At 39.9% G+C, this 105,662-nt stretch overlaps 3 protein-coding genes across 3 annotated transcripts in view; 2 read left to right on the top strand and 1 right to left on the bottom strand.

Annotated features, from left to right (window-relative positions):
- Nucleotides 1-5,571: 5,571 nt before the first annotated feature.
- On the top strand, nt 5,572-11,984 carry LOC310938693 (chondroitin sulfate synthase 3-like; the record flags this gene model as incomplete). The annotated part of the gene is made up of 3 exons (XM_083903258.1): nt 5,572-6,091; nt 7,232-7,515; nt 10,102-11,984. 3 exons carry the CDS (start codon nt 5,572-5,574, stop codon nt 11,680-11,682), a joined length of 2,385 nt encoding a protein of 794 aa, XP_083759384.1. The 3' UTR covers nt 11,683-11,984.
- Nucleotides 11,985-19,885: 7,901 nt separating this feature from the next.
- Nucleotides 19,886-76,769, bottom strand: chd1 (chromodomain helicase DNA binding protein 1). Its single transcript, XM_083902510.1, has 36 exons — nt 76,483-76,769; nt 75,006-75,117; nt 74,162-74,369; nt 64,365-64,481; nt 64,017-64,210; nt 54,759-55,033; nt 52,225-52,450; nt 50,147-50,247; nt 49,866-50,044; nt 48,438-48,562; nt 47,734-47,950; nt 47,479-47,568; nt 47,064-47,254; nt 41,214-41,402; nt 40,924-41,086; nt 38,733-38,885; nt 38,192-38,263; nt 37,512-37,661; nt 35,652-35,800; nt 34,339-34,435; nt 34,018-34,113; nt 33,738-33,914; nt 33,459-33,616; nt 33,322-33,363; nt 33,098-33,231; nt 32,750-32,888; nt 30,494-30,644; nt 30,244-30,366; nt 27,567-27,722; nt 27,181-27,468; nt 26,218-26,349; nt 25,840-26,018; nt 23,482-23,581; nt 23,346-23,397; nt 22,997-23,261; nt 19,886-21,375 (listed from the first exon to the last, which is right to left on the bottom strand). Exons 2-36 carry the CDS (start codon nt 75,056-75,058, stop codon nt 21,093-21,095), a joined length of 5,424 nt encoding a protein of 1,807 aa, XP_083758636.1. The 5' UTR covers nt 75,059-75,117; nt 76,483-76,769; the 3' UTR covers nt 19,886-21,092.
- A 21,738-nt stretch (nt 76,770-98,507) lies between these two features.
- Nucleotides 98,508-105,662, top strand: part of syk (spleen tyrosine kinase) — a gene marked incomplete at both ends in the record, with an annotated part of 22,156 nt that continues 15,001 nt past the window's right edge. The window contains 2 exons of the mRNA XM_083903209.1: nt 98,508-98,909; nt 100,838-100,998. Of these exons, the coding sequence (XP_083759335.1) occupies nt 98,508-98,909; nt 100,838-100,998 (563 nt within the window). The remainder of the gene's footprint in view (nt 98,910-100,837; nt 100,999-105,662) is intronic.

The following is a 105,662-nucleotide window of genomic DNA, read 5'->3' as shown; positions in this document are numbered from 1 at the left end:
CGACGCAGAAGTATAAAGGCTCGAGTGGTCTACGTGGTGACGCAGACGGATAACGCATTACGCAGTTGGAGAAGTATAATGTGGCCTTAACCAGGTGCCTTTTGTGCCTGTTATGCACTCTCATTCACAACCTGCCAAAGGTTATTAACACCCATAGGTAACATTTTTGACATGTAAATAAGACATTATTATGTTTGGCTCTGAATGGGGATGGGCAATAATTCAATAACACTATATATCACCATATAGTTTTATTCAGTTTCAATATTATGTATATATAAAAGTTCAATATAAATTAATAATTGTGCACATGAATCAGCCATTGTGATTTGTTAATTGTGTTGTTTCAAAAGGTAATTGTTCTCCTCATAAGTGTTGTTACGTGCCTGTTTTCACTGGTCACCAGAATAGACTGACTTTAGCTGATATTGTCACTTTCGTTTTCCTCTGACATGCCTGCTCCACTGCAGTGGCACTCCAGTATTGCATATTGGGCCTTTCATAAAAACTTCCTTCAGTCCAAACAAGTAAAGCTCCAAAGCAGAAACCAGCAATTCAAAAAGAGACCTGAAGGCAGTTGTGAAAACAAAATGAGCTGGAAATGAATGCAGGGAGCAGATACAAAAAAAACTTCAGAATAAAACAGGATATAGTCCACAGAAAGAAACACGACTATGGAAGAAGCTATCAAGTCAATCCATCACTGAATAACTAAAATAGTACCAAATAACTGAAAACAAAGTCCAGCGATCCAAAAAAAATCCAAAAAAAAAAAAAAACTCACGTTCAAAGAGAAAAAAGAAAAAAACTGAACGTCCAAAAAAACAACTTAAAAGTCCCAAGAATAGAGAGAGAGATATTTATGTGAGCTAGTGGTTCTCAACTAGGCCACCCGGTCGGTGTTGGGGTTCCAGCCCCTGTTGGAACAAAGGCCTTTCTTGTTTACATGTTCTCCCCATGTGTGCATGGGTTTTCTCCGGGTCCTCACAGTCCAATAACATGCAGATTTGGGGATTAGGTTAATTGGTCACTCTAAATTGACCGTAGGTGTGAGAGTGTGAGTGAATGGTTGTTTGTCACAGATGTGTCCCTGTGATGGACTGGTGAACTGTCCAGGGTGAACCTCGCCTATCACCCTATGTCAGCTGAGACATGTCAGCTAAGACCCCCCCCCCCATCGACCTCACCACACGGCTGTAATCAGCAACTCTTTTGATAGTCAAAAATGTTTTTTTGTTTTTTTTAATGATTATAACACGTTTTATGAAATGTGAATTTTTTTTGGTTTCCTTGCTCCACATAAACAAATTATTCATCATTCATTTTGGTTTGTGGACAAAACAAGACATTGAGAACTTCATCTGATTTTCTCCATCACATGTGCATTTACTGTATCTAACCACTTCTGTAGACTTATGCCGACAAAAACTTTGTCCCAGGAATAGTTTATATTTGTTTATATGCAAAAGTGCAGAACCAGGGTGAACTTTATCAAACAGCCTTAATGATAACAGTGACAGTGTAAAAAGCCGGTGGTAACGTCACAGTGTTGTGAGCACAGTCACTGACACATCATTGATCTGTAGCCACTGAACGACTCATGAATAAAGAGAAGGATGAAAAGTCTTACCTTATCTATGAGAGAGGGGTGCGCGCGCCAGTGTGTGTGTGTGGATTAGACGGTGATATGTCCAGCAGCACAAAAACAAAACAAACACAGTAAACTCCAGAGATCGTTCTCTCCGCCACTTTCACACTCACACACTCACTCACACACTCACTCACACACTCACTCACTAACAACAGGGCGCAGCGCAGCGCCGCGTGACGTCACCGGCCTTTCACTTGAAGCTGACACTCTGGGATTTGTGGCTCTGTGAAGGGAGCCGGATGTTGAGGAGCCGTTCCTTTCAAAGAGCCGTTCAAAAGTTCATTCTTTTTTAGAAACCAAACAGTGGTAAGTCATTTTTATCAAGAAAATAATCACTGATTTTAATTATAAGGTAAGAATGATTCAGAATGATTCAAACGTATACATCCCACCAATATATACTTTATTAGTGGAAGTGATTCTGAAATATTGATTATATTTTCATTTGGCTTGTGTTTTAAATATTCCATAGGGTGGCGCCATATCCCCATGCTTTGACAGTGAGATGATCACTATTTTGGCTTTTCCGTCACCTAAAAAGCTTTGTGGCACAATAAAAAAATAAGCAGGCTGCAATTAACTTCTTGCTGCGTTTCCCCATTTTGGCGTGGTATTATTTTAACGCAGTGCATATAAAAAGAACGGCTCACCAACGAACAGTTTGCCACTGCAACTTGGTTCTCATTATTCATTTAAAAGAGCCGTTCAAAAGATTTGACTCATTTGTGAATGTCACAGCTCTGCAACACACATTCCACTGTTCCTCTGTAGCAACTGCTGAGCTCAGCTGTTCCTTTTCTTTGTTTTTTTCTGTTCTAAAGTGAAAGGGTGCTGGAGTCTTTATTCACAAACCACTTTACTAAGTGCTTTATTTAAAAAGACAGAAGAAACAGGTAAACAATATTATTATTATTATCAAATAATATTATATTTATTATTATTATTATTATTATTATTATTATTATTATTATTAATAATAATAATAATAATAGTATTATTATTATTATTATTAATAATAATAATAATAATAATAATAATGGGGAAGAAAACAATATAAAACCATTACAAGCAGCATTGAACAAGCCTCCAATAAGTGTGGAGCAACTGTAAGACCACTGTGTGGCGCTATGCTGCATTCCACTGACATTGCAACTCGGTAATTGGAACTGGGAGTGAGTGACGTGAGCACGCTCCAGTAGAAAAGTCACAGTAAACAATGGGACGCAAATATATTTAGTCATAGTTAACATTATCAGCCGATAACTACTCTACAAGTTAAAAGAGACCACACCATTGTGCAGCACACGTAGACCGCACCATTGTGCAGCACACGTAGACCGCACCATTGTGCAGCACACGTAGACTGCACCAGTGTGCAGCATACCTAGACCACACCAGTGTGCAGCACACGTAGACCACACCAGTGTGCAGCACAAATAGACCACACCAGTGTGTAGCACACATAGACCACACCAGTGTGCAGCACAAATAGACCACACCAGTGTGCAGCACACGTAGACCACACCCTGACAGACTCAGGAGGTGGCACAATTAATCAGATCACAGTTTTCACAGGACCTGATGTTCACAAAAGAAAAACATGATGAAAGAATAATCAGAGCGGGTACAGGTGGCCTTTGCACCACTGAGTGCTCTGGACCTTTCAGTAATAAGTCAATAAAATGGACTTCTGTAGTTAAACGAAACAAAGAAAACTAGATCGTCCTTGGCTAAAGCTTTATACATGGTCAATACATTCCCATCATTTCTTTCATGGGCCCAGAAAAAGTTATCCAAGACTTTTTGAGTTAATCAGTGCACAGACAGACAATCACAATGTCTTCTTAGTGGGTTTTTAAAAACATATACCGTACAGTAAAAGTATGGTTTAAGAAGAGATTCAACACATGCCACCATGATTCTGCTGATCTGATTTCTTCACACTGTCCATTCCATTACTTGAGACTCTGATTATAAAAGTCAGTGTCTTTTGCGTTGTCACTGTTCTCCTGATAAAGAGCCTTTGTTTCTCTCTGTTGTACCCAAGTGGTAACTCATTACTCAAAGAGGCTTACAGTGAAATTTAAAGGACCAAATTATTGGTCTGGAAACAACTTAGCTGATAATGGACAGACTCAATCCCTTTGATTCTGCTGCCACCTGCTGGTCGATTAGATTACAACATTTCATCAAAATATACCACATCACTGTCAAAATATAAGACAACTAGTTTTAAATTCAGATGATCACATGCAATTTATAAAAAATAAAATATTATAAAAATGTTTTACTGAGGAGAAAAATCAAAGTAGACAATTTCTCTGGAGGATTTTTGAATTTGCCTTCTTGTTGGTGCGTCATGGCTCTATATGGAAATATAACAGTACTTTATTTCAATGGGGATTTAGTCACAGTTTTCAGGAATTCTTGCTATGGCTCCTTGGAACATTCATTATCATCAACATACATTATCTCTCAGCTCTTTCCATGTTACAGTTATTATCGAGAAAGCCAACACTTCAAAGAATGAGCAAACTTGGCATCAATGGAGAGTGAGAATAAAGGAAGAAATCTAAGTCTGAGCTTCCACATTTCATACACTTACATCCATAAAGAGACAAACGTCAGTCATCCACATCATTAAAAGTCTGTAGAAGAAAATAATTTCTTCTGTGATATCAACGTAACCACCTCATGGACTATTTACCGTGAAAACACAAGCCAAATTAAAATAACATGAATATTTGAGAATAACTTTCACCAATCCAGTATATATTGGTGGGAGGTGTGTTTGAATCACTCTGATTTGAAAGGTTCTCATACGGTGGCCGACAGGGGCAAACGCACTGCAAACCCCAAAACACCAGCAAATAAGAAAACGGAAGTGCTCCGGGTCTGTGGGGGCACTGTCGTGCAACCTGTTGACTCGCAGTGTTGGACCAAAACTTTTTTTTAATAAACTTTATTTAAACTTTTCCAGTACACATATACAAAATACCTCAAAGGGAATATAAAATTGCATCTCGTCATTTAGAAAGGATACCTCGATTGTAACCTTGCGTTTATTGCCTTGTTGTGATTGATTTGTTTTCACTTGTAGATTTTATTAATTTTATTTTAGTTTTGATAAATAGATCGACGAGATGCAATTTTATATTCCCTTTGAGGTATGTTGTATATGTGTACTGGAAAAGTTTAAATAAAGTTTATTTAAAAAAAAAAGTTTTGAGTCAACAGGTTGGTCAAGGACCTGCACGACAGCGCCCTCACAGACCCGGAGCATTTCCATTACTTGCCGCTGTTTTCTTATTTGCTGGTGTTTTGTTACTTGCAGGCGTTTTGTTATTTGCTGATGTGTTGGGGTTTGCAGTGCGTTTGCCCCTGTCGGCCACCGTATTCTCAAGCTCCGGCTCTCTTCAAAGAGCCATAAATCCCTGATCTACTCTGATGGGAGGGACGTTATAGTGACTCTGTGTGTTATTGTTGCTGAGGGCCAGTGGGGGGCGCTAACACAGTTATAAAACAAGTCACCATATAGAAGCCATAATTATCATGCACCGTTTTCTTCCCGTAATAATAACAGCTGTATGAACGTGAAAGGCAAAGTTGTGGATGAGTTTGTTGGCATTCTAAGATAAACACAACAATCAAAGTGACGAACGGAGGCAGGAGAGGAACGTGGCTGTGACACGGACCGTCGCGAGGACCAGACCACAGTGAGGAGGCTGTCACAACACGGGGGACATGGTGCTTCCAGAGCGGGGGAGTTAGGACCGTCAGGACCGTGAGGACAGCAGCGGTAACAGTGGGCCTCTAGCTGTAGCTGCTACTGTCCATACACGTCAGCAGCAGCTCGGGCAACAACAACAACAGCATTCATGAGTTCTTCACACGAAGCGCCAGCTTCATCGTGAACAGCGATGGCACTGAAGTCACGGAGGCCGTGGGCCACCGTGATTATCGGCGTATTTCTCGGCTTCACCGCGTCGTCGTGGCTCTTCGTGCCTCAGGTGGACAACAGGAGGAAAAAGAGTCCCACCTGTTTCTACAGAGACTCGTCCGTCGGTAAAAGTCCCGGTGTCCTCGGGAGGAGCAGGGAGCAGGAGGAGGTGCTGGGGCCGGAGAGAAGCAGCGGGGACCGCGGACACAAGCGCTTCCTCTATGTCGGCGTGATGACCGCGAAGAAGTACCTGAACTCTCGCGCCGTCGCTGCCCACCAGACGTGGAGCAGTTCCATACCCGGCAGGGTGGAGTTCTTCTCCAGCGCCGGCTCAGCTGCTGTCCACACGGCGGTCCCTGTCCCCGTGGTGTCTCTGACAGGAGTGGACGACACGTACCCGCCACAGAAGAAGTCCTTCATGATGCTCAAGTACATCCACGACCACTACCTGGACCAGTATGAGTGGTTCATGAGGGCAGACGATGACGTTTATATCAAAGGTGGGTGATTATTTAAAAAATGAGCAGAAACCCAAAAATGACAGTCCCCTCTTTGACTGGTAAACGTGTGTGTGCGTGTGCGTGTGCGTGTGTGTGTTCTTGTTCTTGTGGCATATTGAGGACCAGTGAGGGTTTTTGGTTACATTTTTTTTTTAATTTGGTCGACATAGTAAAGTGTGACATTTTTGTCAAATGTTGGACCAAAAAAAAATCAAAAACTTTTCCAGCCCTTTTTGCTCTGGGGCTATACATGCAGACATTTTGTGGTACTGCAATTAGTAGTTCTTTATAAATGTCATTGAAGTAGATATTTGTAATTGTGTTGATTTATAAAGTGGAAATGCTAGTTCTCACTTTGTCAGCAACCAGGTCCTCAGTATGAAGCAAGTACAAGATTGTGCGTGTCTGTGTGCGTGTGAGAGACTAACTTTGAATTCATGTTCTAAATCAACATTTCAATAATCGTATTCAGGTTAATCAAGGTATTTAGTCATACATTGTATTTCTCAAGGGTTAATAAAATACTAGTAATGTCAGTTAACGCAGTAATAATGATAATAATAATAGTTAGGCAAAATGATCCAGTTCTTTGTCATATGGAGCAAAGAATCCAGAAAATATTCACATTTAAGAAGCTGAAAAATCCCAGAAACAGGTTTTAGTTATTTAAATAAAACACAGAAAGTGACTGGTCATTATCAAAATAGTTGTCATTTAATTTAGTAATTGATTAATAATCAATTAATCGAATAACTGTGATAAATCTAAAAATAATAAAAACATAGACATAGTGCTTCCTCGCCACAAGTGATGTGTTCAAACGTGTTTACTCTGGAGTTAACAGTACACTTGTCGGAAGCCTGTTTTCATAACTGGGCGTGTTATATATTCATAACCAGATCAAGTTTGTTCATGTTGTGTGATGTGTGAAATTACAGTCAGATTTATAGCAATAGTCTTAATGTGTGTCGACAGGTCTCTAGTAGATACGGTATAAGAAAGACAGAAGAAAGCCAACAAATAACATAACAAGATACTAATGTACACAACTGAAAAAAGTGGTTCAAGGGTTTAGTTACACTTTAATTGGAGAAGGTTCATCCAGTCCATGTACGTTTGCCCTCTGTCCCTCTGGTCCAGGTGAGAAGCTGGAGTTGTTCCTGCGCTCACTGAACAGCAGCAAACCCCTTTACCTGGGTCAGACCGGTCTGGGCATGACTGAGGAAGTGGGCCATTTGGCTCTCGAGCCTGGAGAAAACTTCTGCATGGGAGGCCCCGGGATGATCTTCAGCAGAGAAGTACTTCGCAGGATGGTCCCTCACATCAGTACCTGCCTGAGAGAGATGTATACCACACACGAGGACGTGGAAGTGGGTCGCTGTGTGCGTCGTTTTGGAGGAACACAGTGCGTGTGGTCTTATGAGGTACAGCTCTTAAGCTCATGTGTAGCAACAGTGTGGGTCTTCAGTTCTCATGTTTTAAAGGGATGGTTCACTAACCAACATGTAAGACCCTTCTGCAGGATACATACATGATATTTTGCAATATGCAACTTTGCAAATTTAAAGGCGCCATCTGTAACAATGTGGCCAAAAACAGTTACTACACTCAAAATCAAAACAGTGCGTGCAGCGAGTCGTACCTGCCTTCCACTCCCCCCCTCCCCTCCAGAGTCGAGGTTGCCAGAGCAGCGTGTCCTCTGTCAGCGACTAGCGAGGAGTGACTATGGTGAGCGTTTTATCATAAATGAGTTGCTCTAAGACACACAATTCTGTTCTCTCAGTAAAGATCAAGATGTATTATAATTTATGGTAACATTAGCTGTTGACTGGGGAATAACGTTATGCATGATATTTGACAGAACTTAATTTTTGCCTCCCCTTTTATAACGTTATATAGTTTATGGCGATATACATGCAAAGACCTAAAGAGGACTCGAATTTGGCTAAGTCTTCCTCAGTTCCCTCAGATTTCTAAACTGTTCCCTCAGTTTTGGAAATCCGTTGTGGCAGTGAAGGCAGCGGCTGCTGGAGGAGAGGCTCAGCCGGGGATCAGAATCAGGTAATCAGTCTGCGACATAAGCACGATCGTAACCTGGTTCTGGTCGCTTGCAGTAGGCTGGGTCCAGACACAGTTCATTTGGGAAGGATGGAGAGACGGTGTTGTTTGTGTAAATAGTTTGTTTATTGTCAGCAATACGGAAAACAAATGATTTTACTAGTTTTGTTGGTGAGTTCAGTTTGTTATATGAACATTATTCCTGGTCCTCTGTGACATATTAGGAGGATTCTATGGCCAGTTGCTTTAGATTTATTACATAATGCACGGTGCACCTTTAAGTCTTTATTAAATAGACAACATGTAGTGTGAATCAGGTGAAGTGAACCTGCTGCTGCTGTACAGACTACAGCATCAGGATATGTGATATGAATTATCTGCCATAATATCCTATCAATAACACCCACAGCATTTGAGTTGATTTGAGCGATGACATTGTAATGTGTAGAAACCTGGAGCAAGAGACAGAGAAAAGCTGATATAATAAAAATAAAAACTTTAGCTTCTTCACCTAAACTAATTTTCTGCCACATTACTCCATTTTCCTTTAGAAATGCTTAAATTCTGCTCCGGATGTGCCTGCAATCCACACTCACTCCAAAGTTTTGTTTTTTTATTTTGTTTTTTATTTTAACACCCACTTTCACTTTCAGTGTCACCTCGTCTTCAGCCTCATAAGAGAAATCCTTGTTGTTACTTTGCATCATTGTTGTTCCTTATTAGTTGAAATCCCTGCCCAGTGTAGCTTTATGTCTCATGATGTGCATGTATACGTGTAAGCGTGGATGCAGACTCAATTTATTCAGGGTATCCGCGGGGTCTTAAAAAGTCTTAAATCCAATAATTTGAATTTAAGGCCTTAAAATGTCTTAAATTCTCCTAAGATCTCATAAGAGGTCTTAAATAGAATTTTGCATAAACTTCAGTCTCGCTTTGAAATGTTTCTATTTTTGAGGATGCGATAACAGAACTACAACACGGAACTAAAGTAGCCCACCTGCGCTGCCCGGTGAGAATTTATCAAGCAGCGCTAGCTAATGTGCTGTGCGCGTGCCGTGGTGTGTTACAGCTTAGCGTAGCAGCAGAGAAAGCTTAAATCGGAACTCGACCGGAAGTTCCTATTAACGCTGTTTTTTTGGTGTGTATCTGCGTCATTACCTTGTTTACGAAGCCCTGAAGTTTTGAAACAAACAGTTCAGCCACTGCTGAGAACGCTGTGTTTATTGTAATCTCGGGGCTCAGCGAGATCTCTGAAAATCCCGTAATAGTTACGTAAACACCGGTTCTCCTGAACAGCAGATCCTCCTGCTCCGGGCACTAGTCCGTGCACATCCGGTTGCGTACATTGAACCGCAGAAGAAGAATAACGTCCGTTGTGGAGGTGTTTCACGAGCGACAGTGTCTTCTGACTCTGGGTCTGACTCCGGTACAAAGTCATAAAAGGGACTGCGGCGGGGAGTCGTGACGAAGCTATTTTTAAACATTGTTAAAACAATGTTTTGATAATGAGTAGCAGTGCATCCACCGTTCCAGAGGGGGGAGCTGTGCTTCTGAGAGCTGGTGTGCTGAATAGTATTGGCCAATCACAAGACTCTGTCTTCTGGGGGTCAGAGTTCACTCTGAAACATCGTGGCTGACGAACAGCGTCAGAAAAGAGGGTTTCAGTCGGCTCGTTTACAGCAACTAGGAGGTTTTTGACTATAAAAACAAGTTAATATATGTAAGTAGACCTCCATAATTAACATTTATGTGCAACAGGACCACTCTATGTGACCTTTAATGAAAGCCCACAGCTAAGCCCAATTGCAAGTTCAATGATTTGTGGCTCCAATTTTCCTTCATGTCTTTTGTACTTTTTTGCCAGTATGGATTTGAAATGGGTCTTAAATTGTTTTCATTATGGCTTTAAAAAAGGGTTTCTCTGACACCAAATGTGACGTTTCTTCCCACAGATGCAGCAGCTCTTCTATGAGAACTATGAACACAACAAGAAAGGTTTCATTGAAGAACTTCACAGTAGTAAGATCCACAATGCCATCACACTCCACCCTAACAAAAATCCCGCCTACCAGTACAGACTCCACAGCTTCACACTGAGCCGCGAGATCTCGAAGCTTCGTCACCGTACCGTCCTGCTCCACCGTGACAGCCTGATCATGAGTTACCTCAGCGATACAGAAGTGCAGTGGGAGGACCAGCAGCTGGGCTCCTCACCGTCATACATGCACTATCAGCCCAGTGAGAGAAAAGATGTCATCGAGTGGGATTTCTTGACCGGCAGCCACGTTTATTCTGCAGACGAAAGCAAGACGGCGCGGCAGAGCCTGGGGAACTCACTCCGGACTGCACTGGAGGACGTTATAATGCAGGTTATGGAAATTATCAATCGGAACTCAAAAACACAAGGCCGTGTTATTGACTTTAAAAAGATTCAGTATGGCTACTACAGGGTGGATCCAATGCACGGGGCTGAATACATTCTAGATTTACTGCTGCTGTACAAGAAACACAAGGGACGAAAAATCAAAGTGCCCGTGAGGCGGCACGCTTACCTTCAGCAGGCCTTCAGTCGACCCTTCTTCACTGAAACTGAGGAATTGGATGTGGCTGAACTTGTGGCTGTCATCAACTCTGAGTCTCAGTCCCTGTCCTTCCTGTCCAACTCCCTGAAGTTCCTGTCACCTTTCCAGTTCTATGAGTCGACCAGAGAAATCTGGAAGCAGAACCAGAGGAAAGTCCACATTGTCCTTCCTTTGTCTGGTCGCTACGACACGTTTGTCCACTTCATGGAGAACTTTGAGAAGGTCTGCTTAATCGCCAAACAAAACATAAAACTATCGGTTGTTCTTGTGGACAATGAGAGCAATGAGATCAGTGAATCCTATATTCAGCTTATCAAAGAGTATTATAGGAAATATCCTACAGCTGACATTTCTCTGATCCCCATGACAGGGAACTTCTCACGAGGCCTGGCTCTGCAGCTGGGCTCCTCCAGTCTCCAGAATGACACCTTACTGTTCTTCTGTGATGTTGACCTTGTCTTTAGTGCTGAAGCCTTGCAACGCTGCAGAGACAACACTGTCCAAAGCAAACAGGTCTATTTCCCCGTTGTCTTTAGTCAGTACAACCCCAAGATAGTGTATGCTGATAAAACCCTAAGAGAAAACAAATATGTGCTCACCAAGAAAAGTGGTTTCTGGCGAGATTACGGCTTTGGAATCACGTGCATTTTCAAGAGTGATTTGCTCAAAGCTGGAGGCTTCGACACCTCGATCATTGGTTGGGGAATGGAAGATGTGGACTTGTACACAAAAGTTATTAACACTGGTTTCAAAGTGTTGCGCAGTCATGATCCAGGAATTTTCCATGTTTATCACCCCGTTCACTGCAACGCGAGTCTCGAGCAGAAACAATACAAAATGTGCCTTGGTTCAAGAGCAAGTACGTATGCATCTACAGTGCAGTTAGCAGAGCTGTGGCTGGAGAAACATGTGGAAAATGGTTATAACAGAACTTCATCGTGGCATTTATAAGCTCACCTCACATCTCAGTGATGGACTGTGTTGTTACAGCGTGACAGAGGCACACGTTCAACTTCACAGGACTTTTAATCCAAAGTGACCTGACACGAGTCAAACATGAAAACATGGTACGGAACAGAACCCAGTCCAAGTGTGTTGCACCAAATCACTAGTGTCTACAAACCACAGGTTCATCAGATACTTTACAGTTCACTCAGTTTTACACTTGTACTTTTTGCTGACTGAGTCTTGAAGGGTGAAAAAATGACCAAAAGAACAATCATTGATATCACTTGAATGCTGCTTTGAAATTATATGCAATGACAATTATTATTCATGTTATAGGTATATCTAATTTTTTTTCACAAACTGCTTCTTTACTGTGTTGCAGTTTTTTGTAGGTGAATTGATAATCAGTGTGTGACTGTGTGTGTGTGTGCGTCCGTGCGTGTGTGTGTGTGTTCTTGTGCTTGTGGCATACTGAGGACCAGTGAGGGTTTTTAACCAACAAAGTGAGGTCATTTTTACAAAGTGGGGACATTTTGGCCGGCCCTCACTTTGTTTTAATTGAAATCACTTCCTAAGGTTGTAAACATGGTCCTCAATTTGGTCCAAAAACCCGTTTTCCAGTCCTGGTGCTTCAGACACTTTTTTGCTCTGGGGCTCCACCTACAGACATGTTATGGTACTGCACCCAGTAGTTATTTATAGAAGTCATTAATGAAGTAGATGAACATCATATGTTGTGATGGTTAAGGTTAGGGTAAGGGGTTATGTCCATGAGTGTATGCACTACGAATGCTGCGCAAACATTTGATTAATTGATTAGTTCTTTGGTCCATTAAATGATGGAGGATGGAAACTGATGATTCTAAATGATTATGTTTTTATGCTTTATATTGATCAAAGAAACCAGACAATATTCACATTTAAGCAACAGAAAAATCAGATAACTTAAACAATTAAACTTAAAAGTTTAAAAATCACTCAAACTGATAAATCAATTATCAAAGTAGGTGAAAATGTTGCAGGCCGACCACCATCATCTATCACTTTATCCTCCACATGAGGGTCACAGGTCACTGGAGCCAATCCCAGCTGACACAGGGTGAAGGGCAGGGTCACACCTTTGACAATTCACTGTAAAGGCCACATAAAGCCCAATTTATACTCCTGCGTTAAGTGCTCTACGTAGGTTGCGCAGAGACTCTGCGTCGACGCAGAGCCTGTCGAAGAGCCTCTGCGTCGTCTCCAACTGCACGAAATATTTTTTAAGTGTCCGTCACTCCGTCAAGGGACAACGGAGACGGCAAGAGCTGCGATTGGTCCTCAGGACAGGCCGAGCGAAGCTGCTCCGTGCCGGCTCACAGTGCGCACCCAGCGTCCACAGAGGCGGAGCTGATCCCCGCCGAGAACGTCGCTGCCAAACTATAAATACGTCAAATACGTCAGGTATAAAGGCTCGAGTCGTCTCTGTGGTGACGCAGTCGTATAACGCATACGCAGTCGGAGAAGTATAATGTGGCCTTTATACTACTCCGACTGCGTATGACGGATACGCGCTGCAATTTCCCGCCTGATCAGTAGGGGTCGCTGCGCAAGGTTGTTGTGCTTCTGGCTACAGTGAGCAATGGCGTCGAGAGAGAAAGACTGTTGTTGTTGAAACAGTGGCCGTTTCTCACTTTTCTGTGTCACGGAACGCAGTTTTAAGATAATTTGAGGCGAGAAATTGGCCATTTAGAGTCTAAACATGTGCTGTGTGTGTTAAGATATGACATATTTATAGTTTGGCAGCGACGTTGTCGGCGGGGATCAGCTCCGCCTCTGTGGACGCTGGGTGCGCACAGTGAGCCGGCACAAAGCAGCGCTATCTCGGCCTGTCCTGAGGACCAATCGCAGCTCTTGCCGTCTCCGTTGTCCCTTGACGGAGGGACGGACACTTAAAAAATATTTCGTACAGTCGGAGACGACGCAGAGGCTCTTCGACAGGCTCTGCGTCGACGCAGAGTCTCTGCGTAACCTACGCAGAGCACTTTACGCAGGAGTATAAATTGGGCTTTACATTCACACCTATGGTCACTTTAGAGTATCGAGTTAACCTCTGCGTGTTTTTGGACTGTGGGAAGAAACCCATGTGTATACAGAGGAGAACATGAAAACCCTGGCTTTTAAGCACTAATCACTACAACCCCCACTATATTAACCTATTTTTACAAGGTTGACAGTTGGAGCGCAGGTGATGAAGACGGGCGTTCTCATGTTTCATCCAGCTTTAACTCATAACTAGGATATTGTTGGAAATAATGCTAGTATTCAATTTGAGTCAACCTTTAACCGATTTAAGATATGCAAATATTAACATTTATTAGGTTACCAAACTGAACATTTCAAATATTTCTATTTATTAATTTATTTATTTGTGATGACCACCTGCAGTACCCAAAGAACTGTGTGATGTGGACTGATGGACAGCTCAGTTACAGTCACAGTTATTCATGTGGCCATATACAGTATGAGCATCAAGCTCAAAATCAGAGGTCCCTGCTCCATGTGATGATATTACAGGAGATCAGTGCAGGGGATGGTTACGACATGCACACTGTTTCTTCACTCATTGCATCACAAGGGAGAATATACTCTGTGATGTGGACGAGAATCTGTGGCCAGACAGACAGTAGCGTGTGGACGGTTGCCAGGAGGGTGAGGAGAGAAATGTCCTCAAGAAATGTTAGTTTTGAATCTCCAGCTTTATTTACAGAACTGTAGGCTACATATCATTGTCCTTGTTTTTTTGTTTATGTGTTTATATTACAGTATATTGTGCTGTATACATTTTCTTTGACTTTTTTTTTTTTACTCTGATGTATGGACATTAGTTTATATCTGTGAATAAAAATGGTTACAATTTCCTTGGCAGTGTGAGTGCAATGTGTGATGTCAAACCTTGGATGGTACTCTTACCATAAAAACCTTTATTTTTTTTATTTTTTTTAAACAAATTATACAATTGTATTCTGTTAGCTAGACAAAACAAACTAGTACAGTAACCATTGTCAATGAAGGACTGGGCTAAGACTGAGAGGTGGACATGAGGGATATTTCAATGGTCCTCTGCCATAGTGACAAAACATCTAAACATTTTGACTTGCAGTGCTTACACAATGCCAAAGGGACAATGGATTTTGAGGGCACTGACTATTTATATGAGAAAGAAATTTAGTTTTGACACATGAGTGAACTGTTTTTGGAGAGATATGAGCTTTTGCAGGTGAACCATGGTGTTGTGCTGAACCATCCAGTTTATTTTGTCAAAAGCACCAAGAGTGTTGAGAACGTCCGGTCTGGTTCGAGAAATGAAGCAGTTGAGAAGGATCTTTTGCATTTTGGTGACACTGACTATTTATATGGACAGGAATTTAGTCTTGAATCATGAGTGAACAGTTTTGGGAGAGATATGAGCTTTTGCAAGTGAACTATGGTGTTGTGCTGAACTGTAAGTGGAAGGGAAGCAAAAGTGTGGTGCAAAAAATCAGTCCTGTAAAACCAAACAAATCCAAAACACACAGAGAGAGAGAAGCAGATCATTGTCCTGTCAGAGGCAGCAAAACTGTCTCTTCTTAAGACAACTTCACACCTCCTCCTCTCTCTGGTGTTGGGAAACCTTAAAAAAGTGAGAAATAAATTATTGTCAATATTTTAGTGAAAAGTCTTTAGATGCCAGGATCCATCTGGATCACTGGGTTTGTCACAGCCTTTAGCGAAGGCTGTTGTGGTCAGAGATTTGGGGATGACGGAGTCCTCTTTCCTGTCCTGACCTCATGTCGTTCACTGGTGTCAGCAGAACTGTAAGAGATTAAAAATCAGTTAGAGATGAGCTACATGTGGATTTATGTGCTACATCTCATGGGGGGACATCGGGTAAGTGATGAGGGTTGAGAAATCGAGGACGGGGTAGAGAAAGTGCGGCTCGTGCAAAGTCTGTGTGCTCATTCTAAGTGCATGATGGGAAATTCCCCCAGCAGTTTAAGCCTATGGCAGAATAAGATAGACTATTCTAATCAGGACATACCTGATCTAGCCTCGACTATGCCATGTTAAAAAGGTAGGTTTTCAGTCTCACCTTAAAGGCAGAGACCGAGTCAGACTCTGACTGAAAGTGGGAGTTGGTTCCACAGGAGAGGAGCCTGGTAGCTAAATATTCTACCACCTATTCTACTTCTAGTTATTTTAGGAATAACCAGTAGACCTGAGTTCAGGGAGCGCATCGGTCTATTCGGTTGATATAAAGTGATTAAGTCACAAATATAAGAAGGTGCCTGATTATTCAGGGCCTTGTATGTAAGTAGAAGTATTTTAAAATCTATTCTACTTTTCACTGGGAGCCAGTGAAGAGAAGCCAAGACAGGAGTTATATGATCACGTCGTCTGGTTCCAGTCAGTATCCGTGCTGCTGCATTCTGGACAAGTTGAAGGCTTCTCAGGGACTTACTAGTTACTAGGACATCCAGACAGTAAGGACTGTTGTGAAGGTGGTAGAAGGCTGTTCTTCATATTTGCTTAATGTGTTCATCGCGTGATAAATCCTGGTCAAACAGGACTCCTAGGTTCCTTACTGTAGTGCAAGGGACTGGAGTGTTAATGCCTAGGGTTAAACTGAAATCTGTCCGATAGGACTTGAACCAGACAAGTGCCGATCCTTTAATCCCAACATCTTGTTCTAGTCTATGTAGCATGATCTCATGATCTATCGTATCAAATGCTGCACTGAGATCCAACAGAACCAGTATAGAAGCCAGTCCTTTTTCAGAGGCCATAAGAATATCATCTTTTACTCTAAGTAGTGCAGTCTCTGTACTATGGTGGGTTCTAAACCCAGACTGGAACTTTTCAAATACATTATTGCTACGCAGGTGATCGCACAACTGGGTGGCTACAGCTTTTTATAAAATCTTTGAAATAAAAGGGAGGTTTGAGATCGGTCTATAGTTAGTCAAAATGCTAGTGTCGAGAGAAGGCTTTTTAAGTAATGGCTTAATTACTGCCATCTTAAAGGCCTTTGGGACACAGCCGCTCAGTAAAGACATATTTACTTGATCTAGTAAGATATTACCAACTTGTGGTAGAGCTTCTCTAAGGAGTCTAGCTGGTATAGGGTCCAACTGACATGTAGTTAGTTTAGAGGAGGAGACCAGTGAGGTCAGCTCCGGGAGGCTTATAGGAGTAAAATTATTTAGTACGTGTATAGCTGGAGCCGTGATTAAGTCTAGGCTCGCTGTACTAAACTGGTTGTTAATTCTATCTCTGATCTTTTCTATCTTTTCGTTAAAAAATGTTATAAAGTCATTACTACTCAGCTATAGAGGGATCGATGGATTCGTTGCATCGTGGCTCTCCGTCAGCCTGGCTACAGTGCTGAAGAGGAACCTGGGGTTGCTCTTATTTTTCTCTATTAACTCTGAGTAATAAGAAGTTCCTGCACGTCTCAGAGCTTTTCATATATATCAAAACTGTTCCTCCACAAGACATAGTGACTGTCATTATGTGTGGAACGCCACGTTCTTTCTAACCTCCGCTTATTGAGCTTTAACGCTCGAGTTTGGGCAGTGTACCACGGGGCAGACTTGTCCCGGGTGATAACCTTTCTCTTAAGAGGAGCAACAGTGTTTAGAATTGTTTTGCAAGGTTAAATTTGTGTTGTCCACTATTCCATTAAATTCCGTGGGAGAGATGTTTCTATAGTCTTCCTCTGTGATAAAACATGGCTGGAGGGCAGACGAGAGCTGTTCAGTAAATTTTTCAACTGAACTGTCAGATAAACAGCGACTGTAATAATGCTGCTGTTTAGGATCAGTAGCATTAGTAAGTACAACTTCAAATGAGATCAGACAGTGGTCCGATATCAAAGGATTCTCATTAAATACTACCAAGTTATGTATGTCAATACCATATGTCAAGATAAGGTCAAGTGTGTGTCTATGACGATGTGTTGGTTTGTTAACCTACTGCTTGAAGCCAATTGATTCAAGCAGAACTTTAAAGGATGAGCCAAGACTATCATAGGCTGCATCTACGTGAATATTAAAATCACCTACTATGATGATTTTATCAGAACAGAGAACTAAATCAGATAAAAAATCTGCAAAATCACTTAAAGATTCAGAGTAGGAGTTGGTCGGTATACAATAATAAACTGGAGTCTGTTATTCTGTTTAATACTTGAGTCTAACAGACTTAGAGTAAGGTGCTCAAATGATTCATAAGTACCCGTGGGTCGAGCGGTGAGCGAAAGTATACAGTCAAATATTGCTGCGACCCCTCCACCTCTGCCATTCACTTTTTATTCTCGTCATTATGTATTGTATGTTTTGGGTAACATCTACTGCACGTCTGTCCGTCCAGGGAGTGGATCCCTCACCTGTGGTTCTCCCTAAGGTTTCTACCTTTTTTCCTTGTTACAAGGGTTTTTTCCCTGGTAGTTTTTCCTTACCCTGGTCGAAGGTCTAAGGACAGAGGATGTTGCCAACCCTGTGAAGTCCCGTTAGACAAACTATGTTTTGTAAACTGTGGGCTATACAAATAAAGATTGATTGATTGATTGATTTTCAATCCATATTTCCTTTAACATTAAGAGTAAGGACACAAATACACACCTAAATTATCATATTTATAGGGTAATTGTATGTATGTATGCATGTATGTAATTTAAGAATAAGATAACCTCACTTAAAACAGAAACATTCAGTTATCGTGTAAACAAACATATTCTAAAAAGCCTTGTATCAACAACAATCTTGCAATACTATTGTCATAGCCTCACTGTTCCTGTGTAACAGGACCTGTATTGTACAAACTTCCACTAAGTAACTAAAGATTATCCTAAATATAAATCATAATTGTCCTACAGGTGAAAGGTGATAACACGGGTTCTCGGTTTCAAGACAACGGTGATTAGAGCATCTGTAGCCTGCACAAAAGTCTGGCATCTTCCCTGGTCAAAGTCAGCAACTTCCTGTAGAAATCATAGAGGTTTTTAACAAACCAACCCGGTTGGAAATCATGTGGCCCTTATGTGATGGACTGGTGAACTGTCCAGAGTGTGACCCCGCCTATCGCCCTATGTCAGCTGAGATAGGCACAGCACCCCCCGTGACTCTCTGGTGGAGGATGTTCGAGGCAGATGTTGCACATGTTTGAGTCTGCTTCTGTCAGAGATTTCTTCAGTTTTTTCTCTCTCCACTGATGCCTAGTGTTTGCTCATTGTGTGAACCGTTGGGTTTCTTTTCTGCAATATTGTAAAAGGTTTTATCTTACCATATTAATAAATTGAAATATCGTTGATTAACCAACAGTAGCATATTCTTGAATCCCTCTGATTATCCTCAGACTACAGGAAAACTTAGTTGTAATGTCAACATCAGGGTCACTCGCACCATTTCTTCCCCAACTCAACTGAACGCAGAACAGGTTATGAACTGTTGAAACAGCCACAAGTTTTCAGTCACTGGGACAGAACTAAGGCCTAACTGAGCGACTGAACGCACCACAGTCTAAGAGTTTGAAAATCTCACACAAATCACACCCACAATGAAAACCTAATCACAGCAGATACAGAGTGGAACGTTGCTTGTGACTGAACTGAGAAATAAAGTAACTAATAAAGTTAGTTACTCTATGATCGGTTATGTCAAATCAAATCTAGGGCTGAAACGATGAATCGATTATTAATCAATTACAAAATTAATCGCCAACTTTTTTGATAATCGATAATCGGTTTCTTGTTTTTTGCTGCACATAAAGAAATCATTAAAACTGGATCATTTTGGTTTGTGGACAAAAGACGTTCGAAAAACATCATAATTCAGCTTTGACAAACACTGATCAACGTTTTTTCTGACATTTTATGGACCAAAAGATTCATCGATTAATCGAGAAAATAATCGACAGATTAATCGATTACGAAAATAATCGTCAGTTGCAGCTCTATATAAATCACTGACATTTAATGGTGTTGATCATAACTATAACAATCCTTTTAGTCTAAGGATAAGATGTGAACCAACAGTATTTAATATATTATATACGATGTCGAGGAAACACCACCACATGACACTCGCTGTGATTTCTCCACATTTTCCACGACTGATGGACAAAAAGAGAACCTGGAAACTGTGTTGAAGAGTTGGTACAAGTGAGTACACCGATTGATTTTAATGGCTTCATAAACAACTATATAAAACAGTTCATAAAAATCCATGCACTTTCAGTGTAAAGTCATTTTTGAAATACAGGAAATTTATGTACAACAGTGTGAACTGTAACAGTGACTTCATTCAGTTGGGTGGTTCACCACAAATATACTTGGCTGCATAGAAACATTATTATTGCCTACACAGGAAACAGAATGAGAGGGAAACAGAAATCATGTAAAAAGATTAAGATCTAACAGGAGCATCTATGGAAAAACAACCGTCTTCCTTCAGAACGTGATTACAAAAGACAACTTCCTTCCGACACTCATCTCACTGAGACAAAAGAACTAAGCACTAGTGAATAAAACTGAGTATCCTTTAAGAACTTTCCCTTTACCAAAAGTTACATTCTGAAAGATCATCAGGAAAGAACTATTGTACATAAAGTCAAGAGTCAAAAGACAAAAAAGCCTGAGTTGATGGGGAAAAGTAGAGTCAATCATAATCCAAAAAGCCTGAGGAGAAAGACCAACAATTTACTATTTTACAAAAATTTACAACAGAATTATTGAGGAGAGAAAAAACATGGTACAAATTGCTCTAAAATAAAAAATAATAATAAAAAAAAGAGATCAGATTTTTTACAGCTATGTTATTAAATAATTCACACCTGGTGGAAATAAAAGAAAAAACTAAAGAAAATAAACGCTATAAATGAGGTACTTCAGGTGATGAGCCTGAGCCCAGACTGGATTCAACCTTTATATCAATGTGTGGTGATTCATGTGACGACTGACATCTTAAATAAGCTGGGTAATAATCACGATGAGCATGACAGAGAGAGACACACGAACATAGAGAACAGTCCAATACAGGATCCAGTGTCATAGGTTGGTGGGAATATGAGGCAGCACTAAGGGTCAACTGTGTCCATTATCGGAATTTAAAAAAACTTTATAAAAATAACAAAAATGTGCTGCATTCTGTGGAACCTACACAACAATGCAGCATTAAACTCTCATAGAAAAATATGCTTTGATTTCTTTATTTTTTTCTCTTTTCTTGTTTTTGTGATCTGCTACCTGTCTTCCATCTCTCAGGTGTGTGAGCTGAGCTGAAGTGTGGAGATGACAGTCATGCTGAACTGACTGGTACACAGTGCTTCAAACTCAACAGTCCCTGTAAGGCATGTGCTGAGTCTATGGCTGCTACTAGCAGACCAGGCAGCTCCTGTTATGTCTTGCGGCTGCTCCAGATCTGCTCAGGTGTGCTCTTGTGGTCCGACGAGTAGTCGAAAGGTGAGCGGTGACCCATGGGTGAGCGGGCGTCATAGGGCGAGCGCTGGTCTCGAGGAGAGCGGGGTCCGCTGGCCGAGGCTCGCTGCTCGGTCTGCCAGTCTGAGTGGTAGCGGTAAGAAGAGCGCTGGTCAGAGTGGGAATAATCCTTCACGTCCAGCCGGTGGTCTCTGCTGGAACGGAAATCCTCCAGCTTCCTGTGCTTACTGTCATTGTAGTATCTGCAGAGACAAACAGCACCATCAGCACAAAGCCTCACACACGGAAAAGCAGCAGGTACACCACTAGAGTGACCACCTGTCCCGCTTTACGTTGTACTGTTCAGCAATTTTAGCCTTTGTCCCGCGTCACGCAAATTGAGCGTCTGTCCCACTTTTTCATTTGACCCTGTCTAATTGAAAATAAAAACACAGATAGTAGGGCTGGATGATGAATAGAATTTTAATCATGATTTCAATTTTGACTTCTCACGATCATAAAAACATTATAATCGAAGAAAAACGATTAATGCACCGCGCGGCGTGTATGTAAATTCCTATGCTAGAAAAACACCTTGATTTTTCCCCTTTCCCGCCCTGTAATGTTCGTTTATCAAGCAGTCCCAGTAGTAAACCAAAGAGAGAAACGCTACGTTAGACAGTTGTTGTCTAGTTATGGTTTCCTTTCAATAGAGTCACATAGACAGACACGCGCGCACACGCAGAGTTAAATTAGTCGTTAGATTAGTCGACTAATCGAAAAAATAATCGCTAGATTAATCGTTTGGGACTGCTCTACCCCAAAGCATGCTGGGAAGTGGTTTTGTTCCAGTGGAAATAAATTAACTTAAACAGCAAAGGTAAGACAACATTTCTGTTTGTATTTCTCAAAAGTCAGTTGTTGTTTTGCTCTTATTTTGGGGCTGGATCTGTGAATCTTGGTCGTAGAGTGATGAAAAAAAAACGTTGGAATCTGTGGACTCTCTTATGTCCAGTCGACACATTTTTTTCGTTTACATAATTACGTGATGCTCCGGTGCTGCTTTTCAATGTGTGCGCTTTAACTGTGTTTTCCATTCCTGCTGTTTGATCCATCTGTCTTTGAACTGTGTTTCATGAACATAATGTTTTTAATGAGCTTTTAGCCAAGTTTCTGACCTTTCTGTGGGTATGAAGCACATCTGTGTTTATTAAAGTTAGACATTGTTTTATAACGTTTTTGTCGCTGCGTGTGACTGCCCCCGGTACTGAAACAGGGAAGAAAAGTTTCAGAGTCTGTCACCACATTTTTTTATGATCTACTCGGGTCCCCTGCACTTCATCGCGACTGTGCTTGATCCTAGTCATAAAGATCATTATTTGGATGCGGGGATAAAACTAGGTGTAGAGAAATTATCCAGTCTACGTTGGATACGTAGTGCCTGCTTGGATATAGAGAAGCGCAAGGTGCAGGAAAAAAAGGGCTGCCCTTTTTTACAAAAACGCAGTGGGCTGCCTGAGAGGCCCTACCACCAGGCTTAGTAGGTTTTCTGAGGGAAACCCTGGAGGAAGAATGACATCGTTGATTAGCTCTGTTTGAGATGTGACTGGCTGATAATTGGAAAAATAAACTGTTCTCATCTTCCGCTGTGCACAGTGTGAGCAAAGCAAAGCTAAGTGATGGATCCATTGAAAGCTCTATTCAAAGTGAATAAGCAGCATTTCAGTTGAAGCCTTTACCATGTACACGTGAGTGTAGCGTCAAAGTCCTTCATGACAACAAAGAGTAGTAACTAAAGTTGGTAACAATGCACCTTTTCTTAGTATGACACATGGTTCCTATCAAAAACTTTACAACAGTACTCCGTTTTTTGTTGTCCCTCACCTGTCTTGTCTGTCTCTGTCCCTGTCCCTGTCCCTGCTGTCTGGTCTGTAGTGGTCTCTGTCTCTGTGGTCTTTGCCATTGCTGAAGGAGGAATAGGGTCTTTTCCTGGACTCTCCTCCTGCAGTCTTCCTGTGGGAATCAGTGATGTGTCTCTCCTTGCTGCTGCTGTTCTCATGGAATCGACCTGTCGACTGATGCCTCTCTGAGCTGTAGCTGTCCCTGCTGCTCTCGTCCTGGTGGGAGTTGTCCTTCAGCCGTTCAGCATCTGCAGATGAGGAGCACACGAGTCAGGATACAGATTCCACTTAATGTTTATGTTTATTTTTTAGCAGTGTCAAAGCAACTGTACCTGCATGTTTATAGCTTTGTGTAGTTAGAGTTCTAGTGTTCTGTTCCATCGCCTAAAGAAACAATCACCATTAGTGATTAGTAATGCCAGTACAGTATGTCTTACTGTTATCCATATAACCAACGCCTTTACATACCTGGGCATTTTCTTGTCTTTTTTTGATTGCATGCTTATACAGTTTATGTAGTTTCCTGGCATCAAACTCAGTGAATTTGGAAACAAATATCCATAGGTTTCTGAAAGAGACAAACATCACACCCTTAGTATACATGAAACAAATAAACCATGTTCAAAGTCCAGAGCCAGTGATGGCCTCATAATACATCCTGGATGCATTCCTGTGAACACCCTCATTTCCCCACATTTTATATCAATACAATATCCAGGGGTGTGATTGGCAAAGGACAAAAAAAAGGGAAAATATATGGTGCACCTACCATGACATGACGGCATTGGAAGAGAGTTAAACCATGTTAAAACAAAATGTAAATGCTCTTTCACTACTCAGAGACTTTCATCTTGGGAGAGATGGCCTTCGTGCCACAATTTCCATCTTGAAGTGAAAGTGGTTGTCAAAGAAACACTGCTAGAGATGGCTTTTCAGTGTTGAAATGAAATATACTGTTTAGTTTTAGAATCAATCTGTCCATTATTTTCATCATCATTATATATATATGTATATGTATATGTATATATATGTATCTAGTATGTATATATATATATATATATATATATATATAGATAGATATATATATATATATATATATATATGTATGTATGTATGTATATATATATATAACTAAAAAAAAAAATATATATATATATATAACTAAAAATATATATATACTATATAACTAAAAACTATATATATATATATATATATATATATATAGTTTTATGATTTTTTTTTGTCAGATGGAGCAAAGAAACCAGACAATATTCACATATCAAAAGCTAAAAAGATCAAAAAGCTTGTATTAATTGATTAAAAAAAAAAAAAAAGAAACTCTCTAAAATCGATTAATTCTTCGTTGCAGCCCTACTGGTTCCCTAAATGTTTCACGAATATTAAATAACAAAATAAATCATAAAACATGATTTATAATATATAGTGCTGGGCACTATACGGCGTTAACGCATGACTCGTTTCCATGGCAACTGACCGGAAAAAGAAAAAGTGTTTACGTGACTCCCGATTGTTAAAATGAGTCTCTAAAGTAATGCTAAACTGTAAAAACAAAGGCACACATACACAGTACACAGGTACGCTGGTTATTTGTGGCGCTGCTCTTTGCCTTTAATAAACAGAGCGCTCTGCTTTTTTATCACTCTACGACCAAGATTCACGGATCCAGTCCCAAAATAAGAGCAAAACAACAACTGACTTTCAAGAAATACAAGCAGAAACGTTGTCTTACCTTCGCTGTTTATCAAAACAAGTTATTTCCACCAGAACAAAACCACTTCTAATGAACTACACTTTCCAGCATGCTTTGGGAACAAATCCCAGTCTGATTGATCATTACAGAGCGACATTAGATCGTTCCGATTAGAGAAAGGCGAATGTCCGCACAAATACGCCATATGCATTTATGTCCTTTTGACTCGCTAATGAAGTGATTCACACTCATGGGGCCAAACTGTGCCAAAAGAGAGAACGCCTAGACATCTCTTTACTAAAACCTCTGTAATTTCACTCTGCTTCCTTTCAGCAGCATCAGACTTTGCACAGCTCATGTCCGCATGCTGTTACATGACCTCCATGCATTTTTAAGATCCTACTGCATATTTAGAGGTGATATTTGCTTTAAAATGCAATATTTTTTTAGGCGAGATAACTGAAAATCCTTCAGTTATGCTGTGTTCTATGTACATTTACTCTGACACAGGCATCTACAGTGAAACTTACACCTCTGGTGGAATCTCACAAGTGTTATCTGTAGTTTGATACCCAGATAATCCACATAGAGCTTGTCACTGCAGAAATTTACTCTATTTAGTTTGGGCATGTCATTTTCGAGCAGGGACTCCAAAAAGAGGGTCAGGGAAGAAGTGGTTAACAATCGGGAGGCACGTAAACATGACATTACAAGCATCTTATTCCCGGTCAGTCGTCATGGAAACTCGTTATGCCTTATAACGCCGCTAACGTGCCTAGCACTAATAATATACTTTTTTAATCAAATTATGACAGCCCTGGACCAACCCAAAAATATGCGTCGGCCAGTCCATGCCTGCGCACCCCACCCCCGCCCCCCCAAAAAACTGCGGATCTGCATGATTCACACGAGGCTCATTTTCAGGCCAAAAAAAAAACAGAATTCCATTTAAAAACGGAAAAATCACACCCCTGAATATCAAACATAAGAATGTCATATCCGTTTATAAGAACAAAATTATGATTTTAACGTGTAATAATACAAGCTGGGAAAAAGTATTGATTTGGTGATATATTGGTGATATTTGCTGATCTTATTGCAGTGTGTGCACATACTTTCTCCATTGTTTGATCTGATCAGGATTGGAATATTCCTTCAGACACTCAGTGATGTGGTCCCCGATCTTGATGAGGCACTGTCTTGTGTGTTCAAGTTGCTCGCGCTCCGACAGCCCTTTCTCTGGCCTGTCCAGCTGCTTCAGGGCTGCTTTCACTGGCCGCATCCTCTCTTTACACTGCAACATTTATAGTTAGGTCAATTCTCACTACTGCATTTTAACATTTGGCCTCAAAGTGCTAAACCGTACGTCAATACAAAACAATAAACAAATACAAAACACTGTGGTAATATAATAATAAATCACATTGTAAATATACATGTTTTAAATGAAAATTAAATATAAAATATTCATATTGATTTTAACAGGAACCTACCACACTGAAGGTCCTCTGGTCCAGCTCCTCCGACTCCTCAGATATGGGCACATTCTCTCCACTTGCTGTTATATGCACTGGAACATCAGAGGCTTTCTTTGTCCATTCTCGTGCCTCAGTTTTTACCTCATTCTGACGAAAAAGATTTGACAATGAATTCCTAAGCAAGTTATCAGGATTGTCTTTCACAACCTTTACCAAAATCTTAACAACTAACTAACTAACAGGAACTAAAAGTGAATTCAGTAAATTGACAACATTACTGCACAATGACTGAAAATAGGAAGAATAATTTATCTTTCATTTGTGTTCCTGCACATGACAGCTGGAGTGACTTTAACCTCCTATGACAGGGTGGGCAAACTATGGATGTTTTCTCCTGCCTGCAGCAGACTGACATTAATTACAGACCTAAAAATAATTGAGGTCACAGGCTTCCAAATTATGGAATTAGTACATATACTTACTGTGTTTTGGCATCTATTTTACTTGAAGCACCAGCTCTACTTAAAATGATTACATTTTTATAAGGGCTGTCAAACAAATTTAAAAAAAATAAAATAAAAAATGACTCAATCTCACAGGTATGCGCCGGTCATGCATGGATGTGATTTACGTTTGTTTTTCCCCCTTCCCTTATCAACGACCAGCACCTCTAAATTTATATATCCCCGTATGGCACTTGGGCCAAAAAGGTTTGCCCACTCCTGGTCCTGTATGAAAAGTGTCGTGCTGAGATGTATAATGTATGACAGCCATACATTAAAAAATGGTTCAGTGAGTTAACAGAACTGAACTAAACTGACTCGAGTGCGTGTATAGCTGTGTTTCAGTTTAGTGGGTGGGACAATGCAGTTGGAGCTCTGGTCCAAAAGTGATCACCACTAGTGGCTGCAGAGGGTGCTGCTGCTCAGCAAATGTTAGGTATTGTTGCTTTGCATACATTTAGAAATATGGTTTCACCTTGTCAGCATTGTCCTCTTGTTTGTTCAATGCATCCACAGGCTTTGCTTCTTTTTTCTCTTTTGGTTCCTTTGTCTCTTTAATGTCCCAACTTTCCTCCTTCTTTTCCTTTTTGACTTCTTTTTTGATTTCTTTTTCTTTGATCTCCCTCTCCCCTGATGAAGAAACCTCCTCCTGCTCAGGCTCCTCTTCCTCTTCATCCTCCTCATCATCCTCCTCCTCCTCTTCCTTCATCACCACCCTGTCTGCTCGGCTCGGTCTGCTTGGAGGCTTTACCGGTGCCGTTTCCTGAACGAGACAAAGCACATCGCACATAAACGTCCAACTCAAATACAAAAATGAAAAAAAAAAAAACTTATATTGTTAAATATTGTATCTCAAAATACCTTTTCCTCCTTGATGATATCCTCATCATCGTCATCATCATCTGACCCCTTGTCTGATGGGGGATCCGAGGATGGACTCTTTATTACTTCGTCCATCTTTGTTGGCTTCGGAGTTTTGCTTTTCTTACTTCTTGGTTTCCTCTTCCGTGAATTAGCCTGTATTTATGAAAGAAAGCGAAAGGGGACATTTTAATTAAACTATATCAGGTACGGCTAGCACTCATTAGCATTCACAATTATTTCCTTTCAGTGATTCTTGAGAAAAGGGACACAACATGTCCTACACATGAATTATTTTCAAAAGACTTTGAAAGTTGAATTAGTAAGACTTTTGTAAAATCATGAAATGGATTTCATATATATTTGTACAATTGCACTGCTATTTGTTAAAAGACCAGCACTGTTACCTAAATATGTAGAAATTTGGCTGTCCTCTATGGAAGCAAATGTGTGCCATTATCCAAAATAAAATGCACTAACAGAAATGCTTTTTCATTTACAAAATGGAGCTGCATTTTGTGACTCAAATAAAATGAATAATCAATATAGGGCCCTATGATTTCCGTGTTAACGGAATCGCGGACGGAATCGCGGAATTGGCCAATAAAAACGGAATCTAATGTTAAACGCGGAATATCGCGGAAATTGACATAATGTGACTGAAATGCTGTCATCGTGAGGAGAAGGAACGTTTGTCTGGAGAAATGTTCCGGGGAACGCTCATTCGTGGCACCACCCTTGCATCTCCTCACAAACACTCACCCAGGGTTTCCCCCAGTGCGTGTTGCTTGTTTATTTACTTTATATACACTTTTTTTTTCTAAACCGCGGAACAAGTGCGCTGCGCACGCATGTAACCGGCGAGCGTCCCCTTGTCCAGGTGCCGATTGAAACCCAAGTCACACCATCAAATACGCCATTATTACGGTCATATTGTTATTGTCAATAAAGATGTTATATTTAGGAATGCACCGATAATTCGGCGGCCGAAACACGGCGAGTAAACTGCACATCGCCTGTTAAATGCTGGCGTGTCTCTGCGCGAGTTGTAGGGGTAATATTGCGTGTAGAGAAACGATCCAGTCGGATACGGAGAAGCGCACGGCGCAGGAGAGTGAGAACAGTACAGCGCAGGAGAGGGAGAACAGTACAGCGCAGGGGCGGTGCGCAGAAATCCGTCTGCACCAGATGAGGGGGCACTACCACTTTTTTATTTATGTTAATTATTTTACTTTTAAATGTGATCAGCATTGCATGGCTTGTTTTAAGATTCACTGGCATTTACTTAATTAGGATTTAACTTAAGTCAAAACAATTGAACAATTGAGAAGTCAGTGGATTCAAGAAGAAAGTGGACATTTCAGTGGACATTTTATTCACTGACACAAAAAGCACACATTCTATGGTGGTAAAGTAAGTATAAAAGGTACAAAAAAACAGAATAAAAAAAATAAAACGGAAAAAACGGAATTCTAAAACGGAAAAAACGGAATTTGGAAAAAAATAAAACGGAATTTGGAAAAAAATAAAACGGATTTCATAGGGCCCTATCAATATTTCAAAATTCATTTTCACCTTCAAGACTCCTCATTCTGTGACTTAATTAAAATGATAAAGCAAATGACATTTAAGATTATTTCTTTCTTTCAATGTCACCCGCTTCCACGAAATGAGTGGCCATCAACACCGAAGGAGACGAAGACAGTGCCACGCAATCAAAACAATTGAAGTTTGTTAAAGGGATAGTTTGGAATTTTGAACATAAGACCTATTTTCCAACTCAGCCGGAGTGATGGAGACGTCTGGAGACTTTTTCAAGAAATTTCATTCAGTTCTTCTAGTTGCCGAGTTCGCTGATGCTATGGCTAGCGCAAGTCAATGATACATGTTAGCATGGCATTAAAAACACTCATACCGACTCCACAGTGCACCCGAGGCAAATCGATTGTAACGGCAGACTATCGATTTTGTTCCTTGCTGTTTTATTTAGTTTTATTTGTACTCTTTATTCCAACATCAACCTGCCAAATATGGACTACAGATGGAAATTAGCCCCTGGGCTATAATCTGGCGCATTTACATGTAATTTTGTATATGTTCATTAATGTGCATTGTCCTGAAATAATAAATAAAAAATAAAAATAAAAAAATAAAAATTGTTTGCAAGATTAGGTTGCATTTATATTTAAAAGAAGACAATGTTACTACAAGCAAATCAAATAATCTTTTTTTCTTTAGGTGAACTTGAAAGACTGTTCAGATTCTTATGGGTGACATCACTAACAGTTTCCACCTGGATGTGAGAAACACAGAAGTGTGCGTTGCATGTTTTCTAGTGCAGTTTAGGTTTTGGTTGAGATTACTGAAAAATTTTACTTTCAGAGCCACTGTCCTGACTCATTGCCTGTCAGAGAGGCTGACGAGGGATTTTTGTGCAGAGGCAATTTGCTGGCTCACTGTAACACTGCCCTGATTAGCATGACTTGCACTGGGCCACCATAATTAGGGTTCGAGCATGAGGTGCTATTGAAATTGAAGGAGTTATGTTATCATTAATATCTATGCTTTTCATGAGATAATTTGTACAATGAAAAGAGCCCATAAGTAGCAGCAGTATACAGTGATGATTGTATCGTTGGTTAGTGATGTTGATTACGTGAGTTACTGTCAGACTTACCGTCCCTGCTTGTTTCTGTGCTTCTTTTTTGGCCAGGTCTTTGCTCAGTAACTTGATGAGGTAGTCTGCTCTAGTCTGTAGCTGTTTGGCCTGTGGCTTCTTGTCAGGGTCATCTGGTAGGAGCTGATCAAATGCGGACACACTTGTCGTTATTGTACAACCTTTACTTATATTTTTTATATCTTTTATAGTTACAGATAAATGTATCCATGTTTTGTACAAAAGTGTGCATGCGTGTACTTGAACTGACCTTGTGTGTGAGATTGAGGTCCGGGTCCATCTTGATCATTTCCCAGCTGCCATAACCGTACTCATAGATTCCTATGAGAAGGCTAGAGTCATCTTCCTTCCCCCACTCAATGTCAAAGTGTGCTGCCTTTGAATGGCATGGAATCATGTACCTAATCATAAACAGACAATAACAATCCAGAGGAGAGTAAGACGACAAATAGAAGCCTGTAAAATGCCCTGGTTTCCTATATTCATTAGCATAAAATAAAACAGACCGACAATGAAACTCTGCAACAACATTGTGCACCACTATTGCTTTTTAGTTTGAAATTCCTGACTGGAACCGATATTAATGATTATTTAATATCGGATTATTAAAGTGATAGTTCGGAATTTTGGACATAAGACCTATTTTCCAACTCAGCCGGTGTGATGGAGACGTCTGGAGACGTTTTCAAGAAATTTCTTTCAGTTCATCTAGTTGCCGAGTTCGCTGATGCTATGGCTAGCGCAAGTCAATGATACAAGTTAGCATGGCATTAAAAACACTCATACCGACTCCACAGTGCACCCGAGGCAAATCGATTGTAACTGCAGACTATTGATGTACATATCTGTGTTGATAGAATGTTTGAAATAAAACTAACCTTGCAATTTGAAGGATTTACGTCTCAGCAGCAGCAGCAGCAGAGCGTCATACTTCCGGCAGCGGCGGACTGATTCCGCTGCCGGAAGTATAGTGCTGAGAAAGTAGTCCCTCAAAAATTCATGCGATGCAACGTTAGTTTTGTTTCAAATATTATTCTATCAACACAGATATGTACATCGATAGTCTGCCGTTACAATCGATTTGCCTCGGGTGCACTGTGGAGTCGGTATGAGTGTTTTTAATGCCATGCTAACTTGTATCATTGACTTGCACTAGCCATAGCATCAGCGAACTCGGCAACTAGAAGAACTGAATGAAATTTCTTGAAAACGTCTCCAGACGTCTCCATCACACCGGCTGAGTTGGAAAATAGGTCTTATGTTCAAAATTCCGAACTATCCCTTTAAGTAGGACAGGCCATTTATATTATTATTATTATCATTACTATAATTACTATTATTATTTTTATTATTATTAATAATAATAATAATAATAATAATAATAATAATAATAATAATAATAATAATAATAATAAGGGTTAGTATAATATTATAATAGTGTAAATAGTAGTGTAAATTCACAGTTTCAATTACAACCCCTGGCAAAAATTATGGAATCACCAGTCTTGGGGGATGTTCATTCAGTTCTTTACTTTTGAAAAGAAAAAGCCGATCACAGACATGACTCAAAACTTAAGTCATTTCAAATGGCAACTTTCTGGCTTTAAGAAACACTCGGAATTAAGTGAATCCATAATTTTTTTCCTCTGCTTGGTCTAAAAAAGTAACTCTTACTGACTACCACAATAGTTTTTCTTGATTTCTTTTAGTGCTTCTTTACAAAATTAAAAAACTGAATGACCATCCTCCAAGACTGATGATTCCATCATTTTTTGCCAGGGGTTGTACAAACGACAAACTGGCTGAGTTTAATGCTAGTTAGAATATAGTATTTTCTATGAAGATGAGTTGGATTTTTGCAGCAGTGGTGGCAGAGCCTCACAGAGTCGTGTAGCACTGCTGTGTCTAAGGAGCACCTGAACATTATTTACATAATTATACAGCAGTGCATATTTTGTTATACGGAACAATATACTTCCATCCATCGTCTACAGCTTTATCCTCCACATGAGGGTCACGGGGGGAGCGGTGCCAATCTCAGCTCATAGGGCAATAGGTGGGGTCACACCCTGGGCAGTTTACCAGTGACAATGTACTTCATTTTAAGTCATATTTATTACATACTTATTTTTATTTTAATGTGAGTTTATTTCTACACATTTTTTCTTGGACATGTTGATAATGTCGTTTTGGTATTACTTACCTGAAAAAAAAAAAAAAAAAAAATAGAGACATACATATATCATATATTGGACTGATACTTTTTCATGTTAAAGCAGTTCTAACCCAGTTTAATTACTCCTAACTGCAATTAGCATTTATTGAAATTCCTTTCCCAACATTCACTGTCTATTTACTTAATAGTGTTCTTGCTCACATTAATAAGAACACCACAATTTCTGTGTTGTCATGTAAAATATAGTGTTTGTTCATAAAATGTAAGTTGGCTGACCAGACTTTAAGACAGTGAACAACAGATAATTGTGTCATGCATCACGAGCCTTACTTTTTTCTCTCCTCTGGGTCGGCAGGAATGGCCTTGTGGAGTGGAGCCAGCTCTTCCTCATGAGAGATAACAAGTTTGGCGTTCACCTGGACTCCAGAGATCCTAAATGTCGGGCCTTTTACCTTACCTCGCCTGCCTCCTGATGACCAAACAAAATCGATCAAGTTCCAGACTTTGTCATTTCATTTTGAAGTTAAAGTGCATGGCAATTTACCATCATTTACAAAATGCCATGCTAATTGTAATTTTAGCCTTTATCCCCTGCGTTAGACACATGAAACACATATTTACACTGGGATCTGATGAGGAAAGATTATTTTAATTCATATAAAACAGGAAAATGGTTACCTGAGGTTTTGTCTGGTCCACAGGGGTTTTCTCGTAGTGTTCTCACACAGCCATTATGAACGGTTTCTGCCAAGCGTTTCAGGTCATGTTCAGACTTATCTACAAGTTCAGCATCACGAGCAATGGCATCCAACCTGTGTGATAAGGAGATGCATGCTGAGCAGACTGTGCGTTGCCGTTGCCATTGCCAATAAGAAATAATCAGTAAATCTGATGTTGCTTACCTTTCCAGAGGTCCACCAAACTTTTTGTAACTCTTTACAAACCTGAAAGTAGTTCACAGAGAAATTAATGACAACGTTGGAAGGAATATTTACTTAGCTTATAGCTACTGTGAGAAATAGGTTGCTTATATAATCACCTCCGGATCTCGGCATCGCTGAAACCCTTGATATTCTCTCGTGGTATGGTCCTGGGTCGCCCTCGCTTCTTTGGCCTCTTTCGGTCTGAGGGTGAATCACTGTCAGAACCAGAGTATCTCCTGTTTCTGCTTTGTCGGCCCCCAGAATTAAAGCTTATCTGTTCACAGAAACCAAAAAAATTAGGTAGCTCATCAAGAGTCCAAACTTGCCTCACATACAAATCACAGTCCTTCTGCAAACTAAAAATGCTCTTAATTATTTTTTTGACATGAGAGTACCTGTTTGGCACAATTCCTCATACGTGGTAGCATGTATATTTCTTCAAGCTCCTTCTGTCTCTCCTCTTCCTCCATCCGCCTCCTCTGCTCCTCAGGAATAATAGTCTCCCAACTCAGATGACTGCGCTCAGAATCCATGTCTATTTCCTCATCCTCCATTACAGAGAAGTTGGCTACCTACAGGTCATGGGAACAAACAAGTGTAATGTTAACTTGCTGAAAAGATGACAACAATAGTGGATTTGTGAAACCAGCTTCTGAACTCAAGTATTATTTTAACCTTGAACTGAGACAGAAGCTCTTCTCCAACTGTGGAGGGTCCAGGGTCATTCTCTCTGGTCTCTGCTCTTTTCAGGATCTCGTCAATGTCCATTTCCTACGGAACAGGTCTTGTTATATTATATATTATACAGTGGGGCAAAAAAGTATTTAGTCAGCTACCAAATGTACAAGTTCTCCTACTTAAAATGATGACAGAGGTCTGTCATCATTTTAAGTGGGAGAACTTGCACAATACTTTTTTGCCCCACTGTATGTATATACATTACACACACGCCAAAATATATATATACCTCAGACATAACTATAATAATGCACATACCTGAGGCTCCTGTTCTTCTCCCTCTGGCTCTTTGAAAAGCTCCTCAGCACCGAACTTCAGAATGGCAGAAAGCTCCTCCTTATTGAAAGGCGCTGAACTGTAAAAGCATTATAATTGGTGAAATAACAACAAAAAACAATGGCCTTTCTGAGAACCCTACAAATGCCATCAGGCCGTACCCAACAGGATACCCAGCTCCGAGAACAGGCTAGGTCATGTCCCGCCTCGACGAGCTCCACTAACAGGCCTCCCGACCTGTGCTGTGAAACCACTACAGGAGGCCCAGAACGCAGAAGCACATCTGGTCTTCAATCAGCCAAAAAGGGCATGTCATCCCTCTATTCCTTGAGCTTCACTGGCGAAATTCAACTGATGCTAGCCTACAAAGTGCTCCATGGGTCTGCTACCACCTACTGAAATGTTCACATAAAGCCTTATGTTACCCCTCAACTACACAGGTCATCCAAGGATTGTTGTCTGACGGTGCAAACACCTTGCACAAGACAATCCAGGCTCTTTTCATGTGGTGGAATGGCCTACCAAGCGCTACCAAAACAGGGGTGTCCCTGTCTATCTTCAAGAAACCCAGCTCTTCCAAGATACTTACTTAAATGTACTTAAATGTAAATGCTATAGCTGAAATCCTGGGCATTTTTGGGGGTGAAAATAAAGCCTTGTCTTGGCAATAGGGCTGCTACGATTAGTCGACTATTAAAATCGTCGACAACTAATTCAATAGGCCACGCGTAATTTTTTAAACTTTGTTTTCTCTCTCAAAACTGCCTGCGTCTGCCTCTATGTCTGCTTCCCTGTCCTTCATACACATGCGCAGTAGTGGTAATCTGGGTCAGTCGTGATGTCACCGGAAGTTATACCAGACGGGCTCCCGGTGGCAACGGAGATCAAAAGTGTGGGAGCATTTTAAAAAAAGGAAAAAAGTGTGCAATGCAATATCTGCATATAACATGCAATGCACAAGCACCTGAAAAGGAAGCACGTTGTCGCTGACAACCGCGATGAAGAGGGAACACTTCAACCTGAAAGCTAATGATTGTTATATAAGAGCAGCGGCATGCAGGTGCGATAAACTGTATGTTATACATTCAATTTACATATGATCCGATTAGTCGACTAATCCAAAAAAAAAATAGTCAGTGATTAGTCGACTATCAAAATAATCGTTTGTGGCAGCCCTACTTGGCAACACCATCATTAAGGAGGTGCTCAATGAGCACAGGATTACTAGTTTAGAGGGAAGTGGACACAAATGAGGGAATATAATCGAGCAGCACAATGTGGTAAATATTTCTTGCCTGGACGGAGCAGCACCAGTATGAAGGACAGTTTTCCCGGTGGTGTCCATCCTCTGAATGACCAGGTGGTCCAGCACCATTTTCTTCTTTGCTCTCTCTATAATGTCCTCTTCGACTGATCCCTTTGTCACTAGACGGTAGATATTCACCTGCCAGTGAACAAGCAAACAGTGAGATCCCAGGTATGCTTTACTTTATTAATATGTTGATACAAAACATCATCTTGAAAATATTATACATTATTTTAAGAAAAAAAAAAAAATCAACAGTTTAATCAAGCTAAGGATGTAGTGCGACAAAGACAGGCAACCGGACAACTTGCAGAGTCCAAGTATACATGAGGAGAAAATCCATTTATTGCCCGTGTACGTCTCTCCAACTGCATAGATGGTGCTGTATCTCTCTATGAGCTAGTGCTCATTGAATTAGTTTCCTGCAAACAGTGAGCACAACTTTGAGTTGGATTGTGCCCAAAAGGCAATTTTCCCATTGACCACAATAGTAAAAGAGACGCATTGATTATGGCATGGATTAAAATCATATTCTTAAGAGCTGCCACTATTTCCCTCTCCCTGTCTGTGTCTCACTCAACTTCAACCTGACCCGCCTGTTTCCTGCTTTCTCCCAGAGTCTGAACAGCACAATCTGTCACAAAAAAATGAAAAATAATGGCTCAATTATTTAGAGATTTAAACTGCAGCAGAATGATGTATTCTATAGAGAATGCTGAAAACATGCTCTGACTAATCTTCCCCCCACCACTTACAAGAGTAACAAACTGCAGTACAGAGTGTGTTAATGGGTGCAGCAATCCAGACCGTTAAGGCCATGGTTTACTTCCGCTCACCCAACATGCATCATGCAAATAACACGATTTGCATTATAACTTTGTAATGCACGCGCAGCACAGATATTGGAACCGCGTGAAAAGACCGCATTGGGTACGCGTGGACAACTAATGCACAAACAGAACCTCCGTCCCACCTGTATGTGGAGTATTAAGCCCTGCTCACAAAGCAGGAAAAAACATTTCAACAACAGAAAAAGCAGTTGCCAAGGATAGTCATCTGAGCCTCGACCTGGTGACCCTCGAACCAGCCGACACCCTAAATCCCCTTCCTGATGGACCGTTCAGCTGATGAGCTGCTCAAACCAGACGTGTCTGAGGAAGTTGTAGCATCATTCTCTTCTTCACTTCAATTCTTTGGTAGGAATGCATCCTATTGCGTCCAGACTTGTACCGCCACCAAATGGTGAAGTGGTATACTACAGGACCCTGACACGCGAGTATAGCAGGTTCTGCGGATATGCGGCACGCATGTGTGGAAGTTTGCCAGGGCCTTAGAGCTACTCTAGACTTCTGTCACAAAACAAACCACAGTGCAGCAGTCATTTACCAGTGCTGAATGAACGTGGTGCAGTATTACAAAGGAAGTTGTTTGTTGTTCAACACACAGGAATAAGAACTTTTGTTCTACCTTCTAAATTTTAATTTAAGAGCAAGACAGTTACGACCAAGACCGGCCGTTCCAATTAACGCTGTTTTTTAGTGGATATCTGCGTCATTATCAGCTCTACATATGGCTCTGACATTTTGTTATTACTTAACTGAAAAAATATATTTAAATATATATCTTACATCGCCATTCAACTAAAAAAACAAAAACAAATCTGGGGGGGGTGAGTACAATAGAGGCAGCTGCTTTTGTTAAAGCTCTGAGGTGTTATCTTCTGCTTAGAGTAAGTGAAATTTACTTAATAAAATCTTTAGTCTTTGGGTTTTGCATTTTACTTAGTGTCTGTATGTATCTACATTTGTGATCTATTGTTAACATAGCTGACACATGGCACCATGCTTACCTGTCTCTTCTGTCCAATTCTGTGGGCTCTGGCCTGAGCCTGCAGATCATTCTGAGGATTCCAGTCAGAGTCAAAGATGACTACAGTGTCAGCTGATGCCAGATTGATACCCAGACCACCCGCACGTGTCGAAAGCAAGAAGCAGAAATCCTGGGCACACAAGTGGATGGTGTGAATAAGGAACAGGCCTAGTTTTATTCAAATAAATAAACTGCTTTACCCTTTTCTAAAGTGCTTTGCAAAAGTCACCACCAGCATTGTTGTTTTTTATGTCTGCCCAATGCTGTGATCATTGGCATCTAGACTGGAATGCTGTGACTGAAAGTTGGTCTTATATATAGTAACTGTCATTGAGTTAATCTCAAAAGAGCAACATTTGAGATTTGCTCAATGACAATATGAAATAGTAGGGCAAAGTAACAGAAACAACTCCAGGTTTGAGGTCCAGGGCTGTGCTGTTGTTCAAGTGTAGGGGGAGATCACACTAAACCTGCAGAAGCTGCTTTTTGCCTGAATAATGTGTTACTTTGAAACTGCATTTCCTATACACGTTTCCTATATTTTATGGATGTGTTGCAATGAAGTGTTTAAAAAAATATTATACTGTATGGTCATTATAGTATCGCTACAACAAATCTAATGGTGGCCAAATACTTTTGCATATAGATGATAGAACTTACCTCTGAGCCCTCAGCATTAAAGTGGTCCAACGCCTGCTTCCTCATCTCTCCCTTGATTGAACCGTCTAATCTCTACACACATAGACAACATTTGAAATTCAGAATTTTATCAATGGGTGTACAGCAGTCTCACAAAGTGTTCAGACCACCAATCTTTGTGCATACTTTGCATTGTTCATGTCTGGTGTTTACCAAATGGCATTTCATTTTCTGCCCAGAGATGAGATGTATCAATGTATACAATTTCACAATATCATGAAATCAAAAGTATTGTCGATATCAGACAATAGGAGGATTGGGCAAAATGGTTTTGTTTCACCTGGGTTAGGGTTAAGGTTGCCATTTTATCCATGACTCCTTCACAGCAAGAAAGAAATTTCAAAATCATTTTTGAAATCTAAATGATAGCACTGGGAGATAAAAAACATAAAAAATATAATCTCCCAGTAAATATGTCTCCAATTTTATTATGGTGAGCCTAATGAAGTGCTTAGAGAGAGTATGTATACTTGATGTGTGATAATCAAGAGAGTGGGTCTACCTGAAAGAGGAATTGTCTACTCCTCAGATAATCAGCCAGGATATCCAGCATCCGTACCATCTGGGAGAAAATGAGAACTCTGTGGCCTCGCTCCTTCAAACGCAGCAGAAGTTTGTCCAACAGAACCAACTTCCCACTGCTGCGGATTAGGTGCTGTAAGAGTAAAGAGGGGCTTATAATTATTGTTGAATCTCCAAGTAATGCCAGGTCATATAGAGGGAAGGAAGAAAAATTCATTGTAGGGCTGAGTATTGCTCACATTTGATTTGATTTTCAATTTGATTTGATTCAATATCAGTTAATTTTAAGATATTTCAGTTTGTGCTTGTTATGAAAGAGATCTGCAAAATGTACAAAATGTTGACCTCTCTTACCTGACATTAAAAATACTAAAACATTTAATTGAGCCCAAAGTAATTAAATCAAGGCACTTTTGATTTAATATGACCACACAGCACAACTGCAAAACAGTCGTAGGTGATAATTCAAACTAACCGTACACTAAACGCGCTTACACTTTAAAATATTTGCCCTAGAAATGTATCATTAAAGTAATTACCAAGTAGCACAACTTTGCCATGGATATATGCCGTCTTTGCTCAAGGGGAAAATGTGTGATGTTATGTCAATTTAAGATGACAGTGGAGGACACAATCAAACTAAACCAATGAACTTCTGGCTCCATGTAAAATTTTACTTTACAACACTTTCTATATGTGCCTCCCATTTTTTAGGGAACCAAAAGAAATGGGACAAAGGAAACAATAATAAATCAAACATTCATTGTTTAATACTCTGGGTTTCATCCCTGGTGATGCTCTGCTAGTTCTCTACTGCACTGGTCTTCAGTTTCTGCTTGTTCTCGGGACATGTTGCCTTCAGTTTGGTCTTCAGCAAGTCAAATGAATGCTCAATCGGATTCAGGTCAGGTGATTGACTTAGCCATTGCATAAGATTCCACTTATTTGCCTTAAAAAACTCTTTGGTTGCTTTTGCAGTATGCTTTGGGTCATTGTCCATCTGCACTGTGAAGCACCGTCCAATGAGTTCTGAAGCATTTGGCTGAATATGAGCAGATAATATAGCTTGAAACACTTCAGAATTCATCCTGCTGCTTTTGTCAGCAGTTACATCGTCAACAAATACAAGGGAACCAGTTCCATTAGCAGCCATACATGCCCACACCATGAGACTACCACCAACATGCTTCACTGATGAGGTGGTATGTATTGGATCATGAGCAGTTCCTTTCCTTCTCCACACTCTTCTCTTCCCATCACTGTGGTACAAGTTGATCTTCGTCTCATCTGTCCATAGGATGTTCTTCCAGAATTGTAACAGCTTTTTTAGGTGTCGTTTGGCAAATTCTAATCTTGTCTTCCCGTTTTTGAGGCTCACCAATGGTTTACATCTTGTGGTGAACCCTCTGTATTCACTCTGGTCAAGTCTTCTTTTGATTGTTGAATTTGAAACACATACACCTACCTCCTGGAGAGTGTTTTTGATCTGGCCAACTGTTGTGAAGGGGTTTTTCTTCACCAGGGAAAGAATTCTTCTGTCATCACCACAGTGGTTTTCCATGGTCTTCCAGGTCTTTTGGTGTTGCCGAGCTCACTGGTGCATTATTTATTTTTAAGAATGTTCCAAACAGTTGATTTAGCCACCTAATGTATTTGATATTTCTCTGATGGGTTTGTTTTGATTTTTCAGCCTGATGATGGCTTGCTTCACAGTCACTGACAGTGACATCACTTTGGATCTCATATTGAGAGGTAACAGCAACAGATTCTAAATGTAAATGTCACTCCTGGAATCAACTCCAGAACTTTTACCTGCTTAATTGAAGATGACATAATGAGGGAACAGCCCACACCTGTCCATGAAATAGCTTTTCAGTCAATTGTCCCATTACTTTGGTCCCCTAAAAAGTGGGAGGCACATATAGAAAGTGTTGCAATTCCTACACCATTCACTTTTGGATGTAAATACCCTCTAATTGAAGCTGAACGTGTGAGTTAAAGCACATCTTGTTCGTTTTCAAATTTCAAATCCATTGTAGTGGTTTATAGAGCCAAAATGAAGAGAATTGTGTCAATGTCTGAATATTTATGTACCCGACTGTATATCTGGAGTTAAAAGTATATCCAACAGTCAGAAATTAGATCAACCTTGATGCTGCAAAAAAACAGACCTGTAAGGCTTCCACTCTGTTGAAGAACTCATTGTCCTCTGGAGGCTTGATAAGGTAACAGTGGTTACAACACTTCTTCAGCTCCATCATGATGTTCAGGAAACCTGAAGTACTGCCTTTGGTACCTTTACTCAAAGCCTTGTAGTTCCTGGTCAGGATCCATCTTATCAAACAATCACAAACACACAACCCTTTAAAAACTGCGAGGAAAAATCTTAGTAATACTACTTAATAAGCTTATTAAGACAACAAACCACATAATTTGAATAAAAGTTGAGTCCAGCTCTTACTTGTAATACTGTTTCTGGATAGCACTCATCTCTACTCTGAGGATCTGCTCCACTTTGGCAGGAAGTGATTTCTCTACATCCTTCTTGACTCTGCGCAGAAGGAAAGGTTCCAGTTCTTTGTGCAGACTGGTGTAGCCCGAATCTCTACCTTTACCATGGTCCTCCTCAAACAAATCCCAAGAGTGAAACCTTGAGAAACAAACACAACACGTGAGGTTATAGTGATACTGTCTGCTTATGTTCAACTTCCTTTTTTATCCACAGAAGATGCTTTCTCTATTACTTTGTAAAAGAAGGGTTTCATGGGTTTGTATCATGTAATGTTTCATGCTGGTACACTGCCATATATCACATTCATATCACATGCTCCTAGTGCTGGTTGGTATACTGGAACAAACTGAAAACCTGTATTTATTTATTTTTATAATATAAGTTTTCCGTGTAACACAAGACATGAAAACTATAGAAAAACAGAATATTTCTGAGCTGCACATATGCTTCAGGCTTAGCTGAATAAGTAACTGGTAGTAATCGCAGGAATGATCAAATTACTTCACCATCTTCGCAGAAACCTTGTTTGAGAGTAAGATAAGTAGTTAGTGCGACTAACAAAAATGGCCAGTGAGGCATTCAGCACAGGTGTCTTGCTTGCTGAATAAAGCAAAAGAGTCACCACAGCAACCCACTTTGCTGGCAGCTCTGACCATTAGCAAATTTACAGAGGTACCATTAGAGTACAATATTAACCAGTGGTTGAAATGGACAGGCAAGTACCAGCACTTACACAAGATGCTGCTACTCCATTCAGATTATCTGTCAAATGCATTATTATGGTCCAGAATAATCATTTACCAGGTGATCATTTACTTCTTGACGTTCACACTCACGAGAGTCTAGTGTTTGTTTCGAGTGTCTAATTTTTATTGTTAAACAAGAACAATATCTGTCAGGCAGATGATTATCTGTGGCGCCCCCTAAAGGGAGAAGCCAAAAGAAGAAAGAAGAAAAAGAACAGATCTATTCACATTTTGCATGAATGTTTAGCTAAATCCACTGACTTCTTGGCGCATTTGTGTCAAACGCCAAATAAAATGTGTGCTTGAAGTAGGGGCTGGACGATATATTGAAAATGTATCGTTATCGAAATGTAAGACGATTATCGACGTAATTTTGTCGATGTTGATATATTCGATAATTTAAAAAAAGAAAATAAAAGTAGTTTTTGGCTGTGTATGTATGTAGGCAGGCTACCGGCATGTTCATGTCCCTTTAAGACACTCGGCTGTGTACAGTGTGTGTTGTCATGTGACTCCACACCCTCTGTAACAAGCAGTGAAAGAGACGGTGAAGAAAGACAACGTGGCGGGTGCGGTAGCAGTTTTGCCAACATGCCGACTTTGTCGCTAAATCTGGTGACTTTCCGACTCCTCCTAGCGACTTTTTTGCCAAAAGCGACTTGTGACAAATCTACCGACTTTTGGTGTTATTGGAGTCTTTTGTGGTGTTTGGAAACTCTCACGTGAAAGCACATCTCCCTCTCAACAAGCAGCGGGTGCTGCCCGAGCCCGATTTAAACCCGACATTTTTTTTAATACTGAGCCGTAAATGTACACGTACGTCCACCGCACAGCGGGAGCTTGTTGTACCTGCTGTCACAGTCTAATTTACAACTATAACAGAGCCGCTGAGATCCGCATATGTTGCTAATGACGATACGCTTCCTGGTTTTTAAATGACGAGTTCGCGGTCAGGTCAAGGGCTCAGGAAGTGTCTCTGCAGTCAGAGCAGAGCGCAGTGTAAATGTTTCTTCACTCAGTCTCACAAAATAAATCCCTGCATTTGATACATATCGGACATTAAACACACAAACACACACATACATGGTCAATTATGCAAATTAGGCTATGAAGTCATCAAGCGTCGAACTTCTCGTTCATTTATCGCTATTGAAGTGAGCTGCTCAATATATTGTGATATTGATTTAAGGCCATATCGCCCAGCCCTACTTGAAGTTTAAATAATTGTTGGAAATGTTAAAGGGGAACTCCAGACTTGGCTTTTGAAGCCGACTCCGCCCAAAGCCTGATTTTGAAAATCTTCAAAAAGTGGACAGGGAGTAGTTGGGAGGGGTGAGTGAGCACCGCTGGGGTGTGATCATCAAGTGACAGCAAGCACAAACACAGTGGCAGCATTTCAATAAGTTCACACACTCACACGTCACACATGAAATTTCTCACACTGATAAGTGATAAAAGTCACCGCACATAAATTAGTAATCTATGAATCGATGACCCAAAGGCAGTTTGCTCTGCGTAGTTCATTCAAACAGCTGTCATGAATAAGCAGCCGATCAGAAAATGTTTATTCACCGTTACTGGCCAGAATGGACGTGCAGTGCTCTGGTTTACAGCTCCGCAGCCTGCTTCCATGCGGCTACACAGCTGGAGTAGCGAGATAATGTTTTTTAGGAGTTCTTCTTGCACAGAAATACTCTAATACTGTAAATGTTGTAAACAAAACAAACGGAGAAGTCTTTCTACTGATCTAATAAACATTAGCACGCTGAGATTGCAAGGAATTTTTCTGTGATGTAGTAAAGTAAAATACATTGTGGCGTCAACACAGGGGCTCGAATTTTCTCTTTATATTGTTGTAGGAACTGAGAGATAAATAAAGTATGTGAAAATATAAATGCAAAGAAGAATAAAATACTGTAAATAACTTTTTTTTAAAAACTATACATTGCACTGTAAATAAATCACATTATAAACAAAATATAAAGTATAGAAGTTAAATAGTTTTCTTGTGGTACTAAACCCACAGCAGGAAATTCCTCATCAGCACTTTGAAGCACTGCTTCTACTAGTTAGCGTGTGTGTATGTACATATACATATGTGTGTGTATGTATATATATATATATATATATATATATATATATATACATACACAAATATATATATATATACACATTTATATATGATTACTCTATGATTTCTATTGCTGTGTTTATATTTATAGTGTATATAGTGTTTGCAAAATACCTACATATCACATATCATATATCTGAATATTCTATTACTGTTAATCCCACTATGACTATTAAAATACGCCGAACCATGTGTTCTGTATCATAGCTGCACGTTTGACGTTTGCAGCAAAAAAAACCTGCGTGAAAATAAGTTTTGAATTCAGAGTTACGATTGAAAAAGTGCGAATTGAGCTGCCAAACAGATAGACAGAGTGGAGCGGGCGACCGGTCCAAAATGGCGGCCCCACGGCTCGTCAGCGCCAATAGGCAGTAGCGGTCGATGGGGCGTCTACTGTTATGTCTATGGTCGGGAGCCCCCCTATCTGCTCGGGGCCCCAAGCAGTTTGCCACCGCCTTGCCTGTTCATTAACTGCACGTCTACCCGTAGCGCGATGAAAGTGAGAAAGTGCGTTAATGCGTTATAAAAAATGTACGTGTTAATTCCACAAATTAATCATCTTGCGTTAACGCGTTAATTTTGACAACCCTAAAAATAACATTTTATTTATATAGCCCACAATTACAAAACACAGTTTGTCTCATGGGGCTTATCCAGGGAAGGCAGTACATACACCCATTTCTTAACACAAAATACGCAATTCGAATACTTTACACAACATTACCAACTGTTGGACCTGGATCCGTGAATAATATTTAGATAACCATATACACTAGTTTTTACCTGAAAAAAAGTAGTTCAGAGGTTTAGTTACTCTTTAAAGGTCCCCTATTGTGCAAAATCAACTTTTTAATCTTTTAGTACTTATATTTGGGACTCAGTGGGCCATACCAGTCCCCAAAATGTAAAAAACAAGACTCAGTCATGTTTTAGTGGTTCCACTTTGTGTAAGTATAGGCGATAAAACACGCGATGTTTACACCTCCCGACCAAATGTCGACAGTGCGTACATTCCACCGTGAATGTTGGCACCCCGCCAGGCAGAGTACTTCACAGCTCCACCGTAGCTCCCCCTTGTCCCTGTGAAATACGAGACTGCAGGCGAGGTAGGAAGAGCGGAGCACAGCGGAGCAAAGTGTTTTACACAAACTTCCAGCCTCAGAAGATTTTTGTCCAGTGGATATATTTTATTTATGAAAAAAATGTTCACAAGCCCTTTGTTGTTGATCGTGTATGTAAATTCCTATACTGGAGGGACACCTTGAACGCACCAGTTACGTGCCTGCGGTTAGCGAGTGACATGTGTGGATCGGTGATATGAGGAGCACGCGTTTGAAAGCACTGCAGAAAGATGTAGATGTTGTCCTACATTTCTTCTCAACCAAAGGCTGCCTTTCTGTCGTGTTTCCACGTTCTCTCCTCGTGTTGTTGATCCACACACCAGTTGGAGCCGCAGTTACACTGGTGCGTTCAGGGTCTTTTTCTAGCACGGGAATTTACATACACGCCGCGCGGCGCATTTATCGTTTTTCTTCGATTTTTATATGATCGCGAGAAGCCAAAATTGTGGTCACTCTATGCATTACAGTGAAACGCAGTAACAACAGGTAAACGGACATTACTATGGGGTATATGGAGCGGGGGTTGTGACGACGCTGCATGACAATAGGTGATAAGTGGCGACAGTTAGATCGACACTCCCCTGGAAGGAGTGGATGTGTATTTACCTGGGTCTCATTCACATGTAAATGAGCAGGCACAAAACCGAGCGTTCTGAAAAAGGCTGTTTTGGCAGAGTTATTGAACTGCTATTGTGCTTCATCCTTATAATATTTTGACTAAAGCATGACACAGACATGTTCATTAGGGCACCAGGACCTAATTTAACTTGGGTAAATAGGGTATAATATGGGACCTTTAAAGATAATCTAAATATACAAATTGGTAAAATGTGAAACGTAAGTCCAGTTTTTAGTTATTTTAATAAATAATATATTAAATATTTAAATAAATTAGGGCTGTCAAAGCTAATGTATTAATTGTTGAGATTAATAAAGCTGAGATTATGAAATAAAATAATTTAGCGCAGTTAGTTTACGTACGTTTAATTCTGGTGTACACTGACCTCTGACATTTATACGCACAAAACAGTCACTTGATGAAACATAATGGTGTCTGAAATGCATTTTGTCTGATTGTTCATTAATTTAGTCATTAGAAGAAAAGAAAACTTCGCAATTATTCTAGATGAACAAATTTCAAATGTGAGATTAATTCGTTTTAAAAAAGAAAATAAAAAAATCTAATCGACAGCCCTAAAATAAATAGATGTTTCAGAATAAAAGCCCCTGTGTAGGCTCCATATTGTATTTCACTTAATTACATCAACACTCTTGCAAATCCAGTATTATCTTCTCGCCCTTCTTCAGTCACTGAAACATGCGTTTCATGCGTTTACAGTACATAATGCAGTTTTTGAATTACTGCAAGAAATCTGCCTCGCAGCTCAAGCTGAGCCGTGCTGCACACTAATGGACTCCATGAAAACTTTTTTACTGGTTACCCATGACCAAGTAGACGTATATTTTAATTGCACCGTGTCCAATTTTGGTTGTAAAATGTGACCATTTGGTCACTGTCTGGGGCCTTGAGCAGGGGAAAAAACTAAAACTTGTGAGTGACCCCTCAAAATCAAAGTGTTTAGTTGTAAATATATATACATGTTATACTGTATGTATACTGTACGTTGAAGTTACTTCATGTTTTTTTCAGATTGCTTTATTTAGAATAACTGAGGCTTTTATGATAACAGTATTTCACAAGGAAAAGTAAAAAATATAAATATAATATATATAGGAGTAGCAAAGTGTCAAAATACATTCATCACAATTGAAAAACTGTTAGCCAACTGATGTGACCTACTTCTCAGGCATGATGAAGTGCAGCAGGGACCAGAGTTCTTTTAACGAGTTCTGCAGTGGTGTTCCTGTGATCAGAAGCCTGTGATTGGACTTAAAGTCAATCATGGTTTTGTAGAGGAGGGAATCATCGTTCTTCAGTCGATGTGCCTCATCCACACCAATGAAGGCCCAGTTAACACTGCCCAAAAATGACTGGAGACACATATACAGTCATGTTATTGGCTAGGGATGGGCGATTGAAGCAAAAATGACAGTGGACAGTTGCTGGGTATTATACAATGCTTATTGGTATCTGCCCTCCCCCCCCAACTCTACAGCACAACATAAAAGGTTTAAAAGTGAAAAACATGTAAACCTACAGCAACTCGAACTTGAATGTGGCATAAACAACAAAGACAACTGAAGTAGTTGCTGACCTTATCTTTGAGAAGAATCTCATATGTTGTGAGGATGATGTTAAATTTCAGCCTCTTGTTGTGAACATGCATCCACTCATGAGTCCTGATCTAATAAATGAAAACATGGAAGAAAAACAAGTAGAGATCAAAAATGACACCCATCAATCAACTTCAGTCTTTACCATTGCACCTAAACACCAACTGAATGAAAAATAATTGTATTAATTCAGTATACAGGACCAGGTGCACAGCTGAGTTTGTGAATCATCATACCATGTTCCTGCTGCTGATGTCTCCCAGGTACACCACAACATTCATCTGAGGGGCCCAGAGCAGGATTTCTCTCTGCCAAGAGGTCAGTGTAGAAAGAGGCACAACCAGCAAGAAGGGCCCATACAGCTGATGCTCGTTAAACAGGTAGTTGAGGAAGGAGATGGTCTGGATAGTCTTTCCTAAGCCCATTTCATCAGCGAGGATACAACTGTGTCCTCTAACATTGGTGACAAAAAAGAGGAGAGTTCAGGTTGTGTGACTGCTACAATCTTGAATTAAGAAGCATCCAGCATATGACCATGGTGTTAAAACATGCAATTGGATGCAAAGCTTGAAACAAATGCGGCATTGTTCGCTTTGATTCTTGGGTTTCACTCATGACTCTTCCAGTAACACTTCCAGTAAAGCCCAATTTCTACTCCTGCGTAAAGTGCTCTGCGTAGGTTACGCAGAGACTCTGCGTCGACGTAGAGCCTGTCGAAGAGCCTCTGCGTCGTCTCCGACTGCACAAAATATTTTTTAAGTGTCCGTCACTCCGTCAAGGGACAACGGAGACGGCAAGAGCTGCGATTGGTCCTCAGGACAGGCCCAGCGGAGCTCCTCTGTGCCGGATCACAATGTTGTGTTGATTCAGGGAAATCCTGATTAGTCAGAATGAATCATTAGTCAGAGTAGTCAGAATCTAAAGACTGCTTGAGTCTTACTTGCACCAGGAGTGGGCCATCCAGTTTAAACTGTCCAGTTGGTAGTCTCGCAGCTCCAGTCCATCACCTCCTATGTATGATGGCTGTTTCTTCATGGGTGCAAACCTGGGTCTCTGTTTGAGCACCTACAGGAAATACAAGCAACAAGTTAGTATGTTCTATGGTAGCCCTGAAGTGCAAATCACCAACATAAATAGGAAAACACAACAACATTAACATAATTCACAAAGACTCAAATCAACTGAAAACACAAAAAGCAGTAAACAACATTAACTGAAAACACAAACCCAATTTGGGTAACAAATATATGTATGTATATATGTGTATGTATGTATGTATATATATATACGTATATATGTATATACACACACACACACATATATATATATACACACATATATATATATATATACACGCATATATACATATATATATATATACACACATATATATATATATATACACACACGCACACACATATATATACACACACGCACACACATATATATACACACGCACACACATATATATACACACGCACACACATATATATATATATATATATATATACACACGCACACACATATATATACACACATATATATATACACACGCACACACACATATACATATATATATATACACACGCACACACATATATATATACACACATATATATGTATATGTCTATATATATATATATGTATATGTCTATATATATATATATATATATATATATATATATATATATATATATATACATACATACGTGTATATACCTACCTTTACAATGAAATTTAAAGGTAGGTGCATGCTGTCAAACAAGGAATGCCAACGATTCCGACAAGTGTGCACGTTATAACCCCCGCAATGTATGTATGTATGCTTGTTACCCAAACACCAGGTAAAACTGACAAATGAGCAGCTGTTGGAGGTGGAGCCCGAATATCAACTGAATATCCAACTTAAAACTAATTTAACTGAAGCTGGCGCTTTACTTCCAGTTCAAATCGGTGGCATTCCTTGTTTGACAGCATGCACCTACCTTTACATTTCATTGTGTTTAGGTTAATGTCGTTCTGCTTTTGGTGGCGTCTGTTTTATGTTAATGCTGTATTCTCTGCTTTTAGGGGTGTGTGTTTATAGCATTTCAGTTAAGTTTGTGTTTTCACTTAATGTTGTGTTTTCTCTTTTTGTCATTGTGTTTCAGTTAAAGTTGCTGTGTTTACTGCTTTTGTTGTGTTTTATGTTAAAGTTGTTGTGTTTTCCCAAGTTAATGTTGTCATGTTTTCCTATTTGTGTTGGTGATTTGCACTTCAGGGCCACCATACTGTTCTCACCAAGCCATGCTAAATTCAAACTGATTACACATACAGTACACATTACAAATATGCTACACCTCTGGCAATAGACTTGGCAGTACAATACCTTGCAATCTCTGAAAGGAATGGCCTTTGACTGGTTTCGGTTCATGTAATCATCGATGCATTTCTGGAACTTTTTGCCAATCAGACCACCATCTTCCCAGCTAACCTCTGAGTATGACAAACCCTGCCACTTGCACAGGTAGTCTGGATAACCAGCCGCTGACTTCTGGTTTGAATGGCCTGGAATTCAGAAATGTATTATTTTATTTAAATCCAATCACATCAATTAATTTCAGATTAAACTGCTTCATATAAACATTGAATACACAGTAGAAAATGCACCTATGATTCGCTCCACTAACTGGTACTGAGAATGAAGGTCATCCATCAACTCCTCCTGACAATTGAAATATTCTATGTCCTCTGGTGAAGCTGCCTTTAACCTGTGGAAAAGAAAGGAAAGCAAACAAGTTGGCAAGTGAAATTAACTGTGACAGACTGCCATTGTCTTATTTGCCCTGCCATAGTCTAGTTTACTGCATTCATTCTCTGAGAAAATCTACCAGTACTGCTTGTCTAGACCAACGGATCAAACTTTTAGTAACTACAGTAACTAAAATGTTTCACTTCAAAAACCATGTTTAGCAAATGGAGTCTCTGTACATAGACAAAAACTGCGGTCCGACTGGAATGGATGTGAATACATAAACTTGTTTTCATGTTGTTTTATGTTTATATTAATGTAAATTATTGTATAAAATGTGATTTTGGCACAAAACATGGTGTGTGCCGTGAAACGTGACACTACGCTGCAAATAGCCTACTCTTATTTTGAAAAACCAACACCGGAATTACCACCTGCCTGTCTAGCTGCGGCGCGCGAAAGACAAAGAGAGTTGAGACAACTCTCTGAGGTGGAGGGAGAGAAAAGGGTGAAAGAAAGGTACCTAAGCTAGGTTATATTTGATACAGTTTTGTTCACAACATATTACCAACAAAAAATAAGTCAATGATCAAATGGCCAAGACCGCAGACCTCACTCACTCACTCTCTCACTCTCCCTGTGCCAACAAGGCTTCACACTCTATGCGTACACAGGTTTAGATGAAGAACAGACAAATGCTGAGTGCTGATCAAGAGTTTTGTGCAAGCAATTTAAGGTCCCGACTCGTCCCAAATATGACAGGCTTCATTCAGTGATTGAAACCGCACTGCCGCTGCGTGGATGTGTTTTTCCACATTCAAATATTAATTTTAAATTTTAATTAATTTGTCGGGATAGATGCATTATTGATTGGTTAATACAGGATACACATCATTTCTATCATCATTTCAGAGATATTCTTATTTTTATTTATTTTTGTACCACTGACACTTGTTAAAGAGAGATTACTTTAGGCCTAATAAAGCATGTTCGAGTCTTTGGTTATACAGTAGAGAGAGATTATTTTGTTGTAGATTTATTTTTAACTGTAAAACATAATTTTCTATTGATAGCGGAAAACCTGTTACGTTTCAGATACACGTTTTGAACAGCACGACATAATGTTAGCCTCGGTAATGCCCAGGTAATTGTTTATTTAAAGATGTTTGACTGTATTCAGTATAGACTAGTTTAGTTAACGTACATCTTTAATTTGTTGTTGTTTTGGCCTAGTGATACTGCAAGATCCTGTTTTCAATTATTATTTTAAAATTCATGTACCGGAAATCCTATAGTAAACAATGTATTTAGAAAATAGTCATAATTTCACATTTCAAAATTCATGTCAACTCCTTTACTGGCAATGGAATGAAACATTTTCAGTGGGTTTACCTGCCGTTACAACACACAATTTAAATAGTGTTGGTGAATTTATTTTTTGTTTGTTTTTGTATTCCTTTAAGAGAGCAGAAGGTGTGCGATCCGCGATTATGTCGGTGTGAGCGGCGGTGTAAGGAGCGTGGGGGTGTGTGTGGTATGAAGAGGGGGAAACGAGATAGATCCGAGCAAGTTGGCCGACAAACTTGAGTAGAACTGTACCATAACTGTATAAATACTCAGCATACGAAGGCAAGAGGTGTCCTTCCATAGGTTTACCTGCCGTGTAGTTAATTGGGTCATTGAACGTGAAGCAAAGTGAGTCAAGCTACTTGTGCAGCCCTGGAGAACAGCAGTGTGTCCTCCCCTACGCTCTCTAACTACAGTCTATTTTGGAAAAAAACGAGGGTAAGTTGCGTTTAAATGAGCACCAGCTTCTAGCTGCAGGCGCCGCTGCTTTAGAGCAAGGCAGCGCATATCTCCAAGTGTAACCATTGAACGGATCCGGTTTTACTGCCACAGGAGTTGTTCATCTTGTAATAAAGATCTCATCTCATCGTTTCATTGCATTTTCTCATTATCTCAAGGCAAAAATAATTGCTTTATTAAATAGACTTACCATTTCTTCTTCTCCTGGTCTTTCTTTTTAAAATTGTCCAGTTTCTTCATGCCCTTGACATTCTGCAACTTCAGTGTGTCCTCCGTCTCCCACGTGTTGTGGATGTGGGCCCAGTTCTTCCACTTGATCAAATATTGGACCTCACCAGCCTCTTTGTTTGGTTCAAAGTCGGAATTGGGATCCCCATCTGCTTCTACAGCATATACAGTGGTCACACTTCCTATTGCTGTTAGGGCAAAATAAATGAATACTGTGTTACATGCTTGTTTCATTTATATGGTTAACAGTAGAAAACAAATGATGTCCCTTGTGCTTTCAGATCAAAGTGAATAAGCTTAGCAGGAAAGCTAACACAAGCAAAAGGAATGTAAATACTTTCTGAGAAGGAAAAGCAATTCTAACAACAATTCTACCACACACGTGAGATCCATCTAACTGTATTTACCGAGGTCAGAAAGTCAGAGACACACATACACAGAAGCGCAGTATAAAATATGAAAGAATCAATGGAATAAATGCCTATGTAGAAATATTATTTTTTAAATTAATTCAACAATAACAATTTTTGTTAAGAGCAAAAAAATTATAAAAACTTGATATGATCTTAACAGAGTTTTGTGGTCTATTGGTTGCACCCTTACTTAGGGATGGTTACTGAAAACCAGTGCTAAATGGGTCCTGGTGCAAAATCGTATTTTAAGTACCGTAATATTGATAAGCATTGATGTTAACATTGCTGCTAACAGTATTTTTGGAAAAAAATATTGCTCATTAAAATTGATGGTTGAACATAATATAATATTATATCAATAAGTTAATTTAAAAAAAATGAAATTTTATTAACATTAAACTTAAAATAACTGCTTTAAAACATCAAACGTGTTTTTTTTAAACTAATTTTATTTAATTATTTCTCCTACAAATAACCAATAACAGAATAAAAAAGTCCAGAATTGATAAGCAGTAACGAAAAAGTAGTAGTATTTAAAATTTTATTGATATCCATCTCTACCCTCGGGCCAGCGAGCTTGTGTTTAGGGTGGGGGGCACAAAAAAAATATTTGCACCAGGGCCTATCGCCATGATGTTACGCTACTGGAGTAAACAAAACCTATTTTTACTTGAAAAAACAAAACGGAAAAACTGATTTTGCACAGGCACTGTTGACAGCGCTTTATCTGACATAATAATTACCCACACATCTTGCACTCGCTTAACTTTTTACCTGCGGATGCTTATCCTCTCAGGTAGCCCCCAGTGCTGTGTGAGTGAGAGGGGGAGTAGAGCAGCAAAAGCCAATGTGTGATTCTTTTAAAGATATCTTTAAAATATTGCATTACCTTTACAAAGCACTTATAAGTGCCTGTAGCAAGACACCTGTGAAGTTTGGACAATCGGTTCGAGATATGCGAGTAACACACAGACAGACACAGACGTTCCTGGAACATCTAAGATGGATGAAAATACTCTCTTATGAGTCTGTCAGGATTAGGGATGCACAGATTGATTGCCTAGTGACCGGCATCGGCCAATTTTCACGTGATCGGCCATGATGACAGAGAAATACCGATCTTATGCCAGTCAAATGCACTTGTGTGAGGCATGATCAACAGTGCGCAGCAACAGCAGCACACGTAACATGAGCCTTTTTGAGTTTTTTGGCCGACGTAAATTTGGGTGGCAAAAAATTCTCACCGGCCAAAATGCCAAAATGAAAAAATGCCAAATAATTAAATGAATGATTCAAGGGCTGTCCACACGGGAACGGGTTTAGGTGAAAATCACAAAACGCTGGCCCCTCACCCAGAGCTCATACATCCATGGTTTATGTGTGTGTCTATGACTTTGTGTGGACGCTGCTCTGTGCTCACAGAACTTTTGAACTGTATTTACTTCTGGCAGAGAGTCATGCATAAAAGTTGTACAATACTTGGAGTTTATTAAAGCCTTTTATAAGATCAACAATAATGATGATAATATTAAAGCAAACGGAGCATCCATATCGGAATAGTATCGGTAGATATCCAAATTCATGTATTGGATCGAATCGGAAGTGAAAAAATTATTCGGTGCATCCCTTAGTAGAACTTGTTCAATTTGATGTCTTGGCCCCAAACGTTTGCCCAAAGAAGTAGTTATATCTCAATATTGATGCAACACAATTGAACTTTTGCTGAGCAGCAGCAGCCTCTGGAGTCATAAATGGTGACTACAGGTGGCTAGTGTGTTAAATTCTGTTGCTCTCTGAATCTATGCTAATGCTTAAGTGTTCTGGTAAAAACACAGCCCTAACACCACACAATAGATAAACAATTCATATCAATCATTCTGGTGGCAAATGGGGAATATATTGAAAAACTAATGAATGAAAGAAAGAATAACCAGTCAGGCTTAGTGATGGTATCAGGAAAATAACCTTATAACAAGGGTATGACAGGAGCACAGTTCTCCCAATTACAAATTATTTTAAAGCTGTTATTTTAAGGTATACTGTCTGAATGCATGGCATTATCAGACAGTATTATCTCGCTTACCTCTTTTTCTTCCTATCCTGCTGTCCATCACTCTTTCAAGTGTTTCAAACTCATCTTCCTCAGGCTGTGGGACATCTTCACCCAGAACTTCCACCACATCATCCGAGTCTGTCTTCAGCTCCTCATCTTCCTTGTAGCTGATGTTGACCGTGGCCTGCCGCCGTGGCCCCGCAGATGCCACCTTCTTGTAGTTTTCATCCTCATCCTCAGAAGACGAGCACTTCTTGTTTTTCTTCTTCTGAGTGCTGCTTTTCTTCCCATTTCTATAATTCATCCTGACACGACAAGAAAGACATTATCAGGGGTTTTTCTAGAAAAAACAGTGACATATGATGGGGCCAGATTGAATTCAATACCAGGTCTATGCTCAGACTCAATAACACATAAATTCATTAAATGCTTATGGGTTATTCTACGAAAACGTGCCATTTTGCATTCTGAAAATCTGATTTTCAAAGTATTACTTTATTGCGTTTAAGGACTTCAGGGTTTCCTCCAGGATTTTTTTAAACAGTGGGGGGGGACTGAATGTTTTTCTAAATACATTATTTACTATAGGGTTTCCGGTACATGAAATGAAAATATGAGTTAAATAAGTTAAATAACTACACTAGTCTATACTGAATACAGCCAAATAAACATCTTTAAATAAAAAAATTACCTGGGCATTACCTAAGCTAACGTTATGTTGTGCTGTTCAAAACGTGTATCTGAAACGGAACAGGTTTCAGCTATCAATAGAAAATAAAGTTTTACAGTTAAAAATGTATCTACAACAAAATAATCCCTCTCTCGACTGTATAACCAGTCGCAACATGCTTTATTAGGTCTAAGGTAATCTCTCTTTAACAAGTGTCAATGTTACAAAAATAAAATAAAAATATCTCTGAAATAATGATAGAAATAGTGTGTATCCTGTATTATCTAATCAATAACACATTTATCCCTGCAGCCTAACCCATTTATACATTACAGGGCTGTCAACGAATATTCTATATCTGAATACGTTTTAAAAACAGATATTTGGAAATTCATATTGAGTGAAAATTAATATTTGAATGTGGAAAAACATCCACGCATCCGCAGCGCTGCTGTCTGCGTTGTGAGTGGGTGTGCACTGCATACGTTCATTAACGTTAATATATTTGTTTCAATCACTGAATGGAGCCTGTCATAATATGGGCAAGAGTCAGGACCTTAAATTGCTTGCAAAAAACTCTCGATCAGTACTTGTTTGGCACAGGGCAGGAGGGAGAGAGAGAGAAAGAGCGATTGAGCGAGTGCAAGCGAGTGAGGTCTGCGGTCTTGGCCATTAGATCATGTATTTATTTTTGTGTCTGTAATATGTTGTGAACAAACCTGTATCAAATATAACCTTGTTTAGGTACCTACCTTTCTTTCACCTTTTCTCTCCCTCCACATCTGACTGTTGTCTCAACTCTCCTCGTCTTTAGCACGCCGCAGCTAGACAGGCAGGTGGTGACTCCAGTGTTGGTTTTTCAAAATAAGGGTAGGCTATTTGCAGTGTAGCCACCAAAAACACCATGTTTTGTGCCAAAAACACATTTCATAGAATAATTTCCGTTAATATAAACATAAAAACAAGATTAAACATGTTTTTTTTTTTTTTTTAAATACATTATTCTGAAGGTGTGGCGGCCTTCATTTTGCCGTGGCGATGCGCCACAATCAATTATATGTAGAGGAAACCTTGAACTTACCTGTCAGAAAAACATGTTGTGCCATCTCAGCCTGCCATCTTATTTATTAACTTAACTTATTTCCTAATAATCAATCATGCACATGTGTTTTGTCAATCGCGTTACCAACACCAAATTGTATTTAAAAAGTGTTTAAAGGGGGGGCATGCTTGAGCATGAGTAGTGACTAGACCTGTCTTCTGAAGCTCCCGCAGGAACCTATTAAATTTCAACATTTTGGACCTTGTAACTGTCCAAGCTTGGTTGGAAACACAAATTAAGTGACTTTATTACCTCACGAGTGGACAAATACCTTCCAAATCAGCCAAACAACAGAGTGGGAGAGGCAACTCGGACTCTCCGGTTAGCATTAACTACCAAACGGGTACAAAAGCTAACAATATGGAGGCGCTGGCTAATGTAGTTACTGCTGTGCAAACCTTTATCAACTCATTTCGAAAAGAAAACTGGGCATCTATTGCCTCTCTACATTCGATTCCGAGTGTATATGGACAGCAAATTACTGATGTAGAGGACAGTATGAAAGAGTGTGATAAGAGACTGACCAGACGGCAGAATATATACGTATTGTTGGGATACCAGAAAATGTGGAGGGTCCATGACCATAGGAGTTCGTTACCAGGCTACTCATTGATGTACTTGGTGAAGACAGTTTTGAGAAGCTACCGTCAGTGGACAGAGCCCACAGAAGTTTGGCCCCTAAACCAACAAATGGCGACTATAGACCGCAGCCATTCATTGTCAAGCTCCACCACTTTCAAACTAAAGAGTTGATTCTACGCCTCACCAGGCAGAAGGGCCTGCTCTCTTACAACGGATCAAGATTTCACATCTTTCCTGATTACAGCCCAGATGTCAACAAACGACGCACTGCCTTTGATGAGTCCAAAAAGAAGCTCCACGCCGCAAAGATCCAGTTCGGCCTCTACTACCCAGCAACTCTGCAGTTTACACACAACGGGAGACGCATGAAGTTCACCGACCCTGCGACGGCGCTGACTTATGTCAATAACAATTTTACTGCTGACGACAGAAGTTCTGTTGTACACGCTACTGAAGAAGGTGATTGAGGTAATGTTGATGATCGGGTCAAAATGCAGATAACTAATTAAAAGAGACGGTGATCACTAGATATGGTTATTCTGTCAATATTACTGACAGTATTTTTTTCATTATTATTTATCATGATATTATTTTATTAGTACCGTCTTTGTGGCAATGGACGTTTTTTCACACCTAACGCTACATATGTACGCCCTCCTAATTTTTCATTTATTTTTATTTTATGATCACCACCGATCTCGTTACACTGATTTTCAATGGCCTATAGGTATTATGGTTTCAATGATGTGAAAGGACATTACAGGTCATTTAACAGCCCACACTGTTGGAGAGGTTCATTAATGGTTCAGAAACGTATTTAAAGGGATACGTCAGTGATTTGAATGTGGCTTTGTATTGCTAGAATAGCAGTAGTATTTTTTAGAAAATGTGCCTCCCTCCCTCAGTTTTTCACTGAGTTGTAAAAAAATCTGTTTTCCATTTTCAAAATTTGCCCTACTGTGATGCAAAACGAGTCATTTGACTCACAGTAGGGCACATTTGGATAAGGGAAAACTGAGGGAGAGAAGCACATTTTCTAAAAAATACTACTGCTATTCTAGCAATACAAAGCCACATTCAAATCGGTGAAGTATCCCTTTAATACTGCAGGTAGCATACAAATGCAGGTTTGCAGCAGTTTGAAGTTTTCAGAGGGGGGGGTTGTCTTTTTAAAGACTTGTTTATGTGTTGTATGTAGTAGTTTTGATGTGTTATTTGTTTTGTATACAATCTGTGCAGCTACTTGGCCTTTTTATCATCTAAATGGGTTGGATACAGGTAATCTTGAGTTGAGTGGTTGTAATGGCACAGGGTAGTTTAAATATTGTCCCAGGTAAAGAGGACATGATAATTATAAAGTAGAACGTTAAGGGTTTGAATCAGACAATCAAAATAAAAAAAATTCTCTCTCATTTATAACATCCCAGGGTTGGTGTTAACTTCGTACAGGAAATCCACCTTCTAAATCAAGACCAATCAAAACTTCATAAAGAATGGGTTGGGCAAATGTGTCACTCGCAATTTAACTGTAAAAGTAGCAGAGTAGCTATACTCATTCATAAAAAGACTCCATTCATTGTATCAAATACTAATTTGGATCCAAATGGCAGATATGTGATGGTTGCGTGAAAGCTGTTTCAACTTTGCTTAGTATTGGTTAATGTCTACGGTCTGAACTTTGATGATGATAATTTTTTTTTTAAAGATGCTAAACTCCCTCCCTAATCTTCCATCACTTGATTATGTCTGGGGATTACAACCTAGGATCTTTCTTCCCAGTCTATACTGAGGCCATCTTAATTTTCTGCAGGTAAACAGGACTGATGATATCTCAGCTTCATGTCACTGGGAAACGCTTAAAGCATATCTCAGAGGGCAAATTATTTCCCATTCGGCCCATATTAGGAAAATGAAGTAAAAAACCTTGAGGGGCTATCTTTTGGAAATTAAGACTCTGGACGGACTAATAGCTGGCTCCCCGATCCCTATTCTGATTAGGAGGAGAGTAGGCATACAAACTGAAATTGATCTCTTAACTTCTTCCCTGACCCTCTTTTTTGAGTCCCTGCTCGAAATGGATGCCCAAACTAAATAGAGTAAGTCTTTGCAGTTACAAGCTCTATGTGAATTATCTTGATATCAAACTACAGATAACACTTGTGAGATTCCACCAGAGGTGTACGTTTCACTGTAGATGCCACTGTGTCAGAGTAAATGTACATGGAACACGGCATAAATGAAGGATTTTTTTTCTCTCGCCTTAAAAAAAAATATTGCATTTTAAAGCAAATATCACCTTTAAAATATGCAGTAGGATCTTAAAAACACATGGAGGTCATGTAACAACATGTGGACATGAGCTGTGCAAAGTCTGATGCTGCTGAAATAAAGCAGAGTGAAATTACAGAGGTTTTAGTAAAGAGATGTCTGGGCGTCCTCACTTTTTGCACAGCTTGGCATCATCTGTGGCATTTGAGATTTCTTAGGTACCAAATTATTAAAAACCCATTAAATTTTATTTATATTACACTACGGGTCTAAATAGAATTTGATTTGAAAAAAAAAAAAAAGGATGATAACTCGCTCTAAATCGATGCTCCCTGGTGCGTAATAACAACTCTGTGGCTCTGAAGTGTTAAGCAGCGCCATAGCTCTGTCCTACCTTAGTCAATTAGGGTGATTGACAGCTCGTTTTAAACCTCTAAACCGGTAGAATCAGACCCCGGTCTCCAAATGTGTGTGAATCACTTCATTAGCAAGTCAAAAGGACATAAATGCATATGACGCATTTAGGCAGACATTCGCCTATCTCTAATCAGAACGATCTAATGTCGCTCTGTAATGATCAATCAGACTGGGATTTGTTGCCAAAGCATGCTGGAAAGTGTAGTTCTTCATTAGAAGCGGCTTTGTTCCGGTGGAAATAACTTGTTTTGATAAACAGCAAAGGTAAGGCAACATTTCTGCTTGTATTTCTTGAAAGTCAGTTGTTGTTTTGCTCTTATTTTGGGGCTGGATCCGTGAATCTTGGTCGTAGAGTGATAAAAATGGTTTCTTTTTTTAGATTCTCCGCTGTCCAGCTGACACGTGTTTTTTTTGTTTACATAATCACGCTGACGCTCTGGTGACTCTCCTGACGCTGCCCCCGATCCCGGGGGCAACCGAGAAGAAGAGGTTAACTACAACCCAAGCAGAGAGGATCATCCTTAAATCTCGTAGTAGATTTTATGAAGAGTGGGATAAACCTTCCAAATTATTAACCAATCAACTCCGTCAAAAAGCAGCGTCTCGTAATATTCCTCAAATAATGCGACATGATAGTTCCTCAACAGAGGATCATCAGATTATTAACAACTGCTTTAAAGAGTTCTATTCTAAATTATATTCCACAAATTCAACACCGGATCACAACTGCACATAGATGCAATAACCATATATCAAATGTGAATGCCTCTTCTCTCTGGTTACAAAATTGGAAGGATAGGATCCCTGCATGGCTCCAGATTGTAAAGGTTACAAGCAGCCCACACTCACTCTCTGCTTTACTTTGTGCTCCCTTACCATCACTAGTTAATAATATTAAAGAGAATATAATTGTAACTCAATCCTTAGGTATCGTAAACCAGTTTCAAAGATGGTTGGGTATTCAGAGTATTTCTTTTCACCTGCCAATAATGCGTAATGACTTATTTCAACGATCTTTATTGGACAACGGCTTCAAAATTTGCCATTGGGCCCTGTGTGTAAGTGTGTTTAGCTTTGTGAGGACCAAAACTTATAAACCACAAAGGTAGGACATTTTGGTAAAGTAAGCACATATTGGCTGACCCTCGTGTTCTGTCACCACTTAAAGGGCCCATATTGTGCAAAATCAACTTTTTAATCATTTTAGTACTTATATTTGGGACTGAAAATACAAAATGTGAAAAAACTCAGTCATGTTTTAGTGGTTCCACTTAGTGCAAGTATAGGCGATAAAACACGCGATGTTTAAACCTCCCGCGGAATTACGACATAGCGCACATTTCACCATGAATGTTGGCACCCCGCCAGGCAGAGTATTTCAGAGCTCCACTGTAGCTCCTCCTTGTCCCTGTGAAATACGAGAGTGCAGGCGAGGGAGGAAGAGTGGCTGCACAGCGTTTTACACAAACTTCCAGCCTCAGAGGATTTGTGTGTCCAGTGGATATATTTTATTTATGAAAAAAAATTTCACAAGCTTCACAAGCCCTTTGTTGTTGATCGTGTATGTAAATTCCTATGATAGAAAAACAACTTGAACGCACCAGTTACGTGCCTGCAGTTAGAGAGTGACGTGTGGATCAATAATATGAAGAGCACGCGTTTGAAAGCAGTGCAGAAAGATGTAGATGTTGTCCTACATTTCTTCTCAACCAAAGGCTACCTTTCTGTCGTGTTTCCACGTTCTCTCCTCATTATTGATCCACACACGTCACTTGCAGCTGCAGTAAAACTGGTGCATTCAAGGTGTTTTTCTAGCATAGGAATTAACATACACGCCGCGCGGCGCATTGATTGTTTTTCTTCGATTCTAATGTTTTTATGATCGCGAGAAGCCAAAATCGTGGTCACTTTGCATTACGGTGAAACGCAGTAACAACGGGTAAACGGACACTACTATGGAGTATACAGAGCGGGGGTTGGGACGATGGGGCATGACAATAGGTGATAAGTGGCGACAGTATGGCTGTGGATAGTAAGTTAGATCGGCACTCCCCTGGAAGCAGTGGGTGTGTGTTTACCTGGGTCTCATTCACATGTAAATGACCAGGCACAAAACCGAGCATTCTGAAAAGGGCTGTTTTGGCAGGGTTATTGAACTGCTATTGTGCTTCATCCTTATGATATTTTGACTAAAGCATGACACAGACATGTTCATTAGGGCATCAGGAACTAGTTTAACTTGGGGTAATGGGGTATAATATGTCACACAACTCAATATCACGCAAGATCTCATCCCGTGGGGTCAAAATGATTAATAGAACGGTGAGCAAAAATCCCAGAACTACACGGGGGACCTGGTGAATGACCTGTAGAGAGCTGGGACCAAAGTAACAAAGGTTACCATCAGTAACACCCTACGCCGACAGGGAATCAAATCCTGCAGTGCCAGACGTGTCCTCCTGCTTAAGCCAGTGCATGTCCAGGCCCGTCTGAAGTTTGCCAGAGAGCATGTGGATGATCCGCAAGAGGATTGGGAGAATGTCATGTGGTCAGATGAAACCAAAATACAACTTTTTTTTTACAAACTCAACTCGTCGTGTTTGGAGGAAGGAGAATGCTGTGTTGCATCCCAAGAACACCATACCTACCTGTGAAGCATGGGGATGGAAACATCATGCTTTGGGGCTGTTTTTCTGCAAAGGGGACAGAACAACTGATCCATGTTAAGGAAAGAATGAATGGGGCCATGTATCGTGAGATTTTGAGCCAAAAATTCCTTCCATCAGTGAGAGCATTGAAGATGCAACGTGGATGGGTCTTCCAGCATGACAATGATCCCAAACACACTGCCCGGGCAACAAAGGAGTGGCTCCATAAGAAGCATGTTGAAGTCCTAGAGTGGCCTACCCAGTCTCCAGACCTCAACCCAATAGAAAATCTGTGGAGGGAGTTTAAAGTCTGTGTTGCCTGGCGACAGCCCAAAAACACCACTGCTCTAGAGGAGATCTGCATGGAGGAATGGGCCAAAATACCAGCTACAGTGTGTGCAAACCTGGTGAAGACCTACATCAAACGTTTGACCTTTGTCATTGCCAACAAAGGACATATTACAAAGCATTGAGTTGAACTTTTGTTATTGACCAAATACTTTTTTTCTACCATAATTTATTAATAAATTCTTTAAAAATCCTTCAATGTGATTTCCAGGATTTTTTTTCCACATTCTGTCTATCACAGTTGAAGAGTACCTATGATGAAAATGACAGACCTCCGTCATCATTTTAAGTGGGAGAACTTGCACAATCGGTGGCTGACTAAATACTTTTTTGCCCCAGTGTATACCAGGGTTTCCTCTACATGTAATTGATTTTGGAGCACCGCCACGGCAAAATGAAAGCCGCCACACCTTCAGTGTACAATGTAAATTATTGTATGAAATGTGATTTTGGCACAAAACATGGTGTTTTTTGTGAAATGTGATGCTACGCTGCAAAAAGCCTACTCTTATTTTGAAAAACCAACACAGGAACACCGGAGTCACCACCTGCCTGTCTGCGGCGCGTGAAAGACGAAGAGAGATATGTACCTAAGCTAGGTTATACTTGATACAGTTTTGTTCACAACATATTACCAACACAAAAATAAGTAAATGAACTAATGGCCAAGACCGCAGACCTCACTCGCTCAATAGCCACTTTTGTACCACTGACACTTGTTAAAGAGAGATTACTTTAAGCCTAATAAAACATGTCGAGTCTTTGGTTATACAGTAGAGAGAAATATTATTTTGTTGTAGATTAATTTTTAACTGTAAAATTTAATTTTCTATTGAAAAGGGAAACCTGTTACGTTTCAGATGCACGTTTTGAACAGCACGACATAACGTTAGCTTAGGTTATGCCCAGGTAATTGTTTAATTAAAGATTTTTATTTGGCTGTATTCAGTATAGACTAGTTTAGTTAATTAACTTATATCTTTAATTTGTTGTTGTTTTTGGCCTAGTGATACTGATACTTTCAATTCATGTACCGAAAACCCAATTTAGTTTAAAATAGTCATAATTTCACTTTTCAAAATTCATGTCGTTGTCGTCCTCAGCTACGTCGTTAACTACAAAAACCAAATTTTTGTCTACTCTAATATTTTTTGACTTCCACTTTTACTCCCAAGGAAAAATAACTAACGTATAAAGCCCCTGACATATTATAACAATATCTTAGTAGCCTTTGACGGCAGCTCTCTACTTACTTGGTTGGAGGTTTTCTGCTTTTGATTTTGTGACTGGGCTCATAGTCCGATGCCGTTTCATCGCTGTTTTCCGCTGCTGATGAATCTGACCCAGAACCACTTCCAGACCCAGAACCCGATCCAGAATCAGAAGAACCTGAATTTCTTCTTCTTTTGGATCCACTAGATGAGTCCGATTCATCACTAGATGAGTCCTACAAAAAAAAATCAAAGATCAAACACTTGTGAATAAATCAAATATTTGCATCACTAACAGATGCTACATTTAAGTATTCTCCAAATGATACTCTTTAGTAACTGGTTAAAAACAGAAATGTGTAATGGGGGTGAGATCAGCTTAAAACAAACCTCATCAGATCCACTGTTTGAAGAGCTTTGTCTTTGCTGCTGTTGCTGTTGAAGCTGTTGTTTCCGGAGCATTGCAGACCTCTGAACTGCCAGAATACTTGGGTTGGACCTCCAGAACTGAAATCAACAAGGGTGGAGGAAGTAAATAATAATAAATAAAATAGAAAATTCATATGACAAATGCTGGTCACTAATTGTAAAACGTTAGTCGTAGGGATGTGAATCTTTGGGTGGCTCACGATTCGATTCGATTCCGATACTTAGGGCCACGTTCCAATTCAAAATCGATTCCCAATTCAACCGATTTGATTCATACGATTCTCGATTCAAACAATTCTCTATTCAAAAATTGATACAATGCATAGTGTGTTAAGGAGGATTATGGCATCAAAACCATACAGTTTGTATAAGATAATGTGATAATGTGATCACACAAAGGCAAACTTAAGACAAAAGTTAATATTTATTTATTCAAAACAAATAAAAACTTACTTACACTACTCACAATAAGTGAGCCTCCCTTTCGGGTGATAGACAGACCTCATTTTGTGTTTTCAACGTAATGGTCTCACTGTGTATGCTTTACATATTGGGGTCAATAACAAAAAAACTAAAAGACAACGCTTTTCAATGTGGCATCAATTTCAACATTCTGAAGGTATAAAAAGCTGGTATTGTCAGTAAGTCATTCCAAGTTCATCATTCAAACAGTGAGGTGAGCTATACGACGAGGTCAACATGGTCCCCAGGGTTCGCTTTGGTGGAGGAGGTGCAACAGTCTGGGCAGGCATCACCAGTCAGCGCAAAAGAGATTTGGTTTTTGTTGATGGCTCAGTCACTGCATGTTCTTACCTCAGAGACATCATAGAACCCATCATCATCCCCCAATTCCACCAGCACACCCCCAACGTTCTGTTCATGGATGATAATGGTCCACCACATCGTGCCAGAATTGTCACAGCTCGACTTCAGGAAGTTGGAGTGCTTCATATGGTATGGCCAGTAGGGATGTAACGATGCATCGTGACACGATTAAAAATAGTTACAAATGCGTGACGATTCGAACCGGTTCACAGAAAAAATTAATCGCGATTTCGAGAGAAGCAGGATATGTTCTTTTTCTTCTTTTTTTTTTTTGAAATAGGTTACATTATCTCAAAAAAAGTTACTGGTTGGTGACTTACGTCACTACATAGGTACGGGGCACAGAGGGAGGGAAGACATGGCGATGGCAGGTGCCAACTTTGAGACAGAAGATGCTGTTTAAAATCACCTGTGTGGCGGCATTTTGGATTCCCTATATACACAAAAACTACCGGTGAGAAATGGACAGACAAAACCAAAACAGCATGTAAATATTGCAAGAGACTGCTAACATATGGCAGGCAACACGAGCAACATGCAGCAGCATATTAGCCGCCACCACAGTGAGAAGCAAAGTGACGTTACACCACCTCGTGAGCGAAAATTGCAGAGGGGGCAAACCACCCTGACAAGAGGCTTTGCATCTCCTCTCCCCCATAACAACGCAAGAGTGCAAGAAATTACCAGGGCAATTGGTTATTTTATTGGAAAAGATTTGAGGCCATTTTCCTTCATTGAAAATGAGGGCTTTCGGCTGTTGATGAACACGCTAGAGCCAAGATACCACATCCCGTCACGACAACACTACAGCCATGTGGTCGTGCCAAAACTCTACCAGGAGGTAAGAGCTCATGCGGTTGAGATTCTCCGGGGGGCTGATACTGTGTCTATCACAACCGACGGGTGGACATCGAGACCCATGCAGAGTTATATCACTGTAACTGCTCGTGTGATCAATTCCGAGTGGGAGTTGGCTGGTTTTGTGCTTCAGACGCGACCTCTTTTGGAGTCACATACAGGGGCTAACATAGCCGAAGTGCTAAAGGAGGCGGTGGCGTAATGGCAGCTGGAAAGGCAACAACAAGGTATCGATGTAGTCACCGACAATGCGAGAAACATGGATGTGGCAGTGAGGGAAGCCTGGCTGGCACTGCATACAATTGTTTAGCCCACACTTTGAATTTAGTAGGGCTGTAAAGTCAAAGTCGACTGGTCGACTAATTGGTCAGCAGGCTCGACCAAAATTGTGATTGGTCGACTAAATTTTTTATTTTTATTTTTTTATGGTGAATTTCATTAGGAGGAAAGTACCACATGCTAATAGGGGTGTTTTACAGCACCCGTGCTTCACAGGTAACAGCCTGTCTTCAGAGAACACCCCCCTTGTTTTCCACTATTTTGGTTTAGATTAGCGTTGCCATTCATTAGATGTGAATTTTGAGTTTTTCATTTGAGGCTACAGTCAGTCCTCCTGTCACATCCATGTCAAAGACATCAGCAGTGTGGCAGCATTTTTCAAAAGTAGATGACAGTAAAAAAGTGGAACACAAACTTTGCAAGCAACAGTTTGCTTTTCACAGCTCTACTACAAACATGACATATCATTTATAAACGCTAAGCTAAGGTTGCTCCGTCTGTTTTCAGTGTGAACATCAGAATTATTAGCATATTTCAATGTTTTAGTCTAATAATCGTTGATTGGTTTTATAACTGCAGACGCACCTGCGCGCAGCAGCGTCCAGCAGTCTGTTTGTGTCTCAGCCGCGAAGCTGCGCTGCACTGTTCAGTCTCGCTCTGTATTCCTCAACAGTTATCCTGCTGATATTACGAGTTATTTTCTGATATCGCGCTGATGAACGTAATGCAAAACGCTGTCAGAGCCGTCAGACTCTGTTGAACTCCAGCCGCGGCAGCAGGTCTTTTCAAATTAAGAGCCGCAGCTGCACAGGTACATTGCAGCTGCGGCTCTTTTCAAAATAAAAGAGCCGCAGCCGCAAAGTACCCCCGTCGATTAGTCGATTTTTGGTCGAAATTTCAGGGCTTTAGTCGACCAAGAGTTTCTTTGGTTGATTACAGCCCTAAAATTAGCCACCCAGGCTGGTTTGAGTGTGCCACGCCTCGCGCGCTTACTGGGTCGGATTCTGAACCCAGAAATCCGTCGTACCGCCCGCAAAATCGACACATTTGACAACTTGGACATCCGTGATGTTGAGGACATCATGAAACTTCTCAAACCTTTGAAAACAGTCACCACTGTGCTAAGTAGGGACGCACCAATTGCCATTTTTGGGGCCGATTCCGATTTTTCAAGAAGTTTGACCTGCCGATACCGATTTTAGCCGATTCCGATTTTAAACCACTTTTCAGCATACAGAAAGATATATATTTTTGCATCTTTTCTCTTTAATATAACATTTTAACATAGAAATACAATCAGTTAACATCCAATATCCAACTAAAAATACAAAAACAAATCACTATAAAATAGAAGTATATATAAAAATACAAAAACAATTGTCATGATACATTTGACTTTTTGAACAGATTACCACTATAAAATAGACCTAAATAATGCTGTGGAATATTCACCCACATCTTAAAAGTGCAGTGTTATGGAACCATGTTGGTCACATCCAATATCCAACTAAAAATACTAAAACGAATCACTACCTGTATGTGTAGTTTATTTAAGCGTAAACATATTTCACAACATATTACCTACACACAAATAAGTAAATGAACTAATGACCAAGAGCGCTGATCTCGCTCGCTCTCTCTCCCGCCCCGTGCCGCTCTCTCTCTGCGCACACAGGTTTAATGACAAACAAACAAATGCTGATAAAAAGTTTTGTGCAAGTGATTTAAGGTCCTGACTCTCGTCTTAAATATGACAGGCTTCGTTCAGTGATTGAAACAAATATATAAACATGAATGAAACGTTTACATGCAGAGCGCGTAGTGCCGCGGCTGCGCGGATGTTGTGTAATCAAATACACCGGTATGGCCGTATATTAAATATTCATATCATAACAGGAAAAAAATGTATTCGTGTGAATCAGTATGCCGCCCAGCCCTACACTCTACTACATGTGCGTGTAGCTGCGTGTATGTGTGTTGCTGATGCTGCGCAATGCGGGTGCATTTTGATCCGCATATTAAAATCGGAATATTCTGACTGATCGGCCGATCACGTGAAAATCGGCTGACTCCGATCACTGGCCGATTAATCGGTGCATCCCTAGTGCTAAGTGATGAACGAAACCCAACAGTATCTCTAATTGTGCCCTTAAAGCACACAATTGAGCAGAGCATGTTGGCTGTGGAGGAGGACTCCACTACGGTGAGCATGATGAAGAAAACTATCTTCAACAATTTATCAGACAGATACACTGGGGACAACAATCTGCTGGACTGCACTGCATTAGACCCCAGATTCCACTCTCCACCTCATCATACCAAAGATCAGTGCCAGGATGTGTTCCAGAGGGTGAAGGAGGAAGCTGTGCAGCTGCACAACCAGGTACTTATTTTACTTTCAATTACTAATAGTAGTACTATATATATATATATATATATATATATATATTATTTTTTAATAATTGTGCATATGAATAATATAATATATATATTACTAAGTTCTTGTCTTGCTGTTTACAGACCAATTCCCCTGTGGAGGAAACTGGAGGTGTAACAGACACCGGTGCCTCTACACATGCAGCAGAGCTGCCTGCTGACCAGGCAGACATGGTGGATGCAGAAAATCTTCAAACAACCAGAAGACTGCATTGGAAGATCTCCTAGAAGGGACTTTCACAGAAAGTGTAGGGGCAGCACATACCAATCACATGTGTGGGATTGAGGCAGAAATTGTCAGGTACAGAAGTGAAATGTCTATTTCTCTCACAAGCTGCCCACTCAAATGGTGGAAGGAGAACAGTAAGTTTTACCCACTGCTTTCACCTCTGGCAAAGGCTTACCTCACCACACCAGCCACCTCTGTCCCTAGTGAAAGGGTCTTTTCGACCGCAGGGGATGTTGTAACCTCACAGAGATCTCAGCTTCGGCCTGAGAATGTTGACATGTTGATTTTCCTCAAGAGAAACCTGAAAGTTTCAAGCTACACAAGCCAGTCTTAGTTTATTTGAAGAGATTTTATATTTTGATGTGGGATTTGTTTTTAAAAATCCAGTTATTCTTTGTTATTTAAGTGAATAACTACTTCAGTTGCACTTTTTTTATAAGACACACAGTGTTTAACAGTGTTTATGTAAGGACCTCTTTTTTGGTCAAGATTTTATATTCTTATGTTATTTAAAATATTGAATTACACCAGTTAACTCCAGCTTACTTGTGAGAGTGTTTCTAAATAAAGGAAATATTTTTCATGTATTTTTTTGTTTAAAGGTGAAGTAAGTAGTTCATAGTGCCATCTAGAGGAGAGAACTGCTCCTCTGCTCACCCCCTCCCTTCCCTGAGCGCTACGGTATCCTCAGCCGGTCAAATGTCGTCCTCGTTGTCTTTCTCCGTGTCAGCAGATGAGGTTCGTGAGGAGAGGGAGAGGGCAAGCTACAGCGGCCGTAGCAGACAAAGCGGAGAGAGTGGAGGCGGGACTTCCGCTACAAGTAAAGCGACGCTTGATTTGTTCTCTCACGTTTGTCTATACAGGCTCCCGTAGAAACGTGGCGTCGTGGCAATGCAGTAGCGGCCCGCGACCATGTTATTTTACATGACTTTTTGAAACACTACGAAAATGAAACAAAGAATATTATACAGCGACTAGACAATGCAGCAGCACATAACATGTATACAAAAGTGGATTTTGGGTAATATAAACCCATAAATACTACACAGTGTCCCTTTAAGATGACCATGTAAGCACCTCTGAGATTTTTTTTCCTACGAATAAAAGATAATTTTATTTGGTCATAATTTGTCTGCTCATTTTGATTAAAAAAAAATTGTGAGAAAATCGTATCGTGAACAAAAAATCGTGAACCGTATCGAGTCGTGAGTCGAGTGTATCGTTACATCCCTAATGGCCAGCAATGTCACAGCCATCCCGTACAAACATATGATGCTGTAAACTCGCAGCAACCTTCACCCACAAGTGTTTTTCAGAGTGTGTGACGCTGCACTGCAGGCAGCACCCAAGGCAGAGAGGACAAACAGAATCAAAGCACCACATCTTATGCAATTTTGTCAATTTACCAAAATGTTATCAATCCTGACACTGCAAAGATGCAACACTTTCCCATCACATCGCAAACCTGGTCCATGAAACTGTCACATTCTGATGCACGATTCGTGATTTGTAATCGCTATCTCAATCTCAACGTAGTGTGCATGCGTCAACCGGCCTGCAGCCTTTTCTTTTCATTGTATGTCTAGTAACTTGTGTTTAAGTAGTTTCCCTTTCATAACATGTTGGTTGAGGTAGTTTTTTCCTTCTTTATCGCTGTATAACTTTTACTATCTCCGAGAGATGGGGCTGCAGCGCAACAACTCCATGCTACCCGCGTTGTTTACTCCAGAGATCAGCTGATAGCACTGAGTTCCACCGGACTATCGGTGAGACCTACAGACATCTGGAGAAAAACACACAGAGGATGCAGAGGTGCAGGGCAGAAGAGGAGGAAGACACCTTAAAACTCTTGTGTTCTTCTAGTACTCTTCTTCTGTAAATTTATTGAGTCTGATATGGAGCAACTGTAACTAAACAATTTCCTCCGGGATAATAAAAGTATTCTGATTCTGATGTTCAACTCTTGGTCAAAAAGCATGTCCTCCCTGTTGCTGATTTTAATCAGTTTATTTACACAGTGATCACCTCCATTTCTTGCACACTTGCCCTCTTAGCATTGGACACTTGGCAGAGATGTATGAAAATGCTAAGTCTAGTTAGACAATTCTTAGTCTAACTCGACGATGCCTACTATGTGAAACTAGCACATAACCATAACATACTTTCTTGTCAAAATAATTAATTTTTTCCACATTAGGGGTAGGAATCACAGGATGCCTAAGGATTTGTTGCGAGATACATGGTCCACGATAACAATAATATCACTATACAATGATTCTGTGATAATGTATTGCAAGACAATCATATAGCGATACGTCACAATAACTGTCTATCCCAAGAAAACTAGGGATGCACTGATCCATTTTTTTTCACTTCCGATCCCGATACCTGAATTTGGATAGCTGCCGATACTATTCCGATATGGATGCTCCGTTAGCTTTAATATTATTATCATCAACATTATTGTTGATTTTATATAAGACTTTAATAAACTCTTTTATACAGGCAAGTATGATATGCACGGTTTCCTCCATTATTTTTTTTAAACCGTGGGAGGTGGGGGCTGACGACGACGACATGAATTTTGAAATGTGAAATTATGACCATTTCAAACTGAATGTTTTCTAATTACATTGCTTACTATAGGGTTTCCGGTACATGAATTGTCTATATCTATCTATACTGAATACAGCCAAATAAACGCCATGTCGTGCTGTATCTGAAACGTAACAGGTTTCCTCAATAGAAAATTAAGTTTTATAGTTGAACATTAATCTACAACAAAATAATATATTTCTCTATTGAATAACCAAAGACTGGACATGACTGGAGTGAAAATTAATATTCGAATGTGGAAAAACACATCCGCAGCGCTGCTGTCTGCTTTGGGAATGGGCGCGCACTGCATGTACATTACATTAATGTTAATATATTTGTTTAAATCACTGAATGAAGTCTGTCATATTTGGGACAAGAGTTGGGACCTTACATTGCTTGCACAAAACTTTTGATCAGCATTCAGCATTTATTTGGTGTTCATTTAAACCAGTATTGGTTTATAGTGTTATGGCTGGGACTGTGTGTACTTGTCTCACTAGTCGGTGAGTAAGTCAAGGCATTGCAATTAAAGAGGGTGCCCCTCATCTGGTGCAGGACTTTTTTTCTGCACACCGCCCCTGCTGACTGTTCTTCTCCCTCTCCTGCATTGCGCACCGCTGTGCACCGTATTCCATGCAGAATGGATCATTTCACTATGCGCTGTTTTTTCCACACAGCCATATATGACACATACATAATGGTCTTTATGACGAGGACACACACACATAGAGTCACAGATGAGCTGCGGCTGCTCAATCTCCAAATACAACGCAAGGCCAGCGTTTTGAGTTTCTCACTCAGGGAGGCATTTTCAAAAATATATATAGTTTCAGGTCCTAAAACACCATCTCCGTGTGGATGGCCCCCTTAATCATTGATTCAATTATTTGGCATTTTTTTCCACCGGACATTTTGGCCAGTGTTTTCGCCAGCCAAGTTCACAGCGGCCGAAAGCCGTCATATACCAGCTAACTTAAACCCTGACTTAGGAGTGTGAATTCTATGCCGCTGTCAGTGTTGTTCTCCTCAGGGAGCAAGCGTTTTAAAACGGTAACGCTGGGATTACGTCGGCTGCAGGAGGTTGCGGAGCTGATCTTCCTGGTTAACTCTTGGTCAATCATGGTCGCCTGCTAGTTGACTGTAAACAGTGGAATGGAACAGAGGCATGCATCATTATTCCGCGTCTCATTAAAACTAGGGATGGGAGTTTTTTTTCTCCGACAAAACGGCCGACAATCGACACGTGCTCACCTCAACAAAAAGTCTACAAGATTAAGGAAGCTGTGCACGAAAAAAAAAAGCCGAAAAAAGGTGAGCCTGCTGTCCAGGCTCCCTGCACTGTCAGATGATGGTTCGCTCGTTTGAGGACGAGTCACAGGCCTGTTTTTGTGAATGGAATAGCCGGGGGCGGGTCGGTATGGTAACTCTACGGAGCTTCCGCCGCTGTCCGTGGTGCTCAAAGGCTGGTTTGCAGGCTCAGTGTGTGGCCAGTCACCTGTAACATTAGCCTACATGGTGACAACAGCAGTTCTCTCGAGTGGCTGTGCATGTGTCCAAACGTGTGTGTATGTGCGCACAGTGCAAATGAGCTTGCACTTATGTTTAGGGCAGGGGGCACAACACAAGCGCTAAACAAATGAAGACTGCATCTCATCCAGTCAAGACCCTGCAATCCGTTGGACACTTAACAAGCGAGAGTTTTCTCTACCGCAGGATTTTTTTTTTTGTCCCTCATTTATATAATCACTGCTTTGATCAATATTGGACATTACAGCCATGTTTTTGAGCCTAAAATAAAGTCGTCTTGTACAATATTTTCCACCCCGCATTGCTGCTGTAAAAAAAAAAGACAGACAAGTCGACAAAAATTTGACACGTGGGCCTCGACAATCAATCCTTAAACTGTTGTGCAATTCCCATCCCTAATTAAGACATGCCTCCTTCAATCCATTCCACTTTTCCAGGCAGCAAGCAGAGCAGTCGGTAAATCACTTGTGGAGATATTTCAGCAGACAATATGAAAGCACAGATGGATCGGATAGGAAATCTTTACAGGTGGATCGAAAATTTCCAATGCGTGAATTACATGTGTATCAGAATCGGCTATCGGATCGGTCCCATCCCTAATAATAACTTCCGTAAAAAGGGCAGGATGCCTCTATTCACAGCAGAGAGAACAAAGTGCATAAATTATGTATTGATCGTAGATGGGGCATCTCTCTACCAAAATCCCGTTGTGGACTCCCTATTCCTGTCCAAGTTTTTCTTATTCATTTGAGCAGCGCCACCACAAGGACACATGAAGTAGCGTAGCCTGGCGAGTGAAACTGGCAGGGACTGTTTACATTAGAGCGCCTTAAGTTATTCATTAAAATATGGATATGTGCTCTGGTGTATTGATTATCGTATTGCACAGGGAAGGATGGCAATATCAACAAATCGATATTTTGACCCAGCTTTAGACTTCATTATTTAGGAATAACAAATTGGAGCTATGCTTTACTAATTTCTCCACAGTAACTTTTTTTTTTACCTCAGCTCCATCGATGTTTGATTTATTTGATGGTTCCATCTTCTCCTTGGATTTTTCAGTGTCAGATTCTGACTGGCTGCCAGAATCTGAGCCACTTCCCGATTCACTGCTCCCTGATTGGCTGCTGCTGCTGGAGGAACTTGAACTGGAGCCTGAGCCTGACCCTGATGCGGAGCCCGACCCAGAACCGGATTCATCATCTGAATTGCTGTCACAAGATTAAACATAAAACTAAGCATTGATACTGAGCAGAAGAACCTTTCATAAATCTTATTGGGGGAAAAGTATATACTGGTGCCATAACAATTAGTAAAATATGGTACTAAATGTATAACATTTAACACTCGTCTTTGACAGGTAGCATCATATAACTTTATCATATCATATAAAAAGTGAATGTTTCTGTTCATTAAACTATACTGACATATATACTGCCTTTTATATACATATTGACAGATAAACACAAAAGGAAACCTATAACATGATCATAATAATATATTATCAATTAATAACATCAGATTATAACATATAGAATATGTTGGTCACATTTACAACTACACTGTACTGAAATGGCCTATTTAACATATAACCATTACAAGAGGTAGTGATTATTATTTCTGCCCTCACAACTTGTAGAATTCTGCCCCACCACAAGATGTAAACAGCTTCGTACAAAATAACACTAGTGTACCATTAATGACAAGCATATAGCTTTAGTAATAACACATTTTAAAATAAAGAGCAGGTTTCAAGAAAGAAATTATGTGGGTGTTTCAAAACATTCTTATCAACTTTATTCTAATGACTACTCGGTTATTTTGTCAGAGATCATACATTGATTTACCTTGATTCTCCACTGCTATTGCTGACACTTTCATCCTCACTGCGTCCAGCCATGGTGAAGTCCGAAATAAAGACTGACGCCGACTGCCGTATACTGTTTTACACGTGGTTAACTGTGAAAGGAGAAACACAAAACATTTTTAAAATATCTGCTCTTCGCTTAGTCAACTTTGAGACCCTGCAAACAAATTGAATGACTCGGGCATACATTTCAAACGCTTACAGGGTAAACTGCAGTTGCTTTTGCAGCTCACAACATCATCCGTCACAACTTCAGTTTCAGCATCGCAGTTCAACCAATGAAACGTCACCGTGAAACTGTCAATTTACTTTCACAACATTTCTTAACATTCTGTCGTTAATGCTCTGCACCTCCGATATGGCAGATATTGTGTGTTTCTGTTGCACAACAGAGCACTCTTTACTGTATATCTCAAGTGAAGAGTGGAACAGACCGTCTAGAGAGGACGGTGGCTTTGGCTGTAGCTCCACTAACTTCACCTCAGCGCAGAGGCCTAGCAGGCCTGTGCAACAGCGAACTATCACATTCACACAATGTCCCGTCGTCGTTCTCGGTTACCACGCCAACATTAACGCGGTCGAAAACACATTTAAAGTGACTAACTTACACCACTTTGACTCGTCGACTCTTGTGGCCATTTAGCCGTAATACGGTTTCAGTTTAGCTCGTTGCTAGCTGGTTAATGTCTGCTAACGACAACAACACTGGGTATTGGCGGGGTACGGTAGCATAAATGAAACATGTATGGTCGCGACGACAGCCCGAAATATATTCCACAGTTGTAAATGACAACACAAGCCAACAGTAATCCACATTATAAGAATTAAGATAATTCATACTAGCCATTGTGCTACCATACGAACACTTGCTGTTTGCTAACTCTTGTGTGTTATGCTAATATTATGATTTTTTTCCAACCTAAGACATAGCGACATTTTTTTAAAACACTAAAAGCAACCATATACATTATAATACCACATCATGAACCACATCCATGGAGGTTAATGATACAAGTCATGCCCTTTACATTTTACGTCAACGTGTGTTCGATAAACACAGAGAGGGGAGAGAGGCATTAGCTAACGCCGTGAAGCACGAGGCTACCACGAAAGCTAACAAAATGACAAAACTTTGTCCCAGTTCATCAGTGCACTGTCACGCTGTAATGTTCACTCTGCGCTAACGCTTTGCATTCACGGTTGACCACTCAGCGACATCTACTTTGCAAATGTATGCGAATGGAGTGTGGGGCGTCATAATCTTAAACAAATCATTCCTATTTAAACCACAAACCCATGTTGGCTAACCTAACTTCCACCTCTTCCATCTTGTTTCAATTCGCCGCTCACTTCTCGCGGCTTTTACCACATCAACTTGTAACGTTAGCATACTTTCACGTTGAACTAGCGTACAAGTAGATCCGCGCTGTTTGTTACATTGTATTGTTTTGTGTTACCTGGTAAACTCCTTTGAAATTGTTGTCCAAATCCACCTTTTCCACTTCAGTGCCCCTTTCTTCTTTTATTTAACTAATGAGCTAGCAGCTACTGATAGCTACCGCTACCGTACGCCAGCTAGCTATCTATCTCCCAGTCAGGGAGAGCAGCCCCGGACGACTCCGTTCGCTAAAACTGACACAATGTTGGTTTTCCACTCGGTCCAAAAATCAAATAAGTCCCTTTCTGTCTTGGACATAAACCAAATGTAGCGCTCATCGGTCAGCTGTGATTGTAGAATGCTGGCATTTCAATCCAGGGTCTTCCGACAACCGGCCTCCGCCATGACGCCGTAGGGTTCACTTCACTAGGAAACCCCGGGCAGTGACGTAACGACTGCGCTCCTCTCTCACTGCTCAACTACACACGCGCACACACGCACACACACATGATCCCGCACAATAAGTTGATGGAAGTGTCCTTTAAAATTAATTAGGTTAGGATTCCCCCTAAATCAATATATACCATTAACGTGACCTGTTAATTGTGTACTACATCTTTTCTGGCATTGTTTAATCACTAAATTATTCAGCAGATTGATCATTGTTCATGTAGTGAAAGACTGTGCACTGTTGTGGAAACATGTCTGTTTTTTGAGAATTCAGAGAAAAACCAAGAAATGCTTCTTATTTATAAATCTACTGATTTTATTTGCAAAGTATTTCATACATAAATGCACATTTGACAATAGCATACCTATATTCCTTGTTTTTCTTCCTTGACATTGAACACTACATACACACCATATCCAAATCCAGCACTCACAAGGCTTTGAAAACAGTTTAATAGTTTAATGTAAGCCCTGCATTTCTCTGCTTCTACTTTTTTAATAATCAATTTTTATTTGTTTTAGAACTCACAAAACCCGGCTTAAATCCTCAAGCAAGTAGTCCATTATGGGTCTCCAAATAGCTATAAAATGTTATCATTCCCCTTTAATTTGGCACTCAGTCTTTCCATTGGAAAAACTCTAAACATGTATTTGTACCACTGAGTTACAGTTGGGGGTTTCTTGTTGACTGGTTAGTCCAGGCAACACCAATATAAACTGGCCTGGATCTTTACATATTCTGCTTATTATTATTATTTTTTACTTTTTTGAAATTTCTGAAGTTTTTTTCATGTTGTGACTGTATGCTATATACTACTATAGGTTTCGATATGCTACACATATATCTTCTCAATAAAAACAAAAACAACTACATTCACACACAGCAGCAGCAGCAGTAAACATCTGGCAGCAAATTATTTTTAAACAAAAATGCTGTCTTGAACAATAGACGACGTAGACGTTGAAAACATCATGGTTGCACAATGTGAAACTTTTTTTTTACAAGGACTGAGATGATTGGTCTAATGAAAACAAGCCTGTTTTACAGACTCACAGTGAGTACAATGATTAATAAATGCATGTTTTTGTTACATAATCTGAAATTGTTAATCGGTATAATTTCTTTTCCAACAACTCATTGTTCATTTCCTGGAATAGTTTTTTGTTTTATCTTTTAGGGGGCCTTTAGCTGAGGTAAAATAGTGAACATCTGGTTGTATTGAATTCATGATGCCATATTAAAAGGCTTATATGATATACCTAATTCTTCTTATTGTTATTTTTCCAGTTTTCCAAATAGTAGTCATGTGAATGTTGATAGTGTCCACATTTGTTTATGTCATTCACCACAGTCACTTTTTTAGGAAGTTTGTGTCGCTCTGACAGGGGAATATATGCAAATGTAACTGATTCATATATCATTTAATTCTACATGCAAAGGCCTGCAACGAGATCTAAATCCATGTGCTTACTGCTTACACCATCATGGCTCATATGATTTGTGCCACATGGGAGGAAAAAAATGGATTTGGGTCACTTGCATCACTCAGTATGTGATGCAGCCATGCAGCCATGCAGCCAAAGACGCCAGGTCAATAAGTGTCGCAGCAGCACCACCTGCTGGTGATATGTGTTTAGCACATGAATGGCCAGACTATGATCATTTTAATATTCGATTACTAATATATCTGTTCTATATATGTTAATATCTGTAATACATTTGAGTTGAGTTTGAGAACAGAGAGAGATGTGTGTGTCAGTCTGTGGGGTTGTTCCACTGAGAATCATTGGTGTGTGTGTGTGTGTGTGTGTGTGTGTGTGTGTGTGCGTGCGTGCGCGCGCGCGTGTGTGTATGTGTGTGTGTAAACATTTTAAAAGCAGTGCTAACAGAGAGTCTGTGCTGAGCTGTGAGAGACCCAGACAGGAGCTGCTACCTGAGTAACGACGGGGTGACACGCACACACACACACGCACGCACACACACACACACACACACAGACAGACAGACTGGCAGCTCTCCGCATTCTTGGTGAGTGTAAAATAACGTATGATTATATGTATATACCGGCTCCTCCTCCTCCTCTTCCTCCAGATGTCCTTCATTAAGCTGTTGGAGGAGACGAGGACGTGGGGACAGGACGGGACAGCAGTGTTACGTAAAGTGTCCAGGCAGAGATATTCAGCGACGTGTGTCCCTGCTCCTCCCTCTCGTCTCATCACATCACATAAGCTCGTGCAGCCTCTGATGCAGTGAAGCGTGCAGCTGAATGAATGTCCCGTCCAGCATTAATAATCCAAATATAGACAAAGGACAATCAACAATAACAACATCATCACTGCACCATACTCTACATTCCTGTAAAAGCAACATTACAAACGTGCCATTTTCTCTTTCTAGGGGTCGCCACAGCGGATCAGCTGCTTTGATTTGGCAGATCATTTCACTCCAGATGGCCTTCCCATGTATCCCTTCATGGAGAATCCATTAGATCAGCAAATTCTGAAATACAGAGAAAAACCTCCATGTCTGTTGAAAGGCACTTAAAGGTACAGTGTGTTTTCATCTATGAAGTTTATATACACACAGTGTAGCTTAATATCAACCTATGTAGCCTCCAGTTAGCATCAAACTATATGTTTATGGTGTCCATGGTGGCTCATTATAAAAACACAAATATCGTTTTGGGCTCATGAAAAACAACAGTTACAATCAATCAATCTGTAAAATGAAAAATTATTTCACTTTTGTTTTACACATTGTCATTTCTTCAGTTCTTCACCGCGTGTTTATGCCTAAACAAACCGAGTTGCTGCCTTGTGATTAGCTCATTTTATACATTTTAGACATATTACAAGCAGCTGAACAGGTGTACCTAAAAGTGGTGAACAAGGTTTGGGATTTTTTGTGATCATTTGCTGCCACCTGCTGGACAGATTTCAACAATATTGTTTTTAAGAGGCAACAGTAAGAGCTTTTTCCTCTTTCACTGGAAAAAGAAATGTGGGCACATACTGAAAAAAAAAATCTTAATCATGCTTTGTTTTTTTTCAGAGAGTGCTCTCTAAATTACACGATGATCACTACTTTTTATCAAATTGGTTTTATTTATATAGCACCAAATCACAACATACATCACCTATGGAAACTTTAACTTACAGTCTTATAGAGCAGAAAAGGCAACAGTTCACACAATGAGCAAACATCGGTTGAGAGAAAAAACATGTGGAGCGTTTCCACTACACAGTTCTGTCACGGCTCGGCACAACTCAACACTACTCAGGTTTTTTTTTTTGCTTTTCCGTTAGGGATAGTACCTAGTGTTTTTTTTCCTTCTGGTACCTACAGTGGCCCTGAGGTGCAAAACACAAACGCAAATCACAAAACACAACACAAATCAAAAAATAAAAACGCAAATCAAAAAACACAAATGCAAATCACAAAACACAACACAATCAAAAACACAAAAACATTAACTCAAAACGGAAACACAAATCACACAACGCAAACACAAATGCAGAAAACACAAAAACATTAACTCACAACGCAAACACAAATCACACAACGCAAACACAAAAGCAGAAAACACAAAAATATTAACTCACAATGCAAACACAAAAGCAGTAAACACAAAAACATTAACTCTCAACGCAAACACAAAAGCAATAAACACAAAAACATTAACTCACTTTAGCTCACTTGGTAGAGCTCCCATTCTATGTAGAAGTGCACACTACAGATAGCACCAGTTCGAATCCCGCCCCAAGCAGAAAACACAAATACAAAAGCATTTAACACAACAACATTATCTCACAACGGAAACGCAAATCATAAAACGCAAACAAAAAAACAGACAACACAACGGAAATGCATGTCAAAACGGAAAAGCAACTCGAAAAACGTTGTTTCCCGCGATCGACCAGTGTCGTCCTGTGCAATGAGCGATGACACTGGTCGTGTTTTCTGCTTTTGTGTTTGCGTTGTGAGTTAATGTTTTCGTGTTTTCTGCTTTTGTGTTTGTGTTGTGTGATTTGTGTTTCCGTTTTGAGTTAATGTTTTTGTGTTTTTGATGTGCTTTTGTGTTTTTTGATTTGCGTTTGTGTTTTGCACCTCAGGGCCACCGCAGGTACCTGCTCTGATGAGGTTCCAAGTGAGCTGAGCTGAAACTAAAATGTAATGACTGCCGGTCACTGATTGGTCATGATCATGAGTGTGACGTCCGACACGAGAATCAAAGCGAAAAGCTGAACAGTTATAGCTGCCATATGTCAGATTGTGGCCAACAACATTCAAATTCAAAATACAGAGGTCTTTTAGGTTTTGTTTTCTGATGTAACTGGCAACCCGTAGTTGCTCTGTAGCTGAGACTCTACTGACTGCAATGATTGGTGGCGCCACATGCCAAAACATGATTTCAAAACATAAACATGATTTGCAGTCTGCAAAATAATACTGACAACAAATACTGTTGTTGTTGGTGAGTTCAGTTTGTTATATGAACATTATTCCTGAGTCTCTGTGACATATTAGGAGGATTTTATGGCCAGTTACTTTGGATTTATTACATAATGCACCTTTAAATGTACAAAAAACTCCAGCGTGTTCATCTCTAACATTTAGCAAGGAGGAGTTAGCGATTTTATGTGTATTTAGCGACGGCCCTGCTGCAAGCTGACGATCGTGAGCGTCATATTTCAGTTCAGTGTCTGTGTCAGACGGAGTCTATGCTTTGGTCATGCAGGAACAACTGAACGATAACTACAATACAACATAAACAAGCAGCTGGTATATCTCCAGTGGTATAGTCCACAGACGTTGATGTGGAGGGCTGGGGTTCAAATCCCGGTCAGGGCAGGTCAGCTAGTACCCAGTGTGGGCCCTTAGGCAAGGCCCTACATGCTATTTGCCTTTCTCAGGTGTGAGGATTGTAAGTCGCTTTGGATAAGCGTCAGCTAAATGACTTGTACTGTAATGAGAGAGAGAGGTGAGATGAGGAAGCTTCTCCTTCATAATAAGATGAGTCAGACCATAATGTACGTTGTAATACCCTCTGTCTTAGGATACAGAGGTGTCAGATCAAGTGCAATAATTATTATTTCCCTGATGAGTTCTATGCTATACTGATTTAGTGCATTAATCTCTAATTATAATTCACATGTTACTGGAGGTGGGCCCATGGGTGGTGTAGTGGTTAGCACTCTTGCCTTTGCAGCAGGAAGACCCGGGTTCCAGGGTTCGAGCCCTATTTGGTACAACTTCGGAACAAGGGCCTCTCTGCAAGGAGCTTTCATGTTTCTCCGGCTTCCTCCCACAGTCCAAAAACATGCGATATGGGGATTAGGTGAATTGGTGTGTGTGAGTGGGGTGTACCCCCCCTATCGCCCTATGTCAGCTGAGATAGTCACAGCATCCCCTGCGACCCTCTGGTGGAGGAAAAAACGGTAGATAATGGATGGATGATACTGGAGGACCATCTGTATTTTGAAAGTGATAGCTCTTTTGTTCCACAAGATGGAGCCATATAGAATAGAGTTGCGTGGTATAGGTGGGAAGAGTAAAATGATTTTTCAATAAAAGACAGTTCCTCCTCTCTTTGCTTAACATAAACATATACGATAGATTTACCTGAACATTAATCACACGAAGAACAACATTGAATTTAGAGAATAGTCAAACTGAAGGCTGGAGGCTTAAAAGACATTTCAACATAAACAGAGTAAAAAGAGAGTCTTTGAAAAGTATTTAACTTCCTTCAGAAGGAAGAGATATGGGTAGTTTGACCCAGTTACAGAAGGGGACAACAGAACGACCACAAACGTAACGTTCACAGCAAGATTTTCCATTCCTCCGTGCATCACCTCCAAACACAACTGAAGCTGCTTGTTGTGTGAAATGTCACAGTGTTGTTGCACAACCTTTGTCAGGCTGTGTCCTGCTCTCACTGTTGCTGCACACAGATCAATGAGGTTTTATGAAATGGTTGTTTTTTTAAAATTCATTATGTGATTAATAATATCATTTTTGTGATTAATAAGACTCACACCATGATATGATTATATGATCATTTGTCTGATTGTGCTGAATGGTTAATGTACTGTTGTGGTTTGGCTCTAAATGGAATGAAACAGTTCTGCAATTATAATCTTGTGATGACAGTGCATGAAACTTTCACTTTCACTGTCATCATGACTTTATTTAGCACTGACTACTGTGTAATATGAGCTGTTAGTCATAATGAGATATTCATAAAAACAGAAAATACCTCTATGATGTTTTAAAGGTGATGCTGTACATAAATAAACTGTGATTTCACAATGTATTTATGTACAGTATCACCTTTAAAACCTCAAACACAGTTGATCAACTGTGAGACATGTAAAATGAAATAATATAAAAAACATGAAAGAGAATAATCCAAAAATACAAAAGACAATTAAAAAACATTGCTACCATACATACCATACTGAAAACTAAAATAATGCTCGTTAGCAGATGAAATCAAGGATTTTATCTTTCAAAAAAAGATGGAAAGAGAGAACTAAAGTTAACTTATTCAAACAAACATGACACACAATTTTTACAGTTTGTGGCTTGTGCAAATAGATCCACAAAACAAAGCACTAATGTGCATTGCTGTGCGACAGCTCATAGACACAAAGACACATCAAAATAGAGAAAGAAAAGAGCAGCACATGTGAACACTAATGGTGCTTTTCCACTGTATAGTCCCGGAATGACACAGCACAGACTCGCACAGACTCTACATGCTTTGGGATGGTTTTCCAGTGCCTCACTTATTTGGCGAGTCAGCACGGTTGCATGAAACTGCCGTGACTTCGTTTTACACGCAACAACACACACAAACACACAAACTGGTGACTTGTAAAGCAGTTGTTCATTAATCATTAAAATCAGCTAATTAAAAAGATTAGTTCAGAGAATTGTTCAGTATTTCCTGCATGAGCGGAGCACAGACTCCGTCTGACACTGTCACTGAACTGAAACATGGGGGTTGTGATGACGCTCGCGGTTGCAGGCTTTCAGCAGTGCTGTCACTAAATACACCAGACCTCTCTGTTAAAGGTGCATTATGTAATAAATCTAAAGCAACTGGCCATAAAATCCTCCTAATATGTCACAGAGACTCAGGAATAATATTCATATAACAAACTGAACTCACCAACAACAACAGTACAGACAAAATATTCACATTAAAAAAAATATTTTGCAGACTGCAAATCATGTTTATGTTTTGAAATCATGTTTTGGCATGTGGCGCCACCTACCGCCGTCTACCAATCATTGCAGTCAGTAGAGTCTCAGCTACCGAGCAACCACGGGTTGCCAGTTACGTCAGAAAACGAAAGCTAAAAGACCTCGGTATTTTGAATTTGAATGTAGTAACCGTTTTTGGCCACATTCTTACATATGGCACCTTTAATAATAATAATAATAATAATGAAAATATGGTCCACCAACTTTCTTTAAATACAGCTTATGTGGAACAGCTGTCAGCGAGGTGATAGCATATGGACAGAATATAATATTTACATTCATAAAAATGTACATACATTCAACATTACTTTGCATTTATATAAGCTTGTTGAATGTTTTGATTACAGGTGTTCATGTTATTATTTATTTAATTTTAATTTATTTATGTCCGTTTTTGATTCCGAAAGATTTCTTTTGTATAATTAATTTTTTTTTTTTTATAGTGAATTATTCAAGATCAAATCATGTACTTTTACTTTCAAATAATGTGAAATATCATCATGAATATTTTTATTGTGATATTATGACGGGATATTGTGTTCATAGTGATCACCCGCCTACTGAACACTTTTTCTGTGTGTGTGTGTTGTGAGCACACACACTTCCTGAGTGATGACACATAACTGCTTCCACCGCTCAGTGCTGCTCTCTCACACATGTGGTGTTGCACTGACCGTATACTTTAAACCTGCTGTAAATGCAGGCCTTAACCACATCCTAGTTATTGAAGCTGCAGCCTTTCCCATAAACTACTTGTTTAGAATTCATCACTTCTGCTACTTGAGTTTTACCATTCTGAAAATGTGAACTTTTATGTGCTGTTGGTCCAGGTTTAGTATGAACTAATGCACAATACAAATCCAATCATAATAATTCTGTGGCAGTTATTGTCTTTGTTAGCATACGACATTCTGCATTTTATATCACACTATATCTCTTATTCAGTCATCTGTCGTTTAGATTTCCAGTAAATTGGACATTGACATTTTTTTTTTTAATTTCATTAATCTGTAATCACTAAAGCATGCTGACAAATTAATTATTGTTATTATTATTATTGTTATTATATTTATTGTTATAGTTATTATTATTATGTCCATCAGAAAATTAGCTCCACTCAATAAAGCAAAAACATACTGCTCATCATTATTATTATTATTATTTTTATTATTATTAATAATGATAATAATAATAACAACAATAATAATAAGTAAGAATCATCATCATTAAAATAATGTATATAACATCCAGAATGGCTATTCTACAGCCTTTGATCTGCAGCTTAAACAAAGTTAAGTTAAACTTTAGTTATTACAAATATTATATCATTTCATATCAATGATGTTCTGATAATAACCCATATTTTATTACACATCAGTATAATTCTTATAATATAAGAATAAAATCAATGATCTCTTCTCTTCGCCTGTAGCCGTGGTTACAATATATTAATTTTCAAGCTAAACAGCAACAATATATTTGGTACTTATGTAATGATCTTTAAGGCGGTGACAGTGCTGAAGGAACGTGAAGTAACCAGCTGTTTCTCACTGTCGCCATCATTTCCTGTATGCAGCAGACATGATGGTCAGTGTTTGGGTGAAAAAAGAGAAGTAAAAGAATTGAATCGTGAAGGAAGTTGTTGAAATGAGGAAGTTTGAGTGAGTGCTGCACCACCTCCCTGTGTGTGTGTGAGAGAGTGGCCTCATCTGCTCGAACACAGTCAGGATCGACTTTTTCTTTCTTTCTCTTTATTTTCAAAAGCCGCAGATTTGACGATGAGCCGCTCAGATGTTTGGACTGTAGGCCACCCTTGTGCTGAGGGAGTGAAAAACTGAGCGAGAGGACGATCAATGTCTGGATCTGCTACAGCGCATTATTTACAGTAAGTTTTTAAGAAACAAACAAACAAACAAAGACCTACAGGATTCTATTAGTTTGCTGACATTTTCTGGATAACAAAAAAAAGGAACAAAAAGCTATAAAACTTTAGTGTTTACTTAAATTAATGTTATTTTATGATGTTTATGCATTTACCAACAGTTTATTAATGTTATTTGGGTTAATTAAGTCATTTGTTTCTACAATTTCAAGGTTTACAAATTATTAATTGTATAATAATTAACTGTGAATGTCTTTCTTTTGTAAAGTGTAAACTGTGCATCCCATAACAATGATTCATGAATGTATGTGGTTACGGAATAAGCGTTACTTAACTATCATTTGTTATCCTTTATTAATGTTTTATTAATGTAAAGGGAGCTATAATTAAGATGACTCGTTGATACATGTTGACAGTGGTTAATGCTTCATTTTAGTTAAGTAATGTTTATTCCGTATTTAGACCAAAACCTTGCATAAAATACGAATTGATACCTTAATTAACCCGAATAAGCTAATGTGTAGTTAAAACGTGAATTAACAGTTGATAAATGCTCATCACATAATTTACTACTGTTAGTGAATGAGAGAAATGAAGTGAGACCACTCCTCTTTTCACCAGTGCTGTTTCAGGAAAAAAAAGAAACAAAAAAGATAAAGATAAAGAAATCTTAGAAAAGGATTTGCCACAATTGGTATATATGTTTTTTTTTAACTGTAATATGTAAAAAAAAATGTAAATAAATGAAAAGTGGACATACTGTGGTAAAAACATCCACATTTCCTATGCTACATTTATGACAGGCATTTGTGACCTGACATTTTTATTGTCAGATAACAATATAAAATGCTTATACCTGAAATCAAAAATATTCTCCTCTCAGATCGTCCAGAGGAAAAAAAAAGAAATAAACATAAAATAAAATTCTGCACAAAATAATTTGTTTAAATGGACAAAATTCATATTTTTTAAAAATTATATATAGAAAATATTCAGTCATAATTTTAGAACTAAACACATCCTTGGTTTCTGCAAGAGGAGAATTAAGACATTAAGACAGTTTCTACCATTCACGTTCAGCGAGTTCAGTTAAAAAATGATAACATTAATAATGTGTAAAGCCATAAATCAAATAATGTATTTTAAATGACTCACACAAATTTAAATGTGGACTAGTTCAGTTTAAAAGTAAGAAAAATACCCTGAATAAAATACTCTGGGATCTCAGTGTTATATGTTGTCATGTTGCTCATATGTTCATATGTTAAAGTATTGCAGTTAGTTTTAGATAACCTCCTTAAATATAAAGACCTAGTGTAAGAAACATTCTTAAATGTTGCATTAGATCATCAGCCATTGTTGGATAAACCGAGCACTCCACACTTCAACAATATGTCATTTCATAATGATCAGCGTTCTTAAACAATAAGATAATCGTGTTAAACAAGGAAGATGTTTTCACTTTCTATTTAAGCATCTGTTCCAACATCAGGACAAATCAGGAGATCAAGTATAAAGAATTCTAACACATGCTCAAGTTTTACAATGAAAATGTTCAAATAAAATAAAATAAAAGTAGGAGTAAAGGATGATTTCATATTTTATTTTTACTCAGTCGAGCGGGAAGGAAGGAAGTCAAAGTCAGTCAAATTTAAACATGAAACCACCACAGTCATGTTGGTTAAACTGAACTTATTTCCTTAATTTACATGACAAGCTCAGCATTTCATAACTAATAATAAAACTGAAATATAGAACAAAATAAATAAAAGTGAGAGAGATCATTTCATCACGGATTTACCAACATTATAGTTTTTGTTTATTCTAAAAACAATAAAACTCTCGAAGTTTGCACAGAAACATTGTTCAATATATTTGAAAAATAAATATAGTCATTTATTTTTGCGCTGCATATATTCTGAAGTGTTAGGGCTGCACGGCTTCATCCCACATTTTCCAACCCTTTACCAAAGTTACATTGTTTATTTTCTTGTCATGGGCAGTTGAAAAGTTATTCTTATAATCTACAGTATTTTGTTGTGTCTTCATTTTCAACTTTCACTTCTTTTTCATTATCCATGTCTCTTTCATATGGTCAGTTTTCTTTCTTATGTATCAGTTATCTCTACAGCTGCACCTGCTCCTTTTTTATTCATATATTATTTATTATATATAACATTATATATATATATGATAGTATTTACATTTCAAGATTTGTTAAAGGTGCCATATGTAAGAATGTGGCCAAAAACAGTTTCTACATTCAAAAGCAAAATAAAGAGGTCTTTTAGCTTTAGCTTTCTGACGTAACTGGCAACCCGTGGTTGCTCGGCAGCTGAGACTTTACTGACTGCAATGATTGGTAGAAGGCGGTAGGTGGCGCCACGTGCCAAAACATGATTTCAAAACATAAACATGATTTGCAGTTTGCAAAATGTTTTTTTTAATGCAAATATTTTGGCTGTACTGTTGTTGTTGGTGAGTTCAGTTTGTTATATGAACATTATTCCTGAGTCTCTGTGACATATTAGGAGGATTTTATGGCCAGTTGATATAGATTTAGATATTTTAAATGTCCTGCAGAACCCTGTGTGTGTGTGTGTGTGTGTGTGTGTGTGTGTGTGTGTGTGTGTGTGTGTGTGTGTGTGTGTGTGTGTGTGTGTGTGTGTGTGTGTGTGTGCACAGCAGGTTAACGACAGACTCTTTGAGGTAGAAAGTAAAAAATTAAATTAACTCACGTTACAGACACTTTTATCCAAAGCGACCTACAAGAGGGGAATAAGCTACATAGAAGAAGTCTTGGAAAGAAATCCACTAGAAAGGAATAGTGGACTGATAGAGGATGAGAGTGCTGAAGTGGATGCAAGTGCAGAAGGAGATGGGGAGGGGGTAGGGGTATAGGGTAATAAGTCCTCAGACAGAAGATGCTCTTGGAATAGCTGGGATTCAAGAGCTTCTTGAAGAGATAGACAGGGACACCTCTGTTCTGGTAGTGGTTGGTATCATTCCACCAGCGTGGAATGACACATGAAAAGAGTCTGGATTGTCGTGTGCAGGGTGTTGACAACAATCCTTGGATGAACCGAGTCATCAAGGGTTAACATAAGCCTTTAGCATTTAAGTAGGTGGGAGCAGACCCATGGAGCACTTTGTAGGCTAGCATCAGTGATTTGAATTTGATGCGGGCAGCTAAGGGTAGCCAGTGGAGCACAATGAACAGAGGGGGGCCCTTTCACATGTCGGGAGGCCTGTTAGTGGGGCATTGCAGTAGTCAAGGCGGGAGATGACCAGAGCCTGTACTAGGAGCTGGGTGGACTGTTGAGTTACGGCCTGATTTGTCTTATACTGAATAGTGCAAAGCGACATGACTGTGCGACAGAAGCAACATGATCAGTAAAGGTCAACTGGTCATCAACCATCAATCATCAATCCTGACACCCAAGTTTCTTGCTATCTTGGAAGGAGATAGGGAGTCAATATTAATGCAGATATTATGATGTATAGTTGGCTTGGCTGGGAAGACCAGCAGTTCAGTTTTGGAAAGGTTTAGCTGGGGGTGATGGGCTTTCATCCAAGCAGATATGTCAGAGAGACAATCTGAGATTCGTGCTGAGACTGTGTGATCGTCAGGTGGGAATGGCAGATTCAGCTGGGTATCATCAGCATAGCAGTGATAAGAGAAGCCATGTGAGCGGATGATCTGGCCCATGGCAAAGAAGAGAGGCCCCAGCACCAAGCCTTTGGGCACCCCTGTGGTAAGGCTGTGTGGTGCAGATGTCCTAGCCAGGACACATTACAATCTCCCAGTGAGGTAGGATTCGAACCAGGAGCGTGCTTTTCCTGTGATGCCCATGTTTGAGAGTATGGACAATAGGATACGGTGATTAACCATGTCAAACGCTGCTGTCACAGACAACAGAGCTGTTTCAGTGTGGCCTCTTTTGAAACCAGATTGGTTAGGGTCAAGGTGGTCCTTGGATCTGCTTGAACACCGCCCTTTTAGAGAGGAACGAGACTGTAATTGAGTGTTTTTTTTTGTAATGCTTCTACTTTTTATTATTTATTTATTAATTTTACCCTTGTCCTGTCGTGCAGGGAGGCCCGCAGCATGGGCATCTGAATGCCTTTTTGTGTGAGACAGATTTTACATTGTCTGAATGAGTCTGTTGAATTCATCCTGTATCGTGATGAAATGTTGGACAACAAAAAAGGGACAACAATCAAAAACAATAAACAATATGAAAAATAAAATAAAAAAACAAAAAAAGAGACAGATTCTCCTAAACAGAAAAAAAGACACTGATACAACAAAACATATTATTTACCTATCCATTCATACGCGTATACATACTACCTGCACATATAAACCTGCAGACATGAATATACTTACCTCTACACATGTACGCTATCTGTAAATATAACTTAATAGAACATGATGTTAATTATAAAGACATAAGAAATACCATAGCCTTCATTTTGAAAGTTCATAATTAATATGAATATATAATTTCAATGATTAAAGTGAAAATAAATAGATGAAATTATTATTATATTATAATTATTATAAATTGAAATTACAGATAAAAGCCCCTTTTATTTGATTATTTTTAATTTATAGCTCATTAGAAAATAATTATTTCTATCAAAGCATTTTACTGCTTTCTCTTCCCCATCTCTTGCCGCTCTTGTCGGGGCTCGCGCTCATGTGGACAGTTCAGTTGTGAGGAGCGCGATGAAGTTTCTACATGTCATCACACGTTTTTCATATATAAAGAACTGAGGCATTTGTTGCAGCCTGGTCGAGGATATTACAAAACACTGTTACTGGACATCTGCTGTGTGGCTGCTGAAGGGAAAGCAGCTTGAATTGTAAACCGTGTCTGGGTTAGCCTTTTTCACTCGTGATGGTCACAGCTGTGTGGACAGTGATCAAAATGCAGAGAGTTTTGCTCTGGTTGACAGTGATTGATGCGTTGCGTCTTTACAATTGGGAGAAGCTCTCTTCTGACTCAACCAGGCTTGTTTTCTTGGCTTGCGATGTTTTTGCCAACTCAAGTGAAGTAAAAAAGTGATGTCCCTGATCTTTCCTGTGTAAGGCTCCACCATGCAATACCAACACCACACCGTCTCCGAGCCTCTGAAGATGTGCGTAACCATGTCTTCATGCGGCGCAGAGTGGAAATGTTCTCTCTGATGATTACAGGGAGCGAGTCGCTGAAGACGTCTGCACGACAATTTACATTTTGGGGTCATCAGCAGGGGGTGCTGCAGCACCCCTACTTCCCACGGTACTGTGTGATACTGCAGCGAAAGTAAAACAACTAAAACTCCCGTCGGACACAGTCAAAAACATCCCGTTTCAACGAGCACACCGCCTAGGAGGGAAACGGCAGGAAGGTCAGCGTCCGCGTCCGATTGTGGTCAAATTCGAACACTTTAAACAAAATGAACTGGTTAAGAGTCGAGGCAGGGAGCTACGAGGAACGGACTTCAGCGTCAATGACCAGTTCCCAAAGGAGATCCTGGAGAGACGCAGGAGGCTGTTCCCGGTGAGAAGAAAGTTTATCGACGGTGGAGCCCGAGCAGTGGTCGCAGTGGACAAGCTCTACGTCAATGGTCAGTTATACCGGGACAAAGAGGTAACCCCCTGGCTGTATTAAAGTTATAAAAAAGCAAAGCGATTAATTTGTAGTTAAACCCTTACAAAAATGAGTCTCCCCACCTCGTATTAAGTCACCAAACTCACATAATAATACTATCATTGCACGTCTCTGTAATAAACACCACGGTAAGTATACCCTGTTGGTTTTGGTTCGGTTGGTCTGTCACCTAGTCTGCTTATGTGTTTTTCATGTTCATGTCTTCCATGTTTATGTTTAAATGTTTTTCTATGTTCATGTATTTTTGGAAGCTTCTATGTCATTGTTTACAATATATGTCCTGTAATTAATGACCATATCAATACAAGACCCCTATATACAATAGCACGAACGCATGCACTCTCTCTCTTACACACATACACACAAACACACACACACACACACACACACACACACACACACACACACACACACACACACACACACCCCAAGCGCGTAAACACACGTACATGCATACACCAACATACAGGCCATAGCTATGCTTACACAGACTATCAGATAGACGCACACACATATATAATACACACACACACATCACAAGCGCGTACACACACACACACACACACACACACACACACACACACACACACACACACACACACACACACACATCCACATGTTTATAATTTCCACATAGACTGTCAGACAGGCACACACACACACACACACACACACACACACACACACTTGCGCACAGAGTATACACATAGTTTACACTACATAAATAGATAAGGTTAATAACATGAATACCCTCAGGCTTGTCACTTGGAATGTGCACGGAATTGGCTCTAAGCATAAACGGCTTAAAGTTCTTAATCACTTAAATAGCCTTCAAGCAGACATTGTCTTACTACAAGAGACACACTTATCTAAGACAGATTGCCAGTTCACCTCATCACAATTTTCCCACATATACACAGCAAACTACAACTCAAGACAGAGAGGAGTAGCAATCATGATCAATAGAAAACTACATTTCACACATAAAAATACTACAACAGACCCAGAAGGTACATTTATAATACTCAACCTATTAATCAATAACACAGACTTCTGTATTTCAAACATATATGGTCCAAATGTTGATGACCCCTCCTTTTTCCACACTTTCTTCACCACACTGTCCACTCACTTAGACACGACACTCATAATGGGAGGGGACTTCAACATGGCACTCGAACCCAGAATTCGATAGGCTCAGTAAGGCAGGAACAACACGGAAGTGGCAATCGACAGAAACACTTAAACAATACATGAATGACTATGGTCTTTGTGATGCTTGGCGCTCTTGTCATCCAGCTGTCAAAGAATACACCTTCTTCTCACCTGTACACAACTCTTACTCTAGAATTGACTTCTTTCTGACTAACAGCTCACTTCTCTCAGACATCACAGACACTCAGATCCACCCTATCACTATCAGTGACCATGCACCAGTCTCACTAAATATAACTAATAAGACCACTACACCACCAACCAGAAACTGGAGATTTAATACATCATTACTAGAGGATCCAAATTTCATCAAATACTTCGAAAAAGAGTGGTCAATATTTCTAGACACCAATGACCTGCCAGGAACATCACCAGGTGTCCTCTGGGAGGCTGCTTAAGCAGTAATACGGGGTAATATAATCTCCTACTCCTCATTTAAAAAGAAGAAAGAAAAATTACAGGAATCAGAACTAGAACATAACATAAAAGCACTAGAGACTGCTTATGCTGCATCCAAAGATGAGCACCTTCTGAACAATATAAGAAAATTAAAACTTGAATTAAACAAAATAACAGAGAGAAAAACACAGTTCCAACTGGAGAGATTACACTTGGAAAATTTTGAACATAGCAATGAATCCAGTAGATACCTAGCAAACCAACTTAAACTAAATAAAGAAAAAACAACTATTCATTCCATTAAAGACCCAGACGGTAAATTAACCCATGCACCGGAAGAAATAAATAGCATTTTTAGAGATTTCTATAAAAACTTATATTCATCAAACAATAACTCATCTAGTACAGACATAAACACATTTTTTAACTCCATAGAGCTACCAAAACTTAATAATGAACAGGTCAAGTCGATGGAATCCCATATCACAATAGCTGAATTAAGTGAAGCCCTACATCATATGCCAAACAGGAAAGCCCCAGGACCAGATGGATTCCCAGTGGAATTCTACAAAATATTTTGGCCTACACTAGCACCAACATTCTATAAAATGGTCAAAGAAATTAAGGAAAGTGGCAGTCTTCCCCCACACATAAACACAGCACATATCTGTCTCCACCTCAAACCAGATAAAGACCCCTCACTCCCATCCAGCTATCGTCCAATCTCACTCATAAACGCAGATCTGAAAATCATCTGCAAAGCCCTAGCAAGGAGATTGGAAAAAATCACCCCCTTCATAATCCACCCAGACCAGACAGGATTTATTAAGGATAGACATTCAACTACTAATACACGCAGACTAGTAAATATTATAGACTACTGCACAATCAATAAACTACAAGCAACAGTGGTCTCACTAGATGCAGAAAAAGCATTTGACAAAGTAAACTGGGAATTCCTTCTTGTTACAATGCAAAAATTTGGATTCAGAGAAAACTTTATCTCCTGGATCAAAATTCTGTACAGTTCACCCAGCGCCTCTGTCCGGACAAATGATCAAACTTCTCCAAGTTTCACCCTCCAGAGGGGCACCAGACAAGGTTGCCCACTATCTCCGTCACTGTTTGCCATTTTTATAGAACCACTCGCAGCAGCAATTTGTGTAAACAAAAACATTAAAAGGTATTCAAACAACAAAAATACATCACAAAATAAGCCTCTATGCTGATGATGTATTGCTTTTCCTTCAAAACTCACAAAGCTCTCTCTCCGAAACCATTTCACTTATTAATACATTTTCAGCCATATCAGATTACTCAATAAACTGGGAAAAATCAATTATTCTTCCTATCAATTATAGCTTCAAATCATCACCATCCAGCCCTCTGAAGTCAGGAAACATCAGATATCTGGGTATACATTTTTCCTCCAGGCTGCCAGATCTAACACAATTAAACTATACTCCACTACTTAAATCAATAGAGGATGACCTCCTACGATGGAATTCTCTACCTATATCACTTATGGGGAGAGTTGCCACTACAAAAATGAAGATTTTACCAAAAATCAATTACGTCTTCTCAATGATCCCCACCCAACCTTCACCGAGTTGGTTTAAATCACTAGACTCTGCCACAACTAAATTCCTCTGGAAAAACAAACCATTAGCATTAGCTTAAAAACCCTCCAAAAAGCCAAAGCCTATGGGGGCCTGGAACTTCCAAACTTCCACAATTACTTTCTAGCTAATAAGCTTCAGTATGTCCAAAAATGGATTAAACCCAACCCACTGGACAGCCTGTGGCTCGACATAGAAGAAACACTCTGCAAAGAAATTAAAATCTCTGATCTGCCATTTATAGGCACAACCATCAAACGGCACCAGTGCTTTAAAAGCATAAATATAAATACTTCCCTGTCAGCCTGGTGGGAATTTATTAAACTCACTGGGTCCTCACATGTCCCATGTAAATTTACCCCAATCTGGAATAATCCAGACATCCTACGGAATAAAACAACATTAAAACTAAAATCATGGCAAGAAAAGGGAATAAGACACCGACAACAAGTTATCCAAGATAACAAATTCTTACCATTTCAGAATTTAGTGGAACAATATGGCATCAACAGCAACACGTCTTTTGAATATTTACAAATTAAATCTGTAATTCAGACAAGGTTTAAAACTAGTAAATTAGACCTAGAATTACCGCCGATGATCAAACAATTCCTAAAACTTATATATCCAAAAATTATGTCTAAAATATATACACTATTAACAGAAAACGATAGCACAATTTCTCTACCAACCACTAAATGGGAGGCAGACCTATCTATCAGCCCAGACGAAAATTTCTGGCTACAAATATCCTCTAATACATTCAAAATGATAAAAAATCCAGGCCTACAACTAATACAATACAAAATACTACACAGAATTCACTACACAGGACAAAGGATGTTCAGAATGGGGTTCTCACAATCAAATACCTGTACAAACTGCAATGAGAACACAGCAGACAGCTACATGCATGCTATATGGCTATGCACACCTGTGTATAACTTCTGGTGTAGGGTATGTGAGGACCTCTCAGCATGTTTTGGTTGCACCATACCACCTTCCCCAGCACTATGCATATTGGGTGATTTAAATCAGATACATATAGACACAAATAAACCACACATACTAGTCACTAGCCTAAGCATCGCCAAAAAAACTATCCTCCTGAATTGGATAAATAAGAAACATTTAAGCATAGGCCAATTCAGAAATCTAACATCAGATCACATCTCCATGGAGAGAATGTCTGCCTCTATAAAAAACCAATCGGCTGACTTTGATTTAACCTGGGCCCCACTAATTGACTATATCTCTTAGAGCAGGTGGGTGACAGTGCCTTGGCCGGTCAGTCTGCTATGCTGTGAGTCGGTGGCCGGAGGTGCGGGGGGCCGTCTGGTGGTCTGTGGGGTTTGGTGGCCCTGTGTCTGCTGTCCCCTGGTGGCCGTGGGTCTGTCCTGTGGGGATCGGGGGGGGGGAGTTGTGGGGTGGTTGCCACCTTGGCGTGGGGGGCCTTTGGGGGCTGGGGGGTGGTGTGCGCTGCGATACCCCCGCTGCACCCGGGGGCGGGCTTGTGCGTCGTCTGTCCCTTAGGGGACGTGGGGGGGGCGTACGGGTGACCGGCTTGCTAGGGGGGTCCTCGGAGGCGGAGGCGGCGTGGGCCTGGACTGGGCTGTCCCTGGGCAATGGGTGGGGTCAGGGGGCTGGGGGGCGCAGTCGTGGGCGGCATCGTGGTGGTCTGGATGGGGGCCCCGCCTCATCTGGGGGGGCTGTGCACATCGGTAGCCTACCCCCTGGTCGGGTGGGGGGTGGATCTGTCCATCACGGCACACCTCCTGGGGGGTGCAGTGGTGGGCGGGCACCTCCCGGAAGGTGCGGTGATGGGCGGCTGACTGCTTACCCGGCGGGGGCTGGCGATGGGCAGCGGCACTCTTGGATGTTTGGTGGGGACCCTGGCTGGGGCGCCGCGGGGTCGGGCATGGCGGCTCCTCGGACCTCTGCCCCCGCCTATGCTTGGGAGCTCTGCCCTGGACTGGCTTGGGGGCCTTCCCGTCTTCCGTCTTTGGGGATCCCCTGGCTTGGGGCCCTGTGTGAGCCTCTACCTGCCCCTCCTGGGGATGGGGGACGTGCGGTCGGTCTCTGGTGTGTGGTGGGGGTGGTTGTGGCGGGCTCTGCCCCGCTTTCCCGGTGGGCAGCCTGGGGGGGCTCTGCCCCCGTCGGTTGGTGGGCCGGCCCCGCCCCGGGACACTAGTGGGCTCTGGGTGTGGGGTGGCTGGGCCTCTGTCCGTAGCTTTGCCACCATCTGCCCTTGGGGGCTGACCCTGCGTGGGGGGACTTCCGCCCCGCACTCCTCTGGCTGGTCTCCTGTGGGGTGGATGCGTGGCCATTCTGGGGGGCGGTGGCCGGGGGCTCCTCCTGCCCTGCACGGCCGGGTTCACTTATTTTTTCATCTCCTTCTGTGTTCTTCTTCTGGTTTGAGCCTCCTGGTCTGTCCAGTTCACTACCTTCTCCTTCATTTCCCTCCTTCTCTTCTGCTGTGCACTTTTCTTACTAAAACCCTTTCAACATCCACACTTTTTGCTCTCCTTTTCATTGTGAGAAGCTCTGGTTATCCTTGTATCACTACTGTAGGGCCATGTAGCTAATACATACAACAAATCTAAAATCAGAAGATATTTATTACACAGAACAGTTATGTTTAGACTACTTAATGCTATTGTATTTGTTATTTTCCCAGTTAGAAAAGTAAAGGATGTCACCGGGTTTAACTCATTGCTGTGACAGTAAGTGGTTTATAGCAGGTCTACTGCTTAGCTAATCAAATCAATATGATCCATCGAGCTACAACTGTGTTGTGTTGTGACGTAATGCCCTGTGTAAACGTTAAGGATTAAAACTTGACAGGTTTTAATATATTGTATGAAGCTGTTGTCTTCACTAAAATCAAAACGCTCTTGCAAATCACGAGTGAGCGGTTTCACATTTCATAAATGGCTGCGCTGTTATCGCTCTTGCTGAATAACCTTAGATTACTTTCATTATAAATGTGACTTTAAGTTAAATTAGTGTGTTTAAACTTCACCTCAGGAAACTGACTTCACCTTCAGTCGAGGGGCAGCTCAGTCGCTCCTCTCTGTGCTGGGATGCAGAGCCACCACGGCAGACTCGCTGTGTGTGAGCCAGACTCTGAACAGCGCATTGCACGTTTGATGCAGGGCCGTAGCTAAGTGAGTCAGGGGCCTAAGATTACTTTTGGTTAATTTATTGTTTGTTTCACTACTTTGAAAAGCTTGTGGACATAGTGGTGGATGTTTTTACAAGTAAAGTTTTTAAAACACAAAAGTTAGGGGGGCAGCTGGGGGACAAGGCTCTACAGTGTCTGCTCTACTTGCCCCCGTGTAGCTCTGCCCCTGATTGTTACATTGTTGTGGTCCTAGACCATCATCAGGCAAAACAGTCAAGTATTTGTCAGTTGCAGGAACAAAAATGTAAATATCTAAAGTTAAAAAACCACCACCCAGTTTTTATCTTTTGAGGAAATATAATCTTGATTTTTATTTCTATTTTTGTGTTTAGGTTTACTGCCTCCTGGTGGCTGAAATTTGTGAGCAAACATCCTTTAAAGAGGTCCCACCATCACCATCACCATCACCACCAGAGGTCAAAATGGCTGACCTTGTGAACACACTGCCTTTCTTCTATGGGAACATCACCAGAGAGGAGGCAGAGAAGTACCTGCAGCACACAGGCTCGAGCAATGGCTCGTACCTGCTACGGCAGAGCCGCAACTACCTCGGAGGCTTTGCACTCTCTGTGCTGTATTCAGGCCGATGTTATCACTATACCATTGAAAGAGAACCAATGGAAACATTCGCTATAGCTGGTGGTAAGAGCCACAGGAGCCCCATGGATGTGATTGACTATCACTCCCAGGAGATGGATGGCCTTGTGTGTCTGCTCAAGAAGCCCTGCAACAGGCCCAGGAACATGCAGCCCAAGGTGGGCCCATTTGAGGACCTGAAGGAAAGACTTATCCGGGAGTATGTGAAACAGACGTGGAACCTGCAGGTTTGTTTCAGCTGTGCATCACTCATTGTTAGCAAACTCACAGCCCAAGGGCCACATGCAGCCCCCAGTCCATGTCCTGCGGCCCTACATTTACTTTAAAGTTGTAATAAAACCTGGCCCATGACCAACATTGAACAACATATTTATAATAATAATAATAATAATAATAATAATAATAATGATAATAATAATAATGATAATAATAGTAATTCATCAGGTTAAATTTATCACATTATTAAATGTACTATATTCAACATAAGCTTGTCTTTTAATTTTCTACATTATTACGGATTTAATTAAATTTGTTTTTGTTATTTACAGATTCATTTTGCATTGTAAATATGTTCCTTTTTGTAAACAATATATCAAAACAAACAGATGTGCAATATCATTCAGGATATTGTTCATTTGCAATAGCATGATGGATTATCAAGATATCATTTTGATTTCAAATCACTTGACCGGCCCAATATGCTGCACAGAGCACAGATGGTGCTGCCACAAAGACACAAATGAATGAACAAAAAACACAATTAACCAAATAAAATATTACGACTGATCAATAAACATTTAAATTATTACCACATATACCGATAAGATATGAATTTCTTTTGACCTCTTTCCTCTCTAGGAGTCACCTCACTAGATTATGTATATTTTTTATTTTTATGATTAAATTAAATAATTGAACACAATAATATGATGCAGAACTGGTAAAATATGAAGTTAGATTTGTGTCTTTATTATTCAATCAAAAAAAAAGTTTGCTTCAATCAAAAAAAATGTTTTCAATCAAAAAACCTTCACTTCAATTAATAAAAACCTTTTTAATCAAAGAAAAAATATATTTGAGACTCTCAAAAAAATGCATTTGAACACTGTTTTTCTTTGATTGAAAATGTTTTCTTTGATCGAAGTGAAGGTTTTTTTTGGTTTGAAGCAAGTTTTTGATTGAAGTAATGCTGTTTTGCGTTTGTGCCATATTATGGGTAGGACATTTGTGTCTTAATTATTCAATCGCAAAAAAAAAAAGAAAAAAAAAATTAAGTGTGGTTGTTTTTTATTGACATTTTTTTTTTTCGATTAGAAGTGAAAAAAGTTATGAAGTCGTTTTTTTTTTTTATATTAAGCATGAATATTAATCTGTACAATTGTAGTGCCTTGACTTTGATGAGGTTAGTACACACAGTACCAGCCATAACAACAAAATTAGATTAAAAAAACAAAAAACAATGCTACAGAATTGGCATAATAATTTATTTCGGTTTTTGGCCAAGTGTTTCCTGAGTTTTGGTTTCAGCCAAGAATTTTCATTTCGGTGCATCCCTAGTTATATTGCTCTTGCCAATAAAGACATTTCTTGTTCATGTGTTCCCAAGCTGCTTCCTAAAGTACATGTTTTCTGTAATACAGAGTTCTGTAATGTTCTGCATCTGTGGTAAACTTGCCCAATTTGAGTTACTTGCCCTTACTTAATGAGTCACAATAATGGTCCTACAAAAAACCTCAGAATACCCCATTTTTACCTCAAATTTTCTAAAGGTCTGCAATTTTCCGGGGTGGTGGTGGGGGGAGACACCCTCTAAAAAAAATAGTACTTAGCTATTGGTAGGCCACTTTTGACCATAAAGTCTAAAATACCCACGGATGAGGTTAGAAAGTCGGGAAATAAATCCCTTGTCCGTTTAGGATCTGTTCTCTGGTGTAAAAGCTCTGATAATAGAGGCATGAACCAGAATTAACAGAATCGACCGTACACGGCACCATCTTGGTGTCTTGCCAAGATGGCACCATTTTCAATTGGTGCATCCCTAATTTATCATAACAATATGTCACTTTATATTGTTGTCAGTTAGCTCATCACAGATCTGGCTCTGCATGCACATTGTGTCTTGTGAAATATGAGATGATGTGTGATTTGTGTTCAGGGAGCAGCTCTGGAGCAGGCCATCATCAGCCAGAGGCCTCAGCTGGAGAAGCTCATTGCCACCACTGCACATGAACAAATGCCCTGGTTCCATGGATCGATAACACGAGAAGGATCTGAGCCCAGGCTCCAGGGCGGCTCCCGCACAAATGGAAAATTCCTGTAAGTGTTTAACAGGTGTCTTTACTCACAGCTAAAGTGAATTGAAGAAAGTATTCAAATTTGAGAAATTATTTCATTGTTTCCACACAAAAACTCATATGGGAAGGGAAATGTATCGGAGTAAAAGTACACATTTTATTTAGGAAACGTAGTAGAGTAAAAGTAAAAGTTGTCAAAAAATATAAATAACGAAGTAAACACATGTTCTTTACTTCGTAAAATTCCACTTAAGTACAGTAACAAAGAATTTGTACTTTGTAACATTACAACATTGCATCAGCGTAATAGTTGTGCACGCTAATAGACTTTTAAAATTAATATAACTAATCGATTATTCGTTATTCATGACCCACCCATAGTTTGCAACCTGCAAATGAAGATGTATTTTCTGAATAATCTGATTGTTATCACTGAAGCAAGTATTTCATTTTAACATGTTTGTTTAATCTCTGATGAGACATCATACTCATTTTGCGTTTTAATGTGATACATACTACAAATTTCAACTATAAAAAGTTTTACAACAATAATTTGCTGATAGTTGTTGGCTGAATATGAGACAGAATGTTAAATATCAGAGCTTTAACAGCTCACTAGGTCTCATGTTCCTTGTAGTGTTTTTTTGCACATTAATTCGGACTTAATTTCTTCTGTGATGTGTTTAAAACAGGAAACCTTTGTTACATGTGTAACATGGCAGAGATCGAGATAGAATATAGTCACATGGGCACTGAGGTTCTCACAGCATTTCCTGTTGCAGGAACCCGTAACATGCGGTTTCCCATGACCAGAACTTCTTCCTGCAGTCTCTTCAGGAGCAGGTTGTTACTACTAACTAAGATTAAACTGACACAAGTGTAGAGTGTCCTGTTCCAGTTGTTAGAGAGACATACAGCTGTTTTAGCTCATAAACAAAGATGAACTAGGAGTGAACAGAATGAAAACAAAATCAACAAGTCAATCGGAGACGGCAGACTTCATCCCATTCATGAAACACACCTCTGGCGCCCTCTGTTAGTCATAGTGGCAAGTGCAAGTAGAAGTGTGGAAACACAAACAAACAAACAAACAGACAAACACACAGAGAGTGTGAGAGTCCAAAATGAAAAAATAAATAAATCACACAATACATAAATTGCATTACCTGGAAATCCTACTGGTGTGGCTGACAACGACGATGAAGAGGGACCGTCATTTCAGCAAGCTAACGGGCTAGTTAGCTGCTAACGTTAGCGTAAACAGAGCGCTAACTTACTACTTACTCATATTGATAGCTGTAGACGTTAACATTAGCGATGACGATTTGACTCATTAGCCTTAGCACACATATTTCATGTGTTTTCTGTAACGTTATAACAGTGCCTGATCCGTTTACTCAGCTGTTTGCACTTTATGTTTGTTGCTACAAGCCTATTTCATTAAAGGTTTAATGAACTATCATCTTAATTGTCTTCATTTTTAGTTAGCATATACCTTAAACACTTCAACCTGAAAGCTAATGATTGTTATATAAGAGCAGCTGCATGCAGGTGCGATAAACTGTATGTTATACATCCAATTTACATATGATCCGATTAGTCGACTGATCGAAAAAAATAGTCGGTGATTAGTCGACTATCAAAATAATCGTTTGTGGCAGCCCTACCTTAGAAGAAAATCAGTATCTCTATGATTGATCTGCGGCTAATCTAAATCTGAGGCTTGCTTTACACGACAACGATCTGAACACAAACAGCAAAAGTGGCGTTGCGTTCCCACTTTTTATTTCGCATTTGGGTGGAAATCTGCATGAACACAGTGACGCAAAAGTGTGTGAAATTTGATGTAGTATGCATGCCAGGTGGCTAGGTGGCACTGTGAAGCACTGTCATACAACAACACCAGGAGCAGAAACTTCTGTCTACTTCTCTCTTGTAGCGCTGAGTAGCCCAAAATCAAAACATTAACTTGGCTTAATGGCTGAAAGGACTCCTGGACAGGTATCAGAGCAGCGAAGGCAACTTGAATGTCCGACTGATGGATAATAATGCCACATGTTTGTTGTTGTTTGTCTGTACTGCACATGGATCTGACGTCAATGCGTACAGGAGGATAGACAGCGTGAGCCGCTCAGAGCACACTTTTGCGTTTTCAAGTTCAACCCTTTAGACGGGAACGTTACAGCGGAGCGTTTTTAAGATTTCCACTCTGGAGGATGGCTTCAGTTTTTTTGCGTTTTTAAGCCCCAAAAACGCTGTTGGCGTCTAAACGAAAGGCACAGCTGATAAAATATTTGGTCGGTTTCACCCTGGAACGTTGTTGTGTAAAGCCAGCGTGAATCCCGCCAGTGAGTATATCAATGTGACAAAAGTATAAGCAAGCGCACACACACACACACACTTTTGGTTTCCGCTCTCATAGTTTGCAAAGGACTTCCTGAAGTAGCCGAGCAAGAGAATGACAAATGTAATGGTCCTTTTGTCAGGAAGTGTCTTACAGTGTTGAACAGAAAATAAATCTGTACTCAAGGTTCAATCACACAGGGCCATTTCAACGGTTTAGACCAGGGGTGTCAAACTCAAATACAGAGTGGGCCAAAATTTAAAACTGAACAAAGCCGCGGGCCAAGGTTGAACAAATTAACCTTTTAATAGGGACCCAAACAAGTTTTGCATTGAATATTGAACAAGCAAGGCTTATATAACTTTATAGTGACATGCAAAATCGAGTTTCAAATAATAATAATAATAATTAAAAAATATCAATGGCATATCAAATAAAATTTTAATTAAAATTAAATGCACCCTAAATACAGGATAAGCGGTAGATAATGGATGGATAAAAATTGAATGCCTCTTTTCTATTTGCAGCCTTCTGAGGTAAATATCAAAATAAACTTTTTCCACAGGATAATAATACATTTGAAAATAAAATAACAATAATGAATGAATCAAACATTCAAGCCTTGAAGTAGCAAGAGAAAGTGCATGAATAAAATGTGAATTATTGCTCAGTTTGCTACACTGATTTGCTTTAACACTGAATATGGAACAAGCAACGCTTATATAACTTAAAAGTGCAAAATCAACTTTCAAAAACAAACGAAAAAACATCAATGGCATATTAAATAAAATTTAAATAAAACATTTAATGCCTCTTTTCTATTTGCAGCCTTCTGAGGTAAATATCAACATTAACTTTTTCCACAAGCTAATAAATTTGAAAATGTTACAGCGGTGCCGCTGTATAATACCGGCGGGCCAGCTCTAATGTTAATTTGATATTGCCTCAAGGGCCAAATGAAATTACACGGCGGGCCAAATTTGGCCCGCGGGCCAGAGTTTGACACCCATGGTTTAGACTCTGTATTACAGCCAAGAACAACACTATCACACTTTCTCATATCATATATCTGTCTGTCTGTCTGTCTGTCAATCACATAACTGTCCAACAGTTTGATTGACAAGCTTCATAAACGTGGCAGGAGTGTTTGCAGTAGAGACATTAACTTTATTTGAATAAAAATGAAAGAGATATTGGTATAAATGCAGCACATATATCCCTTAAAGAGCTGCTTCTACCCCCTGAAAAAAAACTGAAACATGTTGAACAGTATGTTCAACAATAGTCTCCTTGGTTGGGGAAACAGCAGGTCATGTACTGTATTTAGGTTCCTGTTTATTTCTTGTAAACGTGGCTGTTCCTTTTTCTCATCTATGATATACTGTGTAGGTCACCATTTATTACTTCACTCCACGGATTGGGATTTCATTTGCTGCACTTTGAGCAAAGACCGTTCACACCAGTTGTCACATTAATTAATGAGTGTTGATGTGGTCTTGCTCCCGATCAGACAGGAGACTCACAATTACAGATTCATACTTCATTTTAAAACAAGATTGCTCTGTTACTCATTTCTGTATCAAACAAATAAAAGTGGTGAAAACACACAGCCATGAGGGGATTCAGCGGCAAAACTAAAAATTGAGTCCACATACTGTGCTGAAATCCATCTTTTTTAAAAGCCTGTGAGAAACAATACTGTATGTACCCAAGTACAGTTAAGGTACAGTGTCTCAGATTTAGCACCATCTACTGGACAAGTTGCATGCACCTTTCCTTCCAAGTTTGATGGAGAGCCTTTGTAACCTTCACTTGGTACAACATGGTGGCCTCCATAGCCACTCCTATATAGGTCTCGTGGGTTTGACCTTTATTTTATTTTCAGCTGCTTAAATGAAAAACTGCTTCATACTGTTTTCATTTCATAATTAATCAGAACTAGATTTGTTATTAAATATACATTCAAAGCCACCATATGTTTTTTTCTCTTCTTTTGCTGTTGCCATGGTGATCGTAGGATGAGCATCCACTTTATTTATGGTCTTGATTGAAGTTGATTGAACTGACCCAAATCTGCTGAAGTGGAACAAGAAACTCAAGAGTTCAGGATTAGACTCAGGATTAGACTCAAGATTAGACTCAGGGTTAAACCCAATTTATACCTCTGCGTAAAGTGCTCTACGTAGGTTATGCAGAGCCCTCTGCGTTGACGGAGAGCCTCTGCGTCGTCTCCGGCTGCACGAAATATTAATAATAGTAGTCCGTCACTCCGTCGAGGGACAACGGAGACAGCAAGAGCTGTGATTGGTCCTCAGGACAGGCCGAGCTAAGCTGCTCTGTGC

This window comes from Microchirus variegatus, assembly GCF_963457635.1.
Source record: "Microchirus variegatus genome assembly, chromosome: 16".
NCBI classification, from domain to species: Eukaryota; Metazoa; Chordata; class Actinopteri; order Pleuronectiformes; family Soleidae; genus Microchirus; species Microchirus variegatus.
The sequence above is the reverse complement of the archived record's forward strand: the minus strand, read 5'-3'. Positions and strand labels throughout refer to the sequence as shown.

Bases quoted from the DNA above. Each gene is read 5' to 3' on its own strand.
- chd1 (XM_083902510.1), bottom strand. From the start codon at position 75,058: ATGGCTGGACGCAGTGAGGATGAAAGTGTCAGCAATAGCAGTGGAGAA. The intron at 35,801-37,511 runs GTAAGCATGGTG...GTTCACTGGCAG, and splicing joins GAATTGGACAGAAGAGACAG to GTGAATATCTACCGTCTAGT. The intron at 23,262-23,345 runs GTACAGTTGCTT...CCTCATCTGCAG, and splicing joins ACAAAGCTATAAACATGCAG to ATGCTGAACGGCTGAAGGAC.